Below are 144179 nucleotides of genomic sequence, written 5' to 3'. Positions count from 1 at the left end.
TTCCCAGGTAAGTGACTCTCGTGTGGCCGAATTCATTTTTTTCAAGGTTCACTATCAAACTGGCTTCAGACAGCCGTGTTAAATTGCCAATACACACCTCTGTGTTCATCAGCCCTTTAGTCACTGAATTACTCGAAAAATATGGGTGTTGTTTGCTTGGCTGCCCTATTGTAACCACAATCACCCAACGTCCCAGTTCTTTGCATTTCCTCGGGACAATCAAACACATGGGTGCGAGTCGTTTAATTACTCCTTCGGGGATTAAGGGAGAGACCTTATCAGTAGACCTGGCCAAAACAATAGCCTTCTCCCATCTGACCGATCCCATCCTAATCTTTTCAAAATGGTTCTTTTCCCTTAACAGGGGGCCCCTAGCTTCATTGATTTCCACGCTAACACCGACTAGGTTTGTTAGCATATCAAAAGCCGGTGACCGTCTCAGTTCGCGTCGGTCATGATCAATAACATTCTTCCCCCTGGGCAGCCGGTAAATCTCTTTCATGATTCCACCAACTGTTTCCTCCAGCACCGCAAAATGTCCACCGGGGGGTACCTCGTGGGCCATGTTAAAAACCTCATCCCCATAACTCTTTTGCACCACCCCCCACTCCTCATCTGCGGATACTGTCCTTGATTTCCCTTTCTTCCTTAGCACTTCCTCATCCGCACAATAGCCTACTAGTTCCCTTGTCAAGGCTGTGTCAGAGAGAGCTGTCTCTGCAAAACCCATCAGCCCCTCGCCTCGCTCCTGCGTCTGCACAAATTCTTTCCTGGCTACTGCTACGTCCGTCCCAGCTCCCTCACTACCTCTTATCTCACTACACCCTGTCTCATACAAGGTTGGCAGAAATGTTTCAGCCAAATTCACCATCGCGGGCGGTGCCTCCATGCTGGCAGGCTGACCCGTCAATCTCACGACTGGGAACACGATTCCTCCGGCGATGTCATTACCGAGCAAGACTTCCACGTCTTTCATCGGTAATTCGGACCTCAGCCCAATCGTGACTAGTCCAGAGACCAGGTTGCTCTGTAAATGTATCTGGTGCAAAGGGACTGACTCTGTCCCTTCCCCAACACCTTTGACCTCTACCTCCCCAGTCTGGGTCTCTGAGCTAAACTCTAATACACTCTTCAGTATTAGTGACTGACACGCTCCCGTGTCTCTCCAGATCCGCACTGGAACTGGTTTTAACCTCTTTTTCACTGACACCAGTCCGGCCGAGATAAACCTCTCGCGCCCTTCCTGGACTTTTTCAGACCTGTCCTTCCCTAGCGGTTCGCTTAACAGCTCGATACAGCCATTCAAAATTTCCGCTTTTCCTTTCCCCGTCTCCTTCCTTGGGGCAAAGCACCTGGACGCAAAGTGTCCGGCTTTCCCACAATTATAACAGACGACCCCAGGAGACTTCCTACCAGATTGCTCCCGGTCTACCTTATCCTTTTCACTAGTCCCCGGCTTACTTTCTGACTTTTCCGGCGGACTCTCCCCGCCGTCCTGACTACCCTTCTGGTAGCCTTTACTCGGGGCAAACTTCATTTTATGCGTCAACGCATACTCATCCGCTAACTTAGCAGTTGCGGCTAACGTGGCTGCCTCTTTCTCATCGAGGTAGGGTCTCATACCCTCAGGGACACAACCTTTAAACTGCTCAATCAGAATCAGCTGCAGCAGTCTGTCATAATCCCCCTCTACCCCTTTCGAGGCGCACCAACGCTCACAATATGTTTGCATCTCGCGAGCAAACTCCAAATACGTGCGGTCCCACCGCTTCCTCGCATTCCGGAACCTCTGCCGGTATGCCTCCGGGACCAACTCATAAATCCTGAGGATGGCCTCCTTCACCACCTCATACTTCTGGGCATCTTCCGCGGATAAAGCTGAGTAAGCTTGTTGGGCTTTCCCTTTCAGTACACTCTGAAGTAAGACAACCCACTTATCCCTCGGCCAGTCCTGACTTATAGCTACTTTTTCGAAGTGGAGAAAGTACCGATCCACATCGGTATCGTCAAATGGGGGAACCAGCCTAACCTCCTGGGTCGCCCGGAACCCTCCACCTTGGTTCAGCACGAGCCCCTGCTCGGCCCTTATCTTTAACTTCTCCAGCTCAAATTCCCTTTCCCTCTGTTCCTCCTCTCTCTCCAACTGTCTGTCCCTCTCTCTCTCTTCGTGTTCTAACTGCCGTACCCGGAACTCGTGCTCGAGTCTCAGTTTTTCAAGCTGTACCTGTACTGCGTCTCCAGCAGGTTTTTCAACAGACACCTCCCCCAGCTCACCTTGGGGAAACACACCTTTAGATACATAGTGCTCTACAATAGCTCTGTGTATCTCCTCTCTCCTCATTGTCGACTTCACCTTAGCAAGATTCACCCGTTTGGCCACAGCTATCAATTCCGATTTCCTGGCATCCTCTAATGCCTCCAAGGTCGGCGCCTTTATAAATTCCTCAACCTCCATTTCTGCTGTTTGTCTTTTCTTTCTTTCGGGAATTTTAACCCAATCAATTTACTCCGTCCCAAATTTAGCGTTCAAAATCGCGGACGAGAACCCCACTTATGTTACGTACCCCGTAACTGGGTTGCCAAACCAGCAGAAATGGATCACTCAGTTGGAGTCTGGAGTACTAGAACTAAGAAAGTTTTATTAAAGAAACAAGCAACACAGTAATCGAAAGGATAATAAATGCAACAGTTCAGTGATGATAAACACACGTGCACAGAATTAAGATAACAGCATCAATCAAGCTCTATCGTTGTCTAGAGGTAAATGACCAATTTCAAAATGACTCAAAGTTCAGTCCAGTTTAGTAGTTCAGTTCGCAGTAATCGTTGCCATGGCGATGGACAAGGTGGGGGAAGAGACAGAGGGAACAGGAACAACTGATCATTCAGAACGGCTTCACTCACAGACCAGCGGGATGGCTCACAAACAGCTTTTGGGCGGGTCCTTGGTGATGTCACCTGAGGTCACCGACTGTGACCCCTCCTCCAGATGCGGTCGATCCTCTGCAGTGAACCCGGCACCCAGGCAAGGGCGGACACACACCGGGTTCCCGCTGATCGTACCTTTCCACCCTGTGCGTTGTCCGGTACTTCTCACCACTCGTGAGAGGCGCACCGCTTCCAGGGTCTCGTTACCTCGGGTGGCGTGTGTGTCTGTCTTAGCGAACCTGTCCCTTTTTATCCCCCTGCTGGGGTATCGCCTGTCCATCACTTCAAACAGTTCAGGGTTCAAAGGGGGGAGCCGCTCCAGACAGCTCTCCCTCCCACATCCCTTCATTACACATCTCCAGACGCTGCTCCATTGTTCCTTATCTCTCCTTCCCCTGAGGGCAGGTGGCAGACCAACTGCTGATGCCACTGATGCTAGCCCAGGCCAGCAAACATCTTAATTTTATGTGTATTCTCGTAACATTACGTGTGTACATATAAAGAAATGATGTTCCCAATGGGCAATGTGGGCAGTTCACCCGGAACCAGAAGTGATGTGGGTGAGCTGGTCACATGTGCTCAGGTCAAGCAGAAGCCATTGCTGGAGTGTCCTGAATAAAGACATGCTAGCAATAAAACTCACAAAAAGTTTGTCTTTTATCATGAACAAACATAACATTTTCCTATCAGATTCTTTTTTCCCCAGCCTGTCACCTTTCCTACCTATCTGGTTTCACCTATCACCTTCTAGCTAGTCCTCCTTCTCCTCCCCACCACACCTTTTTATTCTAGGCTCTTCCCTCTTCCATTCCAATCCTAAAGAACGGTCTCGGCCCAAAATGTCAACCGTTTATTCATTTCCATAGATGCTGACTTACCTGATGAGTTCCTCCTGCATTTTGTGTGAATTGCATTGAGTGTGTCTTATATTGTATATGGAGCGTATTTCATCTGAGGATCTATTCAGGAATCTTAACCATTCCAAGGTGATGGACATGTTTCCTGCGGCATACAGGTTTTCAGATCTTGCTAGTGTGTTAATCTCCACAGTTACCTCCTTCCTGTGCCTTTGTGGTGTTGGTCTGAATAGATCTGTCTTCAGCAGAGAATCTAAAACCATGAAGTTGAAAGGAGCCATAGCATCTGCTTCATCTATAATGTACCTCCTATAGGTACAGGATAGCCTTAAATAGCTCTATAGGGAAGTATAGGATGTCAGGGAGGGGTTGCACCTCTGGTGGGGGAACATGTCGCATCCTTTTCAAGGCGGTTAGTCCACCTTTGGTCCCCACCTGGCACTCAGCTCTCACCTGAGGCTCCCCGTAGCTGTTTGCATGCGACAGCGGCCACACCCCAGGCAACGGCTTCGACAAGCCGGCTAAACCAGGTGAGGGTAGCCGACGGGTCTCAAACCCTCAGTGAGATAGGGAGCTGTCTATCCCAGCATGCGAAGACAGACTCCGGCGGATTGAGTGGACGAGACCAATGGAAGGTCCAATGGTCAAGAAGGCGGTCTCTGCAAGCGTCGTGGAACGTGTAGAGCAGGACAAGACACAGAAGACGTCCTGGTCATCCACTGCGCCTAGTCCCATCTCCAGCTGTCTTGACTCTGTCTTGCCACTGGATCCAGTTGGGAATTGGGAAAAAAGAGTGAGGCTGACGATGCGCAACTCTCCCTCACTTAAATCCAAATCACGCGCTAGTCTGGACACCATCATAATGCTATCCAGGTCCTAATCGATGCCGACGATGGACAAACAAAATAGCTCTATCACATCAGAATATTGGGCTCCATGTTTACTGCTAGCTGCTTGCAGCAATAATGTTAATCATGCATACAGGATACTGTTAAGATTCTTAAGTCCATGCATTAAGAAGCTGACATGTTACATAAATTGCAGATGAACCACACCACCTCAGAATGTATATAATCACCTGTCCCATCAGGCACCTCCCGCCACATCTGTGGTAAAAATCTGCAGTTCCAACATTGCCTTTTCAGTGGCAAGTTGCAAGTTGCAACTGATGGAAGCACCATTTCAAGAAGGTGGTCTTCCACCTCCTGCACTCACAAGGGAGTTATGGATGGGTAATAAATGCCTGAGAAGAACATGGATCTTAGTAAATGCTACACAATTAATTTGACTCTCTTGCTCTTTCCCCTTAGTCAGCAAATACTTTCTATTCAAATATTTTTCCAATTTTCTTTTAAAAGTTATTATTGAATCTCCCTTTCAAGATGCACATTCCAGTTTCTAACAATTTGCTATTGGCTCTGGTTCTTTTGTTAATTATCTTAAATTTGTTTTTGCTGGTTACTAAGTGTTGTAATGTGAGAATTATTAAAAGTAAGTTAATACCGGGCCGGCTGGTGGCGCAATGACATCAGTGCCGGACTCCGGAACGAAGGTTCCCGGGTTCGAATCCAATCGGGGCCACTCCCAAGTACCATCCATGCCGGGTTGAGTGTCTCACAACTCGACCTCGTAAAATAAAACGGAAATACTGCGAAATATCTGTGTGAGGAGTGGTGCGCCACACAGTCTCTCCCTCACTCCGCGCCTTGTAAAAGCATGAAAAAGACATCATCTCGCCAACATCGCACACGCCAAAAAAAAAGTAAGTTAATACTAAATTAGGAAATCGGGGGGGGGGGGGGGTTACTTCCAGTGTGCACTGTCTATAGTTTCCCGGCCATGCCGTGCGAGTGAGTGAAAGCCTATATCGGTTTTGTCATGCTGGAATAAGTCATTCTTTGGGGCATGAAATAGTCGAGTGGTCTTTTCCAAAGTAGAAGTTACCACGTATTTTTGGCGACGAGGTGAACTGGTTTTGTGGACGTGTTGGCACGTTTCGAACAGGAGCAGTAGCGCCGATAAGGAGCCTCACGTTCAGGTGATTACGTTTGGGAATAGCAGCGAATTTGTGGAGGGAATCGAGGACTGGCAGAGTATGAGGAAAGGTTGGGACACTTTTTCTGTGCTCATGGAATTACTGAGGAGGCTAAGAAGCGCTCTATTCTTCTGAGTGTGTGTGGGGCAAAGATTTAACAAGCTAAAAGGAACTTAGCCACGCCGTGGAAACTGGGGGAAATTCCATACGACAAACTGGTCAAGCTCGTGGCGAACTACTACAATCCGAAACCTTCTGTGATAGTCCAACGGTTTAAGTTTCACACCTGTTTTAGGTAGCCAGGTCAGTCTGTGGCCAAGCTTTGGCAGCTGTCGGAGCAGTGTAGGATGACATGCTCCGTGATAGATTGGTATGCGGCATTAATAATGACGCCATACAACGCCGCCTGCTGGGGGAAACCCCACCACTGACATTCAAGACAGCCTTAGAGATTGCCCAAGCCATGGAGATGGCTGCTAATAAAGTCAAGGATATCCAGAAAGGACATGGGGGGAGTCGCAGTTGGTGGCAGTGCACCAAGTCAGGAGGGAGACTTGCAAACAGGCGAAGCGGGTGGAATGTTTCCGGTGTGGAGGGACGCACTATACAAATAATTGCAAATTCAAAGGCACTGTCTGCCATGCTTATAGCAAAAAGGGACATTTAGCTAAAAAGAGCATAAGTTAAAGGGTAAGATGAAGCCTGGGCGGGGGAAAGCTCAACAGGGTCAGGCAGCCACACACCATCTAGAAGAAGCAGATGAAGAGGCAGCGTGTGCCTACAACATGTTTGGAGTGGAAACAGATGAGGAACCACATGAACCATATTATGCCACAGTCACTGTCAGGGGAAAGGACATTAAGTTTGAGATTGATTCAGGGGCTACTGCATCGGTCATCAGTGAGGAAACCTATAGGAGGACATGGGGGTCCAACCTGCCTCCCATTAGACCGTCAAAGCTCAAACTTAGGACCTATTCGGGGCAGCCCATACTTCATTTAGGGGTGTTATATGTGGACATTTGAGCCGGGGGTCAGAAGGTTGAAGCCAGGCTAGTGATAGCTCAGGGCAGGGGGCCCAGTCTTTTGGGTTGTGATTGGCTTTGCAAAATCCGGCTAAACTGGCATGAAATTAAGTATGCACACATGACGGAGGACATTCTGCAGTGGTACAGTGACATTTTCAGGGACGAGCTGGGCACACTGAAGGGCGTGACAGTGAAACTCCATGTCGACCCTGAGGCTCACCACGTTTTTTTTAAGCCCAGGTCCATGCCCTATGCCATGAAAGGCAAAGTCGAGGAGGAGCTGGAACATCTACAGAGGCTGGGCATTATTGAGCCCATCCAATTTTCAAGGTGGGTGGCTCCCATTGTTCCAGTTTTGAAGGCAGACAAAACAGTGAGGATATGTGGGGACCATAAGCGCTCGGTGAATCAGGTCTCTAGGCTGGAGGAGTACCCATTGCCACGGGTGGATGACCTGTTTGCGACCCTGTCGGGGTAAGCTGTTCACAAAGCTGGATATGAGCCACGCCTACCAACAGCTGCTGCTCGACGAGGATTCAAAGGAGTACGTCACAATCAATACACACAAGGGATTATTCAAGTACAATCGCCTGGTGTTTGGAGTGGCGTCCAGCCCTGCCATTTTCCAAAGGACAGTGGACACTTTGCTGCAGGGGATTCCACACGTAGCAGTGTACCTTGATGATATTTTGATCACGGGGGCTACGGAGGTGGAGCATCTGACTAATTTAGAACGGTTGTTGAAGAGGCTCTCAGACACAGGGCTGCAGTTGAAACGCGGAAAATGTGTGTTCCTGGCATCAAGTGTGACTTACCTGGGACACAAGCTCACAGCTGAGGGGCTTTGCCCTGTGGAGGACAAAGTGAGAGCTATTAAGGAGGCCCCAAGCCCTAAGACCGTCACGGAACTCAGATCATTTTTGGGCATGGTGAATTATTATGGCAAATTTCTTCCTGACCCCTCAAGGGTTTTGACCCCACTATATAAGCTGCTTCACAATGGCACTAAGAGCAGGAGAAAGCTTTCAAGGAAGTGAAAGAACTCCTCCAGTCAGCGAAGCTGCTTGTTCACTATGACCCAGACAAGTAGATCACCCTTGCATGCGATGCCCCGCCCTATGGAGTCGGGGCAGTTCTCTCACATGTAATGGAGGACCGCTCAGAGAAGCTTATTGGTTTTGCTTCACGTACCCTGACAGCTGCTGAGAAGGGCTATTCACAGCGAGACAAAGAAGGTCTGGCCTTTGTTTTTGCAGTCAAATGCTTTCATCAGTACCTTTATGGAAGCAGATTTACTGTTTATACAGACCATAAACCACTGATGAGCCTGTTCAGTGAGACTAGATGCATCCCTGGCTGAGGCTAGCGGTGGATACCGCGTTGGGCTCTTACATTGTCAGCCTACCAGTAACTATAGTGTACAGAGCGGGTGGGGATAATGCAAACACTGATGCACTGAGTTGACTACCTTTACCTGAGACACCTGTTACTACATATGTGCCTCCAGAGACTGTGCTTTCATTGGAGAGGCTGTGAGAGACACTTGTAAAGGTGACCCAGATCAAGCTGTGGACAGAGAGAGACCCAGTCCTCTTCCAAGTCAATGCTTTTCTTTTACAAGGTTGGCCCAGTGTCGTGGAAGGAGAGGAAATTAAGCCTTATGCCAAACGCAAGACAGAACTGAGTCTGCAGGATGGCTGCATTTTCTGGGGGGCAAGGGTCATCGTGCCTTCCCCTGGCTGTTCACAGATTGTGGAGGAAATTCATGAGACTCATCCAGGGGTGTCTCGAATGAAAAGCCTTGTAAGATTCTACGTTTGGTGGCCAAGAATGGATCAGGATCTGGAGAACAAGGTAAAATCATGCACGCAATGTCAGACCAATCAGAACATGCAACCACCAGCTCCTTTGCACCCATGGGAGTGGCCAGACCACCCCTGGTCTAAGGTACATTTTGACTTTGCTGGTCCTTTTATGGGGCAGATGTTTCTTGTAATGGTAGATGCGCATTCTAAATGGATCGAAGCTCATATCAAGAGCAACATCACAGCTCCCTCAACCATAGACACATTCAGGCAAGTGTTTGCAGTCTCGGGTTGCTTGACACTCTGGTCACTGATAATGGCCCAACGTTCACCAGTGAGCTGTTCAGTGAGTTCATGCAGCAGAATGGCATTCATCACATTCAGACGGCCCCTTTCCACCCAGCCTCAAATGGTTTGGCTGAGCGGGCTGTTCAGACAGTGAAGGAAAGCCTGAAGTGGATATCAGGGGTCTCTCTTAGCATTCGGCTTCCATGTTTCCTGTTTAAATACCGCCTCACGCTACAGACTACGACTGCCCCCCCAGGGGTTATTCTTAAGCAGAGTGGTCCCGTCTCCTATGTTGTTAAGCTGACTGATGGGCGTGTTTTCCGCAGACATCAGGACCACATGCGTCTGTGTCATGATATCAGCTCAGAGGCAGACAGTTCCATGGAGTTTTCATTTGTGAGACAGACTACTGTGGAAGCATGTCCACCAGTGACTTTGCCAGAGGGAGAGACGCTGGCAGAGGGGTCAGGGTCCCCTGAGGAGTATGGACATTCTCATGCAGACAGACAGACCCCTCTCATGCCCCCAAAACCAGATCCACCCAAAACACCCTCACCAGTGTTGTCTGCTGGGTCACCGGGGGTAGTGCGCAGATCACAGCACACTCGTAAACCTCCTGACAGACTGAATCTTTGACGGGACAGTTTTTTTTTTGTTGTTGTTAGATTGAATGTTGAATCTGTCGTGTTTTCCAGATGTTTTGTATTGGTAAACTGTTGCTGAGATGCTAGTGTAAGTTTTCAGGGGTACACAAGTTCAACCACTGTTGTTATTTCCTAGTTTTTTTACATTTGGGGAATGTTGGATTTTAAAGGGGGAGAAGTCTTTAATTAAGCCTTTAATCATAGAGAGTAATTACTCATCTATTTGCTCAAAGCTTACTTGTTACAGCAAAGAAGGAAACCATTCAGCCCATCAGCTCTATGTGGGCTTCCAGCAGAGTACTCAGATCTGTCTTATTTCTTAGCAGCTATGCAAGTTAATCTCTCCCACTTGATTTTTTTTGCCACTTATCTATATTAAAGGGTAAGTTACAACAGTCAATTCATCTAGCAATACACCTTTGAAATAAAAAAGAGGAAACTGAAGCATTCAGCAGAAATCTATGCTGTACACAAGGTCAGAATTAAGATTCCTTGAGTTGTACAAAAGTTCTACTAATTACTGCTGCACTCTCTCAAGATTTTGAACATCCGTATTAAAGCTTCCATTAACCTTCTATGCTCTAGAGTTCATCTTTATATTCTTCATCTCTGTAATTGAAGTTTTTCAATCATGTTAAAACACCAGTGAAAGTCCAAGTTTTCTAATGTGTTGGTATGTTTTACTTCATTCAACATTTTACATTATTGTAAGTTGTTATTGTAAAATTATAGTTAGAATTGAAAATAGTCATCATCAATTGCTCATTAATCTTTATCTAAAACATTATACATAAGAACCCAATCATGTATTAGTCATAGAGTATTACAGCACAGTAAAAGGACCTTTTGACTCATCTAGTCAGTGCTACCTAGACCCATTGACCATTATATTAGTGTTCTGGAGTAATCAACTTTAGGTTTCAGTCTAACCTGTTGTTTTTTCTGTAACCTTTTCTTTGCTATTTCTGTTAGGTTATTAGGGCCTTCAATAATGGAAATAGCATGCATGAACAGAGTCAGCAAATAACAAGCATGTTCTCTGGACAACACTGAAGCCACAGCAAATGAAATATGAACAAAGATGGAAACTTAAAATTAATTTTATGGAATTATTTCAAAAAAGGGTGGAAAATATTTAGAAAAGCTAAATAAAATGTTAAAACACCTAAAACTTAATCCTGAAACACTTAAAATTTTACCTCTCATGGAAACTAGACTGGTATTCATGAAGGCTGTTTACCTGCAACTAAAGGCAAAATGAAAAAAAATAATTTTGTTTCTTAGCAAATTAGTTCTGAGATGATGTCACAACATGCAGACCTGATGATAACAAGAAACTTCTATGACATCATATTAAAGGTGCCTTAAAAATATTCAGCACCCTTATCACATAATGACAGCCTTAGAGCACTGTACCTTATTATGGTTACGATACTCGACTAACAATCCAGAAATCATGCTCACCATCCATTGCGAGTTGTGGAACTCAATTCAATGAATTTACTATTTCACTAATCCTTCAAGTAAAGGAAGGCACTGGCACAAAAGCTGACTGCCCTACGGATCATTCAAGATGTTGGGGTTTGATCCTGTCCTTGGGTTTTCCTTATTCCATGTGGGTGTCTGCTAGGTATTCTGGTTTCTTCCCACATTGTGAAGACTACTGTAACTTCCCCTTTAGTTAATAATTAAACAATGGGGGAGTTGATGAAAAAGTTGCAGAGATAGGGAAGGGGGTGAGAGCTGTATTTATGGGATTGCTCTGCTGAGAGCAATGAACAATGAGCTGAATGGCATCCTTCTGTGTCATGTGAGGGAACCTATCAATCTTTTCCAGTTCAACTTTATGTGACTGACTCTGAAGAAATGAAGTTCAGAACCTGTGGTAGCTCAATGAATGAATAGCTGTGAAAATAATTTTCCATCAATGGTGATGTTTTATGCTGAAACATTAATTCTGTTTCTCTTTCCACAGATGCTGTCTAATTGGTGAGTATTTCCAGCACCTATACTTATTGTTTCAGATTACTGTACTCGATGGACAGCATGAGGGAAGAAAGCACATGAATATATTTGGATGGTGAAGGTGTGGTGACTGACTAAAGCTGAGTCACATGGAACTGTAATTGGAAATATAAAAGTTTTTATTCACATAGCAAACCTTCGGGAGTGGGAGTCCAAAAGAACCTAAGAACCACAGTCCCGACATGATGTTTTAAACTTCTTCAACAATTCACTAAAGTTTCAATTGCCATAATCACCCACTTAATTACAGTATTTTAAATATAATACTTTAAATATATAATATTTTAAATATAATTGTAAATTACGTATTTACAGTGGTAACACATAACTAGCAGAACCTTTTTGAATATTCAATACTGGTGTTTGTTCCAAAAGCCACCATACACTCAAATTGCATTCCTTTTCTTACAGTGTTGAAGGATGGTTCAAAAAAGGATGTAGGCAAAAGGCAGGTAACTATACGCCACTTAGTTTAACATCTATAGTTGGGAATATAGAAACATAGAAAATAGGTGTGGGAGTAGGCCATTCGGCCCTTCGAGCCTGCACTGCCATTCAGTATGATCATGGCTGATCATCCAACTCAGAACCCTGTACCAGCCTTCCCTCCATACACCCCCGATCCCTTTAGCCACAAGTGTGGCAGAGAATTCCACAGATTCACCACACTCTGTGTGAAGAAGTTTTTCCTAATCTCGGTCCTAAAAGGCTTCCCCTCTATCCTCAAACTGTGAACCCTCGTTCTGGACTTCCCCAACATCGGGAACAATCTTCCTGCATCTAGCCTGTCCAATCCCTTTAGGATTTTATACGTTTCAATCAGATCCCCCCTCAATCTTCTAAATTCCAGAGAGTATAAGCCTAGTCAATCCAGTCTTTCATCATATGAAAGTCCTGCCATCCCAGGAATCAATCTGGTGAACCTTCTTTGTACTCCCTCTATGGCAAAAATGTCTTTTCTCAGATTAGAGGACCAAAACTGCACACAATACTCCAGGTGTGGTCTCACCAAGGCCTTGTACAACTGCAGTAGTACCTCTCTGCTCCTGTACTCGAATCCTCTTGCTATGAATGCCAGCATACCATTCGCCTTTTTCACCGCCTGCTGTACCTGCATGCCCACTTTCAATGACTGATGTATAATGACACCCAGGTCTCGTTGCACCTCCCCTTTTCTTAATCAGTAACCATTCATATAATAATCTATTTTCCTGTTTTTGCTACCAAAGTGGATAACCTCACACTTATCCACATTAAATTGCATCTGCCATGAATTTGCCCACTCATCTAACCTATCCAAGTCACACTGCATCCTCTCAGCATCCTCCTCACAGCTAACACTGCCGCCCAGCTTCGTGTCATCCGCAAACTTGGAGATGTTGCATTTAATTCCCTCATCTAAGTCATTAATATATATTGTAAACAACTGGGGTCCCAGCACTGAGCCTTGTGGTACCCCACTCGTCACTGCCTGCTGTTCTGAAAAGGTCCCGTTTATTCCCACTCTTTGCTTTCTGTCTGCCAACCAATCCTCTATCCACATCAATACCTTACCCCCAATACCATGTGCTTTAAGTTTGCACACTAATCTCTCGTGTGGAACCTTGTCAAAAGCCTTTGAAAATCCAAATATACCACATCCACTGGTTCTCCCCTATCCACTCTACTAGTTACATCCTCAAAAAATTCTATTAGATTCGTCAGACGTGATTTTCCTTTCACAAATCCATGCTGACTTTGTCCGATGATTTCACCGCTTTCCAAATGTGCTGTTATCACATCTTTGATAACTGACTCTAGCATTTTCCCCACCACCGATGTTAGGCTAACCGGTCTATAATTCCCCGGTTTCTCTCTCCCTCCTTTTTTAAAAAGTGGAGTTACGTTAGCCACCCTCCAATCCTCAGGAACTAGTCCAGAATCTAAAGAGTTTTGAAAAATTATCACTAATGCGTCCACTATTTCTTGGGCTACTTCCTTAAGCACTCTGGGATGCAGACCATCTGGCCCTGGGGATTTATCTGCCTTTAATCCCTTCAATATACCTAACACCACTTCCCTACTAACATGTATTTCCCTCAGTTCCTCCATCTCACTAGACCCTCTGTCCCCTACTATTTCCGGAAGATTATTTATGTCCTTCTTAGTGAAGACAGAACCAAAGTAGTTATTCAATTGGTCTGCCATGTCCTTGTTCCCCATAATCAATTCACCTGTTTCTGTCTGTAGGGGACCTACATTTGTCTTAACCAATCTTTTTCTTTTCACATATCTATAAAAGCTTTTACAGTCAGTTTTTATGTTCCCTGCCAGTTTTCTCTCATAATCTTTTTTCCCTTTCCTAATTAAGCCCTTTGTCCTCCTCTGCTGGACTCTCTGAATTTCTCCCAGTCGGCAGGTGAGCCGCTTTTTCTGGCTAATTTGTATGCTTCTTCTTTGGAATTGATACTATCCCTAATTTCCCTTGTCAGCCACGGGTGCACTACCTTCCCTGATTTATTCTTTTGCCAAACTGGGATGAGCAATTGTTGTAGTTCATCCATGCGATCTTTAAATGCTTGCCATTGCATATCCACCATCAACCCTTTAAGTATCATTTGCCAGTCTATCTTAGCTAATTCACGTCTCATACCTTCAAAGTTACCCTTCTTTAAGTTCAGAACCTTTGTTTCTGAATTAACTATGTCACTCTCCATCTTAATGAAGAATTCCACCATATTATGGTCACTCTTACCCAAGGGGCCTCTCATGACAGGATTGCTAATTAACCCTTCCTCATTGCTCAATACCCAGTCTAGAATGGCCTGCTCTCTAGTTGGTTCCTCGACATATTGGTTCAAAAAACCATCCCACATACATTCCAAGAATCGTCTTCCTCAGCACCCTTACCAATTTGGTTCTCCTAATCTATATGTAGATTGAAGTCACCCATTATAACTGCTATTCCTTTATTGCACACATTTCTAATTTCCTGTTTAATGCCATCCCCAACCTTACTACTACTGGTAGGTGGCCTGTACACAACTCCCACCAGCGTTTTCTGCCCCTTAGTGTTATGCAGCTCTACCCATATCGATTCCACATCTTCCCGGCTAATGTCCTTCCTTTCTATTGTATTAATCTCCTCTCTAACCAGCAATGCTACCCCACCTCCTTTTCTTTCATGTGTATCTCTCCTGAATATTGAATATCCCTGAATGTTGAGCTCCCATCCTTGGTCACCCTGGAGCCATGTCTCTGTGATCCCAACTATATCATATTCATTAATAACAATCTGCACTTTTAATTCATCCACCTTGTTACGAACGCTCCTTGCATTGACACACAAAGCCTTCAGGCTTGCTTTTACAACACTCCTAGCCCTTATACAATTATGTTGAAAAGTGGCCCTTTTTGATTTTTTCCCTGGATTTGCTGGCCTGCCAATTTTACTTTTCACCTTACTACTTTTTGCTTCTACCCTCATTTTACACCCCTCTGTCTCTCTGCACTTGTTCCCAGCCCCCTGTTGTGAACTAACCTCCTCTCTCCTAGTCTCTTTAATTTGATTCCCACCCCCCAACCATTCTAGTTTAAAGTCACCTCAGTAGCCCTCGCAACTCTCCCCGCCAGGATATTGGTCCCCCTAGGATTCAAGTGTAACCCGTCCTTTTTGTACAGGTCACACCTGCGCCAAAAGAGGTCCCAATGATCCAAAAACTTGAATCCCTGACCCCTGCTCCAATCCCTCAGCTATCATTGAAGAAGAAATAGCGAGGTATCTGAAAAGAAATGAATCCATCAGGCAGACACATCATGGATTCAGCAAAGGCAAGTCCTGTTTGACAAACTTACTGGAGTTCTTTGAGGATATAATGAGCACAGTGAATAGAGGGGAACAGATGGATGTTATTTACCTGGATTTCTATAAGGTGTTCAATAAGGTGCCGCATAAAAGACTTATCCATAAGATAAAGATGCATAGAGTTGAGGGTGATATATTAGCATGGATAGAGGATTGCTAACTAATAGAAAACAAAGTTGGGATACATGGGTGTTTCTCTGGTTGGCAATCAGTGGTGAGCAGAGTGTCACAGGGGTTGGTGCAGGGCCCATAATTATTCATGAGATACGTTAATGATCTGGAAGAGCGTACCAAATGTAGTGTATCTAAGTTTGCTGATGACACTAAATTGAGTGGAAAAGCAGATTGTGCAGAAGATACAGCGAGTCTGAGAGAGATATAGATAGGTTAAGTGAGTGGGCAAGGGTCTGGCAGATGGAGTACAATGTTGGTGAATGTGAGGTCATTCACTTTGGAAGGAAAAATAAAAGAGCAGATTATTATTTAAATGGTAAAAAAAATTGCAGCATGCTGCTGTACAGAGGGGCTTGGGAGTGCTTGTGCATGAATCAATAGGTTGGTTTGCAGATGCAGCAGGCTATCAAGAAGGCAAATTGAACATTGGCCATTGCTATAGGGTTTGAATTTAAAAGCAGGGAGGTTATGCTGCAACTGTACAGGGTACTGGTGAGGCCACACCTGGAGTACTGCGTGCAGTTCTGGTCTCCTTACTTGAGGAAGAATATACTGGCTTTGGAGGTGGTGCTGAAGAGGTTCACCAGGTTGATTACAGAGATGAGGGGGTTGGACTATGAGAAGGGATTGAGTCGCCTGGGACTGTACTCATTGGAATTCAGAAGAATAAGAGGAGATTTTATAGAAAGATATAAAATTATGAAAGCGATTGATAAGATAGAGGCAGGAAAGTTGTTTCCAGTGGTAGGTGAGACTAGAACTAGGGAACATAGCCTCAAGGTTCAGGGGAGTAAATTTAGGATGGAGATGAGGAGGAATTGCTCTTTCCAGAGACTGGTAAATCTGTGGAGTTCTCTGCCCAATGAAGCAGTGGAGGCTACCTCAGTAAATATATTTAGGACAAAGTTAGATAGATTTTTGCACAGTAGGGGAACTAAAGGATATGGGGGAAAAGGCAGGTAGGTGGAGATAAGTCCATGGCCAGATCAGCCATGATCTTATTGAATGATGGACAGGCTCTACAGGCCAGATGGCCGACTCCTGCTCCTATTTCTTATGTTCTATATACAACGAACGAGAAGATAAAGTGACAAAACAGATCTGTCCTGAACTGTGCCTTAGGTGGCAGGGATACATCTTTATCAATGTGCTAATAGCAGGAACATTCATCTATTGTCTTTCCCTGTGTAGTTTCAATAGGACAGTATCAGAATGTCCCTCAGCCAACGATTGGTTTCACTAGTCACAAAGTATCAATTGCAAGTTCATCATAAACACAAGAGATTCTGCAGATGCTGGAATTCCAGAGTAACACACACAAAATGTGACACTCGGATTTCTAGCATCTGCAGATTTTCTCTTGTTTGTGACACACAAAATGCTGGAGCAAGTCAGCAGATCAGGCAGCATCTATGGAAATGAATAAACAGTCGATGCTACCCAGGATCTTGGCCCGAAACATCAACTGTTTATTTATTTCCATAAGACCATGAGACAGAGGAGAAGAATTAGGGAATTAGGCCATTAGGCCTATCGAGTTTTCTCCACCATGGCTGATTCATTATCTCTCTCAACTCCATTCTCCTGCCATCTCCTCATAACCTTTAATGCCCTGGCTAATCCAGAACCAATCAACTACCACTTTAAGTATACTCAATTATTTGGCCTCCATAGCTGTCCTCGGCAATGAATTCCACAGATTCACCACCCCCTGGCTAAAGAAATTCCTCCTCATCTCTGTTCTGAATGGACATCCCTCTATTCTGAGGCTATGCCTTCTGATCCTAGACTCACCCACTAAAGGAAATATCCTCTCCTCATCCACTCTTTTGAGGCCTTTCAATATTTGACAGGTTTCAAAGAGATCCCCCCTCATTCATAATGTGAGCTGCCTTAATGACTATTGCCTGGTAGCACTCACATTTACACTGATGAAATGCTTTGAGTAGACTGGACTAGACTAGACTGAACTAGTCATGACTAGACTGAACTGCTGCGTCAGCAAGGACCGGGAACCACTGCAATTTGCCTATCGCCACAATAGGTCAACAGCAGATGCAACCTCAATGGCTCTTCACATTGCCTTAGACCACCTGGACAACACAAACACCTATGTCAGGATGTTGTTCATCGACTATAGTTCAGCACTTAATACCGTCATTCTCACAATCCTGACTGAGAAGTTACAGAATCTGGCCCTTGGTACCTTCCCATGCAATTGGATCCTCAACTTCCTAACCAGAAGACCACAATCTGTGCGGATTGGTAATAACATCTCCTCCTTGCTGATGATCAACACTGGTGCACCTCAGGGGTATGTGCTTAGCCCACTGCTCTACTCTCTCTATAACCAGGGCTGTGTAGCTAGGCATAGCTCAAATACCATCAAATAAATTTGCTGATGATACAATCATTGTTGGTAGAATCTCAGATGGAGACAAGAGAGATGCGCCAACAAGTGGAGTGATGTTGCAGCAACAATCTTACACTCAACGTCAGTAAGACAAAAGAGCTGATTGTGGACTTCAGGAAGGGTAAGACGAAGGAACACATACCAATCCTCATAGAGGGATCAGAAGCGGAGAGAGTGAGCAGTTTCAAGTTCCTGGGTGTCAAGATCTCTGAGGACCTAACCTGGTCCCAACATATCAATGCAGTTATAAAGAAGGCAAGACAGTGACTATACTTCATTAAGAGTCTGAAGAGATTTGGTATGTCAACAAATACACTCAAAAACTTCTATAGTTTTCTGATAGGTTGCATCACTGTCTGGTACTGGGGTGGGGGGGGGGGCGCTACTGCACAGGACCAAAAGAGGCTGCAGAGGGTTGTAAATTTAGTCAGCTCCATCTTGGGTACTAGACTACAAAGTACCTACGACATCTTCAAGGAGCGGTGTCTCAGAAAGGCAGCATCCAGGGCATGCACTTTTCTCACTGTTACCATCAGGTAGGAGGTACAGAAGCCTGAAGGCACATGCTCAGCAATTCAAGAACAGCTTCTGCCATCCGATTCCCAAATGGACATTGAACCCGTGAATACAACCTGACTTTTAAAATCTATATTCTTTGTTTTATTTATGATTTTTAATCTATTTGATATATATATACTGTAATTTATTTATTATTATTTTTTCTTCTTTTTATATATTATGCATTGCATTAAACTGCTGCTGCTGCTAAGTTAACAAATTTCACGCCACATGCCGATGATAATAAACCTGATTCTGATTCTTCTAAACTCCAGTGAGTCCGGGGCCAGAGCCATTAAATGCTCCTTACATGTTAACCCTTTCATTGCTGGGGTCTTTTCTTGTGAACTTTCTCTACCATCTCTAATGCCAGCACATCCTTTCTTAGATAATCAGACGAATGAGGGGTGAGCTGATTGAAACCTATCAGGTGGTGGAAGGCGTTGATATAGTGGATGTGGAGAGGATATTTCCTATGGTAGGAGAGTCTAAGACCAGAGGACACAGCCTCAGAATAGAGGGTATCCTTTTAGAATGGAGATGAGGAGGAATTTCTTTAGCCAGAGAGTGGTGAATCTGTAGAATCGGTTGCCACAGGCAGTTGTGAAGGCCAAGTCTTTATGTATCTTTAAGACAGAGGTTGATAGATTCTTGATTTGTCAGGACATGAAGGGATAAAGGTAGAAGGCAGGAGTCTGGGGCTGAGAGGAAAGCCGGATCAGCCTTGATGAAATGGTGGAGCAGACCCGATGGGCCAAATGGTCAACTCTGCTCCTATATCTTATGGTCTTATAACGGCCCTAGAACTGCTCGCAATGCTCCAAGTGCAGCCTGACCAATGCCTTATAAAGCCTCAGTATTACATCCTTGCTTCCATATTCTAGTTCTCTCAAAATGAATGCTAACATTGCACTTGCCTTCCTTACCATTGAACCAACCTGTAAGTTAGCCTTTGGGAATCCTGCATAAGGACTCCCAAGTCTCTTTGCAGCTCTGATATCTGAATTTTCTCTCCATTTAGAAAATAGTCTATAAATTTATTCCTTCTACCAAAGAGCATGACCATACATTTCCCTAGATTATATTCCAACTGCCATTTCTTTGTCCATTCTCCCAATCTTAGTCCTTCTGCAGAATCTCTGCTTCCTCAACACTACCTGCCCCTCCACCTATCTTTGTATCATCTGCAAACTTGGCCACAAAGCCATCAATACCATCATCCTAATCCATGATATATAATGTGAAAAGAAGCAGTCCCAATACTGACCCCTGCGTAACACCTCTAGTCACTGGCAGTCAATCAGAATAGGTCTTTATTCTCACTCCTTGTTTCCTGCCATTCACCCAATCTTCTATTCATCCTGTTATCTTTCCTGTAATACCATGGGCTCTTAATTTGTTGAGCAGCCTCATGTGCTGTACCTTGTCCAAGGCCTTCAAAAAATCAAAGTAAACAGCATCCACTGACTCTCCTTTGTCTATCCTTGCCTGCTATTTCCTCAAAAATTCAGCAGATTTGTTCAGCAAGATTTCTCCTTAAGGAAACCATACTGACTTTGGCCTGCTTCATTATGTGCCTCCAAGTACTGTGAAAGCTCATTCTTTAATAATGACCTCCAACATCTTCCCAACCACCAAGGTCAGGCTAACTGGCGTATAATTTTCTTTCTTATGTGTCACTTCTTTCTTAAAAACTGGAGTGACATTTTCAATCCTCCAGAACCACTCTAGAATCCAGTGATTTTTAAAAGATCATTACTAATGCCGTCACAATTTCTTCAGCTACTTCTTTCAGAACCCTGGGGTGTAGGCCATCTGACTTATCTACCTTCAGACCTTTCAGTTTCCCAAGCAACTTCTTCTTAGTAATAACAACTACACTTACTTCTGCCCCTGACACTCTTGAAGTTCTGGCATACTGCTAATGCCTTCCACAGTGAAGACTGGCACAAAATACTTACTAAGTTTGTCTGCCATTTCTTTGCTCCCCATTACTATCTCTCCAGTGTCATTTTCAGCAGCCCGATATCCACTCATGCCTTTCTTTAACTCTTTCAAAATCTGAAAAAACTTTTTATCTCTTTTATATTATTGGCTAGCTTACCTTCATATTTCATCTTTTCTCATGACTTTTTAGTTGGCTTTTGTTGGTTTTTAAAAGTTGCTGAATTCTCTAACTTACTGATAATTTCTGTTAACAACAGTGGTATGGTGGTATCTTCATTGCTTAAGCTAACCATGAACTGCAAGACCATCTCCCTCAGTGTTGACAGAAGTAATATGTTACCCTCTTCAATAAACCTTGATAGCATCACGTAGTGTGACATTAGCATTAAGTGCCCTGTGCAATAAACTCGATAGCCTAAAACTGGGTAATAGTGAGGAACCATGGTCATTTAAGGAACAATTGAATACTGCCATATTCTGCAATGTAATACCCTAATTAATGAGGGGAAGAATTGGTAATACAGTCTCTTAAGCCCGTTCTGACATTTGTTAAGATCTTAGTTGATCTGATCTTTAGCCTCACCTTTCCTGACCCTCATTATCTTCATAACCCTTTATTTTTTTCTGGAGTTGAAATACCATTTTAGTGTCTCAGCCTTGAATACGCATGACAGCATCTGGAGCTCTTGAGGATGAAAACTCCAGAGATTCATTAAACACTGCAAGAAGGAATTCCTCATGTTTTGGTCTAGTCTAGCTTTCTGGGTTACAATTTAACCACCACACTATAATAATAATCAAAAGTAGTGAGTCTAATCTAACCAGATAATGAGGATGATATTCTAATCTGATACACAGATTAGACTGTATAATACTAATCTGATATATAGACTTGGCAGAGCAGGAGCCTTTAAGAAGTGTAAAAAAATAGGCCTGGATGTTGTCAACACGCATGCAGAGTTCACTCCAACGTTGGTAAGTAAAATCCATCACTAAGAGAGGATAAAATGTGGATCCTTTGGGGGATTTTAAAAGTACAAAATGCAAAGTAATTTAGTATCGCCCATCTCTTCTTTTATTTGCACTGTGATCAGAAGCCCCATATTTGAAAGGTACTTTTAGTAATACGCATTGCTTACGTGAACCTGCATCATGATCTAGATTCTGACAAGATTGACTGCTTCAACATCTTTTCAATTTCACTTTTATATTGTCTCAGATCCAGGTTGAGCAATTAGATTAAAAACCGAAAATCTATTTGGATCGTGGTAATAAAATCACATTGATTTTATTTTATCACTGGAAGATCAGGTGAGCAGTACAAGAAGTGCAAAATGAGAATAGGAGATTAGAGAGGCAGGGAGTACGTGATAAAGGATATTGACAGGTAAAATCAAGGATAACACTAGTAATTCTACACATATGTGAAATGAAAGAGGATAAGAAAGACAAGAGTAGATTCAATTAAAGATCAATGCAGAGCCTGACTGGAGTCAGAAGATATGTAAAGTTTTGAATAACAAATCTCATCTGTGTCCCTGGGATGAGGAAGCCGATATACATTATATCAATAAGGAAGAATGTGAAGTATTCAATATTGTAAATGTAGAAAGAAAAAGTATTAATATTCTGCATTTTTAAAAGTGGATAGATTTTCAAGTTAGATGGAATGTATCCCAAGTTCTTAAGCAATGAATAAATACGTTTGTAAAAAGCAAGCTTCTATCATTTTCCAATGCTCTTTAGCTACAGGTGTTTGCTTAACAGATTGCTGTATGGCAATACAGTGTAAAGGGATACAACAAGCAAATGTAGGTCTGTCAACTTGACAGTAGCAAAATGTAGGAAAATTTTCTTGGGGCTGACATCTAATCAATGTTTAGAAGGACACAGGTAAATCAAAGAGTCAGTATGCAGTTATTAAGAGAAGGTAAACTGACATAATGCAATTTCTGGGAGAGGGTACAAGAAATAGCAGTGAAGCTAGGCCACTGATATAGAATAAATGAATTTTATCAAACTGTTTTACAAAATCCAACATGGAGGATTGAAGGTAAAGCTCTAAAGTCAAAGGCAAAGTGAAATTTATTATCAGAGTGAATACATGTCATCACATAAAACACTAAAATTCTTTTTCCTGCAAGCATACTCAGCCAATCTATAGAATAGTAACTGTACACAAGATCAATGAAACAGCACAAGCATAGAAGACAACACACTGCAAATGCAAATATAAATAAATAACGAGAGCATGAAATAACAAAATCAGGTCTTTAAAGTGAGATCATTGGTTATGGGAACATCTCAACAGATGAGTGTAATTATCCTCTTTTGTTCAAGAGCTTGATGGTTGAGGGGTAGTAACTGTTCTTGAACCTGGTGGTGTGAGTCCTGAGGCTCTTGTACTTTCTACCTGATGGTAGCAGCAAGAAAACAGCATGATCTGGGTGGTGAGGATCTTTGGTGAGAATGCTGCTTATCTACGACAGCGTTTCATGTGGATGTGTTCAGTGGTTGGGAAGGTTATACTACGATGTACTGGGCCAAATCCACTACCTATTGGAATCAGTACTTAGGCCCTCTTGAAGGTTACAATTAAAATCTTTGCCCTTGAAACCAACATTTGCATTTGTAGTTGATAGAGATGAAGGAAGTAGTTAGCTACAGGAAGTTCAAGTTCAAGTTTAATTGTCATTCAGCCGTACATGAATACCCATGAATACAGCCAAACAAAGCAGCTTTTCTCCAGGTTCAAGGTGCAAACACAGTACTAATAGTTATACACTGCACAAGGCACATGTAGCACATATAAGACAGCAAGCACAAATATGATAGCAAGTACATATAAGATAGCAGTAAAATACGTCACACGAAAAATATATAGTCCAAATCTGAATCCATGAAAGTTACAGCAGTCTGCAGTCCAACACAATACAGCTTGTCTTCTGCTGAATGAACAGTGGGGGGGGGGGGCAGCACCGACTCCAGAATAGACACTGCAACACACTGCCTCCGGCACTCTGGTGGAGCGCCAGACTTGGATTCTTCCCCTGGAATGGCTGCAAACAGGCGACACTGCAGCTTCAGGCCTGGTCCTTGCTATGACTTGAGGCCATGCAGCTCCCCCGCCGCCTGCCCCCCCACCCCCATTTGCCAAAAAAACAATGAATTTGTCATGAAGCATTCCAGACCACCAATATCGAAATGGTCTTGCAATCACAAGAAAAGTGACTATCATTCACTGTTAGACTGCACACCACCTCCACGCACCAACTTTGACTCAGGCAGCATCACAATCCACACCAAGTCCAAATCCTTCAGTTTCTCCGCCAATAAGCAACTCGCTGATGGGGTAGACCTGAAGTACTTTACGCTTTTAATGCCCAGCAGGGTCTTGTGATCATAAAAAATTACATATAAAGAAGACAAAAGAGAAAATCTGCAGATGCTGGAAATCAAAGTATGTAACACGGGCAGCATCTATGGAAAAGATTTAACAGTCAACATTTCAGGCTAAGACCTTTCATCAGGACTGGAAAAAAGAGATGAGAAGTCAAAGTAAGAAGGTGGGGAGGAAGAACTACAAGGTAGTAGGTGATAGGTGAAACGGAGGGGGGAGGGGTGATGTAATGAGCTGGGAAATCGATGGGTGAAAGAGATAATGGGCTGGAGAAAGGGAAATCTGATAGGAGAGGACAGAAGGTCATGGAAGAAAGGGAAGGGGGAGGAGCACCAGAGGGAGGTGATGGGTCAGGTTGGAGGCTACCCAGATGGAATATCAAGTGTTGTTCCTCCAACCTGAGTGTGGACTCATCGCGGGAGTAGAGGAGGCCACAGATTGACAAAATGGTCAAAATAAAACCAAATAAGGAGGTTGAAGATACACTAATCCACAAAGTGACATGCCTTTCATTATCTTGGTCCAAGGTAAGGGCACAGACCGGGCCTGATCAACCCCATTGGATCGCCTGGGCGTGGGTGTCCAATGTTTAAAGACTCAAAACACCCGAGGACCCCAGGTTACATTGCTCATGACGTATCCCGGTGCACACAAGGTTAATAAAGCCAAGTGGTTTTGGACCAGGTTAATGAGAGGTGTGGGCCAGATCAGACTGGTAGGGTGACACAGAATTTCATGTAACGAGATCAAGAAACACAAGAGGGACAATTCTCCCACTGCCCACATAAATAAACCTTCACCCTAACCCCTAACTGTAAACCTAATCCTGGCCAACAGCCCCCTCGCAAGTCCTTACCCAGGCACCCCTACACCTGGGCACTCATTCCCTACAATACTGCCCCCCAACAGCAAACTTAAGTAATAATGCCATTATCTTAGCACATTCATAACCATAAACCTTAAAATTTGTGTAAGGAGGAGGAAGATCCCACTAAGTCGAGTGTCAGACACCTGGTTAATGAAGGTGTGGGCCAGATCAAAGTGGCAGGGTTGCATGACACTGAATCTCCAGTAAAGAGGTCAAGAAGCACAAGAGGGATGAGTGTGGGTGCTCGGCGAAGCTGTCTCCTAATCTACATTGGGTCTCACCAATACACAGAAAGCCACACCGGGTGCACCAGGTACAGTGGATGACCCCAACAGATTCACAGGTGAAGTGCCACTTCACCTGGGGTCTTAAATGATAGTGGGGGAAGAAGTATAGGGGCAGGTGTGGTACATGTTCCACTTGCAAGGATAAGTACCAGGAGGGAGGAATGAATGGACAAGGGAGTTGCGTAGGGAGCGATCTCTGCAGAAAGTGTAAAGTGGGGGGAGGGAAAGATGTGCTTGGTGGCGAGATCCTGTTGGAGATGTCAGAAGTTGGACACGAAAGCTGGCGGGGTGGTAGTGGAGGACAAGAAGACCCTATCCCTGCTGGCGGGTGGATTGGGTGAGGGCAGATGTAAATGAAATGGAAGGGATGCAGGTGAGGGCAGCGTTAATGGTGGAGGAAGGAAAGCCCCTTTCTTTGAAGAAGGAAGACATTTCATTAGTTCTGGAGGAGCAACTCCTTACATTCTGTCTGGGTAGCCTCCAACCCGATAACATGAACGTAGATTTCTCAAACTTCTGGTAATTGCCCTGCCCCCCCCCCACCAATCTCCATCACCATTTCCCATTCCCTCTCTGACATTATCACCTTACCTCTGGTACTCCTCCCCCTTGCCTTTCTTCCCATACCTTCTGCCCTCTCCTATCAGATTCCCCCTTCTTCAGCCCTCTATCTCTTTCACATATCGACTCCCAGCTCTTTAATTCATCTTTCCCCCTCCTCCCGGTTTCACCCATCACCTGCTACCTTGAACTTCTTCCTCCCCTCCTCCCAGCTTCTTACTCTAATTTCCTCGTCTCTTTTTGCCAGTTCTGATGAAGGGCCTGCCTGAAACATCGACTGTTGCACTTTTCCATATAGTAGATGCTACCTAGTTCCTCCAGCATTTTGTGTGTATTACTATATAAGAAAAAAGACCTTTGGTTGACTCTGTAGAAGCCATTGTATCCAAGCATATCACCATCTTACCAACAAACTTTTTTCATGTGGCAAAAATTTGGCAAATAGAATGCAACCCAGTGAAGTACGAGGTAATGGATTCAAAGAAATACATGATAAATGTTAGGATACTTAAGAGTGCAAAGGAACAAAGGATTTTAGGCTACATGTCAATAAATCCCTGAAAGTAGCATGTACAAAGGAGTTGTTAATTGGGTACACAGGAGATTGTGGAAATATTAGCAGGAAATTAGTTATAATTAGACTACCATAATTATGTATAATTCTGGTCACCCAAACCATAGGAAGGGTGTTAGTACAAGAGTATGTGAAGGAATTTCATGAACATGTTGGGGTGGAAAGCAATGGTTGAGATAACAGAATGTTGCAATTCTATTCTTTCAAACAAAAAGGGCAGTTACAGGTTAACAATCTACTTTCTTTAGTATAGACTAAAGATTTGTTAATGATAGATGGATTAGTAGAGAGTTTAGGAACATTTCACTCAATGAGCGGTGGAAATCTGGAACTCACTGCCTGAAACATGATAAAGGTCGGAAACCTCACTTTTAAAAAAATTGCATAATCACTTGAACAGTCATACACTGCAGGTTAGGGATTAAAAACTGGGAGACACAAGAGACACTGATGCTGAAAGCTGAAGCAAAAAAAAACAAATTGCTGGAGGAACTCAGAGATCAAACAGCTTCTGTAAGATGAAAGGAATTGTCCATGTTTCAGGTTGAGATCTTGCGTCAGTACTGAGAGTAGTGAGGAAAGATAGCCTGTTTGAAGAGAGAGGGAAGAGGTAGGTGTAAGAGGTTGGTAGGTGATAGTGCTGGGGAGAGGTGTGGGTATGATACCCCGGTGATGTGGAAAGGGGTGTGGTAAAAGTGGGAGGACCAGAGTTGGAAGGACAGAGATAGGAGAACATGGACGGTAAAGGTTATCTGAATTGGGATATGAGATTAATATGAAATCCAAATAACCTCATTTTGATGCTTCTATGATTACTTATACTGTATGTGAGCAAAGCCAGTCAAGATCAGCATTGGGCCTCTCTTGAATAATCACCAAGTTATATTTGCCACAATAGTTGGCATCAATACAACTTGCTGGTCAGAGCATTTCAATTTTTTCGTGGGTCTGAAGTTAAGCTAGCCTGCAGTAGGAGTGAAAGTTGAATGCAAGCATAAAGAGCACGTGTCAGGTTATCAATAGTACATAATATTTTTTTCAAAGTTTCCATGAGTATCTCTCCTCCTTCCGGATTCATAAAACTTTAATGCTAAAAAGGTTCTCAGATTGTTTTCAAACAGCTTCCAGTAATGCCTTCAAGGACTGTTGACTCACAGCTACCATAGGGCAGGAGGTACTTTAGTCCCACAACACCACATTCAATAACAGCTTCAACCATTTGGTTCTTGAGCTAATCTGTATAACCCTAATCACTATCTCAGTATAGCAACATTATAAACACTTTGCATTGCCACAGACTTTTACAAAAATTCTAATTGTACTTTTTTCCTTGTAAAATTGTGTATAATTTATGCTTTTCTTGGAAATGCTGTGTTTCTGACGCTATGTGCTTGTGATGCTGCTACAGTTTTTCATTACAGCTGTGCTGACACGTACTTGTGACAATAAACCCAACTTTGATTCCGGCTTCTCGAAAAATTCCTTTACTATTTTCAAACCTTACCCTCTCATAGTATGCTTTAAAACCAAGTACTGTTTTTAATAGTTGCTAATCTCTTTTGGCCTTCCTTTTACTATTGCTAACATCTTTCCTCTTTCCTTGTCAGACCCCAAAACTAGCAGAAAAATAGATTGAAATGCAAGTGATACATCTTTCAGTTTTTATAGGTTTATTATCAGTCTTGATCCATGTAAATGTACAGTGTGCTTTGGATTACAGTCAGAACTTGACTGGGTAAATTAAAGGAAAGTTGGTGCAATGTGAGGAGAAAGAACATACATGAACATGTTTCTTCACTATTAATTGAGTGCATTGACAGCATGCTAAACTGCTGAGTCTTACTGTGCTCTGCAGCCTAAAATTCTTTATCCTCTTTGGGTCTAAACTATGCAGCACGCACTCCAGTATAAAAGCCTACTACTCGTTATAGGCTTTATTTCAGCATCCCAGATATATTAAACTTCGAGAGGAGGTGGTGCAGCACAAGTTTTATTGCCATGTTCTTCAAAGCTAAATAGCAAACTTGAGGAGATAACAACTTGAGGAATTCATTTATTTTATTGTGGTTAATAAAGTTAAATAGTTTTACACAAAATTCCAAAATGATTGCATTTAAATATTTTGTTGCTATTTTGCACTGCTCTTTTTTGACAAACACTGTGCAAAAGTCGTAAGCACCCTAGCTATATATATGTGCCAAATTGTTCACTTTGGAAAGAAGTCAAAAATGTTGTTTAAATGGCAAAGGACTGCAGACACCAACAGCATTGAGAATTAAAGGCCCCCCCTAGCCAAAATAGAAATATAGCATTTACTTGCTGAAGGTTTATTAGGAAGGCTAATTGTTTCTATTTTGAGGGATCTAGAGTATAGAAGTACGGAGATATTACACTATAAAGATACTATTGAGACACATCATAGTTTTGTGTTGTTATTAAGGAAAAGTTATCATTTGAGACACAGAGTTCATTGGGGTGAATCTGGACATGGAGGAATTGTCAATGTGGAGCAGAGAGGGAGTTTGTAAATCTGGAAGGAGCATAGAGTGTTGGGAATGACGAGGGTGGAGCGCCGCAGGAGGGGTATAAGGTATGGAAGAATATGCAGGCAGAAGGGATGAGTTGTGATTACATTAATTATCATTGGATTTTAGCACACTTTTAAGAGGGTCACTGCAATTTGCTTTTAATAAATTAGTGATAACTTGAAGCAGATCATTTCAAATCATTTTCAAAGTTTAAAGTAAATTTATTATCAAAGTACATATATGTCACCATATACAACCCTGAGATTTATTTTCGTGCAGGCATTCACAGTAAATACAAGAAACACAAGAAAACCAATGAAAGATTACACCCGACAGGACAGACAATCAATGTGCAAAAGACAGCAAACTGTGCAAATACAAAATGAAAGATAATAATAAAAGAATAGTCCAAAAGTTCCCAGCAATTGAGAAATGAGTGTGCTTGGCTATGCCCATACCTCAGGTTTCGCCAGCTTGAGTTGAGAAAAATAAAAACACAACAATAATAATAAATAAGCAATCAATATTGAGAACATGAGACGAAGAGTCCTTGAAAGTGAATCCATAGGTTGTTAGAATATTTCAGTGATTGGGCAAGTGAGGTTGAGTGGGTCCTGAGACGGCCGTGCTTTCTTCCTGATGATAGCAATGAGAAGAGGGAATGGCCTGGATAATGGGGGTCCCTGATGAAAGATGTTGCTTTCCTGCGACAGCACTAGTGTACACGTACTCAATGGTGGGGAGGGCTTCACCTGTGATGGACTAGGCTGTATCCATTACATTTTGTAAGCATTTCTGTTCAAGGGCATTTGTGTTTTCATACCAGACCAAGGTGCAAGTTGTCAATATAATCTCCACCATGCATCTATAAAGTTTGGCAAAGTTTTAGACGCAAAGCTAAATCTTTGCAAATTTCTTAAGAGGTGCTGCTGTGCTTTCTTCATAACGGCACTTGTGTGCTGGACCCAGGACAGATGCTCGGAAATGATAATACCAGGAAAATTAAAAGTTTCTGACCTTCTCCACCTCCAACCCCTAATCAGGACTGGCTCATGGACCTCCAGTTTCCTCCTCCTGAAGTCAATTATCAGTTCCTTGGTCTCACTGACATTGAGTGAAAAACTGTTTTGGCATCACTCAGCCAGATTTTCAATCTCTCTCCTGCATGCTGATCCTTAAAACCTTTGATTTGGCCAATAAAAGCAGTGTCATCAGCAAACCCAAAATATGGTGTTGGAGTTGTGCTTAGCCTCAGTCATAAGTATAAAGTGAGTAGAGCCAGGAGCTAAACACACAGCCTTGTGGTGCAACTGTACTGATGGTGATTGTGGAGGAGATGTTGTTGCCAATCCAACCTGGCTGGGGTCTGCAAGTGAGAAAATTAAGGTTCCAGTTGCACAAGAAGGTATTGAGGCCAAGGTCTTGATATTTATTGTAGTCAGTGAAGAGTATCCTTATGTATGCATCTTAGCTGTCCAGATGTTCCAGAGTTGAGTGAAAAACCAATGAAATGGCATCTGCTGTTGACCTGTTGTGACGGGAGGCAAACTGGAGCAGATCCAAATCGCTTCTCAGACAGCAGCGACTTCAATTTCAGCTTTATCAAATACTTCAGTTAAAACACAACTGCATCAATTTAAAGCGTATACATCCCAAAGCACTTTTTAAAAGCATTAGCTGAAATAACTTGCTAGTTTATACATTTAGTTGTATCACTGTACACTTATTTCAAATGGAATTTCCATCACATTCATTGTAAATATTCATTGATGTAAAGGAGGGTTCACTACAACTTCAAACAAGAGAAAATCTGCAGATGCTGGAAATCTAAGCAACACACACAAATTGCCTGAGGAACTCAGCAGGCTAGGCAGCATCTATGGAAAAGAGTACAGTTGAAATTTTGGGCTGAGACTCTTCAGAAGGACACTTCATAGGGTCTTGGCCTGAAACACAGACTGTACTCTTTTCTATAGATGCTGCCTGACCTGTTGAGTTCTTCCAGCATTTTGTGTGTGTTCACTACAACATTCTGTCTTCCAAAATGGTATCAAAGATTAATGCATAAAACAGTGCAGTCAATTCAATATTTGATCTGGAAGCTCATTGTTAAAAAGTCACCTTGAGGAAGATAGTAGCAATAACCCTCTGTATTTGATTGCAGCAATTTTACAGTGGGTTGTAAAGGGGAAGCATTTCTGTACTTGCAATTGCATTCATATGTTACAAAACACTACTGCTTAACAAAATATTGCAATTCTACCAGTAAACATCATTTTAAGCTGTTCAGCCTTTTTATATTCTAAACTAAATGTAAACCTGAGCTTTCATTTTTGACATCCACAGATAAAGCTGCTAGCTACTGCTATTGTAAGTAACCTTCATATGTAGAGTACTATTATCTATCAATGTTAAAGTTCATTTGCTCACAAAAACACGTGTATAATTATTACATTTCATTTTTTAATAATTTATATTAATATGCTTGAAATTGTTCTTTTACAATCGTTAATTCAAAACTTCTATCAGAAAATGAAATTTCCTGGGTAGTAATACTTTCTCATTTCCCTGATCATTATGGTTCAATATTGTCAGTCAATCAGGATGAAGAATCTTTGTCATCATCAAAGGCAAAACACTTCTCAGACCTGTTTTGCCGTAAAAATGAGAGCAAAAAACCATGTCATATTTACTTTATTTCCTTACATTAGCAAGGGCTCATTTTGGTTCATTGAATCAAAGGCAGATAACAGAGCAAACCCATTCATCTACTACTTCTTCCTGCAAACATTCATTTTGGATTTCCTCCAGCTTTTACCATCCACCAACACACTGAGGGTAATTTACCAGTACAGATATTGTTGGGATGGTGGAAGGAAATGGGAAATTGAGATAGTCACAGGAATATTAGAACAACATCAGAATTGAACCCAGATCTTTGGAGCAATAAGGCACTGGCTCTATTAGTTTTGTCACTGTTACTCATTACTTTCTGTCTGGTATATTACTCTCTATGTATTATCCACTTCCTTCCAGCATTGCTATACTGGCATTGATGATATGCAAAGAACAGAACTGCACTTTGTAAAGAGGAAATTGTTCATATATCTAATCTTAAAGAATAAAACACTAATTATAATGATAATGATACATTTTTAAAATTAGTTGGAAAAACATGATTTTTATTTTCAGCTAGTTATGTTTAGATAGTTAAAATTTCGGCTAGAGTTGCCAGAATTCACAAGTACATCTTCAGGACATGTCTGAAGAAGTGACCTCAACGGCCATTAACAAAGCAACTTCAAGGCTTCCAAAGTTACCAGTAGGAAATTGGGAAAACTCCATGGAGTTTCCAAGTAACAATATGGACCAAAGTTATCAACGTTCTAAGTAAATTGATTATCACAGTAAATACAAGAAACACAATAGAACCAATGAAAGACCACACCCAACAGGACAAACAACCAATGTGCAAAAGACAATAAACTGAACAAATACAAAAAGAAATAAATAAAATAAATAACAATAATAATCCCAGAAAAGTACAACACAGACACAGGCCCTATAGCCCATCTAGTCTGTGTCAAACCATTTAAACTGTCTATTCCCATCAACCTGCATCGGGACCATAGCCCTCCATACCCCTACCATCCATGTACCTATCCAAACTTGTCTTAATCATTGAAATCAAGCACACATGCACCACATGTGCTGGCAGCTCGTTCTACACTCTCACAACCCTCTGATAAGAAAGTTTCCACTCATGTTCCCCTTAAGCTTTTCACCTCTCACCCTTAACTCATGACCTCTAGTTGTAGTCCCACCATACCCAAGTGGAAAAAGCCTGTTTGCATTTACCCTATCTAAACCCCTCATAAATTTGTAACCTCCATCAAATCTCCTCTCAATCTTCTACGTTCCAAGGAATAAAGTTCTAACCCTTTCAATCTCTCCATATAACTCCATCCTCCAGTCCCAGCAATAACCTTGTAAACTTTCTCTGTACTCTTCCAACCTTAATTACATTTTGCCTGTAGGTAGGTGACCAAAAGTGCACACAATACTCCAAATTAAGCCACACTAATGCCTTATACAACTTCAACAAAACATCTCATCTCCTGTACTCAATACTTTGATTTATGACAACCAATGTGCCAAAAGCTTTATGACCCTATCTATCTGTGACTTCACCTTCAATGATTTATGGACCTGTATTCCTAGATCCCTTTGTTCTACTGCACTCCTTGGTTGGTCCTACTGAAGTGCAAGACCTCTAACATGTCTGCATTAAATTCCATTTGCCATTTTTTCAGCCCATTTCTCCAGCTGATCTAGCTCCTGCTGCAAACCATGATAGTCTTCTTTGCTGCCCACAATCTTGGTGTCACCTGGCATGCTTATTTTATTGGTTATATATATTTAATTAATAGTAAATAAACAAACAAACAATAATTATCAAGAATATGAGATGATTGTTATTGTTCACTTCCTGTAGGGCTGGAAAGAAAACTGATAGCTGTCTATTAACTCACCCAGTGCTACTCCTTAACCAAATGTTTCATTTTGCCTAAGGTGAAAATTAGATTAAAATCTCCAAATTTCTTTTCACCTTGTTCATTTTTTTATTCATCAGTTCTCATGCATCTATAGATACTACAAGTTACAATATAAAAAACAGATGATAAGTTGAAGTTAGTAATATAATATTTTAACCATGCAGAATTTTAAGATCATGCTCAAATCAATTTATGTACCCTCTGTAAACCTGAGATCAAAACTGAGCCTGTCCTAATTCACACCTCTATTGTCATTAGACTATCCTAGCTTCTGATCCAGAATTCTCATCCTGATTTTCCTTCTTAATGTTTATGAATTTCTTCAGCCTGGCGATATTTCTAGCTCTCTTCAATTTTGTTTTTTTTAAAAACATGTCCCTGTTGTACACAAGTAATAAGATCTAGGATCTCTCCTTAAATCTTTCTTCTAAAGTTCCTAATACTGCCTTATGTTGTTTGGTGTTAATTGTGTCTTTTAATGATCTGACATGCCATATGGTATTTTGTTTTCGTCGAAAGTGCTATATAAATTGTTGCAATTTTCAAAGATATTATGCAATATACATGCACATTTATAAAAAGTTACTGTATAGAATTGTAACTCTCAGACAGCTATCAAGATCTCGAGAATTAAAAGTTCACATTACTGCATTTTGAAGAAATGTCAGATGCTCTCTTGAAGCTGCTTATTATTACATTAAATGCCAATTTGACTTATCACATCAAGTTGTGCTGAATGATGAATGCACTCAATAAAATTCGATGATGCCAAGTGCAAGTGATAAATGGTTACAGTTTTTAAAGGAACATATACACCAGGAATCTGACAGAAAGTGGAGCTTTTGAAAGTCTTTTTGCTGCTTTATTCTTTATTTAACTTTTTTTTACTTTGCAGGAATTAAAGTCTAGAAATTTGGGTATTTAAGTCATCCCTAAGATGGGAAAGAAAGGAAACTGATATATTGTATAGTATTGATTGGAAATGAGGCAATAAGTTTTTACAGGTTTGCTGTGGTGAACATGGAATATGTAGAACAGAGATTGCTTATGTTTAGTTCATAGAAGTTTTGTATTGTACTGTGACTTTCAAAATAAACTGCAACTGACTAATTCAGCCTTCTAAAATAAAACAAATAGCCATGTCTCCAGCTGCCCATATTTTTTAGCTGTGGGTATTAATGTAACCATAGGCCTAAATTTAACTGCAACAAACAAATGATGACTGTACTTTACATAAAAATTAGTAAGTACATCAAATTCCGCTTTAGTCAGCAGTTACAAATTCTGCAACTGAAATAATTGCAGGGTTTCTTGGAAACAAATTACAAATGACTGCACACATCATCATGCACTGTCATTCCTCAAAAGAAAAGGGGAATCCTTTTTAAAGTACAGCTGTTTTATCATCGTTGCCAGCTTGCAAGTTGTAATGTCAACGCTGAAGCATTTGCAACATGTTAAACCAAAAGTGGACAATAAACAATCCATCTTGACTTCCGTGAGAATCTCCCTCATTTTAGAAGCTAACCTTCAGCTGCAATATTTCAATTCACTTCATATGGTAGTGAGGCTACAGGACCAGGCAGCATTCTTCAAAAGAAAAAGTGCGATAGATGGGGTGAATGACAGTACAATTACTCTTACAAGTAAGCTGCTCGCCAATGCCTAGTAGAGTTTCTGGGACCACTTGGCTGAGACATCATCGCAAACCAGTTGTAAATATGACTAAAAAGTAGAACTCAAGAAGTAAGTTCAGAGAAGTGAGCACAAGTCAACAGATTGATGAAGTACCCTCCACTTCCCTGGATGAGTGCAATTTTAGCAATATAAAGAATTCAACAGCCTCTTGATTGACACCTATTCACCATCGTAAGTATTCATTCTTTCCACTCTTGTTCAGTAGCTGCCATGTACTATGTACAAACAGCACTGCAGTTACTCACTTACAATACTCCACCAACACCTTCCAAACAGATGACCTGCATCAAAATGAAAACAAAAATGAGAAGGAACTTGGGAATATCACCTGCAAGTTTCCTTCCGAATCATATACCATTCTAATTTGTGAAAATACTATTAAGACCCATTGTAACTGGGTCTAAATCCAACAGCATTGTGGGATTAACTTCACCAGGAAGACTGCTGTTACTCAGGAAGGTGGCATTCCACCACCTTTCTCCAGGGCAAATATAAGTAAGCAGTAAACCCTGGCCTCGTCAATGCTGCCCACATAATGAGAAACTAATGAATGAAAATACATATCTATGGCAACAAACATGATGCATATACGTAAATTTTGTCAATCCAATGAAAGGCACATTATTACCGAACAATAGGGGGAAATCTTTTGGTACAGATTCTTCTTCATCGCTTTGAAGGAACATTTCTGGCTGAATGGATAGACAAAAAGCACCACACTGAACACTATAGGAAGAGCACACAAATGTCATCCTCAAACAGAGCTTTCAGTACCTTGACAGAACACTGTATTTCTTCAGTGTGGGCCATGAAGAGAACTCAACATGTTTGCAGACCAATTTAGTAGCTCAACAAAGAAAGAAAAAGGAACCAACAAAAAAAATCATCCAATGAAAAAGGGCTCAAGGATAATAAATGTAGTGGGGCCAGATGAAGTAAGAAAACAACTTATGTAACTGTTAGTTACCTTTTTCCTTGTGTAATGTTCCCCATGCAGATACATACACCTGTATTAATAATCATTTCTATTTTATGGAAGTCCATGCACTGTACAATATGAAACCTCTATTTATTGACAAAGGTATCACCTTCCTCTTTTGCACAGAACACAAAGCATAGGTTTGTTAACATCAGCATTTTGAAGCTTGTGGAGATTATAGAGTAAGTGAATGAATAAAATCAAATTGACAGAAATCAAAGTGTAAAGCCACTGTCTCCTATCTACAGGAGCTAACTGCGGCATCCACAAAGATCATATGCTGTTTTGAAAAACTATCAAATAAGAGATAATCCAATACCACCAATAATTTCAAACAATTTTCTTCCTATTAGATAAACCTTTAAAGTCACCACTCTGACTTTTACTTTAGAGAAAGGATCCAAACATCCAGACTTTCCCCTAATGAACCATATCCTCAGCTATTCTTTTCACTAGCACATCTTAACCTATGCTCTATAAATCACCATAAATTTATCTGAACTGAAGTGTTAATTCACATGTTGGTGCCTCCAAAGTACAACAGTGCCCCCTTTTGATTACTGATTTCCTTCAAGGCTCTGAATCTTGGCAACAAATACAAAGGGAAAATGTTCATCTGTTTTGGAAAAAAGTTATACAGATGACTGGCAGCACAGAAATGTTAGTTGGTAAAAGAACAAAAGTGAAAAGCAAACTTGCTGAGTTTTGCTATGAGCTGCTTGACACTGATCTTTTTTTAAAATCGATAATCAGAAAAGGTCAACATGCTTCAAGATTGAAATTCTTTTCCTTCAATGAGTTGGAATGTTAGCATGTGGTACTTGTAAAGAATTATCTTGTGAGGAGTTGTACATCACTGAAGAAAATTCATTTAGTGTGCATGCTGGAATGAAGTACAAGCTGAGAGAAGAATGGGAGAGTTATTCACGTGCAATGGTGTGGCTTCAGTGAGAAGCAAATGAGTAAATTCCATAGACAAGAGTAGTTTCCATTTGCAGTCAACTGAACAGAGACTGCTTTTTGACACGTATTGTGAGGCCATCTGCAACAGGTGACTGGAATAGGGGAAAGTGCTGGGACAATGACAGACTAGACCAGATGAAATAAGTGAGTATTTCACATCAATCCTCACTGTGGAAGACACTAGCAGTGTGCCAGATGTTGACGTGCGTGAGGGAAGAGAAGTGAGTGCAGTTACTATTACAAGGGAGAAGGTGCTCAAAAAGCTGAAAGGTTTAAAGGTACACAAGTCACCTGGTCCAGATGAACTGCATCCTAGGGTTCTGAAAGAGGTAGGAGTAGAGATCGTGGAGGCATTAGTAATGATCTTTCAAAAATCATTGGACTCCAGCATGGTGCCAGAGGACTGGAAAATTGCAAATGTCACTCCACTCTTTAAGAAAGGAGGAAGGCAGCAGAAAGGAAATTATAGACCAGTTAGCCTGACCTCAGTGGTTGGAAAGATGTTGGAGTCAATTGTTAAGAATAAGGTTATGGAGTACGTGGTGACATAGGACAAAGTCAGCATGGTTTTCTAAAGGGAAAATAATCTTGCCTGATGAACCTGTTGGAATTCTTTGAGGAGATTACATATAGGATAGATAAAGGGGATGCAGTGGATGTTGTAAATTTGGACTTTCAGAAGGCCTTTGACAGGGTGCCATATCTGAGGCTGCTTACCAACTTAAGAGCCCATGATATTACAGGAAAGTTACTGGCATGGTCAGAGCACTGGCTGATTGGTAGGAGGCAGCAGAGTGGGAATAAAAGGATCCTTTTCTGGTTGGCTGCCAGTGACTATTGGTGTTCCACAGGGTTTGATGTTGGGACCACTTACTTTTATGCCGTATATCAATGTTTTAGATGATGGCATAGATGGCTTTGTTGCCAAGTTTGCAGCTGATACGAAGATTGGTGGAGGGGCAGGTAGTGTTGAGGAAACAGGTAGGGTGCAGAAGAACTTAGATTAGGAGAATGGGCACGAAAGTGGCAAATGAAATACAATGTTAGAAAATGCATGGCCATGCTTTTTGGTAGAAGAAATAAACCTGCGGACATTTTTCTAAATGGGGAGAAAATCCAAAAATCTGAGATGCAAATGGACTTGTGAGCCCTTATGCAGAACACCCTAAAGGTTAACTTGCAGGTTGAGTCAGTGGTAGGGAAGGCAAATGCAATGTTAGCGTTCATTTCAAGAGGTCTAGAATACAAGGGCAGGGATGTGATGCTAAGGCTTTATAAAGCATTGGTGAGGCCTCACCTTGATTACTGTGAACAGTTTTGGGCTCCTCAGATGTGCTGGCATTAGAGAGGGTTCAGAGGAGGTTCACAAAGATGAATCCGGGAATGAAAGGATCATCATACGAGGAACGTTTGATAGCTCTGGGTCTGTACTCATTGGAATTTAGAAAGATCGGGGGGGATCTCATTGAAACGTTTCGAATGTTGAAAGGCTGAAACAGAGTAGATGTGGAAGATGTGGAAAGGATGTTTCCCATGGCGGGAGAGTCTAGGACAAAAGGGCACTGCCTCAGGGTAGAGGGGCGTCCATATAAAAGAGAGATGTAGAGAAATTTCCTTAGCCAGAGGGTGGTGAATTTGTGGAATGTATAACCATAGGCAGCTGTGGAGGCCAGGTCATTGGGTGCATTTAAGGCAGAGCTTGATAGATTCTTGATTGGAGACGGCATCAAAGGTTACAGGGAGAAGGCTGGGCAGTGTTGCTGAGGAGGGGATAAAAAAAAAGAATCAGCCATGATTGAATGGCAGAGCAGACTCGATGGGCCAGTTGGTCTAATTCTGCTCCTATGTCTTATGGTCTTTTAAATGGAGAGAAGTGCGTGCAGTGATGGCCACATACACGCTTAAACACAAAAGGTATTGCAGGCCAAATACAACAACAAAAATATATTCACTGCTTTTTGATGGCTTTATCAAGTTATCAAACCCCTGTGGCATTGAACTTTTGTACTCAGAACACAGCTGCAAGCATATGATAATGTCAGCCATCTCCTAGAAAGTTTCACAATCAATTCTTTACAGATCCCAGTGCAATTCAAAAGAATGAAAATGCATACTTTTGCCTTTAAAATGCTCACCAGGAGCACCACTGATATGTCACAGAATCAGAGAATTCATTTTGTGGGTCACTGAAAGCCTTGCAAATACACACAACCAGCCATCATTTTTCAATGGGTGAATGAACATTCCTTTTTGAAATCAAAATACTTGCCTAAAATATCGGAGGGCAGGCTGGGGAGGCTATACATCACAACTGTGAACAAGTGTTTACTCACTAGTAATGCTTATTATTTATGCTTGAAAGTCAATATGCTCTTCTGATGTTGGAAACAATGAAAATTAACCCCAGATTGTTCCCATGCCAAGGGAGAATAGCTATTCACTGCTCTCCACTGATGTATGTTACAAAATGCATGAAGAGTTACTTCAAATAAGAAAAGGATTAAACACTGTCAACTGGCCTGTAAAATTTAATGACATGGAACTCAAGTTGAAGACAGATCACGGGATAAGGAACCAACATATACTGTGTTCATGGAATCAAATTCCAGCCTCTATCTATGAAGTATTGCAGTAAAGTGGTTAAGCTACTGTACTAAACAGTCAAAGATCTGGGCTGGAAAACAGAATTCTCTGCTGGTGTAGAAGCATACATCTGACTCCAGACATAGAATCGAATGAATTGAATATTCAAGTAATTAAATAAAATCAGGAATCTTGAAATTGGTCTTACTAAGAAAAACTGATTGCCACAAAAAAAAACATGGGGGAAGGAAAAGGTGTGCTTGGAAATGAATATTTTAAGTTAAAAAGAGTTTAAATTAAAAAAATAGAATTTAAATAAATAATTGGACTAAATAATTTGTCAACTAACAACAGTGATTATCATTGAGCTTTCCAGGGATCTTGATATCTATTGAACTGAATTACTTGACAATGAAACTCTGTTAAAGCCCTGGGCATTGGAGATACTTCCTCCCATTCAGATCTACTACTGTGGTACACTTGGACCTCATCTGTAATTTCATCAGGAGCATAATCCCCACCCAAAATATAAATTTTGTCTGCAATCCCAACAGCTCCAGCATTGAAACCTGCACATTCAAATGAGCCCTCACCTTTCCAAACACAGGTATCCGGACAAAAACTATAGACTTTGTAAGTAGAAAGATCACAAATATACAAAGTGCAGTTTACTGGGACAGCTTTCACTAGAGTAGCATGAAAAAACTGGCCAAATTCTGCAACAAGTTCTGACCATTGATCGGAAGACACATTGTATTTGAAGAAACAATCCAATGATGGATTGAAGACATCAGCTATTTCTACCTCAGATCCAAGGACATATATAATGTCATTGCAGGCACTTGCTTCTGGATAATAAATCCCTCTTGGCAAATGGCTCACTGATCTCCATTCTTTGGTAAGAGGATTGTAAGCTTCAACATTTAAAAGAGTCCGGATTTCTCTTGCTCCTCTGGTTTTCCCACCTACTACAAAAAGCTGGTTCATCACGATAACTGATGTGTGCATGGTCCGAGAGTTTTTCATTGATGAAACTGGATTGAAATTGTTGGTCCTTGGACAATAGCACCATGACTGATCAGTTGCATCATGACATCTTTCTGCAATATGGAGTCGTATGGATCTACTGCAACTAACATTACATCCTCCAGTAATAAATATTTTTTCTCCAAAGGTGACCAAACTTGATCCAGGAAAATCAATAATATTTGTAGCAGGCAATTCTTTCCAGGTATCACTCTCAATGTTATAACAGAATGTATGTTTAACCATACTGGTTTCTTCTGTTTTGTGAACAAATATGTATTTCTCTGTTGTAGATGGTCTTGCATCAGGAAAGAGCCCATTAAACTCCTTAAGTTTGTTCAGAGCATCATTAATAGATTCTATGCATTTAGGATTATTTACTAATAAACTTTCAGATTTCATAAAATCCTCCAGGGTTTCTTTGGACAGCTGATGCAACCTTACCAGATTAATCAGCTGAGGCAAATGTTTTTCTCTTGAATCAGCATCATATCGAGTCCAGAGAAGAAGGGCATTCAGAACAGTGTCCTCATCAGGGACATGCAATGCATCTGCTTCAAGGCATTTTTCTAGCAGTCCAGCATTCATTTCTAAAAAGTCATTTGATTTTAACAGCAGAGCAAAATGCTGCACTACAAATAACAAAGCACGATTGTACAAAGCAGTAGAACCATAACTTTCAGACAAAGACAGAAGTTGTAAGCAATTGGTGAGATCAAGGGTTTTGATAAGAAATTCACTGCAGGCTTTAGCTAGTAATGATACTTGAAGAAATGAAGACATCTGAAAGAACATTTCAACATTGGTCTCAGAAATCTCTGCGTGCCCTGTGTAAGCAAAATCCAGAAATGCCTTCACAGCCTCCGGAGACAAATTAGTGATTTTTACACTCCCATCATCCCTTTCCCTCATGTGAACTTCAAACATGGCTCTGTAAGGGAAAAAGTAACATGGCTACAGCCTTTAAATGGATATTACAAAACTGAAACTCAATAATTTCTTAAATGATATGCAGTATTTTGATACATAATACGATTTGCAATATACTTCACAATTTCTCAAATCACTTTTAGTAAGGTTTTGTACAAATTTACAAACAATATTTTATTTTACCCAACATTCAAAATCTACATATACTAAAACTATTCTTCAAGATCATGCAGAAAACTGAAATTACAATTTCTCCAAATATTTTTGGAGCAAGCATAATGCAGGGTAATGGTGAACAACCACAACAATGAGATATAGCATTTTAATAATGATGATATTAATGATGGAGGTCACAAAAAAATTGTGAGCATTAAATGAGAATACCTAGGGCAGTAAGGAGGTTATGATATCCAATGCCAATTTGACCAAAAATCCCAATATTAGGCATCCTACTTACTATCACAAACAAGAGAAAATCTGCAGATGCTGGAAATTCAAGCAACACACATAAAAGGCTGGAGGAACTCAGCAGGTCAGGCAGCATCTATGGAAAAAAGTACAGTTGACATTTCGGGCAGAGACTCCACTGAAAGGGAGTATTACTTGCAAAACTCAGCATTTACTGTCCATCCCAAACTCCTAAGTGAATTAAGTGGGCGGTTGGGCTATTGAAAGAGGCTATTAAGTATCGACAACATTGATGATGGTCTGGGCTTGTTATCAGGCCAAAAAGAATAAGGATGGCAGTTTGTTTGGCTGAAGAATATTAATGAAATAAATATATTTTTAACATCAGAATGGTGGCTTTATGATTCTTATATAATGGTTAGATTCAAAGTTGCACTTCTAAATTAATGAACATGTAAAGGAATAGGTTATCACAAGTAAGAGATCTGGTATTGACTGATGCACCAAATGGCCTTCCTCCACATCTTCATAAAATAAATTCAGTAGTCCAGGCTTCTACTTAGCTGTATGCCACTCACAAAAGGGACATACCATAAGGGGCATACTTCTGGAAAATACAAGTAAATTAATAGAACAATGCAAATATATGCAAAGAGAATTTCTTTGTGTATGGTGAAGCAGAATTAGCCTATGTATATTAATATTATTAAGCATTTCTTACATTATTATTACAATATTTTAATAGCTGCTAATAAACATTGCAAATTTTGCATAAAATGACAAAAATGGATTGCAGTTGACAACTTAGTAAAAACACATGCCGAAAACATTAAGCAAGCTAAGCAACATCTGCAGAAAGAAAAACAGTTACTTTTCAGATCAAATCTTTGCAGAAAGGGGAGAAAACAATTAAGATTGCAGTTGCAGATAAAATTAGGGAGATATAGATAGGAAGAGGAATACATCTGAAAGAGCAAGGCAAGGACTGCCATGGTTGATTAGCTGTCAATAAAGTCATCCGGTTGGTAGGTTAATGAGGGAGGTTACAGGGAAAGAACACAAAAGAATAACATTAAAGCTAAAAAAAAAAGCAGAACTCAGAATCAGAATCAGGTTTATTATCACCGGGATGTGGAATTTGTTAACTTAGCAGCAGCAGTTCAATGCAATACATAATTTGGCAGAGAGAAAAAAAAAATAAAACATAATAATAATAAATAAGTAAATCAATTACATAATTGAATAGATTAAAAAAATCATGCAAAAACTGTATATTAAAAACAAGTGAGGTAGTGTCCAAAGCTTCAATGTCCATTTAAGAATCGGATGGCAGAAGGGAAGAAGCCGTTCCTGAATCGCTGAGTGTGTGCCATCAGGCTCCTGTACCTCCTGCCTGATGATAACAGTGAGAAAAGGGCATGCCCTGGGTGCTGGAGGTGCTTAATACTGGATACTGCCTTTCTGACACACTGCTTCCTAAATATGTCCTGGGTACCTTGTAGGCTGACTAGATTTACAAACTTCTGCAGCTTCTTTCGGTTCTGTGCAGTAGCCCCTCCATAGCAGACAGTGATGCAGCCTGTCAGAATGTTCTCCACAGTACAACTGTAGAAGTTTTTGAGTGTATTTGTTGACATGCCAAATCTCTTCAAACTCCTAATAAAGTATAACCGCTGTCTTGACTTCTTTATAACAACATCGATATGTTGGGACCAGGTTAGATCCTCAGAGATCTTGACACCCAGGAACTTGAAACTGCTCACTCTCTCCACTTCAGATCCCTCTATGAAAATTAGTGTGTGTTCCTTCAACTTACCCTCCCTGAAGTCCACAATCAGCTCTTTCGTCTTACTGACGTTGAGTGCCAGGTTGTTGCTGCGGCACCACTCCACTAGTTGGCATATCTCACTCCTGTGCGCCCTCTTGTCACCACCTGAGATTCTACCAACAATGGTTGTATCGTCAGCAAATTTATAGATGGTATTTGAGCTATGCCTAGCCACACAGTCATGTATATATAGAGAGTAGAGCAGTGGGCTAAGCACACACCCCTGAGGTGCGTCAGTGTTGATCGTCAGCGAGGAGGATATGTTATCACCAATCCGCAGACTGTGGTCTTCTGGTTAGGAAGTTGAGGATCCAATTGCAGAGGGAGGTACAGAGGCCCAGGTTCTGCAATTTCTCAATCAGGATTTTGGGAATGATGGTATTTAATGCTGAGCTATTATCGATGAACAGCACCTGACATAGGTGTTTGCGTTGCCTAGGTGGTCTAAAGCCATGTGAAGAGCCATGGAGATTGCGTCTGCTGTTGATCTATTGTAATGATAGGCAAATTGCAATGGGTCCAGGTCTTTGCTGAGACAGGAGTTCAGTCTAGTCATAACCAACCTCTCAAAGCATTTCATCACTGTCGATGTAAGTACTACTGGGCGATAGTCATTAAGGTAGCCCACATTATTCTTCTTAGGCACTGGTATAACTGTTGCCTTTTTGAAGCAAGTGGGAACTTCTGCCCGTAGCAGTGAGAGGCTGAAAATGTCCTTGAATACTCCCGCTAATTGGTTGGCACAGGTTTTCAGAGCCTTACCAGGTACTCTATCGGGACCTTCTACCTTGCGAGACAGTCTAACATCAGCCTCTGAGACAGAGATCATAAGGTCATCAGGTGCAGCAGGGATGTTCACAGCTGTAGTTGTGTTCTCCCTTTCAAAACGTGCATAGAAGGCGTTGAGTTCATCTGGTAGTGAAGCATTGCTGCCATTCCTACTATTGGGTTTCACTTTGTAGGAAGTAATGTAACCCTGCCAGAGTTGCCATGCATCTGATATCGCCTCCAACCTCAATCAAATTTGTCTTTTCACCCTTGAAATAGTCCTCCGCAAATCATACCTGGTTTTCTGGTACAAGCCTGGGTTGCCAGACTTGAATGCCACAGATCTAGCCTTCAGCAGATGACGTACCTCCTGCTTCATCCACATCTTTTGGTTTGGGAATGTACAGCAAGTCTTTGTGAGCACACACTCATCCACACAGGTTTTAATGAAGTCGGTAAGAACTGCAGCATACTCATCCAGATTCATAGATGAATCGCTGAATACAGTCCAGTCCACCGATTCAAAGCAGTCCTGTAGGCGCTCCTGTGCTTCCCTTGTCCATACCTTCTTGGTCCTCACTGCTGGTGCTGCAGACTTCAGTCTCTGCCTATACTCAGGGAGTACAAGTACAGCTAGGTGATCAGACTTCCCGAAGTGAGGGCGTGGAATAACACAGTAGGCATTCTTGATGGTGGTGTAGCAATGGTCCAGTGTGCTGTTTCCTCTGGTATTGCAAGTGATCTGTTGATGGTAGTTGCTTAGTGATTTTTTCCAGACTGGCCTGGTTAATATTTCCCAAAATGATGGTGAAGGCATTAGGAAATGCTCAGCAAATTATGTTGAACTAAAAATTAAGAAAGAGCCTCTGGAGAACAAAAAACTGAATAATACAGATAACCAACAGCAAACTGGCCAACTCTGATGCAAAGAAAGAAAAAACAAATAATCTGAAACGGCTGAATTTGATGGAGTACAATAGGCTACAATATGCTATTCCTCAGATTTGTGCTGTGTTTTGTTATCATAAATGCCAGACATTTAGGTCAAAGTGCAGTGATATTTAGAATTAGAGGAACATTTCACTGTATGCTTTGATATACATGTAATAAATAAATCTCAATCTAAACAGGCAACTGCAAGCTTAGGATTGCAGTTGACAAGTTAACACAGCAAAATGGTTATCCAATTTTCTCTTGGTTTTCCAATGTAGGGGAATGCAGTACACTAGATTAAAAGTTCACTTTAATTCACTATCCCTTTTTAACCTATTTGTCTGTGTCTCCTGCAATTCTCTGTAACTTTAAAAGTTACTTTTTTTTTTGCTAATTTCCAGTTCTAATAAAAAATCTTCATCCCACTCTTTCTACAAATACTGCCTGATTTACCAAATGTTCACAGCATTTTCCATTTTCATTTTAGATTACCAGCATCTGCAGTTTTTTTGATTTTCAAACTTCACTTAATATTTGCTATAAAAATACTGTACCATAACAATGCAGAGAAGCAGTATTTAAAGGCTGCCCCTATGAATTTACCTGAAGAAATCACTGCATGCAGCAAGAATACACCTGTGACATGGGAACTTTTCTCCTTTGACAAATATTGTGAAATCAAAAAATACATTCTGCTCCCGGAAGTTCTGAAGTACATTCAAAACCTGCTGTCCATGAGTCTCAGCCAGCAGAGAGATAGCTCTCTTCTCAGTCACTCCATTGCAAACAGCCCTAGAAACTGAATCCATGATTGACTTGGTTTACTTCTCTAATCTGTAAAGAGAAAACATTCTATAAATCATTTTCACAAAGACACTTTCAAGAAGTTCATGAATACAAATAGAAAATGCAGGAAATGTATAACAGACCTTAACAATTACGAACTTAAGTCAATGTGATTTCACCACATGATGGGAGTTTTAAAACCTCATTATTGATGAAATTCCTCACCCGCAGTAATTGGTTGAGTCAAGTTCCTTTGTTCAATAATTTATCTGAGCACAAGTAAGGAGCCACCCAAACACGGAGTTCCATGGTGATTTTAAAAAAATCACAATTTACACAGTGATTATTATATTCTAAGCAAAGTTTGCAACACCCAGTTCCAGGGGTACACATCATTAACTTCCCAACATATAGATATGTAGCTTTCACTTCTTGACCAACCCAAGATGATCCATATGTAACAAGACTTTACTTTGTTTCCATCAGTCGATGCCACATCTACTTATAGGTCATATGCACTCAACAGGCCTGTTGTTAGTACTACATCTCCACTGGCAAATTGCATTTATAGACCTGTTGAAATTCACAGACTATCTATCTGGAGATAAAAAGCTAGTTATGTCTTTCCTATATATCTGTATCTGTGCTGTCCTGCATGACAGATCCTAGGACGTTATCTTTGAGAAAACATTCCAGAGGGATGTTTCCTATTGTTTGTGTCCTCGCCAGGTCAGACATTTAAAATGACAGGGATATCTGTTTCACTACATGTTATAAAGAAGTCTGTAAATGTACCAAAAGGTATAAACATGCCTTAATTCTTCACTTATCTTTATTCATAACCAATATTTATGATTTACTAATAAGACCAACTATTTCTTAATCATAAAGACATTTTACTCAGAAGTCTGGGAGGTATACAGCTATTTTAAGTAAGTTGTGCATGAGTTTACCTTTTAAAATTTTGATTGTATCGGATTTTAAAAATGTTTAAAAAGATCTCAATCCTTCTTTAGTTCACTGTAAATAATACTTTAAACCTGACTTTAGAAAAAAAAATTTTCTAATTCTGTAAGCATAAACAAACAAATGGTCATCCATTTCCAAATGAGCTATCACAGAGAGGAGCTGAATAGATGTCAACCATATCTTAGAAAGGGAAGTCAAATAATTAAGTACTTCTGGACTTATACCTCAGTACCTCTGTGAATACATGGTTCCTCCATAGATAGTTAAGTGCACCAAGTTCCTTGGAGTACACATCACAAATGACCTCACTCGGTCCCTCAACATCACCTCCCAGAAGGCACAACAGTGCCTCTACTTCCTAAGGAGATTGAGGCAAGCAAGGCTCCCCCTCTTACACCCATCTTAACTGAATTTTACAGGAGCACCATTGGGAGCGTCCTGACAAGCTACATCTCTATCTAGCATGGCAGCAGCTGAGCATTAGAACATAGAACATAGAATAGTACAGCACAGTACAGGCCCTTCGGCCCACAATGTTGTGCCGACCCTCAAACCCTGCCTCCCATATAAGCCCCCACCTTAGATTCCTCCATATACCTGTCTAGTAGTCTCTTAAACTTCACTAGTGTATCTGCCTCCACCACCGACTCAGGCAGTGCATTCCACGCACCAACCACTCTCTGAGTAAAAAACCTTCCTCTAATATCCCCCTTGAACTTCCCACCCCTTACCTTAAAACCATGTCCTCTTGTATTGAGCAGTGGTGCCCTGGGGAAGAGGTGCTGGCTATCCACTCCATCTATTCCTCTTATTATCTTGTACACCTCTATCATGTCTCCTCTCATTGTCCTTCTCTCCAAAGAGTAAAGCCCTAGCTCCCTTAATCTCTGATCATAATGCATACTTTCTAAACCAGGCAGCATCCTGGTAAATCTCCTCTGTACCCTTTCCAATGCTTCCACATCCTTTCTATAGTGAGGTGACCAGAACTGGACACAATACTCCAAGTGTGGCCTAACCAGAGTTTTATAGAGCTACATCATTACATCGTGACTCTTAAACTCTATCCCTCGACTTATGAAAGCTAACACCCCATAAGCTTTCTTAACTACCCTATCCACTTGTGAGGCAACTTTCAGGGATCTGTGGACATGTACCCCGAAATCTCTCTGCTCCTCCACACTACCAAGTATCCTGCCATTTACTTTGTACTCTGCCTTGGAGTTTGTCCTTCCAAAGTGTACCACCTCACACTTCTCCAGGTTGAACTCCATCTGCCACTTCTCAGCCCACTTCTGCATCCTATTAGTGTCTCTCTGCAATCTTTGACAATCCTCTACACTACCTACAACACCACCAACCTTTGTGTCGTCTACAAACTTGCCAGCCCACCCTTCTACCCCCACATCCAGGTCATTAATAAAAATCACGAAAAGTAGAGGTCCCAGAACAGATCCTTGTGGGACACCACTAGTCACGATCCTCCAATCTGAATGTAATCCCTCCACCACCACCCTCTGCCTTCTGCAGGCAAGGCAACTCTGAATCCACCTGGCCAAACTTCCCTGGATCCCATGCCTTCTAACTTTCTGAATAAGCCTACCGTGTGGAACCTTGTCAAATGCCTTACTAAAATCCATATAGATCACATCCACTGCACTACCCTCATCTATATGCCTGATCACCTCCTCAAAGAACTCTATCAGGCTTGTTAGACATAATCTGCCCTTCACAAAGCCATGCTGACTGTCCCTGATCAGACCATGATTCTCTAAATGCCTATAGATCCTATCTCTAAGAATCTTTTCCAACAGCTTTCCCACCGCAGATGTAAGATTCACTGGTCTATAATTACCCGGACTATCTCTACTACCTTTTTTGAACAAGGGAACAACATTCGCCTCCCTCCAATCCACCGGTACCGTTCCCGTGGACAACGAGGACATAAAGATCCTAGCCAGAGGCTCAGCAATCTCTTCCCTCACCTCATGGAGCAGCATGGGGAATATTCTGTCAGGCCCCGGCGACTTATCTGTCCTAATGTATTTTAACAACTCCAACACCTCCTCTCCCTGATTATCAGCATGCTCCAGAACATCAACCTCACTCATATTGTCCTCACCATCATCAAGTTCCCTCTCATTGGTGAATACCGAAGAGAAGTATTCATTGGGACCTCGCTCACTTCCAGAATGCTCTACAAAGAACCGTGAGAATGGCCGAGGGGATCTTAGAGGTCTCCCTACCATCGAATGGGGATATTTATCCAGAACACCATGTACCTAGGGCCCTGTACAGGATTTTAGCCAATGACCTTTGCGAGACTATAGAATTCTGTGTCTGTTGTTAGTTCAGCAGAGGATCGTGGTACTGCCCCTGTGGAACAAAATTCTGAATAAAGGGTCAAAATATCTGAGTGATTAACATTCTGCACCTTCCTTTAATTAGCAACATGCCTAGTGCTGATCTTAGTGCATAACACAGCAGTGTAAACAAGACGGAGACAGTGAGGGTCATAAACTGTAGAGAGGACCCTGTGGGCTGTCAGTTTCTGACAATTAAACAGTGTGTATGGTTTTCCTTCACCTGTGTAGTAATAACATATAAAACAAATTATACTTTTGTACTTTAATGACTTACTGGATCTAAGGATTTAATGAACCTTCTTTATACCATAAATAAAGACTCATCATTTGGCCTGGGTTCTCAGTACGTTTGCAATAATCTATCCTAGTTTCAAGGATGTTCTGACAAACTACCTCTATGTGTTGTGGGCAGAAAAATGACTGTCTCTGGCATTTTCATGGGAATTGATAAGATGTACAAGATTAATTTTTTAAAAACTTTGACTGATGTAAATGACTTTCGGTGTGCATGTATAAAAAAGGCTGTGACTATTGCTCTTTGGAAGGCTTGACAATCGCACCGTTAGTGAGTCATTCTTCCCTTAGTCATGAGTAAAGGTATTCTCTAGTCACTTCAAAGTCCATGTCCAATTTATTAATTGAAATTCCTTAGCAAATTAATTTCTCTAACAGGCCCACACATCCATCCAACATCCTCTTTGACTTTCTACCATCAGGCAGGAGACTCCAATGCACAAGGAGAAGAACGGTCAGGATTGGAAACAGTTTCTTCCCTCATGCAATTAGGCTTCTGAACTTCCTGCCACATTGCATTCAAAGTGTCACCAATTAATCTGTTCTGAAACCTGACAATATTTATTTATGTGCAATTCATCATCAGATTTTACCCTTGCTTTCCTAAGTTATTGTGTGTTATATGTACGTTATGTGTAATACTGTTCTTTACACCCTGGTTTAGAGAAATGTTGGCTCATTTGATGATAAACATGTACCTAGTTAAATGACAATAAACTTGACTTGATTTGACTCTAGGATACCTGACTGTTTAAAACAACATAAAATATTTTTTCAAAAGTATTCAACATCACATAGCACTTCCCTCAAAAGTAGACTCAGATTAGTTTGGAATACACATGGAGTCGCATAGTATGGAAACAGAGCCTTCAATCTCCCATATTTAAGCTGATTATCAAGTACCCTCAGTACTAATTAATTTACCAGCACTTGGTCTGTAGCCTTCCCTGCCTTGACGATTCAAGCGCTCATCAAGATATTTTTGAAATGCTGGGAGGGCACCCACCTCCTCAGTAATGTATTCCAGATTGCAAATCCGCTCTGAGTGAAAAAATAATCTGCAGTTCTCCTTATTCAAAAGGGTTAAAAATGAGTTCATCTCACTATTATCCTTTTGGATACCACTATTAGATTCTCCCTTCAGCCTCCTCTAAAAACAAACCTAGACTATCCAACCTCTCCTCATAACTGAAATGTTCCATCACAGGCAACATTGCGATAAGTCTCCTCTGAAACCATCTCTAGTGCAATCATGTCCTTCCCCTAGTCTATGGACCCCTCAGTTAATGTAGGGGTCCATGGCATAAAAAAAGGATGGGAACCCCTGTTCTAGTGTGAACTGCTTACAATTCTCTAGCTGAGGCTTAATGGAAGTTTGTCTACATGCCTCTCTACTCTTAAAATATATGCGCTGGCTAATGAAAACCACCAACCCATATGACTTATTCACTATATTAACTACCTGTAGTGCTATGTTCAAGGAGCTATGGACACATTTGCCAAGGTCCCTCACATTCATGGTGTATATACTACCTTGTTAGACCTCCCAAACATCATCATTTTGCACTTCTCGGGATTAAACTCCATCTGCCATTGCTTTAGCCAATTTATCAGTTGATCAATATTGTCTATAATGTAAGACCATCCCTCTATCAAAAACACTCACAACTGTCATTTTATCTTCAAACTTCCTAACTGTACCTCCTATATTCATATCAAAATCATTAAAGCATATGGCTAATGGTAGGAATCCCAGCACCAAACTCTTTGGTACAGCACTGGTCACAGGCTTCCAACCATACATTTTCATCCCGTCTCCTTTAACCAAGCCAACCTTTGATTCAATTTGCCAACTTGCCTTGCTTCCCAAGGTCTTTAACTTTTTGGACTAGCCTGGGACTTTGTCAAAGGTCCAATGAAGTACATGCAGACTACATCAACTACACTACCCTCATCAATACACATTGTTGATTTTTTTTTGAAAAAAAAACTTTTAATTAAATCATTCAGACCAGATCTCCCAACAACAACCCCAATGCCCACAATCCCTGCTTCTATTCTTGGATTGCTGTCTTCGGCCATCTGGCACAATTTTAAAAGACTCTCCAGCATCACTCACTTGCTTCCCATAACAATGGAGAAAAATCTCATCCACCTTAATAACCTCTGGCAGCTAAAGACATTTTCCCAGGTGAAAATATCTAATACAGTGGTGCACAATTTTAAGGTGATAAAAGGAAAGTATAGCAGGGATGACATAGGTAGTTTTTTTTTAAACACAGAGAGTGGTACGTGCATGGAATGCGCCACCAGGAGTGGTTGTAGAGGCAGATACATTTGGGGCATTTAAGAGACTCTTAGACAATCACATGGTTGAAAAAAAAATGGAGGGTTGAGGGGGAAGGAAGAGTTAGATTGATCCTACAGTAGGTTATAAGGGGAGTACAACATCATGGGTCAAAGGGATTTACTGTTCCACACTCAGTAGCCATTTTGTTAGATACACCCGCTTGTTAATGAAAATATCTAATCTGCCAATCACATGAGGCAACAACTCAATGCATAAAAGCATGCAGATATGGTCGAGGTTCAGTTCAAACATCAGAATGGAGAAAAAACATGATCTAAGTGACTTTGAATGTGAAATGATTGTTGGTTTGATATCTCAGACACTGATGACCTGAGATTTTCACGCTAGTCCAAAAGGTTAAACAGTTTACAGTGAATGGTGTGATACAGTGAGCGGAAGTTGTGTGGGCAAAAAATGCCTTGTTAATGAGAGGTCAGGAGATAATGGCCTGACTGGTTCAAGCTGACAAGAAGGTGAAGGTGAGTCAAATAACCATGCATTGCAACAGTAGTGCACAGAAGAGCATCTCTGAACGCACATATCAAAGCTTGAAGTGGATGGGATACAGAAGACCGTGAACATACCCTTAGTGGTCACTGAGGGTTCATGAGTTCTAAGATATCAAATGTGTTGACCTTTATAAATGATAACATGTTCTGGAATATCCTCATCCTCCTATGGTACCTAAATGAACCTTCCCTTTCTTCAGTTACCCTCATGCTTTTAATAAACAGAGAATTCTAAGGGAATTTTCTTAATCTTGTCTGCCAGTGATACTTCATGACCCCTCTGTGCCATTCTAATTTATTTTTGAAGCTTACGTCCCTTCTCTATTCATATATTCTCTATGCCATGATGTTTCTTCCCCCCCCCCCGCCCTCATCATACCCCCAACATCCCTTTGTAGATTGCTGAATTGAAAACATCCTTGGTAAAAGATGAACTGCATGTTTCAGTTTTGCAGTAAGAATGGGTATCCAGGCTATTAAATAAGTTATTACAAGTTGTCAAATAATTTTATGCAGATAAAAAAGCATCATAGCCACTCAGGTGACAATGTGACAGAAATATTTGGCGATATGGAAATAGGTATTTCTTTGTGTATTGATGACCGTTTTCATGCTCATAGATCAATAAAATGCTAGAAAATAACAATTTTAATTGTACTCCTTTCTCTGTGTGTGAACTGAAAATTCATAACTGGCAAATTCAAAAAGAGCAGTGGCTCATGTGGTCACCTTGGGTCTTACAGAAATGCGTAGTCATACACTGAAATCTTGACCTAGAAGAACCAATCACATCAATGTAAGTTTGTGTACAGATACGGACGGATTTGTTAATCATATTCTTTGCCCCTCCATTGTCTTTTGTCTTATCAACATAAATATGCGAATTTTAAAAGTTACCTTGAAAGCATAAAAATGGAAATAAATATTTACCGATGTACTCCTTTCTGAAACAATGCATTCAACAAAGCTGTCGTAATATACTGAGGAAAAATAGCGAGGAAAAAGAACCCAGTATGGTCTTGTCAAGTTATGCGGATCATGTTACAAGTAATTTTGGAATAAACAGAAATAATTTGTTTTTAAACCTGCACCTTGCTTCGTTAATTGACAACGTTTAATACACAAACACAGCCACCAACTAAAAGATTAAACTGAATATTTAATTCAATCAACATTGGTTCGATGGTGGTTCGATGCAACTAGAAAGTTCCATCGTTTTGACTGCATTTTCCATTAGCTTAATTCTGCACCTATCAGCACTTTCCAAAAAATAAAATGGTAAAATGGTGAAATGGTTAGCATCCACCCTATATTTGTCCTTTACAAATATGTAATTGGTCTAACAGGAAAACACTTAAAATTTCCATTGTGAATTCGGTTAGGCCAGAAAATTAAAATAAGATTCCCATTTGCTGCGTTAAAGAAGTAACAACAAAAGGTGCCATTCTTATTTTACCTTTACGCAAAATTTGATTGAGAACAAGCACTATTAAAACATAACAGCGCCATGTTTTGATTTTCACCAAAGACCTAAAATAGTTTTATGCTACTGAAAATGTTCACGGAGCACCATATTAGCAATAAGCCGCTTTATCCCGTACGTACACTCACTACTTCATCCTGCGCCAAGTAACAGCCACCCTCCTCCCGGGATTTTATTGACAATAAAGTTCAAATCCGTCCTACCTGTATTTTGTGTCGAACACGGTTGACGAGGTGCCCGACACAAACGGAGGGAGCACGGCCCGATCTGACAGAGAGTCACCACAGAACACCGGTGCTGAGCCCGAGGACCGCACTACCTTAGCGACCAAGCCGGCCCGGGCGCACTGGGACGCAGCGGCAACGGCAGCAGGCGCCGGGCGGATGTGACGAACCAGGTGCCGAGACGCGACCCTGGAAGGCGGCCTGGGTGACTGGTGGTGCACGGAGCAGGGTCTTAGTGCTGTGCTGCGACGTTAATTTCTGCATTGAATTTTAACATCCTATTACGCTCTGGAGGTTTGGGTTGATGTAACTCTGCCTTAGCCAGTATCACTTGGCTCATATGAATTTAAAACACGAGCCACTGCAATACAAATATACCTGGCCGGCGAAGTGAGAGAGTGTGGTGCTAGATGCGCAGCTTGGTGGATGATGGTGCTGCCAGGAACTTCTTACGTGGAAGCCACATACGGTATCAATATCGTATCATTCATTCTGTGACACTATACCGTTGCATTGAAATAGGACTGCACTGCGCTGGTACTGTGATTACTTTAGAACGGATTATGTGGGGGAAGTAGTGCAAGCAATATTTTCACGTGAAATTGTGCCAGTTGTGGAAGTAATCCAGGCATTACTGTGTACAGATGAGCTTGTCCAGCCTTTCTTACGCTGTGAGCCATGCATCTCACAAGCACATAAGAATATACAAAATAAAAGCAAGAGTGGGACATTTGGGCTCATTCAGGCAATTCAATAAGACCATTGTTGATTTTTATCTTGGCATTTCTTTCCTCATGAACCCCTTATCCTTCTATTCCCCTAACAATCCAAATTACTACACATTTCTATCTTGAATATACATAGCAATCTACCCTTCACAGCTGTCTTTGGTAAAGCATTCCAAAGACATGCTTTTTCTCAGTGAAGATATTTGTTCTCCGCTCTTCCCTAAACAGCTCCTTGTTCTGAGGCTATGACATCTGCTTTTAGACAACAAGCCAGAAGAAACCTACCCCATAAAACACTTGAGAATTTTCTGTGCTTTGATAAAATCAGCACCAGTTCTAAGTTCAAGAGAATGCAAGTCTGGTGACAACCTCTCCATCCCAGATATCAATCTGGGGATTGCATTACAAATATTTCTGTCTGCACAAGTATAAATAAGAAGAAAAAGCTCAAAAGTTCAAAAACTAACAGTTTCATTTGAACCAAGGATGTAATCCACCAAGCTTCTGGAAAACCTTGCTGGGTGGAGGAAAGGAATTTGGGACAAAACCCTACATCAGGACTAAGAGTAAAGACAGAAGATAGCCAGTATAAGGAGAAGAGGTGTGGAATGGTAAGACAGGGACCAACAGGGGATTGGTTGAAGAGGAGGGATTGAGGATGATGCGCATATCAAACTATCAGTGTTTTAAATCAAAGTAATAGACACAAAATGCTGAAGGAACTCAACAGGCAGAATCTATGTAAAAGAGTAAACTGTTGATGTTTCAAGTTGAGACCCTTCATTAGGACTGGAAGAGAGAGATGAGAAGTCAGAGTAAGGTGGGGGGAGAACAAAGAAGTACCAGGCAGTAGGTAAGTACAAACCAGGAGGGGGGAGGGGTGAAATAAAGAGCTAGGAAGACCATTGGTGAAAGAGATAAAGGCTGGAAAAAGGGTAATCTGATAGGAGAGGACAGAAGGCCATGGAAGAAAGGGACGGGAGAGATGCACCAGAGGGAGTTGATGGGCAGGTAAGAAGATGGGTGAGAGGGGAATGGGAATGGCGAAGGTGAAAGTGGGGGGGAGGGTCAATTACCAGAAGTTTGAGAAATTGATGCAACTTTAGCATCACAACCTGGTACTCCAGCTGCAGTGCTGTCAACAAAAAAGCCTTGCAGAGGGTGGTTAGGGGAGCAGAGAAGGCTATTGGGGTCTCCCTACCTTCTGTCCAAGACCTCTTTCAGAGTCGATGCCTCCAGGAGATATGGTACATCATTAAAGACCCCTCACACCCTCTCCATGAACTGTTTGTTCTTCTGCCATCAGACAAACGTTACAGGAGCATCAAAACTAAAACTACAAGGCTACTAACAGCTTCCTCCCACAGGCAGTCAGACTGCTAAATAGCTGCTCCACCTGACTCTGCTTTGGACACCTAACTTGCACTGTACACTTATAACTTGATTTTAACTGGCATTGGCTGTTGTGTTTTACTATTTATTGTTATGTTTATTATTTAATGTTGCGTTTTGTTATGTTATGATTGCACTGCTCCTGGGAAACACTGTCTCATTCTGCCCTGCAGAACAGATGTACGGGTAGAATGACAATAAAGTTTTTTGAATCTTGAATCTTTATCTATTTTAGAAATTTCCACTATGCACGGTAACAAATAGGTTGTAACAAAGCTGTCAGTGTATGAATGTATTCTCCAAGATGTTTGAACTGGTATAGTTTTTCATACTTAATGACTAAAATCACAGCTATTCTAATGTTAATTATTTTAGACTGTGCTGTAGCATTAATTTTTTACCAAGAGTGCATTCTCCATTACTAGTACAAGTTGGGAATACTGAAATTTTTACTATACACTACTGGTTCCATATACTGTAGTCACTCTTGAATATCAGAAAATAGTTTAATCCATTAAACTAAAATATTATAATTGCTTAAAATATCTAATATAATTACTAAACATAGCTTGTAAGACATAGTTCAATTGTGTATTTGAAATTCAGTGATCAGCTATTATGTTTTCCTGATCTACACCTGTGTCAATGAATCTTTTATTGTGTAAAGGAACAAAACAAGCAATATACATTGACATAGCTTCTTCTATATTGCACAAAAAATTGAAGTGACTGTTACATGCATATTCTTTTATCTTGCTTATAAACAATGAGATATATCATAGGACACTGCCTGTTGTCCCCATGATGCATTGAAACAGAGTTTTATGCATCATATGAAGAGCAACACTTCTAACAAGTATATACTACATTATAGCACTTAAATATCAAATATAATTCATTTACTCAAAAAATATTTGGATCTGATTGTTTCAACTAAGAGAGTGTATTATTAAAAATAAATATAAAACTATCCAATTGACAAATCAGAATGGTAGAAACCTCTAGGCGTGGGCTTTAAATGAAATGAGAGAGAGAGAGAAAGAAACAATCTAAGAATGAAAATTTAAATGTAGTACTTTTATTTCAGTAATGAATTCAGGATTTTAGATTATTCTACATGGAAAATAGCATGTTATAGGTACAACTTGTGATAGCTTGCTTTTCCCTTTGGGGGAAAACAGAATAACAACCTTTTTAAATTTTTCATTATTAAAGTTCAGATTTGTCCATTACAAATTCCTAAGCAGTTAAAACAAGCTATTGCACATTTTGAAATCCAAATTCATACACAACTATTCACATAACTAAATAAAAATACTTTATGAACTTCAAGAGTAAAGGTACACTTAAACATCATATTGATTTGAACACTTTAGAACTGAGAGTTGAGTGCAAAATATACATGTACGATCAACAAATTGCTTAAAGAATACAATCCGCTTAAATATATACAAATATTGATGTTTGGCAAACATGATCAGCCAAAATTGCTCTCATTAAATGCTTCATGGTTCAAATTGAGCTAAAGGCTATTCAAGACGAAACTGCTGATGAACTAAACGTAACAAAAATGTGTTTCGATCATGTCCAGTGACAATCCTGTTAATTGTTCAAAAACACATACAGTATTCAAGTTAATACATCATTCAACACTTCTTTGCCAAAAATCTAGAAAATGATTAAAATTAACAGAATTATGGAGCATCTACTGAAAAGGAAACTTATAAAATATGTTCTGTTTCTTCTATTTTGTCAGTTCTTTTGAATTCTCATAATAGACTTCAAATAATTGCCCAGCTGGCTCTGTATTCAGGTACACTGAATTTAAACTATATATTTCTCATCTGCCATTGTAAAGAAGAACAATAAAACCAATTTGTCCAATAGAAAATTTGTGCAATAACATTTCACTCAATTTTATGCCATTGAAAGTAAACAACAATATTAAGTGTAATGTAACCTGGTACCTTGTTCATTGCTGGTTACAAGGTTAGGTCAAGATTACACCAATAATTTTATTCTTTTTTTAATTTCATGTTTCCCCTGCCTTCTCCAGTTTTCTCATTGTTCCTGTATGGCATAACTTCATTATGCCTTTATCTTTTACTGCATTAAACTATAGAATCTGCCAGCTAAAACAATCACAGCAGCATTTAAAATATAAAATTTTATATTGAATTTTGCAGGAATTTGTTTCAATCATTTTCTACTTCCATGAACACAGTGCTCAGAAAGATTCTGCAGCAACCTTGTTTAAACATTGTAAGAGAGTGGATGGCAGGTTAGCTTTTGTGGCTCTGTTCTAGTGTTTTGGATCATCTTAGCTATAGCAGTATTATTTTTTAATTGTAGAGAGATACAACCAATATTTTAAGTTACATGTGCATATTTATTAAAATAATTTCATATTATTGCAGTTATTTTAAGTAGAATAATAAGTTAATAAAGTGAACATTGGTTCTAATAAAAGGTGAATTTGGGAATTAATAACAGAAAACAAGAAGCTAGTAAATGAACTAGAGAGATATTTTATGTCGGTCTACACTAAACGAGATACAGGTAACATTCTAGAATAGCTGTAAATCAGTAAATGAAAGAGAGGGAGAAACTCTGGAAAATTACAATCACCAGGGAAGTGTTCCAGAGCAAATTGTTGCAGCTGTTGCCTGACAAGCTGCCTAGTGCCAATGGACTTTATCCCAAACTTTTAAAAATGGTAGTGGTTTTAATTTTCCTAAATTCAGAGATCATTCCATTAGATTGAAAATAAATAACTAAATTCTCTATTCAAAAAAGGGAAATAAAGTAGGAATCTACAGACCATTTAACATCTGTCATAGGTGAAAATATTAGAAGATTTTATTAAAGATATTATAGCAGGGTATTTGGGAAAATTCAAGTTAATAAGAAGTTAATATGGTTTTGTGAAAGAGATCACATTTGATAAAATTATTGGAATTCATTTTAGAAACATAGTATAGATAAATGGGAACAAGTGAATACTATAATTAGATTTTCAGAAGGCATATGATAAGAAGATGCATTAATAGTTACTGTGGAAAGTAAAAGATCATATATTGGCAAGGATAGAAGTTTGGCTGCCTTACACAGAAAACAAAGAATAGGCACAACTGAATCCATTATAGTTAGTGAGATACAACAGTGATGTACCGCAGGAATTAGTACACAGGCCTCTATGTTTTACAATTTATATAAATGATTTGGATGAAGGCATAGTTACTAAGTTAGGAAAATAACGTGAAGAAAATACAGAGGAGCTGCAAAGAGATGCAAATACGTAAATGGGTAAAGACCTGACAAATGCATCCAACTGGGTGGATATGAAAAGTTTCCTCTCATGGGGAAATCTAAAAGATGCAAGCTAGGCAGAATAAATAAAAATACATAACATGAATAGTGAGAAATTTCTGAGCTAAGATATCCTTGGTATATCCACTTTATTAACACCCCTCAGAATTTTACACCTTCAGCAAACTGTTACCTATGCTCATGTTCTTTCCTAATAGATCAATGATGTACTTAGGAGAGATCTTACCTAAGCAACATGTAACTAAAACACTATATTCTATTCTTATCAATAAACTTCTAAAATCTTTCCTATTTACTGACTGTGGTAGCATATTAGCCTTTTGAGAATCATTCCCCATGCCAGCCAGATCCTGTTGACTTTCAGAGCTCTGCTATCTCTCACCTTCTGGATAATATGCTTCTGTATTATTCCTGCCAAAATGAATAACCTCACATTTTTCCACACAAATGAACTAAATATCTAAAAGTGAAAAAACAACATGAAGAAAATTCAACATTTATTACAAAGAATACATTTAGGAATTTTCCTTTAAGGTATTTTGCTCATGACAGAGGAGAGAAAAAAATTAAATTTAGGTCAGTAAACATACTGTAGCTAACTTGCAAAAATTACGAAATGTATTGACTGCAGGCAAATAAATTTGATAATTAGTGAAAATATACATGATTAAAACTTTGGTTTGATCAGAGTATTCTTGAAATTAGTAAGAACAGTAAATACAGTAAATACACTGATCCCTACCATTAAAGTTCAAAGTAAATTTATTATTAAAGTACGTGTATGCCACCATATGCTACCTTGAGATTTATTTTAATGGTTAATTAGCAATACAATGTTAAAAGTTACATCTTCAAACGTTTAGAATCTTTTAAAGCAATACCTGGAGAATCCTATGGTTACAACGGCATTATATTTGAATTAAAAACATTGAAATCTAGTATGCTCAAGTATAATCTTAAACTTCAAATTCTGAGGTGGTGAAAACGAGCCATTAGTTCAAGGAATAATATATTCATAATATATACATTAAAATCTTGTATTTTGTTTCATTAAAATACATTTTGAATTATCACCAATGAAGAATTAAAAATGAAATATATACAGCTTGCTTAAAAACTAAGCTATAGCTAATTTGAGGGCCATCAGCTTAATTGATCAAAGATTTGTTTGGTGGTTAAGAAAAAAAACATACATAGTTTTTAATATGATGTGCACACAAGCAGTGGGTTGCAATTAAATACAATGTATTTTTATATTTGTTTCAGTTAATAAATACATTTTCATCTCAGTGATGCCCCTTTAACAAACTTAATAAACTACAATATTTTAACTATAGATTCACCAACTGTTGTTTTGTAAACAGTACCATATTTTTATGTTTTCATATATATATATATAATGTCATAGCAGGGTTAACAAATCTTTAAAAAAACATTTATCCCTTTTCAATCAGACATATTTTAAACTAGATATGGCACTGATGTGATAATTCACAAAATACCTGTTTATTAGTCCAGAAATGCACTTAAAGCCAAATGTGTGCAATCTACTGCACCTTTACATGCTCCAATAACTATTCTATGAATCAATAAGCAAGATTATTAATAGCACACTGTGCCAAGCTGCATGTCACATTTCCTGTTGAGAACAAATAACCTTCAAGACATTTGACACACAGTCCAAGCTATTTGCCTTCAAACCTCCAAAGCAAATCTGTCAAAACACAAGATATTTGCTCTAATTTGTACTTAAACAGAAGTACTACTTAAATAAACTCACCGAACAATATTTGCTGAGAAGTTAAAAGTTACCAAATATATAGCTAAATCCCAGAAAATGATATTATGTGTAGTTACGCAAATTCTTTGATCAAAATATATTCTTCTACAATAAATATTGTTTGTAATTTTATGCAAATTATGAAAGAAGTTTTTTTAAACTAAAGGGCTATATAGAACTACAGATCACAACATTACAAAGCAAAATAGGAGAAAAGCAGCATATGAGAGTTAATGTATGAAAACATTGAAAAAGTTTCTTCAAATGATTAAAAATGTAACACTCCATGCTGCCACAATATGAGCAAGTGTTTATGGAGAATATCTCCACTGTTCATGTGAATGTATAGCATGTGCAGTACTTCTACTGTTCCAAATAGAGAACTGTTATACTTAAAACAAAGCATGCATACAGTCACCATGGTCATCAGATATGCTGGTCATGATCAATACTGTGATTTAAATTCAGTTTCTTAAACTCAGCTCACAGACAAGTACGAAGTGAGGCAGTGACTTGAGAATGGGAAGATGGTTTACAGATTCATTAGACTCTCAGAAGCTGCAAAATGGGGGCACAGGGTCATGTCTGGGTTCTGAAGCTGCTTTATAATCCGCTTGTGGAACTTCTCTCGAACACGATTAAATTCCATTATATCAAGAGGATCCTCTTCAACCCAGAATTTATGGAACTCATGCATCAGGTAGCCTGCGTGGAACATGGGTAAAGCAAAAAAAGAATCATTTGAAGGAAACTGTAGGCAGAATAGTAAACAATGCAATTTTATAACATTGCACTTTTATCTGTAAGTCCCAAGAATGAAAGCAGAGCTAGTTAATACTGAACAACTTGGATGCAGGATGTGTTGCATTATACAGACAACAAAAGTGTGAGTTTACAGCAACTGTAGCAAGAGAACAAGGTGACAAGATGAATGAAAACAAGAGACTGCAGACACTAGATTCTGGTGCAATAAAGAATCTGCTGGAGGAATTTGGTTGAGTCAAATCTGCGGGGGAGGGGGGAGATAGAAAGAAAAATTGTGGAGGTTTTGGGTCAAACCTTGCATCAAGACTGAGAGTAGAAAGGGAAGATTGTTAGTATAATTTGTCTCCCAACTTTATCCCACCCCATCCCTTATCTGGTTCCATTTGCCTGTGATTTTTCATCTCTCCTCAGTGCACTAATCACCTATTAGCCCCTGCCTTACCACCCACTCTCCTCTTTATACCGGCTATGTTTCCTCTCCACTCAGTCCAGTTACAGAGGTTTGACCCCAAGCATTGACAATCCTTCTCCCCCACTGATAAGTTCTGTACTTCCAGTGAATTGTTTATGGACAAGTTTACTATTGGTGGTTATAAAAATGGAAAAAACCTGGACAATTTGCATTATAATAAAAAAAGAAAAAAAAGAAAATGTTATGCATCAGGATCAGAGTTTTGTAAATGATAGTATATCTGAACAAGAGATATGATGTTTCAGAGCTCTAAAATGACAGCTGAACAAAATATAACTGGCAGCTATACATCTACACCCAAGCTTTCAAGGAATACTAAAGTATATTAAGATATTTATCAAAACTACATTTCAACAGAAATGCTTCACAGCAAATGATACTCAAGTTTATGTTTGGTATCAACTTACAGAAGACTTTGTGGAAGTGAAAGAGTGATGGTGATTCAGGAGCAACATTATACAAATGGGTCTTCAATGATCCACTTATAAGCAGAGAATATGCAAGGTCAGTTATATTAATTCCTACTATAGCAAATGAAAACCTGTAAGAGAATAGATATACATTTAAAAATGTAATCAAATCAGAATAACGTGGAATCAATACAAAAATGTCCCTTACAGTAAATTTTTATTTGGAGGAATTTTCAAATTGATCTGGAGACACTAAAGAAATAAAAAGCAAATTGCTGAGGCTATTTATTCTGCTTAGGCAGTCCCTCAGGATAAAGGCTGACTTGGTTGCTTCTACTCTGGTTTTATAGGTTCCATAGGTAGTTATTACAGACTCTGCCACAGATGGAGCAGGTGGTGACCGATGTGGGCAGCTCATGAGGTGCTGTACTTCTTTACCTATTCACATTTGACTTCTGTGTGCTTCCACACATTCCCTTGAGGTTCTCTGTACCATCTTGAATGACCTTTCTCCATTTTGAGTAGTCAACGGCTAGAGATTTTCAGGAGCTGGTGGATTTGTTGCACTTCTTCAAAGAAGCTTTGAGCATATCCATGAATATACCTTTTGTTTATCTGGTAAATACTTTCCATGACAGAGCTCAAATTATATTATCTGTTCAGAGAGGCTGGTTTTGGGCATGAGTGCAAATATACACAGAGTAACTAGGCCCTCGATGTTGGGGTCATTGGGCTGGGAGAGCATTCTGATGTTGGGTTGTTTATCCTTCCAGTGCCTTGAAATGCTTGCTGAAGATAGTCCAGGTCTCTTAAAAAAAACATTTAGGAGGGATCAAAGTATCTGATAGATCATGACTTTTGTAGAGGAACTGAAATCTTTGTCTCCAAATCCCTTTTCCTCAAATGAGTAAATGACTAAAGACTAAGCTGGTACATTGACTACTGATGAACTTCAGATCCCAAGCATTACTAGATAGATTTAGAAGCTTATTAGTGAATACCAGTGGCAGTGGTACAGACCTAATATCTGATAAGAGTTGGTGTGTGTGAGGGAGAGAGCGAGAAAGTGAGAGAGAGTGAGAGAAAGTAATTGAAGTGGAAAACTTTTCATATTGTTGAAGTGCATCTTGCTAATGTTGCATAGGTATTTTGATACAATGTGTAGGAAGCTGCAGAGAGTACTGGATGTAACAAACAAGGTTGAAGGAGATGCATCTTAATGTTTGACCTTTTCAATTTCCACATTAGGGTCATCTTTGAAGAACTTGTTTTAAATGCCTAATCTTGAAAATTTTTGTACAGCTTTTTACATCATGTTTTTAGTGAATAATTTATATTGATACAACCAATAATTTCAGAATCTTTGTAAACATTATTTTGAAATGCAGAATGGGAGCAAAGTACTCACCCAATTGCTTGATCAATTTTTTTCTTTTCCAACTCTTTTTTATTCAATTTGCTGTTTAAAAATGTAAAAAAAAAATGAATTAGTTTTCCCATATCAATGTTCTTATGCATAAGCAGTAAACTTAAACTATTATTCTAAAAAAGACAGCAACTGGATTTTACTTACAACATTTGTATACTTTCCAATCGGAAAGATCTTGGCTGCAACCCAGATTACATGAACTAGGGCAGCAAGTAAATCAATCCTCAAAATGTTTTATCAGCCTGATTTTATAATGTTTAATGTTGTAAAAGGAGAGTGTTCTAGTGGATATGAAAATCAGTTTTGAAACAACAGGAATGTGCCAGATGGACTAGATCTGCTTCGCCATTTGATAATTGATAACTGAGCCTGTACTTCAAGCACTTATAACTCAATTATGATCACCTCTAATATCCATAGTTTCCAAAACACTATCAATATTAGCCTTGTATGACAAAGTATGGACAATCCCTTTTGAAGAATAAAATGGCAAATTTACAATTCTCTGCCTAAAGAGATGACTTCTTCATCTCAGTCCTGGCTAACTGACCTCTTTTCCTGAGCTTCTCTGTCCTGTTCTGAACTCTGCACAGAGGAAAAAAAAGGCTGCACATTGGTAACTAGCTTGTCAAGCCCTCTCAGAATAGGTGTATGCCTCAATGCAAATATCCCTCGTTCTGCTAAATACCAGTGAGAATAGGTTGTTGTTGTTCAGGCATTAAGTTGAGTCTGACTCTTCGTGTCCTCACGGACATAGGGTCCAAAGGGTTTTCATGGAAAGACATGGAAGTAGATTGCCAGGCCTTTCTTCCACGCAGATACTGCTGCTGCCCAGGTTGGGACCCGGCTGAGTTTGAACTCAGAACCATCTGCCTTGAAGTCCAGTGCTGATGCTACTACACTAGCAGCCAGCCCACTGTAGATATCAAACACAAATTTTAAGGCCAAATTTACTGTCCAAATATTTTTGAAGGCACTCACAGATGCATGGATGGATGAAACCTACTGAGAAGTACTTGCTGCTATCATTCCAACTGCACCGAGATATTGAATCTTTAACACAATTCAGCAGCAACAAGTCCTACAGTTCCTTGCAGATACGCTTTGCTGTCTGCCACTGAACCTGTGCCCAAGTAGATCTGGTGCTGCTAAGCTGTGACATACTACAGCAGCTTGCTTGATATGCACTCTATTGACAACCAGTTCACTCCACCACTGATGCACAGGAGCAGCAGCTGTCCAATGACAGGATGCACTGCAGCAATTCACCAAGACTCCCTAAAAACCTGCAATCTCTAGAATAACAAGTACAGTACAACAAAAATATGCGCACATTACCACCTGGAAGTTGCCCTCGAAGCTACACACCATCCTGACTTGGACATGTATCACTGTTGCTTCCCCATTCCTGGGTCACAATCCTGGAATTCCCTTCCTAATAGCATTGTGGTTACTGTATACTCACATCCCAATGTCTGCAATGATTCAAGAAGGCAGGTTACCACCACCTTCTCAAAGACAATTTGGGATGGTCAATTAAACGCTGGGTCAACCAATAAAGCCTACATCCCTTGAATTAATAATTAAAAAAGGACACAAGGAAGACACAGAGAAACTTAGGAAGGTTAAGTGGGCAAAGATCTGGCAGATGGGGTTGAAATGTGCATAAAATTGAAATTGTCCACATATATAATAAAATGTATAAATGGTCAGGATTTGTAGAGCTCAGAGGGTTCTGGTACATGATTAACAAAAGCCTGGGAAGCATGCACAGCAAGTACTTAAGAAAGCCATTCCCAGTAATACTGAGAAATTGAATACAGAAACAGAGAAATTAAGCTTTAGTAATAAAAGACAACTGGACTACTGTGTGCAGTTTTGGTCTTGTTATTTAAGAAAAGAATGTTAATACAATGGAAGTAATTCAAAGAAAGTTTACTAGATCCGACACCTGGAACTGTTGGGTTGCCTGATAAGGAAAGATTTGGCAAGGTGAGTTTGTACTTTATTAAAGTATATCCATTGTACTTTAACAAAATCAAAAGTGATGATTGAAGCATACAAAATACTGAGGACTCTTGATAGGTTGCATGTGGAGAGAATGTTCTGCTAAGGGACAATTAATCTACAACAAAGGATCATTGTTTAAAAATTAAAGATCACTATTTAGGACAGTGATAGGGTGAATATTTCCTTTCCTCAGAGATTAACAAGTCTTTGGAATTCTTCCCCAAAAACGATGATAGAAGCAGTCTTAGAGAATTTTTAAGGCAGATAGACATAATAAATAGGGCTGAAAGGTTATGGCAATAGATGAGGATATGGAGTTGCGATTACAATCAGATCAGTTGTGCTATTATTGAATGTTGAAGCCAGCGTGAAGGTTGAGTGACTTACTCCTGCCCTTACTGCTTGTGTACACATGTGACGCAATTAATTTCAATGGAAAGGCATGACTCAAGGAAAATCCAGATCACTTAAAACTTTCTGTTTTACACATTTTAAGTATTTTTTCCAAAAGTATCACCAATTTTTATTGTAACCTAATGCTTATTTTTCTCTGAACGTCAGAAATGCCAGGCTGCACAGCTTAATTTGCTGTTTGCATTGGTAGGGTCCTGCACTGGGCTGGATGTTGTCAGTCAGGGACTAAATTAACCTGCAAGTATAAGAAAATCTTCAATAATCCGGCACATTGGACTTCATCAGTGTCAGACTATTATTATTCCAACATAACTTGTTCAACCTTTCTCTGCAACTTGGGTGATGAAACCCAGGTAACATTCTAGTAAATCTTCTCTGTACTCTCTCTATTTTGTTGACATCTTTCCTATAATTCGGTGACCAGAACTGTACACGATACTCCAAATTTAGCCTTACCAATGTCTTGTACAATTTTAACATTACGTCCCAACTCCTATACTCAATGCTCTGATTTATAAAGGCCAGCATACCAAAAGCTTTCTTCACCACCCTATCCACAAGAGATTCCACCTTCAGGAACTATGCACCATTATTCCTAGATCCCTCTGTTCTACAGCATTCTTCAATGCCCTACCATTTACTACGTATATCCTATTTTGATTAGTCCTATCAAAATGTAGCACCTCACATTTATTAGCATTAAACTCTTACTAGAATGTTACCTGGGTTTCATCACCTAAGTTGCAGAGAAAAGTTGAACAAGTTGGGTCTTTATTCTTTAGAGCGTAGAAGGTTGAGGGGGGACTTGATAGAGGTATTTAAAATTACGAGGGGGATAGATAGAGTTGACGTGGATAGGCTTTTTCCATTGAGAGTGGGGGAGATTCAAACAAGAGGACATGAGTTGAGAGTTAAAGGGCAAAAGTTTAGGGGTAACATGAGGGGGAACTTCTTTACTCACAGAGTGGTAGCTGTGTGGAACGAGCTTCCAGCAGAAGTGGTTGAGGCAGGTTCAATGTTGTCATTTAAAGTTAAATTGGATAGGAAAGGAATGGAGGATTATGGGCCGAGTGCAGGTCGGTAGGACTAGGTGAGAGTAAGAGTTCGGCATGGACTAGAAGGGCCGAGATAGCCTGTTTCCGTGCTGTAATTGTTATATGCTTATATACTTTTATAAACTTAATTTAAAAATGTTACAGAGCAAGTTTTAAAATGTATTAGACAAATTTAGATGGATCAACTGAGACCGACTGAGTGGAAAGGGAGTGCAGCAAACCTCATCTGGTGAGGTGCCGAATCATTGGGTTAACAGAGTTCATTGTAAATTTAAATAGTAGAGTGCAAGTGTAGGTAACTGCTTGCTGTGGAAGGTTGGACACGAACATTCCATGGGCCTACAGATTGTATGTTGTGTGCTACTGATAAATGTTAAGCTTCCTATTTACATTTCAGATGACAAACACCAAAATCTTATAACTCTTCTGCACTAATTCCATGGGAGATATTCTTGGGCACAGAGAATAAAATCTATGCACTGTACTCCGAATGCGGTCTCACCAAACACTGCATAATTTCTGCAAGACTTCCTTTATTATTCCAAATTGTTTCCAATAAATTTCAATGAACAATTTGCTTTTCCAGTTGTTTTCTGTACTCTATATTCTGCACACTTTGAAGCCGCACACTCAGATTCTTCTATACAAATTTCACACCATTTAAAAGACATTCAGTTTTCAGCACCTAACGCCTGTAGTCTCATGTTTCCAGTTTCTTCCAAAGTACACCATCTCATATTTTCCAAAAATTTACTCCACAGACCACCTTCTTCTCCATTCACCTGATCTAGAAAATGCTTTGAGTCCCCTTCACTTGTCATAAACAAACTTGTATACATTTATCTTATTGACTTTGAGGAAAAGACATAATGTAATCATGAACAAATGCATGCCTGTAGTTGCTGTCTTGCTACTTACAAAAGAATTTCTATCCTTGGTTTTCTGTTCATTATTCAATCTCTTCCCATGCCAATATATTAACCTCCATTCGTTGTTTTATATTATAATAATTTCTATAGTATTTTATCAACTGCCTTTTAGAAATATACAGTGCTGTGCAAACGTCTTAGGCACATATACTGTATATAGCCTGGGTGCCTAGACTTTTGCACAGCGCTTCGGTAATTTAATGTATTGCTATTGCAATAAAAAACAAATTTCATAACATATTGAGTGATGATAAATTGATTCTGATCTGGGGACTGAGAATGGGAAGGGAGCAAAGAGCGGGGTGGGAGTGGGAAGCACCAGAAAGACATTCTGTGATAATCAATAAACCAATTGTTTGGAATCAAATGATTTACCTGTGTTTCAGAAATGGGTGTGTCTGCACCTGCACCCCCCCCCTTGCACTCCTCCACTGCCACCTGTTGCACACCCATCCCTTAATGGTCGACCCTTGCTATTCTCAACATCCTTTGCCTCTGCCAGATTTAAAACTTTCTCTGCTCCATGCCGAAAAATACAGTACTGTATAAAAGTCTTAAGCACCCTAGTTATAGAAATGTACCCAAGATTTTTGCACAGTAGTGCAGGTATACTACAGCCCTATAGAACTTACTAAATATGGCTTCCCCATCCTAAAAATCAAGCTGATGTATAAAAAAAAGTTTACTCACAATAGTCAATCTATCAACTTCCCTCCTCAAGAAGATAATGAAAACAATTCAACACCCAAGGACTGCTGGATGTCATGAATTTCTCATAAAAAATATTACACCATGAAGTTTGAATCTATTACCCTCAGTCTTCTGATCGTGACCTGAAGGAATATTGAATTTTTGCAAAGAACTAGTATTTTCATTAACTGTGTAGCCCGGAGCAAGCTTAGGGCTGCTGTGCATGCACAGGAAATGCAAAAGTTCCAAACTACTAAATAACTGATCACTGTTAATAAGTCTATTGCACTTCAAAGCTGCTTGCTGCAGTTTCCTTACAGTGATCCCACTTCCATTGAAAGGAATTTATATTGGGTTAATCAGATTATTTTTATTTTCCAGTTTTACTTTTACTTAAAAACATGAATAATATGCTTTATTAAGAGCTTTTGATTACGAATGGCTAATATCATTGACAGCTGTTTCAGCTTGGTGATTGCAGCTCATAAAGTGACAAAGCATTTATGTGGGAAAAACGACTGGAGGGCTCTAGACGACAATGTAAATAAGCATGGACTGCAGGCCACTCAAAGGAAGTTTGGGGCCACTATATCTCACTTTGCAGTTAAACATATTGTAACAAGAAGTGTGGACAAAATTATTTAATCAACACACAAAATCTGTGATGTAGCTCTTGATCTCGTTGTCTGTGGAACCTTACAATGAGCAAGTCAATTGTTTTATTTCCCACAGCACAATGATCACAGTCCAAAAGTGCTTCACTGGTTACAAAGCACTCTAGGAAAGTTGTGCATTTCTCAATGCAGATTCTCTCTACATCGATGCAATTTGTTCTTTTCCTATTGTCAGCAGCTACATGCCTTGCTGCAGTTTAGATGATACACCAGTATCTTCAGTCTGGTGAAAAAGAGAGATTTCAATCTCTAAGCTTTTTCAATGTTCAACCTCAATGTTGTGAGCCTGACTTACTTATCGTAAAATCCTTAATGCAAATTCTTACGCAAGGGAGTCTGGCACCATTGTCTTTTACCACTTGGTTCTGAACACAGTATGCTAAATTAGGTAATCCTACTGTGAGTTTCTAAACATGAAGAACTAGTTGAAAATATATCTAATTTGCCTCTCCTGTAATGAAAGGCCAGTGTGAATGTCATCCTTTTTTACTGTTGTCCTATAGAACTTAAAGTCAACTTTCACCAGGTATTGATACAAATCATAAGTTAGAGCCACTGCACTTGACCCAAGTCAACACCTCATCAGTCATAACTTCATATCCATAATATTCTATATGTAAAAACAGAAAATGCTAGGGATGCAAGGTCAATAACCTGAAATGTTAATTCAATTTCTTTCTCCACATCTGCTGCCTGACCATTTGAATATCTCCACCATTTTCTGATTTTATTTCAGATTTCCAATATTTTTGCTTGGTTAGCCTATATTCAAACAAAGGGGTTGAGGTGGGTGGATTAATGCATAATAATAAGTTCCCAATAGTGCACTGTACCTTTCATTTCACTGATAATGAAGCCCATGGCCATGTCTGGTAAGAACCCAGGTTTTTACTAAATATCGATACAGTTTCTGCAATAACAAGCAAGCGGGATAGCAGAAGAGCAAGGATCCCTAGGGTTGAATAGCTGAAAACTATTTTTTTTCAGTGAAATATTCCTTAAGAAATAATCCAAGACCCAAGGCTTTATGCCTCCTTGTGTAACTGGAACTTTGATTTCTTCAGTTGCAGACCCTAGTCAGTTCAAATTGGCAACAATATCTCTTCCACAATACCCTGTTCTACTCACTTTATACTTGAGGCTAAGTATAGCTCCAATGTCATATTGGAATTTTGCTAATGATACAACTGTTGTTAGCTAAATCAAAAGTGGTGACAAATCAGCACATTGGAGGAAGATTGAAAATCTGGTTGAATGGTGCAACAACAACAACCTCTTACTCAATGTCAGCAAAACCAAAGAACTGATTGACTGCAGGAGGAAGAAACCAGAGGTCCATGAGCGAGTCTTCATCATGGGATCAGAGGTGGAGAGGGTCAGTAACTTTAAACTCCTTGGAGTTATTGGAGGAGGATCTATTCTGGGATCAGCACATAAGTGCCATGTCAAAGAAGGCATGGCAGTGCCTCTACTTTCTTAGACGTATGCGCAGGTTCAGCGTGTCATCTAAAACTCTGATAAATGTCTACAGATGCACAGAGAAGAGTATCCTGTCTGGTTGCATCACGGCCTGGTCTGAAAACACCAATAGCCGTGAATGGAAAAGTAGCAGATACAGCCCAGTATTTCATGGGAGAAGCCCTCCCCACTATTGAGCACATCTACAAGGAGCAATGGCACAGAAAACAGCATCCATCATCAAGGACCCCCACTATCAAATCTATGCTCTCTTCTCACTGCTGCCTTGCGAATGAAGTGCAGGAGCCTTAGGGCTCACACCACCATGTTCAGAAACAGTTATAACTCTTCAACCATCAGACTCCTGAATCAGCATGGACAACTTCACTCACCTCAACACAGAAATGATACCACAACCTATGGACTCACTTTCAAGGACTATTCAACTCATGTTCTTAATACTGTATTATTTATTAATTCATTGTATTGCATAGTTTGTCTTCATTTGCACATTGGTTGTTTGACTGTCATTGTATGTAGTTCCTCATTGATCCCATTATATTTCTTCGTATCGAATGTGAATGACTCCAAGGAAAAGAATCTCAGTAATATTTTGTAACATATACATACTTCAATAATAATAAATTTACTTTGAATTTTGAATACAAAGGCAATATTGTTTTTAAATGACTGTCCAATGAACGTGCTTATCAAACAAGAATAAATATAAAGAACAATGCACGATTATGGAAAATATTTTACAAAAGTACCTTACATCTTCTTTAGTTAGTTGCCTAAAAGAAAGGATGAAATTAAAATAATGGCAATGTCAAATATTATAAAAAGGAAAATAATATACAAAATGGAAATGAGGTGAAGATAATTTCCTGAAAAGGTTTGCAACTGCATGTGCTATTTCACAGATACGTATTATCCTTTTGCATATGAAAATGCTCAAGTCAGCTTTTTAAAAGATCCCAAGATGTTTTACTGCATGCTGTGTGAGGTAGAATTGATCTTGCATGTACAAATGTGCACAAAAACCTTTCCTCTGAATGCCCCTGCCCTAGATCTTAGTGGAAGCTGCATAGTAATTTGGGCATTAGACAGGGGAAAGGGAGACCAGACTGATGAAGGAGTGTGGAGATGACCAGGGAGATGATGGGGCAGAAGGAGCTTAAGGACACTAATTTGAAGGGGAGTAGAGTGGGTTGATCACGAACAATGAAAAGTGAAGTAATAAACCTATCTCTGTGAGGAAAAGGCCCCAAGAAGCATCAGGGCCTTTTATCAAAACAGGTCTAAATCCTTTGGTTTGGACCCATTTTAGCCTTCAAGTCCCTAAATCTACATGTTCAAGCAAATATCAAAGTAAGCCTATATAACTTGGTGTAAATAAAAACCCGCTGCATCGCCAACTATTCATTCATTCAGACATTGAATGTGAAAGGGAAATGTATAATTTTTATCAATGGCCTGAACTGCTGCTATTACCACAAAGTTTTACAAAAAAAGGTGCAAGCACAATTTTCAAAATCCCTCCAACCACCAAGGTGTTTGTGCATGTAGTACACACTGAAAACCCACTGAGCATAAAGTACCTGGTCTTGGATTAGCAGTTCTTAAATATTGTGATTTGTTGCTTTGCTACTGCGAAACAACAAATTTCATGTCATCCAAGTCAGTGATAATAATTCTGATAAAACAAAATAAGGTATTCGGTCAGAATCAATGAAAATTTCAACAGTTTAGGGTGCCAATATTATGTTTATGTGGTCATTTAATGCCCGAGAAATGTGACAAATCATTCTTCTGTTGATGTTCAGTGCTGTGGTGAATTTAGCTTTCTGTGTCATGTTTTTTACAAACTTCCATCTTTTGTCTTCCATCATCACATTAGATTTTCCTAACCTTAGATGCTCGTTTTTACGGTTGTTGATATTTAACTTCTCTTTTTAATAAGTTTTTATTTTGTTTGTGGCATTTCAGTAAGAGGCCACTATAGACTTTATCTGGAGTGAAATCAAAACCAACTTTTAATGCCATCACTTTACTAGAATAAAGAATTCCATTCTTTTTTTTTAATTGCAGTGTATCGGATGAACTAAGTGCAAATATTAAAGGTATAGGAGCAGAATTAGTCTATTCAGCCCATCGATCATGGCTGATTTATTTTCCTTTAACAACTCCGTTCTCCTGCCTTCTCCCTGTAATCTTTGATCTCTTACTAATCAAGAATCTATCTATCTCCACTTTAAGCATGACTTCCACAGTTATCCGTGACAATGAATTCCACAGATTCACCATCCTTTGGCTAAAGAAATTCCTCCTCAGCTCTGTTCTAAGAGGATGTCATTCTATTCTGAGGCTGTACCCTCTGGTCCTAGACTCTCCCACTATTGAAAACAACCTCTCCACTAGGCCTTTCAATACAGTGGATTCCAGTTAATTGGGCCAATCGTTAACCAGGGTATCTGCATATTTGGACAAGTCTTAAAGAACAAAAACTAAGAGAAATTAGAGAAGATTCCCTTCATTTATTTGGGACAGGAGACTTCTGCTGAGCAGTTTCTATCTAGTGTCAGTTGTGTGCACTTCTGAGGCCATTAGATACTACACCAGCCTTAGAGCAATCAATTTTTAAATAGTGCCAGTAGCGCCTTTGTGTTTTAAAAGCAGTGAATTCTGTCACCGATAGAGGGCAAGAAATAAGCAGTAAGACGATTCCACACTGTTTTGCTCACTGCAATTTCAAGCATTCAGATTTGGAGATGCCAGAAATGGCTGGGAGTGAAAATGAAATAATTTCATTACTTCAACAAGTTAGGAGCTAAAAAGAATTCAAAGATATCAACAATCATCTTGAATTTTATAATGAAATTGAAGATTTATAGGATGCAATTGTTGAAAGGATTGTATGAAGGCAGTCCACAATCTGTACAAAGTACCTGCAGTGATTTTGTTTATTCATGGTCAATCAAAGGAACATGGCAGTGTATGGTGGATGAATTCCTCCATTGATAAATACTAGGGACAAATACAGTTTTATAGTACTGTTGTAGTATTGGTAATGTTCTAATTTGTTCTGTATTTCATTTATGTACATAATTTGTTACTCAGTTAAGTGGTAGTTTGTTTTTTTTAATACCGTTTTAACTATTTCCATGAAAGTTTAACTAATTGGGGCTGCCACTTAAATTGGGCTGAAATGTGCTGATCCCGATGCATCCTAACTAAGTGGAAGCCACTTTATTCGACAGGTTTCAATGACATCCCCCCCCACATTCTTCTAAACTCCAGTGCCATCAAACACTCCTCATACATAAACCCTTTAATTCGTAAACAACAGGAATTCTGCAGATGCTGGAAATTCAAGCAACACACATCAAAGTAGCTGGTGAACGCAGCAGGCCAGGCAGCATCTCTAGGAAGAGGTACAGTCGATGTTTCAGGCCGAGACCCTTCGTCAGGACTAACTGAAGGAAGAGTTAGTAAGATTTGAAAGTGGGAAGGGGAGGGGAAGGTCCAAAATGATAGGAGAAGACAGGAGGGGGAGGGATGGAGCCAAGAGCTGGACAGGTGATTGGCAAAAGGGATATGAGAGGATCATGGGACAGGCGGTCCGGGGAAAAAGACAAGGGGGGGGGCTTGGGGACCCAGAGGATGGGCAAGGGTATAGTCAGAGGGACAGAGGGAGAAAAAGGAGAGTGAGAGAAAGAAAGAATGTGTATAAAAATGTGTGCTACACATGCCCTTACACTTCCTCCCTTACCACCATTCAGGGCCCCAGACAGTCCTTCCAGGTGAGGCGACACTTCACCTGTAAGTCGGCTGAGGTGATATACTGCGTCCGGTGCTCCCGATGTGGCCTTCTATATATTGGCGAGACCCGATGCAGACTGTGAGACCACTTTGCTGAACACCTACGCTCTGTACGCCAGAGAAAGCAGGATCTCCCAGTGGCCACATATTTTAATTCCACATCCCATTCCCATTCTGACATGTCTATCCACGGCCTCCTCTACTGTAAAGATGAAGCCACAATCAGGTTGGAGGAACAACACCTTATATTCCGTCTGGATAGCCTCCAACCTGATGGCATGAACATTGACTTCTCTAACTTCCGCTAATGCCCCACCTCCCCCTCGTACCCATCCGTTATTTATTTTTATACACACATTCTTTCTTCCTCTCACTCTCCTTTTTCTCCCTCCGACTATACCCCTTGCCCAACCTCTGGGTCCCCAAGCCCCCCCCCCTTGTCTTTCTCCCCGGACCTCCTGTCCCATGATCCTCTCATATCCCTTTTGCCAATCACCTGTCCAGCTCTTGGCTCCATCCCTCCCCCTCCTGTCTTCTCCTATCATTTTGGACCTTCCCCTTCCCTTCCCACTTTCAAATCTTACTAACTCTTCCTTCAGTTAGTCCTGACGAAGGGTCTCGGCCTGAAACGTCGACTGTATCTCTTCCTAGAGATGCTGCCTGGCCTGCTGCGTTCACCAGCTACTTTGATGTGTGTCCCTTTAATTCCTGATGTTTCTCGTAAACCTCCTCGGACCCTCTCCAATGCCAGCACATTGTTTCATAGATATGGGACCCAAAAGCTGCTCACAATACTCCAGATGTGGTCTGACTAATGCCCTATAAAGCCTCAAAAATGTAATGCTTACCTTCCTTCTGCAGACTTCCTGCTTCCTCAACACTACATGCACCCACCCCCCAACAACTTTTGTTTCGTCTGCAAACTTAGCCACAAAGCCATCAATTCCATCATCCAGACCATCGACGTTTAACATGAAAACAAGTGGTCCCAACACCAAACACTTCGGAACACCACTAGTCACCGGAAGCCAACGAGAAAAAACCCTCTTTATACCTGGCCTTTGCCTTCTTTCACTCAGCCAATCTTCTGTCAATACTGGTATCTTAAAAAGATACCGTGGGCTCTTTATCTCATTTAACAGCTTCATGCACAGGACTCTGTCAACGGCCTTCTGAAAATCCAAGAAAACAACATCCACTGATACCCCTTTGCTTATCCCTGCCAGTTATTTCCTCGAATAATTGGCACAGATTTGCAGGCAAGACTTCCCCCAAAGAAAACCATGCTGAATTTGGCCTATTCTATTCTGTGCCTTCAAATATCCCAAAACCTCATCCTTAATAATAGACTCTAATATCTTCCCAAGCACTGAAATCAGGCTATGTGTCCTATAATTTCCTGTCTTTTGCCTCCTTTTTTAACAAGTGGAGTGACATTTATGAACTTCTAATCTTCTGGAACCATTGTAGAATCTAGTGATTCTTGAAAGATTGCTGCTAACGCCTCCACAGTGTCTTTGACTTCATCTTTTAGAACTTTGGAGTATAGTCCATCTGATCCAGGTGACTTATTTACTTTCAAACCTTTCAGCTTTCCAAGCACCTTCTTCTTAATAACGGCAACTACACGCATTTCTACCTCCTGGGCTGCTGCTGGTGTCTTCTAGCAAAGACTGATGCAAAATACTTATTCAGTTCATTCACCATTTATTTGTCCCTCATTGCTATCTCTTCATTATCATTTACCAGTGATCCACTGTTGCCTCTCTTTTGCTCTATACATCTGAAAAATCACCTGGTACCCTCTGTTATGTGTTATACATGTAAAAAGTGCAGATTTGGTTCTGGAGTAAAAACATAAGTTACCTAATTGAAATATGATCTACAGGAATCGGTAACAGATTCTGAATAAAGCATTTTGGTTGGATATTATCCACTTACCTATACTTTGGCTGGTGAGAATCAAAGAGAACTCGGCGAGCAGTTACATTGTCATGTTCTGCAAAAAATCTGAACAAAAAATTAATGAAGATAAACGTGTTTTATTCAATTAATGTGCAAAAGGTCAGAAGTGGAGAAAAGCAAAAAAAAGTCTAAAACCTGCTTGTAATATATACTTACACCAAATTATATAACCCCAACATCCCCATTCCTCTGAAGTCTGTCTTTGGGTCATCACCCTGGAAACCTATTTCACACCACTGCTTACTAATTCGACCGTCCAATGTTACATCAGGACGAAGGAAGGTCCACAGCTGACAGCAAACATAGAGGGGAAAAAGCATCATTTTTCTAATTAAGCTATAATGGTTAAATAATCACATTGGTTTGAATTCAAATGCAATCTCCTATCATCAACATTTGCATGGAATAAATGTATACCATAGTTTTAAGCAAAACAGGTCTGTACAATGCAGTTGCTATTATTGATATTGACCCTTACAATGTTGAAGGAGCAGGGAAATATGATAACATAGTGCACAGGGAAACATAGGAATGGCAGGAATTCGTATGTCCTAATGAATATAACAAAAAAACACAATTGTTTATATCTCCATGTCCAACCAGCTGACACCCAAAACAACAATCTTGACAAACTCAATGAAATTCTCTGCTTCTTTGTGATCAGCAGACACTTTATTACCACTCTCTCTCTCTCTCTTTCTTCATGTGCCTTGCGCGTTACACGCTTGGGCGATCATGGCTTTTCACATCGAACGATCCCTTGCAGCGTCAATGATATCTCACATACTTAGATCTGTTAGCTCTTTCACAGCGTCTATATATTTTTTTCTTTGCCTTCCTCTTCTGCGTTTCCCAGGCATACGGCCTTGTAATGTAAGGCATTCTATTTCTCCCTTTCTGAGAACATGGCCCAGGAATTTACGTTTCCTCTCATTTAATGTTCTCATTAAAGATCTTTTTGTATGGGCATGTTGGAGTACCGTCTCGTTAGTTACCCTATCTCTATATGATATTTTCAGCATTCTTCTAAAAAACCACATTTCTGATGCTTCTAAGTTTCTTTGGAGTTCTGGTGTTATAGTCCATGTTTCTGAAGCATACAGCAAGATTGACCAGATGTAACATTTTAGTAGCCTAAGCCTTGTTGTCATAGAAATATGTCTGTTGGTAAAAATGGGTTTCATTTTTTGGAAGTTGGTTTTGGCAACAGCAATTCTTCTTTTTATTTCTACTTTACTTTTAGCATCTTGGGATATAAAGCTACCAAGGTAATTAAAGCTGGTAAACAACAGGAATTCTGCAGATGCTGGAAATTCAAGCAACACACATCAAAGTTGCTGGTGAACGCAGCAGGCCAGGCAGCATCTCTAGGAAGAGGTACAGTCGACAATTCGGGCCTGATGAAGGGTCTCAGCCCGAAACGTCAACTGTACCTCTTCCTAGAGATGCTGCCTGGCCTGCTGCGTTCACCAGCAACTTTGATGTGTGTTAATTAAAGCTGGTCTTTTGTTCAATCTCTTGGTTACCGATGTACAATTGGCAGTTGGGAATATCCTGCTATTTTGATATTACCATACATCTGGGTTTTTTACAGTTGATGGTTAGACCAAAATCTGCACTTGTTTGTACTACTTTGTCTAGGAGGATTTGTAGGTCTTCTGCAGCACTTGCTATTAGGGTGGTACCATCTGCATATCTTATTTTGTCGATGTTAACACCTCCAATTTTTATCCCATCTACGTCTTCTATTTCTCTGAGAATCCTTTCACTATAGATATTAAATAATTCCGGTGAGGCAACACATCCCTGTCTAACTCCTCTTTGAATTTTAGTCCAACTGCTTATATTATCATTAAGTTTTACCACTGGTGTTTGGTTCCAATGTAAATTTTGAAGCAGTTATTGGTCCCTTCCGTCAATGTTTAGTTTAGTGAGAATTTGAAATAATTTTTCACGTTGCACTTTGTCGAATGCTTTGTGAAATCAATAAAACATAAAAAGGCATCTTTCTGATATTCAATTGCCCTTTCTGAAAGCATTTGTAGTATGAAAATTACATTCATAGTTGCTCTATCCTCAATAAATCCATATTGCAGTTTAGAAGTTTCCGCCCTTAATTTATCACCACAAATCTTTAAAAAATTTAATGCATGACTTTTCTTAAATTTCTTCAACTACCCTACTGAATACTCACAATTACTTTCAATTTTCAGTTCGTTGTGATAGATCTTTGCTTGTTTCATGATCAGCATACTGTTAAGAGGCATATGATGAATCCACTCTATCAATACACCAGTGAGATCTTCATTTCTCATTTTATGCAGTATTATTCTATTTTTCATTAACGTGTTCATTACATATGTGAGGTCACTGCTCAGAACCATCTGTGGTATGCAAAGAGCTACACATCGCCTGGGAACCTTCCATGTGCCTCTGGAATGATCCATTTGTGATGCCACATTAGCACTTAAAAAAAGGTCAGATTTCAAAGGCTTTCAGATTTTGAAATTTCAGTTAACGGATGCTCAACTTGTATTTCATGAATTCCTGGGTGAGTATTGATTGATTGATTGGTGGTGGCATAAGATTTGCTTGCAGAACTTGGTACTAATGCCACACCACAAATAGTGCCATATAAAGTATTTACCTGGAGACACAAGAGAGATTACAGATGCTGGAATTTGGAATAATAAGCAAACTGCTGGAGTAACTCAGTGCATCAGGCAGGATTTATGTAGGATTGTCAATGTTTCAGATAAAGGCCCTGCATCAACTCCTTTGCCCCCACAAATGCTGCTTACTCTGCTGAGTTCCTCCAGTAATTTGCTTTTTGCTAATGCATCAAGATATTTCTACCTCTCTTTAACCACTAGATTTCCCCAAGCTTTAGGAATCCTAACTAGATAGCAGTTTTTGCAATAACTAATACAATTTATTTTTCTTTTCACCACCCCTCCCCCCTCCACCCCCCCATGCACTGCTGAAAGACACCTGGAAGTCAGCATTGATCAATGGTTAATAGAAATGTTTAAGTTTAGCACACATCTTAAATAGGAAAATAATTTATTTGAGAAATTAGCAAGGAAAATCTACTCAATGCCATAGGTTCAGTACACACTAATAATTTCAAATAGGTCATCTTCCATGATTACACTGGAATGGAAGATATAAACAGAGTGTATTCTGTAGTCTCTCCATCTACTAACCTTCATTAGCATTTCTTCATGATGTGGATTTTCTGAATCATATTGATCTTTGCGGAGTTTTTCCACTTCTGCAATCAATCTTGTATATCCTACAATCTGTAGGAGACAAGCCTGCAGAGAAATTCCAAACCTTGGCAGAATGGAAAATCATTTTTAGCACATGCATTTTGAGAAACAGGTCATTATTCAAGTGCAATTTACCATTGTAAATTATTTTATCTCTATGAAATATATATTGCACATTGATACAAACATAATTTTGAAATTAGAAAGAAACCTAATTGTGTAGTCTTCTGCCTTGTCAATGCCCGTTACTGCCATTAATATAACATTGCAGAGAAGGTGATGCAATCAAAAATTTCAGAAACATAATTTGACCAATTCCTTTCTTCCACCTGATGGAATGGAATGATGAGGGAAAGTGATTTGTTAAACTTGAGCACAAACTCTGCAACCTTGATTTCTTACAAGGAGCAAAATTGCACACAATATCTGTCCTGACTACCAGTTTGTGACTTCTGTTGTTCAGAGCATAAATGCAGATGGAAAACCAGCGAAGGACAGCTAAGGTCAAATTGACATTGAACACTGTCAAGCTAGAATTACACGATTGTGTAATTTGCCATTAGAGTGGAGTTCCTACAGTCTTTTTAAAAGGAAATTAAATAATTGTTCCCTAAACTGATAAATCATAAAGGATTAAAGTTTCTTGGATAATTTAACAAATATAAATATATAATGTATAAAAGCCAAGTATATCTCTGCTTTTGTGGTATAACAAAGCAATGAAAATAATTTTATTTCCCTTTTTCCTACTTTACCATATTCCTTCCTTCCCCACTAATACATTCTTTCCTTTCTTGCCATACTTTCCAATTTCGTACCTCCTATTCATCATCCTTTTCCCGATCTCCAATGTTATCTTTCTCTCCATTAACACTGTTTGATGAATCAAATTCAAAACTGGTCCTAGGTACTTGCATGCAGTGCCATGAGATTGACCAATGATAAGGTTGAGAAGTCTTATCTCTTTAACAAAGATCCTTATTTATTAAAACAAAATGAGGTCCCTTCTACCCACTTTGCTCTTCAATAAATTCACAGCTCTTATTTTACCTCAATGCCACTTTAAATCAACCCACACTCCTGATTCCTTTAAACGAAAAATTCATTTGATTTCAGCCAAAATTCAAACAATTTTGAACCTCCATACAGCCTGATTGTGCAGAGAATTCCAAGAGTCATAATCTACTAAGTAACAAAATTGCATTAATCTCAATTCTGAATGCCTGACACAACACTTTGAAGCTCTGATCACAGTTTCTATATACTGTATCTCAGCCAGGAGAAGCATCATCCAGGTGTTACATATTCTAATGACTTTTTCAATATTTCAATCAGATCATCTATCAGTCTGCTGAACCCTGGAAAGTAACCGTTTAGTCTGCTATATCTCACGGCGTTAATCTCTCTAATGTGCTTTAACAACATTGTCTCATCCTTCATGAGAAGCATGAGAAACCATATCATCTTTCGCCTTCCTTAGGTAACCATCTATCTTCCAAAGTTGAGATTGTTTTATTCATCAGTAATTTGAAAATTGTTTTACAATGCTGAATTTTAACACGAGTGGCTTCAACATGAAATTGTCCTAGACACAGTCACTTTCATATTCTCTGTGTGTATATGATACACTACCATCTATCTAGTATTTACATTTTAGGTTACAGAAAATTTATCAAATCTGATAAAAGTTCATAGAATAAAGTTAAAGTTTCATTACTGTGGATTGGTGTCAGGATTAATCTTTTTCAGCTGCATTATATTATCAACAGTCTTTTCTATATCATCCATTTGGGCAAATACAGCTGACTGGAGTACCTGCAGACATAAAGAAAACAGACCGAAACAAATACAATGAAAGAAATTGCAAAACAATAGCCAAACAGCATCTACTTCAATAAAACTAAATTGAAGCAATCTGATTTCACCATGTTATTTTAAGTCTCTAACAAGTAAATTATGGAGACCTGTTTCTTTAATACATTGTTGATTTGAGATTACAAAAGAGAAAACAATGAAAGGCATTTCAAAATTAAGCTGACAGCTATTGAAATTTTGAGGTAATTTGAAAAACACTGAATTTTAAACTAAAATACTGTTTTTATATCTCATTTAATGCTAATCACATTATGCAATCTTTAAATTTTACAAATACATGGAGGATATTTACCTCTGAATTACTATTTTCTTCATAGTTATCATTCACAAATTGTTTGTTTGAACTATTAAGTTTATGCAATTTTCATTCTCAGTGGGGGAGATCAATTAAAATTAGACAATAAGGTGTAGAGATATAAATAAAAATAGGTAGATTCAACAGTGAAATCAAGTTAAATTTGAATAATATAATCAGCATGTATTAAAGGATTAACCCATTAATGGACTATTTCAGTTCAATTACACCACTGTGATCTACCAGACAATATAGAAAATCACCTGCTCACGTCCTGTTGATAAAAAGCAGAACAAATACAGTCTGGGTAATTGCAGCTTAATCTGTCTAATGTAAAATGTGATAATATTTGTCATCAATCAATTATAACCTAGAAATACAGCACCTATAAAAGGTATTCACCCCCCTCTGATGTTTTTATGTTTTATTGTTTTACAACATTGAATCGTAGTGGGTTTAATTTGGGGTTTTTTTACACTGATCAACAGAAGAAGACTCTTCTCTATCAAAGTAACAACAGATTTCTACAAAGTAATCAAAATTAATTACAAATATAAAACAGAAAATAATTGATTGCATAAGTACTCCACCCTCTTTAATATGACACACCAAATCATCACTGGTGCAGCCAATTGGTTTTGGAGACCTGTGTGCAGTCAAAGTGTTTCAATTGATTTTAATAAAAATACACCAGACTCTGGAAGGTCCAACTGCTGTTGAATCAGTATCCTGGCAAAATTACACCATGAAGACAAAAAAACACTCCAAGCAACTCCACGAAAAGTTATTGAAAGGCACAAGTCAGGAAATAGATACAAGAAAAATTCCAAGTCCCTGAATATCCCTTGGAGTATAGTTAAGTCAATCATCAAGAAATGGAAAGAATATGGCACAGCTGTAAATCTGCCAAAACTGAGTGATGATACAAGAAGGGGACTAGTGAGGGAGGCCACCAAGAAACCTATGGCAACTCTGGAGGAGTTACAAACTTCAGTGGCTGAGATGGGAGAGATTGCACATACGACAACTGTTATCCAGTTGCTTCGCCAGTTGCAGCATTATGGAAGGGTGGCAAAGAGAAAGCCACCGTTGAAAAAAACCTCACATAAAATCTCAGCTAGAGTTTGCTAGAATGCATGTGGGAGCCTCCGAAGTCAGCTGGAAGAAGGTTCTATGGTCTGATGAAACCAAAATTGAGCCTTTTTAGCCCTCAGTCTAAATGTTATATTTGGTGTAAACCAAACACTGCACGTCATCAAAAACACACCTACGGTGAAGCATGGTGGTGGCTGGTTCACTGCAGCAGGCCCTGGAAGGCTTGTGAAGGTAGAGGGTAAAATGAATGCAGCAAAATACAGGGAAAACCTGGCGGAAAACCTGATGCAGTCTGCAAGAAAACTGCAACTTGGGAGAAGATTTGTTTTCCAGCAAGACAATAACTCCAAACATAAAGTCAAAGCTACAGAAGAATGGCTTAAAAACAACAAAGTTAATGTCCTGGAGTCAGAGTCCAGACCTTAATCCAATTGAGAATTTGTGGCTGGAGTTGTAAAGGGCTGTTAACTCAAGATCCCCATGCAATCTGACAGAGCTTGAGCAGTGTTGTAAAGAAGAATGGGGAAAACTGCAGTGTCCAGGTGAGCAAAGCTAATGACCTATCCACACAGACTCAAGGCTGTAATTGCTGTCAAAGGTGCAGCTACTAAACACTGACTTGAAGGGGGTGATTAATTATGCAATCAATTATTCTGTGTTTAATAATTATAATAAATTTAGACCAATTTGTAGAAATTTGTTTTCCCTTTGACACAAAAGTGTATTTTCTGTTGCTCAGTGTTAAAAAAACCAAATTAAATCCACTGTGATTCAATGTTGTAAAACAATAAAACATGAAAACTCCCACTGGGGTGGGGGGGGGAATACTTCTATGCACTGTATATCACCAATGCTTGGGTCTAAATCTTGGCACACCCATGCCAATAATGCTGTGTAGGGGTTTCTTTTCTCAGAGGAAAGCTGTAATCTGTAATTCTCTGCCCTCCTCACATACCCCTAATAATGGTGGAGGCAGATCATTGATATTATTGAATGTATTCGATTTAAGATATTGGTCTAGCCCTGTTTTGTTCCATTTCCTTTCTTTTTGGTCTTTTTTTTTGTTTTTTTTTGGGGGGGGTTTCTTTGCATTTTTTTTTCTTTGTATTTCTTTTTTCTCTGTGATTAACTATATTAAGAGTTTGGACGTCTATTACACTTGTATTATTTGAAGTCTTTTTTGTACATGTTTATTATCAATAAGATTATTCCAATCTCTCCGTATTAATAGTTATTCTGTTTATAATTTTGGAAAATTAATAAAAAGATTTAAAAAGAAAGAAAGAATAGTGGAGGCAGATCATTAGATATACTTAATGAGGAGATGAAGAAATATTTGAAGGATTGTGCAATTGCCGCAGATGAGGAGTTGAGGTCAATACAGATGAATAAAATGCACCTACTTGACTGGGGTCTTTTTGTTTCTGAGTGGAAAACAGTGTATTGTGATTTTATTTGCTGTATTAATTAATGCCAAGGAAGGATACAAGTATACTTTAGTAGTTTGTATTTTTTAAATGAAGTCTTTTTCCACATAATCTTTGCTGACCAGGAGGTTGAGCCTTTCAAAGAGAAATGTATTTTTATTGCAATCTACATGACCTCAGGATGTCCTCCTGAACACCATAGTTTACAAGATAGGTTTTGAAATGTAATTATTATTTTGATGCAGCAGGCAACTAACTTCTATAATTAGCAAACTTCCACAGATAGTAAAATGACCATTACCAAGAATCTCTATTTTTAAGTGATGCTAAATATTAGTCAGGAAACCTGTGATAAATTTGTTGTCCTACCATGCAAGATCACAAGGTATAGGTGCAGAATTAGGCCATTTATACCAGCCATTCAATTCATCACTGATATTTTTTCTCAGCCTCGTTCTCCTGCTTTAACCCCTTACTAATCAAGAACCTATCAATTTCTTCCTTAAATACCCCAATGAATTGGCCTCTATAGCCCTCTGTAGCAAAGAAGTCCACAGATTCACCACCCTTTGGCTGAAGAAATTCATTCTCATTTTAGTTCGGAAGGGACATCTTTCTTTCTGAGGTTGTGCTCTTGGATCCTATGCTCTATCAGATAAGGACCTGCTGGGCAAGGAATGAACAAAGTAAGGAAAAGAGGAAACAACTGATTAAACAACTTTGTGAAATGGAGGCAGGGCTGGAAGATGAGCGAAAGCAATGGTCCTTGGCTGTTACTGCCAAGGAAAAGTTGGAGATCGATTTCAAGGATTTGGAGGGACAAACAGAAACTTCAAATAAAGGCTGTGATAAAGCCATTAAGCAGCTCCGCAACCTGCAGACTCAACTGAAAGACTGGATGATGTTTGAAAGACGTGAACTGGATGACGCTTGCAACTCTCAAGAGGAAATCCTGATCCAGTCCAAAGAAACTGGAGGTAGAAATGATTCAGTTACAGGAGGAGCTTGCTGCAGCTGAGTGTGCAAAATGTCAGATACAACAGGAAATAGATGAACTAGCTGAAGAGTTTGCAAGCAACAGTTCCAGAAAATCTTTGGCTCTGGATGAGAAAAGACACCTTGAAGCCAAGATTGCTCAGCTGGAAGAGGAGGTAGAAGAAGAGCTAACAAATGCTGAAATGGCTAATGATAGATTCATGAACGCCAACCTGCAGGTTGATCAAGTAAATGCTGATCTTCCTGCTCAACACAGCAATGCCCAGAAGGCAGAAAATGCTTGTCAGCAACTTGATTGTCAGAACAAGGAGTTGAAAGCCAAGTTACAGGAGACAGAAAATGCTCTCAGATCCAAGTACATGGCAAACATTGCAGCACTGGAGGTGAAAGTCCCTCAGTTCAAGGAACAACTTGATGCAGAAACAAGGGTTAGAACTAATCCCCATATCCTACTGGACATCTGAATTGTTTGGATATTTGAATTGTCTTTAAATTTTTTTAAATTTAATTAAAAAGTATATACATAAAAAGGATGGGAGATTATTGAGTTCTGTTCAATTGCACAATGCAAGTATTTAATATACACACAAACTCTCCATTATGCATGTGCGTGTGGGTGGTGGAGAGAGGAATTGTGGGATGTAAATGTGGTGGCCTGCTGGTATTGAAGGGAGATATAGAAAGTAAAGTTGTTTAAACAAAAGAAAAAGGTGTCCTTGTTGCTTGGGCATTCACACCTGGATCATTCTCATGTAGCTTCTCTGGATGCTCCCAGGGCCAATGCATCTTTCCTTTCATACAGTACCCAAAACTGTTCATAATATTCCAAATGCGGGCTGACAAAAGCCTTACAAACCCTGGCTGTGCATCGTTCCTTTTATAATCTAGCCCTTCCAAAATGAATACTAATGTTTATTTGTGTTTTTTACTACCAACTCAACCTGCAAATTACGAGAACCCTGAATCAGGACATTAAAGTCCTTTTGCACCTCTAATTCTTGAATTATCTCCCGTTACACTTCTGTATTCTATCAGCCACTCTTTGCCCATTTTCCTAACTAATCCAAGCCTTTCTGCAGACTCCTTGCCTCTACAACACTATTCAACCCTTCACTTATCATTTTCAGACTTCACCACAATATCACCAGTTTCTTCATCCAGATTATTAATGTAGAAAGTGAAAAGTCTCAACACTGACACCTGCAGTCACTGGCAGCCATCCTTTATCCCCACTCTCCGCCTTACGCAAGTCAATCTTCTATCCATGCTAGCCCCTTGCCTCTAACCTCATAGGCTCTTATTTCACTTAGCAAACTTGTCTGCGGCACCTTGTCAAAAGCCATCAAAAATGCACTGACTCCTTTGCCTAACCTGTTTGTTACCTCTTCAAATAATTCTAACAGATTTGTCAGGCATGATCTCCCCTTAACAAAACCATTTTGTCAAGTACTTCGATGTTTCACCCTTAATAATCTTACTTTCCACTGAGGTCAGTCTGTAGTAATGCCTCCACATACCATTTAGCTACCTCCTTCAGAACTCTGATATAAAGTAATTCTAGATCTTTCACATACACTGTAAGATGACATGAGCTGTATTTTATCATATCATCATAAAGATGGTCTCCTCCGAGTGTAGTGTTCTAAGGATTGCACTGAATTTTTATCCTAGATTTTTGATCAGATTGCTGGAGTGGAATTTGTACCCATAACCTTTTGACCCAGATTAAGAGTGCTTATAAGCGAGTCTCATATAACACTAAATCAGACATTTTGATCTGAAACACATTTATTTTATGTGCTCTACAAGAAAGTTTGCCTTGTACTTCCTGAATTGAATTTATTATTTACATAAATTTGGCCCCTTTCTTATACTTCATGTTCTATAAATTGTTTGGTTAAATATCCTGATTGAAAATGGAGTCTTCCAAAATCTTGCCACTTTCTGAGACAATACCTGTACAGAAAAACTTTGGAGTCCTTAACAAATAAGAATACATTTAATTACAGGGAAGGAATGAAGATTGTGCAGATCAATTTCTGTGATAAGAGGATCCATCATTTTGGGGGAAATAAAGTAAAAAGGGATTATATTTTTTTGAACTTTCAAAGAATGAAATTGTTTGAATTTTTTTTTAAGAATAAGGTTGAGGCTGAGGAATGCAAAATCATATTGAAGGATAAAGGATCAGCTATTTAACATTGATGAGGGAAAATTTCTCCACATAGAAAATTGTGCTTAAATAATGGTAAGTCAGAGAACGGGAAGGAGATTGTAACATGGTGTCATGACCTTTTCCTCAATGTCAGCCAAACCAAAGAGCTGGTCATTGACTTCAAGAGAGTGGGAGTGGAGGGGAAGTGCTCATGCTCCTATCTACATCAATGGTGCTGAGATCTTCAAGTTTCTCGGGATGAAGAGTACCTATAGCCTATCCTGGTCCAAGCTACAGACACTATGTCCAGGAAAGCTCACCAAAGCCTCTACTTCCCCTGGAAGCTAAAGAAATTTGGTATGTCCCCATGTATAGTTACCAACTTTCATCGATGCACCATGGAAAGCATCCTATCTGGATGACTTGGTATGATAGTTGCTCTGCTTGTGACCACAAGAAACTGCAGAGATTGGTTTCTGTGTTATCCCAAGCATATCGGAGAAACCAGCTTCCCCACCATATATTCTGTCCATATTTCTTGTTGCATTAGTAAAGCAGCCAGCACAATCAAAGATCCCACCTACCCTGGACATTCTCTCTTCTACCCTCTTCCATTTGGCAGAAGAGAAAAAAAGCCTGAAAGCACATACCACCAGGCACAAGGACAGCTTCTACCCCACTCTTAATGGACTATTAAATTCAATAGTTCCCTAGTACAATAAGATGGACTCATCTCCTCGTGATCTACTTTGTTATGATCTTGCACTTTATTGTTTACTAGCACAGCACTTTCTCAGTAGCTGTTACACTTATTTTTGCATTTTTATTGTTTTACCTTGTTCTACCTCAGTGCACTGTGTAATAAGCTGATCTATAGGATTATTATGCAAGACAAGCTTTTCACTATATCTAGGTACACATGACAATAATAAACCAATTTCAATTCTTTGTGGAGTCTTGTACTCAGAGGGCTGTGCATGCTCAGAGTAATGACTTTTGAAGAGTCATGTTTATTTTCACATTGGAGCTGATAGGACAAGTACAGCCATGAGCTTATTGAATGAAACTATAGACTACAGGGGTTAAATAAACTGCTCCTGTTTTTTATACCTGTAAAATTATGCTTCTGTTTATAGGCATCAAAGTTTTGTTTCACATAAAAAGGATCTGAGAAAATTTAGAAATTTAGCAGTAATTTTAACAAAATCACAAATTTTAACAAACTTGGTTCAATGTGAAGAAATCAAGGTGAATTAATTACCAAAGCATTTCAGTTGAATATAGACACCACAGAAATTAGAAGTTTAAATTGCATTGTTCCAATTTAATGTGATGACGGGATGGTAATGGATTGCAAAGATGCAATGGGGAGGGGAATTTTAAATTAAAATTTCTGTGAGTGATTGAGAACCATTAAGTTTTTAGGGACAAAAATTAATCTTTTTGTCCCTAATATTAATCTTTTCCAATATTACACTATCTTCTGCATGCATCAGGGAAAAAGTGAAAAACAAAAAAAGTATAGTACTCCAACATTTTTGAAAAGCTAATATTTTTCTTGCATTTCTTTAACAAATAATGACATCAGTTATTCCAATATTCTAAGATACAGTTCCAAGTGTAACACTAACAAAAATGACTATAGAGCATTTAAATAATCACATAGAATTGTGGTGTCAAATAATATTATACATTATTATAAAATAGTAGCACACCAATTTACAGAAAAATAAGAGGCAATGCTGGGTTTTAATTAAGGCAAGGTCTATTGAATTTGATGGTGATTTGGATAAAAACATGTCAATTTCTAGAAATAAACTATACTTGACTTCAGTAAAAAAAAAAGGACAAAAACCAAACACAACTTTTAAAGCTTTAAAATCACGAAATTAAGACCAGTTTTAACTTTGATTCAACTATACTGCAATGAAGCAAATATTGCTGCAACTTTTGAAGTAGTGTAAGCAGGCATCGATGTTTATAAGGTCTATTCACATTCCTGTTGAATTGGGACAAAAAAAAATACATATTGATCTGCTCGTAGGCATCATGTCAACATTTCACAATGATGATAACAATACCATGACTGAAATTTCCATAAGATTTCATTGTTTAGCATGATAATTTTTGTCTTTAATGCAGTGTTTTCCACCCACAAATTGTTTGTCTTTTGAAATTGCTTAAAAAACTTAATTTCTAATGTTGGATTTAGCATCCAAATTCAAAGGGATGGAACAGCAAGGTAGGAATGGGCAGAAGGAAACTAATACAGGTGGAGCAAAGAATGCAACGAGAGTAGACAGATAAAAAGAAAACAATGTTTGAACAGGAGTTTTAAGCCTTTTTGGTGCTTACTTGTAGAATGTTGCTAATGCTTGAGAATACGTTTGATAAAAACCATGTACCTGTTTATTTAGGTTAAGCATTCCAACTACATTGTAATACTTATAAGTAGAAACCAAGGTAAGAGTAAAGGTTCTGACATTTCAGCTAATCATTTGACAAGTCTGTGATTGTAAATTGCTCATGTTTATTTTAGACTTGAAAGAAAAAGAAAAAAAGAGAAAGAAAAAGAAAAAAAGATATGCATTTACATTCAGCAAAATTCAGTTAATCAAGCACACCCAGGGTTTTGGTGCTGCCAGACTAGCAGATTATCCCAGCTACCAGATTATATTCTACGAATACCATCGACACATTTTTAATTTAATTCTTAAGATCTTATGACTTAGAATGACAAATTTTTGAATTTATTTAATTCAGTGAATTTAAAGGGAGTGTGACAAACATGGGATATGGCAGGTTTGAGGGGAGTATGGAGAACTGGTTTAAAGGCCAGTGAGCTTTATTGCCAGTGGTGAAAGATTGCATAGTTACTGATCTAAAATTAATCACATTATAGTATTACAAAATCTAGCATTCATATGGTTTGAGAGATCTGGACCGTGGCATTATGAAACAGTTTTACACTTAGTAATATTAGCACTGCCATGGATTAATTGTTTTGGCCTTATTTATCAAAAAAGATTCATGTCCATACTGTTTATACCTTGCTAATAATCATGAAAACAATTCCAATTAAGTATTCTACTTACTTCATTCCTGGAGGACTTCAATGATGATTCTGGCAAAAAAAATACAGACATCAAATTATTCTATTGTGCAATCAAGGAAATTTAATAGTTCACAATAAGCTTGGAATAGTAGATGCAAAGCATTGCACTGGGCTTAAAATGAGTTATTTTGTTATTATTGATTAACAACCTTAGTGCAATTTGAGTCTTTAATAGTAGAGTTACACTTTCAGAATGCAATAAAGCAGTCAATCAATCAAATAATGTTTTCCCTGTTAACACCTGCTAAATTGACAAAGTACATCGCCATTTATATTTTAGGAGAACATAAAAAACCTTATATTCAATAAGATATGTAAAGGGAAATGTTATTATTTATGCCTTACACTTCAAAACCATTAATAAATATTCTCTAATGATCACTTTGAGATATAAATGGCACTATTTCTACACTCCCAAACTCAGTCAAATATCAATCTGCTGTAATCAATAAGCTCCAAGTCCTGGGCCTCAATACCTCCTTGTGCAATTGGATCCTGGATTTCCTCACTTGTAAAACCCAGTCAGTTCGGCTGGGCAACAACATCTCCTCCACGATCGACACAGGTGGACCACAGTGATGTGTGCCTCATCCCCTGCTTTACTCACTTCACACCTATGACTGTGTGGCTAAGCACAGTTCCAACACCATATTCAAGTTTGCTGATGACACCACTATTAAGGGCTGTTTCAAAGATGGTGATGAATCAGCATACGGGAGGGAGATTGAAAATTTGGCTGAGTGGTGTCATAACAACGACCTCTCACTCAATATCAGCAAGACCAAGGAAATGATTGTAGACCTCAGGAGAGGAAAACCAGAGATCCATGAGTTAGTCCTTATTGGAGGATCAGAGATGGAGAGGGTTAGCAACTTTAAATTCCTGGGTGTCACTATTTCAGAGGACCTGTCCCAGACCCAGCATGTAAATACAATTGTGAAGAAAACACAACAGTGCCTCTACTTCCTTTGGAGTCTGCAGGAATTCAGCATGACATCAAAAACTTGCAGAAATTTCTACAGATAGTGGAGAGAGTATTAACTGGCAGCATCACAGCCTGGTATGGAAACACCAATGCCTTTGAATGGAAAATTCTACAAAAGGTAGTGGATTCGGCTCAGTACATCACAGGTAAAGCCCTCCCAACCAATCAGCCCATCTACATGAAATGCTGTCATAGGAAAGCAGCATCCATCATCAGAGATCATCGCCACCCAGACCATGTTCATTTCTTGCTGTTGCCATCAGGTAGAAGGCACAGAGCCTCAGGACTCGCACCACCAGGTTCAAGAACAGTTACTACTCCGCAACCATCATGCTCTTGAACAAAAGGGGATAACCACATTCCCTTACACATTCATTGAGATGTTCCCACAACCAATAATCTCACTTTAAAGATTCATCGTCTTATTATTTCACGTTCTCATTATTTATCACTATTTATTTATATCTGCATTGTTGTCTTCTGCACTCTACCTGATCTTTCATTGATCTTGTTGTAGTTGCTATTCTAGATTTTCTGAGTATGGCTGCAGGAAAATAAATCTCAGAGTGGTATGTGGTGACATATGTGTACTCTGACAATAAAATTTACTTTGAACATTTTCTTCTGGATCAAGATTATCATTGAACCTGCTTTGACAGACAAACAAGAGAAAACAATTTTTTTAACATAAGATTTCCTTTAAAAATAAGGTGCTATTAATAATATTAATGGGATTGGATGCTTTATGGGTAATCCCTATAATTGATGTGAAGTGCATCTTTAAATTATTTTTTTATGAACATCTGGAGAGTTGTTTTAAACCTTCTACAAGTCTTTCATTTGTAGGCGTCTTGATTTTCTGACCAAAACTGTGCAATCTGTCATCACCCTGCCCTTGTCAACAACTGGGGATCTATTTTTACTGCCATTTCAATAATCCATAAATTGAAAGCAGATAGATTAATGAAATTGTTCATTGCTCCCAACCTACTGATCCATTTTCATTAACACAGCTTAATCTTTTTAAACATGCTTAAATTGCAGTATAATTTCTATTTTGGCCATTATAAAGTTTTTTACTTGTTCATTTTAAAACCATTTTCTTCTTTTTAAAAAAAAACACACTGAATGTTTCTGAATGTCCTTCACATCTAGGGGAAGGGATGCAATGCAATCACATGTCGCAATTTGAGATAATGGGCCTGGGCCAGATTTTGCCAATTACATGATAACTAAAATAATGTTTCTCCACAACAATTTGTTGGTTACCATCATTGCAAATGCTTAATTTGTAATAAATAAAGATTTTTACAATGTTAAGGAACTGTCAAAAGGACAAATAGTTCCTCCCCAAAATATGGCACATCATTTTGTCAGTGCCAAACAATCTTTCTAAGAATCAGCTTGTGGACCTTGAGAGAAGAAACCAGACAGGACTGCTTAAGTACTCCAACACTTAGAATGATAGAAGTCAAATCTGTAGGCAATATTTTACTACATGGACAAAGTGGCACTTTTAAATCCAATCACAAATTTGCATGAAAATATGTACCAAGTCTACATCTAGTTTCCTCTGCCTACAATTGAATTTCCTCATTTATGCAGACAACAACAGTCACCTTCCAACTTGCTTCAGCATATTCCTTGGATCTATAGATTGGATTTTCTATGAGTTATGCAGAAGCATGTAACATCCATTCCAGAACAAATTATCTTAAAATATGTATTAGATCACCATAAAATATTATTTCATATTTAAAAGACAGTTTAAGTAAAATAATGAATAGGGTTCAAATGGATAAGATGGATAATTTCAATATTGAAATGAGAGTCCTCTTTTGGTGGGAGGCAACAGCACTTTAAAATTTCTCTGCATAGTAAAACGGTGCAGGACAGGTTCAAAAATGCTTGTCAAAACGAATATCTGAAATTGAATTGCATCTCTTTCCTCAGTTGAAAAAGATATCAGACGCAAGAGTTTTATATTTAAACAATTGTGTAACTTACCTATTTTCAGTGTCCTTTGAGCTCCAGGCTTTCTGCTGTAGCAGATTCTCTGCAACTCACATTTTCCAGTTATTTTTCTCAAGGCAAACTTGAGAAAACGCCATAGACATGTACAGTAAAAGTACCAACACAATTGGACCAACATCCTGCAGTCAAACAGTAAAAATTGAGAGATTGGACCAAGCCAAGAAATACTTAATTATCAAGTACCTATTACCTAATATTTAAGAACTTATAACTATATTTAAAATGTATTTTGAATTTTACTAGTAATAAATAATAAATGAATATATTTTAGCGTCAGTTTTTTTTGTAAGAATGTGTGTACTTTTATACTTTTGTGTTAGAACTTTACACAATCCTTTCAGCCAATTTTTTGCTCTCCCTTTCCTGTCATATTATCAGTAGCTTAAATGGCATATCCCACTTCCCAGCTCAGCTTTGTTGTATCCCTGGAGGTCTCATTATATAGTTCCCAACTGCAACCAAGTTGCTCATCATACACTATTCCATGCCGATGACCACATACAAACCTTATATAAAAAGGAATAAGGGCATATGTTTAAGGACAATGAAAAAAAACCATTAATTTTAATATCACATTTATTTTCTCTCTGCAAAACCAGAAGACTCTTCTCTATCTCTTGGGAGCTTTCGACAACTCTTAGCCGCAATTGTTAACTTATTTTATGCAGTTCAGACCAAAACACTTTTTCAAGCAGAGTTTGAAATTTAAACATTTGCCAGAGTCTGTGTATCAAATTTGAGCCATCCGCAGTACCACGGATGCGGCAGAGAGGGCCTCAAGATGGCTGTGGCTCAAAAGAGGGGAGCCATGGAGTCATAAGTAGCTAGCCATCTGGACACAAGCTGGGGTCTGATCAGCCCCGGCTGGGTCACCTGGAGGAGGTTGTATGATGTTGAAAGTCCCGAAACACCCGATGATTCCAGGAACATCACTGAAGATGTGTCCAGAAGCATCAATAGATGTATGTACACAGCTTACACCCTGAGTTAATCAGTGACAACCAGGAAAGACTGGGTGACAACCACGAAAAGAGTGGTGACGACTGGAGAGTCAGTGACAGCCCGGAGAGACGGCAACCAGGGCAGAACGGGCTGGCAACCCAATCTGCGTCCTCTGAGAGGAGGACCCCCACAAAAGCCACAAAGAATCTAAGGAAAAGATACCCCCAGGGGTGCCCGAGAGGGGGGGAGGATGAGCATCCCAGTCGGATGGACACAACAATATCGGACCCAGGCAATGAACAAACGACAATGAGGAAGCAGTGTGCATGTGGCAAAATCTGCAAGAACGATCGTGGCTTGAAGATCCACCAACCGAGGGTAGTGTCCGGAACCTCCAAGTGGTGCAAACTAATCCCTCGAACATGAGGTCTAACAGGAGGCGGATCAAATGGCCTGCAGCTAACATGACTTCACTGTGGAAGCAGTTTGATGACGATGTTAACCAAATTCTGGAGGCAACGGCGAAGGGAGGGGTTGATAGGAAGCTGCAAGCCATGACAACAATTATTGTCAGTATTGCAGCTGAACGGTTCGGAGAAGAGCAGAAGGAAGGCTCCAAAACATCTTACTCGAAGAACCAAAGAGCATTGAGGATCCACTACATCAGGCAGGAGATGAAAGCGCTGAAGTCCCAATACAAGGAGGCAGGAGAAGAGGAGCGCATTGGCTTGGCCCAGCTGACGTGCATACTACGAAAGAAGATCAGGGTCCTCCGCCGGGCAGAGTGGCATTGGAGGCGGTGTCGTGAAAGGGCCCGAAAACGTGCTGCCTTTATCGCCAACCCCTTCAAGTTCACCAAGGAGTTGCTGGGGGAGAAGCGCAGTGGGATACTGGCCTGTTCGCAGGAAGACATAGACCAACATCTGAAGAAGATATATAACGATCCTGAAAGAGAGCAGGAGTTGGGAGAGTGCGACATCCTAATAGACCCACCTGAACCGGATGTGCAGTTCGACATGTCAGAGCTGCAACTAAAGGAAGTCAGAGAGGTCGTCCACAAAGCAAGGGCAAGCTCGGCTCCAGGACCAAGCAACACCTCGTACAAAGTGTACAAGAACTGCCCCAAACTCCTGCTGCGTCTGTGGAAGATCCTGAGAATCTTCTGGAGAAGGGGGAAGATCCCAGAACAGTGGAGAGTGGCTGAAGGGGTGTGGATCCCGAAGGAGGAAAATGCCACCCAGGTAGAGCAGTTTTGCATCATCTCCCTGCTGTGTGTCGAGGCGAAGATCTTCTTCAGTGCAGTTTCTAACCAGTTGTGCCCCTACCTAGCAAAGAACACCTATATTGATACAACAGTCCAGAAGGGTGGCATTTCAGGGATGCCGGGCTGTCTAGAGCACATCGGTGTGGTGACACAGCTCATCAGGGAGGCCAGAGAGAACAAGGGCAACCTGTCAGTGTTGTGGCTCGACCTGGCAAATGCATATGGCTCCATTCCGCACAAGCTGGTGCAGCTCACACTGACCAAATATCACGTCCCCAGCAGAATCAGGGACCTTATCGCTGATTATTACAGCAACTTCAGGATGAGGGTCTCTTCAGGAGCAATTACATCAACCTGGCACAAGGTGGAGGTCGGCATCATCACAGGGTGCACTTTCTCAGTGACACTGTTCTCCCTAGCCATGAACATGCTCATTAAGTCTGCTGAACCAGAGTGCAGAGGGCCCAGAAAGAATTCCGCTCAACGGCAACCACCTATTCATGGATGACCTCACAGTCACCACAGAATCAGTCCCAGGCTGCCGGAGGATTCTGCAAGGGTTCGAAAAGCTTGTGGAGTGGGCCCGGATGCGTTTCAAACCTGCCAAATCAAGATCGATGGTGCTGAGGAAAGGGAAGGTGGAGAACAAGTTCCGGTTCAGCATCGCAGGCACAGCCATCCCAACCATCACAGAAAAGCCAGTCAAGAGCTTAGGGAAAGTTTTTGACAGCTCTTTAAGGGACACAACATCCATTCAGGCAACCTGCTCCGAGTTGGATGGCTGGCTGAAATCTGTGGACAAGTCTGGCCTACCTGGGAAGTTTAAAGCCTGGGTGTATCAGCATGGCATTCTTCCCAGAATCCTGTGGCCCCTCCTCATCTATGCAGTTCCGATCTCGACAGTCGAAACCTTAGAGAGGAGGGTTAGCAACCACCTCAGGAGATGGCTGGGGCTGCCAAAAAGCCTGAGCAGCATCGCACTCTATGGACACCACAACAAACTGCAACTGCCCTTCAAATCCTTGGAGGAAGAATTCAAGGTAACAAGAGTCAGCGAAGTGCTACAGTGACCCAAAGGTGGCTAGAGCAGGGATCCAAGTAAGTACTGGCAGGAAGTGGAGGGCAGAGGAAGCTGTTCAGGAGGCAGAGGTGAGGCTGCGTCACAGGAGGCTGGTGGGAGTGGTCACACGAGGCCGAGCTGGGCTAGGATCCTTTCCAACTCCCCAAATGGACACCAGAGGGAAGGAAAGGCGTCGTCTAGTTCAGGAGGAGGTGAGAGCAGTAGTGGAGGAGATGAGAGCCTGCAAGGCGGTGGGAATGAAGCAACAGGGAGCTTGGACAAGATGGGAGAATGCGGTTGAGAGGAAAGTGACCTGGGCTAATCTTTGGAAAGCCGAACCACACCGCATCCAATTTCTCATCCAGGCAGTGTACGATGTGCTTCCAAGCCCATCAAACCTGCACACATAGGGCAAGGCAGAGTCATCTGCATGCCCACTGTGCTCCAAGCGAGGAACCCTGGAGCACATCCTCAGCAGCTGTGCAAGGGCACTTGGTGAGGGACGGTACAGGTGGAGGCATGATCAGATCCTGAAGACCATCGCTGAAGCAGTCAGCGCAGGAGTTGAGTGGGTGAAGCGGTCCCGAGCCTCCAAGCAGACCATTGCCTTTGTCAGAGCTGGGGAGCAGCCAATACCTGCCAAAAGAACATCTGCAGGCATTCTGACCTCTGCAAGGGACTGGCAGCTGTTGGTGGACCTCGAAGGGCAGCTGAAGTTCCCCAACCATATCGCAGCCACCACCCTGCGACCAGACATTATCCTTGTGTCTGAGTCTACTAAGCAAGTGGTGCTGCTGAAGCTGACAATCCCATGGGAAGATAGCTTGGAGGAGGCCTTTGAAAGGAAGCTGGACTGGTCAGCAACTGTCAGCAGGCTGGATGGAGAGCGAGGTGTCTCCCAGTGGAGGTTGGTTGTAGGGGATTTGTAGCCCGTTCTTTAGTTAGAGCCTTCAGCATTTTGGGCATCGCGGGAGACAGGAAGAGGAGAGCCATCCGCAGTACCACGGATGCGACAGAGAGGGCCTCAAGATGGCTGTGGCTCAAAAGAGGGGAGCCATGGAGTCATAAGTAGCTAGCCATCTGGACACAAGCTGGGGTCTGATCAGCCCCGGCTGGGTCACCTGGCGGAGGTTGTATGATGTTGAAAGACACGAAACACCCGATGATTCCAGGAACATCACTGAAGATGTGTCCAGAAGCATCAATAGATGTATGTACACAGAAGGAATTATTTCCAATATATTCAACACCTTCAATTATCAGATAGGCTCTTGTGAAGTACTTCTGAAATGATCATATTTTGATGGTACCCTGTTTTCTGCACCGAATTATAGATTTCCAGAGGTACTTGACCCACTGTGTATCTACCCCCGTTTGATAGAGCCATCTCTTACAAACATTCCCACATCACATCCCAGTCTTTGCTAAGTTACTTAACAATAGCCACATTATACAACTGGCCTTACTGTCTTTTGATTAGGGAGATGGGGGAAAAAAAAATCAAAGTTCTTACTCTCCAGTTACTTAGTAATCCTTACTGAAAATACTCATCTCAAAGCTGAAAAGCAATAGAATTTGGGTCAACTTTGATGCCAATTTAATTAATTAACCTGAGGTTACACTCAATAGGTCAGTTTGGATAAGGAACTGGGAAGTCATAAATGCTTGCAGCCATATCACTTCTTCAGCACGGGGAAATGGGTCAGGGATACAACTGAGGAGGAAAACAAAAGCTCAGAACTTGCATAGCCAACTCATTTATACACTACAGTATATACTGTGGAAGAGAAAACACCTTAATTCACTATACTTTACTTTATTGTCACCAAACAATTGATACTAGAGCGTACAATCATCACAGTGATATTTGATTCTGCGCTTTGCGCTCCCTGGAGTACAAATCGATAGTAAATATAATAAAAATTTAAATTATAAATCATAAATAGAAAAGGGAAAGTAAGGTAGTGCAAAAAAAAACCGAGAGGAAGGTCCGGATATTTGGAGGGTGTGGCCCAGATCCGGGTCAGGATCCATTCAGCAGTCTTATCATAGTTGGAAAGAAGCTGTTCCCAAATCTGGCCGTACAAGTCTTCAAGCTCTTGAGCCTTCTCCCGGAGGGAAGAGGGACGAAAAGTTTGTTGGCTGGGTGGGTCATGCCCTTGATTATCCTGGTAGCACTGCTCCGACAGTGTGCGGTGTAAAGTGAGTCCAAGGACGGAAGGTTGGTTTGTGTGATGTGCTGGGCTGTGTTCACGATCTTCCATACCAGGTTGTGATGCACCCTAGAAGAATGCTTTCTATGGTGCATCTATAAAAATTAGTGAGGGTTTTAGGGGATTTACTATGACAAAAATCAGACTAAATTTTGGGTACAATACGATATTAAGTATACTGAAAGATCAACCTATAATGTTTTAATAGTTTACATTGACTGACTAAATCTAAACTTGCTGCTGGTATGATAATCACAGCAATTACTAATTGCAGCAATAATTCTCTGCTCATTCTGAAAGTTCAATCATCACAAAAAATGCATCATAGAAACTCAGTAAGATATATAGCCTCTTCAGCCAATTTCACTATTCCATAAATTCATAGTTGATCTGTGATCTAATTTAACAAAGTCACCTTTTCCACACATCTTTCAGTTGTGACCTATGAGGCCACATAAGTCTTTAACTAAATTTGAAAGATTTGCTACTTTTTAAAGATTTTCTACCTTTATCTTATCTACAGCTCCTGCTAGTTATCTTGAATGGACATCCAACATCTTATTTGCATGGAAGCTAATCTGACCAGACTCAAGAATTAAGAATCAGAGTAGCTATTTTATGGTTTTTTTTCCTTTTGAAGATCACAGTGAACTCAGATTACTATAGTGTTTCACAAAGAGTTAGGCTGTTTATAATGTTTTCCCAAATGCAAGATTAAAGTCACATTTACTTCACACATTATAAGATGTGCATCTGTGGATTGATGTCCTTGTACATTTGCTAGTAGATTTCTTTTAACATTCAAATTTTCAAGTAAGTACTGTTGCGTCCCACTGTGGAACCACTTGATTAGTAAAGGACACCTTAAGATTGAAAAAGCCACAGATATATATATTTCTCAAAGCTAATATTTTTTCTCATATCACGTCTCTTACAAATGTTTTCCTTTGTTTTGTTGACTCAAGCATTCTCCAAAGAGAATCCAAGACAATTTTTTCTGAAGTTTTCACTTCAGCTCAAGAGGGGTTTCCCTTTCATAGCAATATTTCAGCATTATCTATGAGCATCAATTAGCACTGACATGACCACCACTAAGTGCGCCAACTAATTCAGAGTCTATTTTGTGCAATGAATTTAGACTTCTTGGAAATGGATGAGACCATCGAAATAAGCACCCTTATAATTCAGCGATGAGAATTTGATTCCAATAACAGATGCAGGATGGACTGAAACATACAAGTAAATTTAAAAACAAAACAGCACTATTTTTAAACATTCAGTCCATTTTTATGTGCAAAACTAGCAAGTTTTCTTTCAAAAATAGGTACACTGATACAATTGCTAATACTTGTATTGCTCAAAATTTAAAGTACTGATAGACAATATTTGTCTCTTTTATGATCATGCAGAGAACGTACGAAGTTGACATTTGTGCGTATGTTTATTTTGGACGAAATGACATTGGGACACCTCACGATTGGGAAAAGCACAACAATGAGAGAAGAGATTCTAAAGATTAGCTTTATTTGTCACACACACATTGAACCCTACAATGAAAGGCATTGTTTTGCATCAATGAGCAACAGCCCAAAGGTGTTTGGGCAGCCGGCAAATGTCGCCATGCTTCGAGCACCAATGTGGCTTGCCCAAAACTTACTAACTCTAACACACAAGTCTTATGAATGTGGGAGGAAATCAGAGCACCTGGAGGAAACCCACGTGGTCATGGGGAGAAGGTACAAACTCCTTACAGACAGCAGAGGGAACTGAAACACGATCACTGGTGCTGTACAGCATTGTACTAACCACTATGATACCATGCTGCCCTTGCAAATTCATTCTGTAAACTTACAAATTTTAAAGCAGCAGGTATAAAATGCTAATTAGCACAGTTGCAAATGTGTGTATAACTAGTATTTCAATTAAATAATTAGTGTTTATGTGGAATAACTATCACACTTTCTTGGGATTATGAATGAGCGAGATAAGTTTATGCCAATTTTAGGAAATGAGCACGCTTTACTCTTCAGCTTTTCCTTTATTCTGATTCTGCTACATTTTATAAAGGAATGCTGAAACCATGTTGTTCACGTCGCTGCAGCTTCAATGAAGGCAGCCCGAGCTCTTGGTTAAAATGGCCTTAACACTATTTCAACATAGAACATAGCTTAAATATTGACGCATCGTATTAATTTAATTATATCACCCAAAAGCATATCAACAGAATATTATGCTCGGTTTACAATGAATTAAATGAAACGGTCTTAAACTCATGCAAATATGTCAAATGCGCACCCTAAATGACACGGGAGTAACTAAACGTGACAATACCGAGCCAGTGACACTATTCAGCTTAAATGATCAAAAATACCTGTATTATAGATTCAGCTTTATTTCCAGTGCAATAGGCGGTACAAAAATACGCCTACTCATGAGGGTTTAAAAACGAAGTCATACAATTAAACAAATCTATAGAAAACATAGCTTCATGCAGCTCTTTCAAAGAACAATCGAATTATATGTCGCATACTGTATAACCGGCATATTTTTCTTCGGTGTGTTTTACGTATGTATCTATTCCGATAAATTTAAAAAAATACGGTAAATTGCAATCGGCAAGCTGACCCCTCCCCCACTGGACTACATATTGCCTGGACCACGTTAAATGATGCTCCGTGGTGCTGTGAGGATGCAGTCCGACTCCATTAGCTGCATCTCGCTGAAGAATCGGGGAGGGAAGGCACGTAGACTGGGGGTGAGGGGGGAGTGGCCGCAGAATGCTTCTGCAGCCAGCCTGGAAGAGGATGACCCGCTTTATATGAAATTCAAATGTTTGAATCAACTTGCTAACCTTTCCATAAAATCCAGGAATGACGGATGAGATGGACTCTCGCACATACACCAGGCGCCGCAGCGGCCGGATCAGAGCCGCGGGAGGGGAATGAATTATTCGATCTCCACCCGCCGCACACCCAGGCTCTCTGCACCAGGTCTGTTTGATGACTGCACGGTGTAGTGGGGGAAATAAACAACTGACCACCCCTCATTTTGTCTCCAGGGTTCTGCTGCACTCGGGGGCAAGACTACACCTGCAGGTGTTCGAGCCGCGGTGATGCAGGTCACCCGCCTCCCCCTTTCCCTTTCTCTCCCCCTCTCCACGATAACCCAAGCCGCGCACTCACCCACCTTCAGAGACGGATCCTCCGCCAGCGGGCTGGGGCATTCGCCACTACTTCAGTCAGCCGGCGAGTGACGCTGTTACCATGGCAGAGGCTGCGACGGAAGTACAGGCGAAGAGCACCGGAAATAGGAAACCGCGACCCTAGGAAAGAGCCCCCCTGTCACCCGCCGAAGCCCGCGAATCGGTCTCGGCAAAGGGACTCTCCTTTAATACACGGTAGAGATTCTCCTAGCTCTGTGTCCGTCGGTGCAGGTGCCGAGCAAGTACTGAAGCTCGGGCTAAGGGTGGTCAGGTGACTGCATTGACATGGCAGCCCTCAGCCATGGAAGCGTGAGGTTATCCAAAGGGCAGAAGAAACTACTGAGGAAACAAGTGAGAGCGCAACATCTTCTCTTGAAGCACGATGGCATTGCAACCGTGATGGGTCCGACTGAAGTAAGTTTATTTCTTTTGCTGGTAGTCTTCGGAAACTTTTTTGTGATACTTAAAGCATCCAATTAAAAATAGTTGGAGGGTTGGGATTGTGATTAATGTGATTGCAATTTTGCCCTTCTCTGCCCTCTCCTGAAAGTTGAGTGTCATCTGCGACTTTAACGGTTCTGAATCCTAATTATTAATATGGGTTAAGAGTAAAAGGCGATTCAGGTCCGCGCTGTCCTCGAAAAGTTCCTTCGGCGAAACTCACTAATTAATAGCTACCATTTCATTCTTTTAGGCTGCTTAAGTTAAAGTTAAGTTACTGGATTCCACTGTTCCTCTTAAGTTGTGTGGCCGCGGAGTAATAGAAATGTGCCCGCGCACATTACCTTTGTGGTCGCGCAGTTGAAACTTCCTTCTGTATGTTAATGTAATTTTAAAATTTGTGTTAATATAATTGAAATACCCTGCAATTGTAATAATGAATATAATCATACATTTTATAAATAATAAATGTACCACAATCTTCGCTTTGAAACATTTTAGAGCTTCAATGTATTTATTTTGTCAGTGTTTAAAGTTACAACACTTATAAATCGTAACAGTAAACAGAACGGAAACAGGTAGTTCATTGTTAATGAACTGCTGGACCGCTGAACGCCAACACCATCTAGTCAAAACATTTTATTTTTGCCATTGTAACTGTTAGTCATTTTGATTGCAGATATTGTTTACTTATGCTGTGTGTTGTAGTTTGTGTTAATTTGTGCATATTATTAAAAAAAAGCATTTAAGTACCACAGAGTTTTCAGGCTATGTAAAAAGAAAAATTTTGCTCAGAGCTATGTCTGCACAGCAGTAAAAAAAATAAATTCGAAGGAACTTTACTGCTGTAACTTCATAATCCCAATTTCCTTTATTCCCTACATCCCTGTTTTTGATCGTTAATTATTTGTTAATTTCACTTACTGATTTCTCTTCTATTTATTTTCCTATACAAGTCTCCATACCTGGTTTTAATGGTTAAATGGCGTTTCTTTTTGGGAAAATAATTAGGAGGTAATAACTTGTAGAATTCTGCAGCATATTGTAAACGTGCCATTCAAATTTATAGCCTATGGTAAACAGTTATGGGCCTACCCTTGCAATCTTTGTAGGATAGCAAAAGTTTAATTCAATGGCCATGTAGTTGGAAAAATTGTCTTAATTTTAATTTGGTCTCTAATATTTCTCATTTAATTTGTTTTGCTTGAAATGTGTGGGATTTTTAAAAACTTTTATCACTGGTGTTATATCCTTTAGCACTTAGTCATAGCCAATGGTGGTTTGGGCAATGGTGTCGGTCGTCAGCAACTACTTGAAGTATTACAGGTGTTTGGGACAGTTGAAACCCTACTGATGTCTCCTAATAAACCACATGCACTGGCAACATATAGTACAATTCAAGAAGCCAAGAAGGCACATGATCATCTTAATGGACAAGTCTTAAAGACTGATGGAAGTACCCAACCTATTACTCTGTATGTCAATTTTGTAGAGAAAGGTAAGTTCATTTCCATTTTACGATCTTGAGTGTTGACATTTTTAAGGGTAAATCATTTTAGTTTCTTTATAAGACCATGAGACATGGGAGCAGAAGTAAGCCATTTGGCCTTCAAGTCTGCTCTAACATTCCATCATGGCTGATTTATAAATCACTTTCAACCCATTCTACTGTCTTCTCCCTGTATTCTTCGACACCTTTGCTAATCAAGAACCTATCAACCTCCGCTTTAGATATACCCAATGACTTGTCCTCTACAGCTATCTGTGGTAATGAATTCCACAGATTCACCACCCGCTGGCTAAATAAATTCCTCCTTGTCTCTGTTCTGAGGCTGTGCCCTCTGGTCGTAGACCCTGTCCTCATGTTAGGAAACTTCCTCTCCATGTTCACTCTATCTAGGCCTTTCAATATTCAATAGATTTCAATGAGATTACCACCCTGCACCCCTTCGCCCCCATTCTTCTAAACAGGCTCAGAGTTATCGAACACTCCTCATACATTAACTCTTTCCTTTCTGGGGTCACTCTTGTGAATCTTCTATGGAACCCCCCCCCCCCCCATGCCAGCACATCCTTTCTTAGATAAGGAGCCAAAACTGCTCACAATACTCCAGGTGTGGTCTAAGCAATGCACTATATTCTTGATTTTATATTCTAGTCCTTTCAAAACGAATGCTAACGTTGCAATTGCCTTCCTTGCCACCAACTGAACCTGCAAATTAAACTTTAGGGAATCCTGTACGAGGACTTCCAAGCCCCTTTGCACCTCTGATATTTGAATTTCCTCCCTATTTAGAAAGTAGTCTGGTGAGGGTTTGGGCCAGTATTCAACTTGCTGCTCAGTAAGGTTTACTCGGCTCTGCACTGAACTGAGGTTGCAGTCTGCAACTAACAAGCTCAAGGACCGGTTACAGTGATGACTGGCTTTGCGGCTGTGAACTTAAGTTCTGAATGTTATTAAAAGTTCAAAGTACTTTTATTATCAAAGCATGTATACATGAAACAACTTGGAGATTCATCTCCTTACAGGCAGCCACAGAACAAAGAAATCCAAAGTGCCCCCCCCACCCCGCCACAAAAAAGACCATCAAACACCCTATGTACAGAGAGGAAAAAACAAATCGTGCAAATGATCAAAGTAAGCAAATAGCATTCAGAATGAAAGCAAGTCCACGGACACGAAACCCAGAGCAACTGGAGCAGGCCACATCTCAGTCTCAGTTCAGTGCAGAGCCAAGTAATGTCACGGAGCAGTGAGCAGAACCAGCCCGATCCCTGCCTGTAGCCTGTGTGTTTGCATCATTTGTTCTTTTAATTTTGCACAGGGTGTTTGACAAACTTCTTTAATGCATTCTATTGGGTTTCTTTGTTTTGTGGTTGCCTGTAAGCAGACGAACATCAAGGTTGCATACAGTATACATTGATAATAAATATACTTTGAAGTCACTTCCCTACACTGCATTCCATCTGCCCCTTTGCCCATTCTCCTAATCTAAGTCCTTCTGCAGACTCCTTGCCCCTCCACTTATCATGAATTTCTCTTTAAAGATGATAAACCTTATTTCAACAATATTATTAAGGATTACAAAATGTCTTCCATGCTCATTTCTGAGTGAGCTTATTAACATAAAACATCATCCATTTTCGCTTTCCACAGATGCTGTTCGCTAAGTCCTTGCAGCATTTTTGCTATTAAGGTTCAGTTTTGTGCTGCTCTGCCTCAATACAAATTTATGTTAAGCCAAATGGGTCTAAAATGATCTCTTCTCTTCCCCCACCCCCCAGGAACAGTGAACCAATTGGTAATAATCTAAATCTGACTCCTCAGGTGCAGTGTAGTTTTTGCAGCAACACTGCATTGAAGTGTTGCATAAATGTAATCTGGCCTCAAAAGTAGTGCTAAAAAAATCAGTTGATAAGTTATTTGCTAGAGAAAATTTTGCCTTCCATGTGTACAATAGAACAGCATTCAGTTCTGAATTTTTTTTGTGTTGTGAAGTTATGCATATTTAACATAAATTACAAATACCAGTCAATCATATTCCAGATGTATTTCTGTTAACTTTAAAGCCTAGCTACATGTGGTATCAAATATTTGCTTATTATTGGGTATCACTTCTACCTTTACTTTCCCAGCTTTAAGATATTTTGAAGGTTTAGTGTCTGGAAATATTCAGTAATCCTGGAATATGATCTAATTATATGTTAGAAATGTATGTTAATAATAAGAATTAACAAAGATATCGTTGTTTATGGTAACTTAAAAACTTGTTTGTAAAATGACAAAACTTTTGATTTATTTTTAAAGTTGTTAGTGAAGGAAGTTCTCCTTTGAGCCTGCCACCGGGCCTTCTGGTGATTGAAGAGGTTATTTCTCCTGATTATGAGAAAAGACTTCTGGCATTTGCAGATGGAAGTACGGACTCAAAAGAAAATGGTGAGTGGAAACACAGGGAAGAGGAACACATCTGAGTAGCATCTATGATGTTTCAAGTGGACACCCTGCAGTCGTGATTCGGGGTATCAACCTGAAATGACAGCAGTTCGACAGACACTGAAGCTGCTGTGTTCTTCAGGAAGTTTTATTAGTTTTGTCTTCATTGTTCTACTATCAAGGCATGCATTAATTTCTGTTCATATCTTATACTATAATAGCGTAGAGTTATGGAAATAATTTGTAGTATCATAGTGAATATAGTGAATGTAGTGAAGGTACAGTAGTGAACTTTGATGCCTATTGGTATTTAATTTTTGCCATTTTGGTAACTGACTTTCATTTAATTTTGTACATAAACACCAGAAGTTTGTGTAATCCCGAGTCTAGAATTATATATTTATACATTTTTAAATGTATAAAAATGTAATATTAGAACATTGTAGACAATCTTCAGAAGTATTTTTGTACATTTTTTCCTTCTCTTTTTCATAGTCCAGAAGTCTTTGAAACATCGAAAAGTAAAGCACTTTGGATACGAGTTCTGCTACGACAACAACAACATAGACAAAGATAAGCCTCTACTAGGAGGTACTTTAGACCATATATTTCTGACTATTTTTGGAAGTGACGCAATAAGTATTTGGAGCATAAGTGTTAACAACACTTTTTCTATAATTCCATATGTACAATTTTCCATATTTCTTAGTTTTAACTGACTTTTTTAAAATACTTTTGATAAACAAATAATTAAGTAGAGTTCTATAACATGCATTTTGCTTAAAAAAAAAACTGAGTTGCAAAAATGCTCATTTCAAACTAATCCCTTGAGAATTCTGCATTTGTGTTTCTGCTTGGAAAGTGACAATGCTGGTTGATAGGGTAGTAAAGAAGACATATGACATATTTGTCTTTGTTAGTTTAGGCACTGAGTTCCAGAGCCAGGAAGTTATGATGCAGCTTTATAAAATTCACGTTAGGCTGCATCTAGAATATCGCCACTTTAAAAAGGATGAGGAGACTTTGGAGAGGGTGCAGAAGATGTTTACCAGGATGCTACCTGGATTACTGGATATGTGTAGTGGAGAGAGATTGGACAGCTAGGGTTGTTTTCTTTGGAGCAGTGGAGGCTGAGGAGAGACCTGATGGATGTTTATACGTTTATGAGAGCTGTAGATAGATAGCTGGTATCTTTTCTCGAAGGGTTGAAATATTGAATACTAGAAGACATGCATTTCAGGTGAGGGGGATAAATTGAAAAGAGATGTGACGGGCATTTTTTTTTTCAGTTTACAAGCAGTTGTTGTTGCCTGGAATGAACTGCCAGTAGTGGTAGTAGAGACAAATAGGATATGAAGAGAATGGAGGGATATGGATATTGTGTAGGCTGAAGGGAATGAGTTTAATTCGGTCTCATTATCCTAATTAGTTCAGCCCACCATACTGGGCCAAAGGGCCTGTTCCTATGCTGCTAACCCAGATTTACTTCAAACCTTTCCCTGTCCCTCTGTTCTGTTAGTTACATATTGCAGTGTTACAGTGTTTTCACTGGTGGTGTTGGGATGTAGCTGTTAACTTTATTGTCTCAACTCCAGTGACCCAGCATCAATCTTGGTCTACGCTTTTGAGTTTGCATGTGTTGTGTGGGTTTTTCCCTGGTGCTTTGGTCCCTCCTGCCCTTGATGGGTTTCTCCTTGCATGATGTTCAATCAATGCTATTCCAGTTGGTCATTCTCCTAGCATAGTTAATTTCCCTTTTTGCTTTATTTTGTGCTAGCACTTCTTGTCTTTTACTTGCCTACCAAAGGGAACAGCCTCTTCCTATATTTGATATACCTTTATCAAATGCTATCCATTACCCCCCCCCCCACCACCACCATCAACACCTATTCAATGAAAACATTCTCAACCCCACTAATCTGTTTTGTGACTGTGGTCCCTCACACAAGGAGCTATTCTGTGAATTTCTTGTGGACCCTCTTTACTGACTTCACATTTCCTATAATTAGGTGACCAGAAATGAAAACGGCTCTCCAGTTGAGGTTGGACCTGTGTTTTATAAAGGTTCACCATAATTTCCCTATATTTATGCTCTAAAGGTCAGAACAGTGTCTACCTTATCAACCGTTTCAAAGTCCACTGGAGGTTCTCATACACCATGTTAACTACTTTATCCTCAGTAACTCCATCTATTATACACACTCAGGCACTTTACACCTGTACACCTGCTCGTTAATGCAAACATCTAATCAGCCAATCATGTGGCAGCAATTCAAGGCATAAAGACATGCAGGCACGGTCAAGAGGTTCAGTTGTTGTTCAAACCAAACATCAGAATGGAGAAGAAACGTGATCTAAGTGACTTTATGGAATGATTGTTGATGCCAGGTGGGGTGGTTTGAACATCTCAGAATTTGCTGATCTCCTGATATCTTCATTCACAACAGAGAATGGTGTGATAAACAAAAAACATCCAGTGAGCGGCAGTTCTGTGGGTGAAAATGCCTTGTTAATGAGAGAGGTCACAGGTGAATGGCCAGACTGGTTCTTAATGTCTGCCTGCACTGCACTGACCCCAACTATAACACTTCATTCAGCATTGTTGTTGCTATCTCACTGACCCCAACTATGATACTTCATTCTACATTGTTATGCTATCTCAATGCTCTGATGTGGTGAAATGATCTGGATTGATGGTGTGCAAAACACAGCTTTTCACTATATCTTAGTACACATGACAATCAACAAATGTTCCACTTTGCTCTCCAATCCTCTGCAGTAACCTCATATTCAAAGAGCACTGAAAGGTTCTTAATCCCTCAACCCTTCCTCCCATACTTCCTTCAAAAATCTTAGGATGCATTCTAGGACCATGTTAAACTACTATTACGAGGAAATCTACATCAACTATTGGAGTGGGCCTTGTTGTCAATACAAACTAAAGTTAACTGGCCAATTATATATTGTAAGTGGAGTGAAAGAGTGTATGTTTATCTCTTGTAGTTTTGAATTTGCAGTTAAGTTAATAGGCTTTAAAACAGAAGATCTATTAAAATTTCAGAAGTTGACGATTCTAAGGATAATTCTGGAGTGCATCCATTAATTCTTGCAGCTGCACCTTGTAAAATTTGGATTTTACAAATACAGCATTGGTAATGCTTCTCCAGTATCTTGAGTTGCCTAGCTTCTGTTACTGGTATACAGGAGAGGGAATCACTTCTGCCAGATAGACCATGAGGTTCCTGATTCAACTTGACGTTGAAACAATACAAGTGATACTGTTGGCATGGCTTCATGAAGTGAGATACCGACTACTCTCTAGAACTGCTACCCCCCATCCCCACGTACCTCGGATTTCCTTATCTCAATGGCATGAAAGCAATAGAATCCCACAGGTTTTTCCATTCCTGTCCAATGATCCTCATTGCCTTCGGCCTCATTTCCAGCATTTGGTTTGTTCTGTTGTTGTGCATAGTTGCTGGTATTCTTGCACTTTGATCATTTTTGTCTTTTTAATATCAGGACTTCCTGAAATTTGCGATGACATTTTGGAGCAATCAATGAAAAAAGGCTATGTGAATTTCAAACCTGATCAGCTGACAATAAATCAGTATGAACCTGGACAAGGTGAAGTATAGTGCATAAATCTACTTCGTATTGTATTTTGTGCTGTTATTGAATGCATGAGCTAGGTAAGTGGAAAAAGCTCAGGGGCTGAGAGAAACTCTTGTTAGCTAAATGTCAGTTTTGTTAATTTTAAATTGTTTCAATAGGTACATTTAATGTCAGAGAAATATATACCATATACACCCTGAAATTCTTTTTCTTTGCAAACATCCGCAGAGGAGCGTCCCAAAGAATGAATGACGGTTAAACGTTGGAACCCCAAAGCCCCCCTCCCACCCACGCATAAGCAGCAGCAAAGCAACGCCCCCTCCCACCAACAAATAAAAGCATTGGCACCTCCCACCGAGCACTCAAGCATGCAGCAAAGCATCAATAAAGACACAGACATGCAGTACCCCAAAGACTACTCGTTCACCTGGTATTCGACATACCACAGACGCTCTCTCTCTCCCCCCAGTAAGGGAAAAAGAGGTGTCCCCGTTTCACAGCTAGAGGGGAAATATAACAAAGCAACTCACTGATTTCTGGTGTTACAAATCTGTTTTACTTTTTTCAAGCTCTGAGCCCAAAGAACTCTGGTCTCTGGGGAAAATAGCCAGCAGCCAGCTCACTGCTTACGATCTTCCGTCTCCCATAACACATTAGGCAGTGGCACCAGCCTTTAATCCCCCGTCTCCAGAGCCTTGGAAATCTGGCACCCTGAAGGCGCGCTAGTCGTCCTGGCCACATCCTTGTCATATCGGAAAGCGGCCGATCATAAGGCCCTGAGAGCAGGTCCTATTTCTGCAAAGAACTGAAGTCTGCGTGTAACTCCAGGTCAAAGTCTTCAAAAGACCTTGAAAAGGAAAAAAAGATAGAAACAGAACTGTTTTTGAAGACGCAAGCAAAGGAGTTGCCACTCAGTGCCATCATCCTCCTAAGCTCCGTCCATGCAATTGTGTGCTTAATTCATGCTGCAATGATTATGATTTTGTTTCCACCTTGTACAAATGTGAATTTTAAAAATTTTGGAGATTTTTAAAATCGTTAGGAAAATAAACATTAATATACATTGGATTAATATATATTGTGTTGGTATTCCATACAATATTTCAGGGGATTCTTATTTTTGGGATTATACTCCATTGGTATTGTGGTTAATTTATTAAGTTTTGGTCATCTTCAAAAAGTTAGACTAATCCAATTGCAGTATTTATGGAGGAATCTTTCTGCTAGCTGCTGCATAGGAAGTCATAGAGGTGGTCCTCAAGAGCTGCTTTACTATATAATAGTTCCTAAAAAAAAAAGTAACATTGTAAAAGTGCAAGTGTAAAAGTCAAGATTGTTTGAATGTCAGGAGGTAGTATAAGAGATCCTTTTGAAATTTGGTTGCCATTAAAAATTCATCTCTCTGTGCCTACGCTATGATGACATCAGTGTTACTAAAGAATTCAGCATCGATTTAATCCCATTGTGTACAGGTCAAGCAAGCCTGTACTCGTACTCAAACCCACTTCTTGATCCTCCTTGCCATATTGCTCATCTCCAACAAAATCCCCACTGGAATAGAGCAAAGCTGCAGTCATATGGGAATCTATCTCTCCAGCCTTCAGTTGAGCTGTAGTTTGAAGGTCAAGATGTAAGATCAGGAACTAAGCTCATGGTCTACAGGGCAAAACTGATTCCTGGTGTGCATCAGTCATGGGTGCTATTGACTCAGGAATCTCAAGACACTGAAGATTTATTATTCAAACAACAGGAATTCTGCAGATGCTGGAAGTTCAAGCAATACACATCAAAGTTGCTGGTGAACGCAGCAGGCCAGGCAGCATCTCTAGGAAGAGGTACAGTCGACGTTTCAGGCCGAGACCCTTCGTCAGGACTCTCGAAGGGTCTCGGCCTGAAACGTCGACTGTACCTCTTCCTAGAGATGCTGCCTGGCCTGCTGCGTTCACCAGCAACTTTGATGTGTGTTGCTTGAAGATTCATTATTGATGTTTTTACAAAATAAGCAGGTCAATACAATACAATAAGCAGACCATTGTCAATATTTTCCGAAATTGACATTCCCAGCATCAACACTTTTAGCGCCACTTGGCAAAATCTGCATGCTTGAGACATGATTCTGAAATCATGGATTCCATCCTCCATTACATTTGGACATGTAAAGGAAGATAGAAAATTGCTCAAAATCTTCTTGAGGGATTGTGCAGGGGTGAGAGGGAGGGAGTGTAACATCATCATAGAACTCCTGTCTTTCAATAATCAAAAATAGATAAAGTGTGTACAAGAAGGCAGCAAACACCAGGTCTTTTCAGGAGCATGTGGAAAGCACAGACAACCTCGCAAACAGCTCATCCTCCTACCACACTCTACTTCTGGCAGTCTACAGATTTTCCTCCATAGGAATCTTCCTAACAGTCAGCATAACAATCGAGTGGAAGCAGATTATCTTCAATGAGTGCCTGGCTAAAAAGAAAGAAGAGAATGTGTCATGTATTATTTAACACTTTGCAGTGAATAAATAGTAAAATACAGGATTTGTGATTAAATTTTGATTTTTTTAAAAATCGAGCAACATTAATATTTGTATTTTCTTTTGCATTTTTGGTCAGGAATTCCACCTCATATTGATTCTCATTCACCATTTGAGGATGGGATTATCTGCCTGAGCCTTGGAGCAGAGGTAAATTTAGACTTGTATCAGAACTAGTAGAAACTATTTGATTTCTGAATTTTAAAGAGAATATCTAACAGGACAAAGTTAAATACACTGGAAATATTTTGATCTAGAACTGGCAAAATGGTTCATTTACTCAGTGATGGTGTGTTTTTTGAACAGTAGACTTGTTTGTATCTGAACTTTGAGTTCAACCAATGTTTCTATTTTTCATTTTCTGTGTTACACTGCTCTTAATTTTCAGGTTCTGCTTTTGGTTATGGTTGGGATGCAAATAGGCAAGCATAGTTAATATTGGGCAAATCTGCAAAAGACCCAATGCCACTGTGTAATATGCATATTAACATTTAATCAGATTGCCAAAGAAAATGAAAATGAGATTCCCTGGACAATCATTCTGTTCTGTTTTGCTTTAGTTTACAGTTTTTTGTACTTATGGTATAACATCTAATATTTATTGGAGTCTAACTAGAACGATTTCATTTGTGTATCATCATAAGAACAGATTGGATTTGAAGATTACTTGCTCACTCTTCATAAGGCACTTGTTCTATGAGTAAACGTGGATCTCTTATCTCCAAATATTGATACTCAAGTTGAGGAATTAGATGCTGAGTACATCTGTTCCACTATATGATGAATGTTGGTGAGCTGATATTCTGAAGTTGCTTTTGCTTCCATTGGGACTTACAATACTTTCAGCTAGCAGAGCTGTTTGCCTTTTCATATACTTAGTGAAGCTGCAATGCTCTGTCCCTTATCAGTTCTTTAGCTATCTGATAATAGTGAATACTGAAGTAATATACTTAGGTATGCACACAGAAATAAGTAAACTATCAATGGTTTAATCTGTTCATGTTAAAATTGGCATATAAATACATGGACATGATCAATAGTTGGCTTTCATTGATAAGGCAAATGAGTGGAACTGAATGTCAGGACACAGGATGGTGCATTTTAGATGTGGAGTATATTTAATACCCTCCTGTCTGCTGTAGTCCTATCCAACTGTGCAATAGAAGTATGGATGGCTGTGCTCCTTTTGCCTTTCCATTAGTACATTACAAACAATTCATTTGAGCAAATCATTCTTGAGTCAAATTTTCAACCTTGCCATGCTCAGAAATGTGGAGGATGTTACTAATTTCAATTAAATGCAAGTTTGAATATTTCAAAATAAAACCTTTGTGCCTGCACTCTTACATAATTCACTGAGACTAGATGTCTTGCTTCCTGTAAGCTCTGTGACTGCCTACAATATATAAGGCATGAAATATTGATTTTAGGTTTAAAGCCTTAAGGAGCATCAGAGGAACACATTTCATATGGAAAGGGGTTAGAGGAAGAATTAGTAGAAGTAACTAAAAGTACATTCATTAATGTAGGTTCTAAGGAGGAAATTGGAACACAAGAAAAGCCTTTCTATTTGGGATAATACCTGTGCAGAGAAAAAACATTTGAATGAATAACCTTTATAACAACTGTTTTTCACTCTCTATAGACACTATCTAAGCTGTCCAACATATTTTTAGTTTTATAGACGTGTTTTATCAAACTCTTGCTACTCCATGTCATCGAGTTACACAGCATGGAAAATGGCTCTTCAAGCTAACTCGTACATGCCAACCAAGTTGCTTACTGGCCTTAGTCCCACTTCCTTGCATTTGAACTATATCCATTTATGCTTTTTTTAAATTCATGCTTTCAGACATTGTAATTGTACCCACCTCTACCACATCCTTTGGTAGCTTGTTCCATATACCCATCACCCCTGTATGGAGAAAACTAGCCCTCAACTCCCATTTAAATCTTTCCCCTCCCACCTTAAACTCAAGCTCCATAGATTTAGGCTCCCCTACTTGGGACAAAAACTATGATCATTCATCTTGTCTATGCCACTCATGGTTTTATAAGACTCAATATGGTTTCCCTTGAACTTCCTTTGCTCAAAAGAATTCCCTGCCTATTAAGTCATTCAAACCTATATGGATGAGTGTGTGCCTATGAGAACATGCTGTACATACCCAAATCAAAAGGCTTGGATGAACTGGGAGGTTTGTTCTCTACTGAGGGCTAGATCTGTGGCATTCAACTCTGGCGACTGAGGACAATGCTAGAAAACCCGGGGGACTTGTGGAGGGCTATCTCGAGCAAAGGAGCAATTCTGAATGAGGTTGGATGCAGAATTCGATACATATTAATCCTGGCAGGGTTTACAAGCCATTACTTCCTACAAAGTGAAACCTACCACTATGAATGGCAGTCATACTTATTCCCAGATGAGCACAACACCTTTTATGCATTCTTTGAAAGGCAGAATAAACCTAAATCTTTGAGGATCCCTGCAGCACCCAGTGACCGTGTGATCTCTGTCTTGGAGGCTGATGTAAGACTGTCTTTAAGAGGATGAACTCGCAAGGCAACAGGCCCTAATGAAGTACCTGTTAGGGCTCGGAAAACAATCAACACTGATGCACCTCAGGGATGTGTGCTGAGCCCAATGCTCTACTCTCTCAACACCCATGACTGTGAGGCTAGGCACAGCTCACGTGCCATGTATAAATTTGCTGGGTCCATCTATCCTGGGTCCAACATATTGATGCAGCTGCAAAGAAGGCATGACTCTATTTCATTAGAGTTTGAGATTTTTAAAGTCATCAAAGATGTTCGTAAATTTCTACAGCTTTACTGTGGAGAGCATCCTAACTGGCTGCATCACTGTCTGGTATGGGGAGGGCTACTGCACAGGATCGAAGTAATGGCATACCAGGCCAAGTACTAAAGGGCTGTGCGGATCAGCTTGCTGGTGCACTTAAGGACACATTCAATCTCACTTCTGTGATCTGAGGTTCCCACATACATTGGAAAGTCATCTATGTCCAAGAGCAGTGTGGTGACCTACAGTCCAGTGGCCCTTAAATCAATCATGTTGAAATGAAATGAGAAGTTGGTTATGGTGCAAATCACCTCCTGCCTCAGATGACCTGGATCTGCACAATTTGCTTACCACCACAGCAGGTCAACAGCAGATGTAATTTCTCTGACTCCTCACAATGTTCTGAACCACCTGGGCAATCGTAACTCATACATCAAGCTGCAGTTTATCAATTACAGCTTGGCGTTCAAAACAATCATTCTATCCAAGCTCATCAAGCTTCAAGACCTGGACCTCTATCTTGGTCTGCAATTGTACACTTAACTTCAGGAGATACTGTCTCAAGAAGGTGTTATGTACCCCGTAACTGGGTTGCCAAACCAGCAGAAATGGATCACTCAGTTGGAGTCTGGAGTACTAGAACTAAGAAAGTTTTATTAAAGAAACAAGCAACACAGTAATCGAAAGGATAATAAATGCAACAGTTCAGCAATGATAAACACACATGTGCACAGAATTAAGATAACAGCATCAATCAAGCTCTATCGTTGTCTAGGGGTAAATGACCAAATTTCAAAGTGACTCAAAGTTCAGTCCAGTTTAGTAGTTCAGTTCGCAGTAATCGTTGCCATGGTGATGGACAAGGTGGGGGAAGAGAGAGAGAACAGGAACAACTGATCATTCAGAACGGCTTCACTCACAGACCGGCGAGATGGCTCACAAGCAGCTTTTGGGCGGGTCCTTGGTGATGTCACCTGAGGTCACCGACTGTGACCCCTCCTCCAGATGCAGTCGATCCTCTGCAGTGAACCCGGCACCCAGGCAAGGGCGGACACACACCGGGTTCCCGCTGATCGTACCTTTCCACCCTGGCCGTTGTCTGGTACCTCCCACCGACTCGTGAGAAGCGTACCGCTTCCAGGGTCTCGTTACCTCGGGTGGCGTGTGTGTCGCCTTAGCGAACCGGTCCCTTTTTATCCCCCTGCTGGGGTATCGCCTGTCCATCATTTCAAACAGTTCAAGGTTCAAAGGGGGGAGCCGCTCCAGACAGCTCTCTCTCCCCCGTCCCTTCATTACACATCTCCAGACGCTGCTCCATTGTTCCTTATCTCTCCTTCCCCTGAGGGCAGGTGGCAGACCACTTGCTGATGTCACTGATGCTAACCCAGGCCAGCAAACATCTTAATTTTATGTGTATTCTCGTCACAAAGGCAACATCCATTCATCAAAGATTTCCTTCATCCGTGTCATGCCATCTTTTCATGGATACCATTGGGAAGGAAGTACGAAAGTCTGAAGTCCCACACCACCAGGTTCAGGAACAGCTTCAAGCCTTAAACCATTTAGTTCCTGAACTAACCAGGAAGACTCTATTCACTACGATTTATCAACACTGACCACTTTGACCAGCTTGTATTAAAATGAACTTAATTGTTTTAATCTTTTCTTGTAAAAATTGTGTATAATATATATTTAATTTGACTTTAACCAAGTTTAATCCTAAAATGGAGGAAAATCTGAGGCATTTGCTCATCTTATTTAAATAAATAGATTCTCCCAGAAGCAGTTTGTTTGCTCAAAATTCCTTGCCTCTGTTTATACAGTAAGGGGGAAACTTAGAAATGTTTGGTTTCAAGTTTGAGATCTTCAACATTTAAACAATCCCTCTTTAAAACTATAAAATTCCTTTATGTGCTCCTCATTGAGTGCTGGTATTGGCTTGTCTTTCACATTTCATGTTTACGAAAGGGTAAACTTGTTTATCCATATTCCATCGTCCATCAGTTCATCCATATCCTTATATACTTGGGTGATTCAAGAGCTCATTCAGACAATTATCAAATGTTGTCAGTGAATTCATTTCCTCTGTTCCTGAAGGCAGTGTATTATGACTGCTTTCTCATGCACATCAAAATAAGGGGATGTTGGCTTTTTGGACCAACTAAGTTTTGAAGTTCATAAGGGTAGGTGGAAAAGCAATCTAGTGGACTGAAATCTTTGGGTAGGCTTAGCTTGGGGGGAGGATGGAATGGAAGAGCAAGAGATAAAATTGAACATACTTTTTCAATCTTAAGTGAGACGTAGTGAGTTATTAGAATGTTGGCATTTGTGATGTTGAACAAGATAATTGGCAGCTGAAAATTGAAGCTTTAAGTCCAATTGAGTGAATTTGGACTTGACTTTTAAATTCACAACTTTAAAAGCAAACCTATTTGCTGCAACACACACAAAATGCTGGAGGTACTCAGGCCAGGCAACTGTACTTATTTCCATAGACGCTACCTGCCCTGCTGAGTATCTCCAGCACTTTGTGTGTGTTGCTCTGATTTCCAGCATCTGCAGACTTTCTCTTGTTTGCTATTTGCTGTAGATAATGTACAATATTGTCAGGGTATTTTCTGATGTTTGGTCTATTTGAGTTTTTGTTTGTATTGTGATATTTTCTAGTTAAAATTTGCTTGGAAGTGTTTGGAATTCTGTATGGAACTGTCAGTATTTATCACAAATGCAACCACATTTGCTTGGAATATCCCAACTACACCCCAATGTTAGACATGCTGGGGAATCTTGTCATTGAATTGTGCTAATTTAAGCGTGACACATCAAAGGGGATGCTTGCCAAGTCAGGCAGCAGTAAGCATACTGGTCTCTAGCAATGGATTCTGACCCTGTGTCACTTAGCATCTTCTCATGGTATTGTTTACAATGTTCCTTAAGGTTGTTTTAGCGGAGGGTGATAATGCTCCCACTACCTCTTAAATGCTCTCAACGGCCTATGCCTTAAATAGCCTCTGACAACCAAGTCCTTCTCCTGGCCTTCACGTGTGACTTGGCTACTAAGCCTGGCCAAACCGTTTCTACCAACAGAAGAGGCAAAGGCAGGTTATTGGCGCCTTAAAACCGGTTGCTTTGGGCAGATGGGGCTCATCAGCTGTGGTTGGGAGCTCATCTAGAAGAAAGAAAACTCTGATCTCAAACCTCCTTTGCCTTGTGGCTTACTCACTCTTGGGGAAGGCTTTGGGAGTAAACCCTCATGGGGGGGGTGGTGTGATATCCAGAGCTGGAGTCCCTAGGGCAGTCCTATGTTGAGTTCAATGCTGACTTCAACGCCACTGGTTCCAAACTGCATCGGTCTCTGACGATCACTTGGATTCATCAGATACGTGGGGATGGGGAGCTTCCTACATTGGTAACAGCTTTCTCTCCATATTGTCTTGCCCTGGGTTGTGTACCTGGACAGCCAGTTTGTAATACCCATAGTTGACTCGGACCAGTGGAAACCTCAGAATTTACAATGGGATTAGTTTTGGGATAAGGGGAGGTATGGATTATTAGACTAATTTATGGTTTAGTTTGTTTTCTTTTGGTTTAACTGGGAGATGGAGAATAGAAGATGCCCTTTTTAATTAGCATCTTGATTGACAAGGTAAGTAATAAAGACTCTAATCCAAAAGAAAACTTAGAGAATGTTAGTGACCAGCAATTCTGATAGAGTTTACTTTTTAATCTAAACAGTGATAATTAGTTTTCATGTAAAAAGTGACTAACGGAATTCTTCTTGATTTTCAAATTCCAGATGCAATTTATCTTCGTTAATGTGAACAAAGGAGTTCCTTTAAATGGCAAGAGGTTTGGAATGCAGTGGATTCTGGCTAATTAGTTCATAGGTTAATCATGGAAACTACTTATTTGGGACAACTTTTGAAAAACAAAAAATAATCAAGATATATATTTTTCAAATTTGGGATATTATGCCGCTTAATTGGGGCGAGACTTACTGAATAGTTTCTTACTAACTTCAGTTGCTTGAACTTGTGTGGACATTAGACACTACATCGTGTTTAAAGTGAACAGATTTTAAATAGTGTCAGTTACGTTCTTGTGTTCAAAAAGCAGTGTTTTTTCTTCCCCCGTTGTGGTTTCAAGCATTCAGGCTTGGAGATGCTAGAAACAGTCAGGAGTGAGAATGAAATGGTTTTACTACTTTGGCCAGTTAGAAATTATGAAGAATTTGAAGCTATGACAATCATCTTGAATTTTAAAATGAAGATTTGGAGAATGCAATCGTCAAAAGTATTGTATGGACACAAGGTGCTTGTGCTAATTTTGTTCATTTACAGCCAGTCAAAAGAACATGGTAGCATGTTTGATGTCCCTCATATTTGATGACCATATAATCTGTGCGGGAGAGTTTTTAAAGTGGAAAAGCTGTTCCTCTCGGACAGTTCCACTTTCTTGACCTTGGAAGGTGGGGTCCAGTGGTACAAGTAGTAGTTGTCACAAACTGGGGTCTTCCTTGACTGTAGTGGATAATCGTGACTTCTTCTGTGCTTAACATGCCCTTTGCTGTCTACAAAGCATTGAAGAACCGCCTTCTAGGCCATTGGATCTCAACCTTGATCTCATCCACCCAGTGCGCTAAAGTTGACTTCACATGCTAGGACAGGCATTTCTCTATGTAACTGGAGTATAAGACCTACCAACTATCCTCACCTGGTATAACCTGCCTGTCAAAGCGGTTTCCCGGGGTGTGGCTGCTTTCACATATGAATTGAAGCCTCAGGTGAGAGTTGAGTGTCCAGTGGAGACCAAAGGTGAGTATGCAGCTCAGAAAGGACATGACAAGCCCTTCACCAGAGGTGCTACCCCTCCCTGGATACCTCATACACAGCATAATACACTGAATGAATTTCTCTATTGAAAAACTATTAGGAACTAATACAATTTAATCACACTGTAGTAGCATTGGCAGTGTTCGAATTTATTCTGTATTTCATTTAAATACATGATGTGTTTCTCAGTTAAATGGTAGTTTGTCTTTTTAACTATTTCCAAAAAACTTTGGCTAATAGGGGCAGCTAATTAATGGGTCTTATGTATGTGTCACAATTAAGTGGAATCCACTGTACTTACACATTTTTCGAACTTTATTCTTAAAGTTTTAATCTTATTTAATCCACTGATTTATGTTACAAATTTGTACCTCCTGAGGACTTTATTGGAATGACCAAAACTGAGCAATTTATTCTGTCATCTAGGCCCAGTTTATAAAAATTGTTGAAATTACAGCAGAGTATTTAGCCCTGCCATTCTACATTCATGTTTCTCATTTATACAAGCCGTAGCTCTAATTCTGTGCCCCTACCCTTTTCCTATAATCTCTTGATTCTTTCCTTCACTCCAACCATCAAATATTGACTTCATCTTTATTTATTTGCAAACTTTAATTTATTCCATCATTTTTATCCTGCTCTTGTCCTAATTATCTGCCATTTCAATTCTGGGATTTAAAATGAGAGGATGGTCTAACTAGAGACCATCTAATATTGTAGTTCAAAAATCTTCTGTCAGTCTTTCTACAAAATAGCTTTGTATATTATGACAGCTTTTTTTGTGTTAACTGATTACCTTGTTAGTATTGATGCTAGATTTGGCGGCAGTTTGAATGGAGATGTTAATTTATTTGAACCTGCCAATGCATGTAGTTACCGACGAAGGGTCTCGGCCTGAAACGTTGACTGTTCGTTTCCACAGATGCTGCCCAACCTGCTGAGTTCCTCCGGCGTGTTGTGCGTGTTGCTTTGACCCCAGCATCTGCAGAGTATTTTGTGTTCATGTAGTTACTGCTGTAACATCTCTAGATGGTGCTGCAGATTAGAATTGGTAAAAAATTGGTTTCTGTCAAAAGGAAGATACCTTTCATAATTTGGCAATGTTTTGCTGATTTCCACATAATTGCTATACAAGCAACCCTGAAGTAAAGTGTTGCATTCCTAGAAAACCATCCATCTTGCAGATTTTTGTAGTTTGAAGCAGTGTCATCTGTGAATGTGTCAAGAAATGAGAGTTGAAACAGAATAAATTTTGCACTTAGTTACTTTATTTTTTCCACATAAATTCTGTGAAGAGTAAATTTTTCTTTCAGTATCTCATACTTTTGTTTAATGATTTGTGAATTCTGTGAGGAGGAATTCCCATTACGCAAATGACTGCAATGCACCAGTATTGCTCAAGATGCACGGCACACATTTCTAACGTGCAACAGTTGTTCCAATGACTCCAGTAGGAACCTGTAAAGTATATCCTGGAACAGATGATCTTCAGTTAATATGAGCATTCTGTTACGCCTTATTGTAGTAAAACAGATTGCATGGCACATGTTGTATCCTTTAGGATTTCCCAAGGTGGTGAATAGGCAATACATCTACTGTTTTGTAGGCAGCGCATTGTGCACGTTAACGTTCTGTAGACATACATTATGATTAGCTATGTTGGTGTGAATAAATTATGAACTGACTTCCAGAAGCTTCACCTATTATACGTTGTGCTATATATTTTATATTCAAACTAAGCAAAAGTTAAAGCTGGAATTGGGCCGAATGTGGGTTATGCATGTGTTTTGGGTGAAACCTACTCAATTTATAGTTAAATTGTCTCCCATTGTATTTTTGGGAACAGAGGGAGTGAAGACAGACTGAATTTGAATCATGTTCTATATTGGGTCCAAAGGTTATAAGAAAGTGTGCCATTTAAAAAAAAAAGTATACTTTTGAAGCTAAAAGTTGTAATGTTGAGCTCTACGGATGCATCTTGACTTTTCATTATACCAAAGTTTTTGGATAAATAAATATTGTCTCTTATTCCTGATCAAAAATGTAGGTTGTTAACAACACATTGGATAATTTTCAAAGTATTACAGACAATTTCCAGCAAGGGTACTATTAATGAATGGATTTTCAATAGCTGCCGCATGTTTCTGCTTTGAAAACAGAGAAAATCAGGGATATAAGAAGCAAGCATTTTATCAAGGCTTGCCTTGAACAACTGGGCAAGCAGACTGGGTTAACTTTTCCCTTCACATACACACAAATTGCTGTTGAAATACATACGTGGTAATGAGAGGCCTCTATTGGTTGACCATGGATGTTGCTTCCTAGCCGTCTTGATAGCAAGCCTGGGCAATACAATATGGAGAGCAGGCTGTTGCCCTTGTAGCAAGCCACCCTCTCCATGCATCTGAACAACCCAAAGGACCAACAGAGACAGATACAGTTTTGTACCAGTAGCGTCGCAGGAGCTGCCAGTCACCATTGAACTCAATGGTGGGACTGCCTTAGGGACTACAGCTCCAGATTTTTCCCTCAGGATTTGCTCCCATAGCCTTCCCTATGAGTTGGTATATCTGCAAAGCAGCAGAGTTTTGAGATTGGAGTTTTCCTTCTGGATGAGCTGCCAATTATGGCTGACGAGCCCCAGCTGCCCAAAGCGACTGATTTTAAGGTGCCAGTAACCTGCCTTTGCCCCTTCTCTTGTCAGTAGTAATGGTTCCATTGGGCTTAGTAGCTAAGCCTCCTGCAAAGTTCAGGAGCTGGTCTTGGTTGTCGGAGGCTATTTCAGGCGCTTGTCTTTGGGAGCATTTAATAGGTAGTGGGAGCTTGTCTCCATTACCACCCCCAGCTATAATAACCTTAAGGAAGTACATATATGATATTCAACGTAATATATCAGGACCACAAGATATTTGGATTAATTTAAGTCGAGACTAATTTTAATTTGGATTTTTCTTTTCTTTATTACATTAAAGAATTTGATCGGAGCACTAGGGGACACAGATATGGGGTGAGAGGTGAAAGATTTTAGAAGCAACTTGAAGGGCAACTTTCTTCAGAGGCTGGATGTGGAGAGGAAATCTTGAGGCGCGTACAATAGTAGCTTTTAAGAAACACTTGCACAATTACATAGAAAGGCAGGGTTAGAAGGATATGCACCAAAGGTAAGAGATAGGGACAGCTGAGTGGGCACCATGGTTAGCATGCATTATTTGGGTCGAAGGGGACTATCATTTTTTTATTCTCCTATGACTGACTCTTTGAGGAATATTTGTGCATTACTTGTGTGGATAGGTTAACATTAGTTATAGCTTGGGTGTCAAGTCTAGATTTGCTGACATTGTTTCAGTACTGAACATGTATGAATTAGGAACAATAGTAACTTGCTAAGACCCTCAAACCTGCTGTGCATTCAATAAGCTCATGATTGATATAATTGTAAACTCAGTTCTGCTTTCCTGTCTATTCATTTTCACTCTCTTGTTTATTAAGAATCTACCTCTAATTTAAAAAAAAAATCAAGTACTATCACTACCCTTTAAGGAAAAGCTCGTTTGACTTTTCAATTGTTGCACGTATTTTTTTAGCTTTAAATTAGTTACTTTGGACTTAACACAATTATTTGTGTTGGAACCTCTAGACTGTGATGGAGTTTCGGCACCCAGCAGGCCATAGCGTTCCAGTGATGTTACCTCGTCGCAGTTTGCTGGTCATGACCGGAGAATCCAGATATCTTTGGAGTCATGGGTGAGTGATGAACGTATGAAGTTTTGAAGAAAAGTTACTGGGGGGACTTTAAAGAAAATTGCTGTAGCTGTATCATGCCATGCCAACTAGCTCCAGGTCCTTGTTGCCTCTTTGGCTCAGAACGTAACTGTAGGGAATGATACTTGTGTTTTTTTCATAATGTAAGAAGAAAGGCACTGAATGTGGAAAGACACCTAAAAGGTATATTGGGCACATAAACAGGAGGACAGATTATTTTGTGGAATCCTTTGTTACAGCTGAACTTGTTGCTGAGAATGTTTTAGATGCTAATCTAACTTTGTGAAAGAAATGATGAAAATTTGTGTATGATTTAAGTTTCATGTGAATGTATTTTCTTAGCTATTGCATTGGTTATGATGAAGCAGTGGCATTGTAAATTCAGTGACGTTTCTAATGTAGACTGCCGAACGATTTAAATGGAATTTAAAAAGCCATTCAAAGTTGAGCAGTAGTAGATGAATGTTGGTACCATAACAGGAAATTGTGGATATGTGTTCATACTAACATATGTTCATATGTTCATTTTTTTTAATGGGGGGAGTAGGAGTGTTGAGGCGAAACTTACTGGGTGCTGCAGGACTGCAGTGTCGGTCTGGCTGGTGCCAGCGTGAATAGAGGAATACCTGACAGGTGGGAGACAGCGAGTGGGAATAAAAGGGGCCATTTCTGGTTGGTTGCTGGTGACTATGGTGTTCTTCAGGAGTCGTAACTGGGACTGCTACTTTTCACATTATTTGCCAATGATTTTGATAATGGAATTGATGGCTTTGTGGCAAAGTTTGCGGATGATACGCAGATAGGTGGAGGGGTAGGTAGTGCTGAGGAAGCAATGCGATTGCAGCAGGACTTAGACAAATTGGAAGAATGGGCAAAAAAGTGGCAGATGGAATAGTGTTGGGAAATGTACGATAATGCATTTTAGTAAAAGGAACAATAGTGTGGACTAATATCTAAATGGGAGAAGGTTCAAACATCTGAGGCTCAGAGTGACTTATGAGTCCTCATGCAAGACTCCCAGAAGGTTAATTTACAGGTTGAGTATGTGCTAAAGATGGCAGATGCAATGTTGACATTTATTTCAAGGAGAATAGAATATAAAAGGACGGAGGTAATGCTGAGATTTTATAAGACACTAGTCAGGCCACACTTAGTGTGCTGTCGACAGTTTTAGGCCCCGAATCTCAGAAAGGGTGTGTTGCTATTCGAGAGAGTTCAGATGACGTTTACGAGGATAATTCTAGGAATGAAGGGGTTAACATATGAGGAGTGTCTGGCAGCTTTGGGTCTGTACTTGCTGGAATTTAGTAGAATGCATTGGGGATCTCATTGAAACCTACCAGATGTTGAAAGGACCAGATGGAATGGATGTGGAGAGGATGTTTCTTATGGTGGGTGTATCCAGAACTGGAGGGCACAGCCTCAAAATTGAGGGGCAACCTTTTAGAGCAGAGGTAAGGAGGAATTTTTTTAGCCATAGAGTAGTGAATCTGTAGAGTGCTCTGCCACAACCTATAGTGGAGGCAAAGTCCATGGGTATATTTAAGGTGGAAGTTGATCGTTTCTTGATCAATCAGGGCATCAAAGGATATGGTGAGAAGGCAGGTGTATGGAATTGAGTGAAATCCGGGATCAGCCACAATGGAATGGTGGAACAGACTCGATGGGCTGAATGGCCTAATTTTGCAGCTATGCCTTATGGTCTTGTGCCTTATTTGTATTTTGCTGGGAGTTGGGGAGACTGCAGCAGTATAAAGGAGGCAGATGGCTGAGTTCTGTGGGACTGCAATGCCAGTCTGGCCGGCGTCTTGTTTGGATTTTTCCGGTAGTTGGAGAAGCCACTGAGATGTAAGGGGACAAATTTCTTGGGTTTTTCGGGACTGTAGTTTTAGTGGCTGGTTCCTTATTTGGATTCTGTCAGTGGTCCGGTAAGCTGCAGTAGTGTAAGGGGGCCAATTTTTCCAGGTTCTGTGGGATTGCAGGCCCAGCCTAATGGGTGGCTGGGTAATGTTTTTCAGGTAGTCGGAGAAGGGGTAGGAGTGTTGGGTGGAATTTACCAGGTGCTACCAGGCTGTTGTGTGCATCTGACGGGTGACTAGGTGGGATTTTTCCAGTAGTCTGAGATGGGGTAGGAGGGGGTGAATTTGCCATTTGGCAGGGCAGGTCTGGTGGCTGCCTTTGTTGGATTTTGGCAGTTGCGATAATAAATTTTGAGAGAGGTAATAAATTATCCATTATGAAATGTCAGAGCAGACTCTGGTCTGAATGGCCTAATCCTGCTCCTGCATCTTATGGTCTTGCATTTATTCCCAATTTGCTTGTAACATTAGCAATATCATTAGAGAAAATTTAACCTAGGAAGTCTTCTAATAAACAAGACTGCAGTTATTTATCTGGTCATTACAACTGCCATTCGACAAAATAAATTGTTGTTTATACCTTTGTTTACTATTCATTTTATGTCTAGGCCAACTTGTGGACGAAAAGTTTACTATTTTTATTAGTTATTAGCTATAGTAGGTTTATCTATATTTCAGAAACTTGGAAAATTATGTAAAGGATCAGACAACTACCAAAGAATCATTTTTTAAAATATATTTAATAGAATTACACCTCGGAAGTTTGATGTGGTGCCAGCATCAGATATGCAAAAGACTGGAACTATCAGTGGTGATGTTAGCAACTTGACCTTGAATAAAAGGGGAACAAGGACCAGTTTTACTTTCCGAAAAGTCAGGAAGAAACCATGTGATTGTGGTAAGTTTGTGTATTTTTTCCAAGTTTGTTTTATTGAGATACTGTGCAGAGTAGGCCCTTCTGGCCTTTCGAGTCATGCTGCCCAGCAGCTTCGGATTTAACCGTAGCCTAATCATGGGACAGCCTACCAACTGGTACATTTTTGGACTGCGGGAGGAAACCGGATCACCAGAGGGAGTCAGAGGGAGAACGTACAAACTCCTTACAGGCAGCAGTGGGAATAAAACCAAGGTTGCTGGTACTGTAAAGCATTGTGCTAACCACTATGCTACTGTGCTGCCTGTGTTTGAAAGTAAAAATGTGCTCAACTTTAGAGAAACTTGTGATGCAATGTTTTGTTTGGAACTATATTCTTTACAATACCTGAAAAATACAGAAGTTTTACATTTGCAATTTGTTTTTTTTTTCTTATGCAAATTTCCATTCATATAATGAGGAAAAAGTTGTGTTCTGCTCATTTCTACAGCTTACCAAGAAGTTTGTGACAGTCAAAATAGTTGCAAATACACAGATCCCCCTCCGTCTATTCCAATCACTGATGGGGATGCCTCAAAGCTGGAACACAAGTATGTGCATGATGTCTATGATGAGATTGCTGGCCACTTCAGCAATACTAGGCACACCCCTTGGCCAAAGGTGGTTGAGTTTCTCAAAACACTCCCAGATGGAGCATTGGTGGCTGATGTTGGTTGTGGAAATGGCAAATACTTGAGTGTTAACAAGGACTTGTTTATGGTAAATATATATATTTCTTTATCTTAAAAACATGTGAGGTATATAACTATTGTGTTTAATGTAAAGTTGTATTCTGTTCATTCAATGAAATGTCACATTTTTTTTCATTTATCATCTCCTTTGCCTTCAAACCACACATTTAAATTTGCTTCTTGCCCCTCTCAAACTTCTCAAACCACATTCATAGCCTTCTCAGTGGCCATGCCACCTTAAAATGATTTCTAATCTTTAAGGGCTTTTTCTTTACCATGTGCATTGCTTTCTATCTTCGATACACATTAACTACAATCTGCCCCAGATTTATGAATACTGTGCCTGAGCTGCAGAATTCTGTCCTCGTTTCTGCATTAGTGTTCCAATAATTCATCCTCCAACCAAACTGTTGGTCATTTGTCCTAGCATTTTCTTTTGTAACCTACTGTTGATTCTTTAAACAGTGCTTCTATGAAGCACTTTGGGATGATTTTGCAAAGTTGAGGGTTGCTGTATTTGCAGGTTAAGTTAATATAATACAACTAGCTCTAAAGAGCAATGACAGTTTTGATGTTATAACTACACCTATCAGTGCAAATTGTGTGAGTTTCTATTCATTTCTTGTGGAATTCCTCTCAGAAAATCAGAAACAGATTACCTACCACTCACTTTTCATTACCTGACTTATTGTAAAAATACTTAAACTTTATTGATGCCACTTTGCTTACTCTTAATCCTTGCATGGCTATGTCCAAATTCAGCTAATAAGCATGAACATTGATACCAGTTTAAAAACTAGATAATAGATCTGTGTCAATCTTTCAATTTGAACATTTATCTATAAAAATTTAAGAGAAAAAGCATATTGAAGTGATCCTTCCCAAATAAATAATTCAATGGCTGGCTGTTCTTCAGGGTAATATAGCATGAATACATCAGCCCAATAAATCTGTGTTGACCATTTTGCACACCCAGTCAATCTCAATTTCCTATGTTCAACCCATATTCCTCTAAGCTCTATCCCTCCATGTCCCTATCCAAGTGCTTCTTAAATTATACTATTGTACTTCTCTCAACCACTCCCTCTGGCAGCTTGTTCATATGCTCACCACCCAGTGCGTGGAAAAATTTGTCCCTCAGGTTCCTTTAAGATCTTTCTCCTCTCGCCCTAAATCTATGTCCCTTAATTTTGGGCAGTCTACACTGGCGAAAAGACTGTTACCATCCACCTTACTTGTGCCTTTCATAATTTAAAACATTTCTGTAAAATATGCATACCACTGATTACCAGCCTCTATTCCAAGAAACCCTCTTCAACCATGACCCTCTGCTTCCTGCTTGGAGCCAATTTTGAATGCATCGAATTAGCACTCCCTGGATTCCATGGGACATAACATTCCAGACCAACCTGCCGTGCAGGACTTTATTAAAGGCCTTGCTAAAGTCCACCCACTGCCTTTTCTCCATTTCAACTATTTTTCACTGCTCTCAATGCTTGCTCTGGGCCCTAGCTCTAATAACCAAAGGTGTTGATATGAATGAACATGGCATACTCATTTGAGGCTTATAAATGTAATGGCTGATTATTTTTTTTTCCTCCCACCACCACTCCCAATTCCCAACTGCTTCCACCAGCTAAATTTAGAGGGGACTAGTCCATGTTAAAGGTTGTTTAATGTTAGAATCATCCATGTCCATAACTATTTGTATGTTCTCTGGAATTTGAAATAATTATAAAATATTTAAATCCTTGGTGTTCAGTCAAAATCAGATTGAATATCACCGGTTTACGTTGTGAAATTTGTTAACTTAGCAGCAGAGTGCAATGCATGATAATAAAAAATAAATACACAAATCAATTACAGTATGTGGATATTAAATAGTTAAATTAAAAATAGTGTAAAAACAGAAATAATAATAAAGTGAGGTAGTGTCCATGGGTTCAATGTTCATTTAGGAATCGGGTGGCAGAGGGGAAAAATCTATTCCTGAATCACTGAGTGTGTGCCTTCGGGCTTCTACCTCCTTCCTGACATCAACAATGAGAAGAAGGCATGTCCTGGGTAATGGGGGTCCTTAATAATGTACGCCACTTTTCTGAGGCATCGCTCCTTGAAGGTGTCTTGGATAATACGGAGGCTGGTACTCAAGATGGAGCTGACTAATTATACAGTTTTCTATAGCTTTTGATTCTGTTCAGTAGCCCCCTCCCCCCAATAGTGATGCAGCCTGTCAGAATGTTCTTCATGGTACCTCTGTAGAAGCTTTCGAGTGTTTTAGGTGACAAACCAAATCTCCTCAAATTCCTAATGAAATGTAGCTGTTGCCTTGCTTTTATAGCTGCATCAATATGTTGGGACCTGGTTAGATCCCCAGGAACCTGAAATTGTTCACTCTCTCGACCTCTCGTCCCTCTGAGGATTGGTTTGTGTTCCCTTGTCCTACCCTTTCTGAAGTCCACAATCAGCACTTTGGTCTTACTGACGTTGAATGCAAAGTTGTTGCTATGACATCACTCAACTAGCTGGTATATCTCCTGTACGCTCTCTCGTCTCCATCTGAGATTCCGCCAACAATGGTTGTATGAACAGCAAAGTTATAGATGGCATTTGAACAATGCCTAGCCCCACAGTCGTGGGCGTAGAAAAGCAGAGCAGTGTTCTAAGCACACATCCTCAAGGTGCGTCAGTGTTGATTGTCAGTGAGGAGGATATATTAGTACAAATTTGCACAGATTGTGGTCTTCCGGTGAGGAAGTCGAGGATCTAATTGCAGAGGGAGGCACAGAGGCTCCTGTTCTGTAGCTTATCGATCAGGACTGTAGGAATGATGGTGTTAAACACTGAGCTATAGTCAACGAACAGTATCCTGACAAAGGTGTTTGTATTGTCCAGATGATCTAAGGCTGCGTGAAGAGCCATTGTGATTGCGTCTGCCGTAGACCTATTTTGGCAATAGGCAAACTGCAGTGGGTCCAGGTCCTTGCTGAGGCAGGAGATGATTCTAGCCATGACAAACCACTCAAAGCATTTCATCACTGTGGATATAAGTGTTATTGAATGATGGTCATTAAGGCGGATTACAGTACTCTTCTTGGGCACTGGTGTAATTGAATACTCCAGCCTGTTGGTTGACAGTGTATTCAAGTTTGTTAACATTGACTTAAGAATTTTGTAATTGCTTAATCTGTATTTCTAAGAATTTATATAGTAGTATTTTCATTCTCATTTAACAGATTGGTTGTGATCGCAGCAAAAATCTTGTTGATATTTGCAGAGAGAGAAAATTTGAGGTCTTCATCTGTGATGGCTTGCTTGTGCCCCTACGTGGTGGCATTTGTGATGCTTGTATTTCTATAGCTGTTATTCACCACTTTTCAACAGAGGCAAGTATAACCGTAATTTCAACGAAGAAATGTTCCTAGGCTGGGAATGTGTTTCTTTATTTTGTGTCCATGCTTAGTTTGAAGTATTTATGAATCTTTAATGGGAATAAAATGTTTTATTTAAATATGTAAACATCTAAAAGGTCATATTGACATGGTGTAGGAACTGGGTTGTGTGTTCATCAAACTAAGTAGGAATTTTAAAATGCCACCATCTATGCTCCCAATATTTTGTTCTAGCTTGAGAAATGCCATGCATAACCCAAGTATCAAACATAATTTTGATAATAGTAACATAATTTCCTTTAAAAAGAAAGGAATTAGTAAATGGTTGTGAATGGCAACTGTTACTAACTCTGGGTAAATATTTATTATATGTGCATTCTTGAAGATGGAGGGACAGTTGTAAAATAAACGAAAATACAATTTGTGTCTCTGTTTCCTAAACCCACTATGAGTTGTGCTCCTTCAAAAAACTTATATTATTCTGGAGCTTTTGTTTTGCTCATTGTTTTTCTTTATTTATCTGAGCAAGCTCCTGTAGCCCTATAACCTTCCTTTAACCTAAAACTAATATGGCAGGGGGATGAGAACCCACACGGAAAAGAAGAGGGAAGTGATGCAGAGAACAAAGCTATGTATGGCGTTTTGGCCATCCAAATGAGAGAGATTACTCTTTTTTTCACATATCCATCACACTTTTGCTAGAATTGATTATTTTTAAATTGATAATTGGTTTGTGACTGTCAGAGTATATCGATTACAGATCATGCCCCAGTCACCCTGTCTATAATTCTTCCTGGTTTCCCCCAAATGAATAAGCATTGGCGTTTTAATCCGACCCTGTTGTCGGATAATAATTTTGTAAGATTTATGGAGGACCAGATGACTTTTAAATACTAACGTGTCATCTGAACCTCGTCAGGTTGTTTGGGATGCTATGGAGAAGCATATCTAAGGGGTCAAATAATTTCACATACTGTGAATTTGAAAAGAAAGAGCCATAAAGAGTGATTAGATCTGGTCGATCAAAATAAAGCAACAGACCAACTATATGCCCAGACCAAAAATCCAGAGTTGTATAAGAAACAAGTGGAACTTCAAACTCAGTTTAAGCTTATTTCCACACACCCAATTGAATGTCAACTTTTGGTAGGTAAGAGCCAGTTTTATATCCATGGTGATAAATCCGGTAAATTTTTAGTTAACTAACTAAGACGCTCTGAACCCAAACAACATATTACCAAAATTCGAATGGGAAATGGGAACATTGCCTTGAATCATTCTGAAATTAATAACACATTCAAGAATTACTATTCTCGACTCTATACTTCTGAATCTTAAAATGATAATATTTCTGTCGAGCATGTTTTAAATAGTTTAAATATTCCTACACTTTCTCCTGATTTCAAAGCAAAACTGAATGAGCCATTATCATTGGAGGAAATATCCTCAACTATTTCTGTATTGCCGTCTGGTAAATCTCCTGGACCTGAAGGGTTCTCTGCAGAATTCTCTAAATCATTTTCCTCACTGCTTTAACCTCAACTAATTTTAGTTTTATCTGACTTGTTTAAACAAGGTAAGTTGCCAGCATCATTTAATGAGGCATGTATTATTCTTTTAGCGAAAAAGGCAAAGATCCATCAGAGTGTTCTTTGTATAGGCCGATTTCTTTGCTAAATGTTGATGTTAAAATTTTGGCTAAAGTTTTGGCCCGTAGATTAGAGAACATTCTACCCTTAATTATTTCTGAAGACCAAACTGGTTTTATTAAAAATCATCTCCCTTTTTTTAATATACAGTGTCTATTTCATATCTTATACTCACCTTCAGCTGGGATTCCTGAATGTGTCATTTCTCTAGACGCAGAGAAAGCGTTTGATAGTGTGGAGTGGTATTTTTGCGGTTTTAGAAAAATTTGATTTTGGACAAAGTTTTATTACGTGGATTAAATTGTTATATTCACACCCCACTGCTTCTGTCTTGACCAACTCTCAACAATCCCAACCTTTCAACCTTAAGCGTGGCACCCAGCAAGGGTGCCCTTTAAGTCCCTTACTTTTTGATCTGGCCATAGAGCCACTGGCGATTGCATTTCGTAGCTGTGCTGAATTGACGGGGGTTTGGTGGGGGGGGGGGTGTTGAGCACAAAGTCTCTCTTTATGCTGATGATTTTTTACTTTTTATATCAAATCCGACTACCTCCTTATCCCCAATGTTTTCACTCCTTAACAAATTTAGCCAGCTTTCCGGATACAAACTTAATTTACATAAGAGCGAACTCTTTCCAATAAACAAAGAAGCACAAATATTAGAATTTCGTAACCTCCCTATTAAAGTAGTAAATAATCGATTTACTTGGCATTACAGTAACAAGGAATTATAAGCATCTTTTCAGAGAAAATTTCACTAATCTTTTAAACCATTCAAAACAGAGTCTAGTACAGTGGTCACCCCATCTATGTCTCTGACAGGTCGAATTAATGTTGTTAAAATGTATATCCTTCCCAAATTTTTATACTTACTTCAATCTTAACCAATTTTTATTTCTAAAGCTTTTTTTGACTCGTTAGATTCTATTATTTTGTCCTATCTATGGAAGGGCAAACATGCCAGACTAAAGAAAGCTCACCTTCAAAAACCTAAAAGGGTCGGTGGTATGGCCTGCCCAATTTTTGTTTATATTACTAGGCAGCCAACATACGTTGCCTTATCTTTTGGTCTTACTTTTATTATCAGTCTAACTGCCCAAAATGGGTGGCAATGGAGTTGAACTCTTATAAGAATCTCTCCATTCCCGCACTTCTTGGATCCGCACTTCCTTACCATCTGCCTAAATCAATTGTTAATCCTGTCATCAGACACACTCTGAGAATATGGGCTCAGTTCAGAAAATATAATGGTCTTTACGGTCTCTCGCTCTCTCGCTCTCTCGCTCTCTCGCTCTCTCGCTCTCTCGCTCTCTCGCTCTCTCGCTCTCTCGCTCTCTCGCTCTCGCTCTCGTCCGATTCTACATAATCATCTTTTTCAGCCTTCTATGCAGGATTTCACATTTCAAGACTGGCAGAGAAAGGGCATTAGGTGCTTTGAAGATCTTTTCATAGACAATTGCTTTACAACTGTCTGTAAAGTTCAACCTACCCAACACTCATTTCTTCAGATAACTCCAAATTGGATATTTTATCAACCCTTTAATACCAAATTTTCCTGAGGTACCCAATAAAAATGTTGTGGACTTGTTTCTTCGTATGAACCCATTGGGTAAAGGTTTAATATCCACTATTTGAGCTATGTTAGCGATTTTGAGGCGAGACCCCTTTGACAAAATTAAAACTGCCTGGGAGCATGATTTAAATTCTTCTTTGTCCGAGGAGATTTGGGATTCAATTCTCAAGTCAGTTTATGTGCTCGCCACTGCCTTTTACAGTTCAAGGCTGTACACAGGGCTCATATGTCTAAAACTAAATTATCGTGGTCCTATCCTGATATCAGTCCCTGTTGTGACAAGTGTAAAGGGGGCGAGGCTTCCTTTATTCATATGTACTGGGCTTGTCCTAGCTTGGAGAAATTCTGGAGAGATGTCTTTTTAACTTTATCCCATATACTGTACTTAATTGCTATTTGGAACATAACCCTCTGATTGCTCTTTTCGGCACCTCGGGAGAAGTTGACACGCATCCGAGTCTGACTAAATGTCGTACTTTGCCTTTTGCCTCTCTTTTGGCCAGATGTGCAGTCCTTAGATGGAGAGATGTTGCCCCACCCACTCACGCTCAATGGCTCAGAGACGTACTGTCCTGCTTAGACCTTGAAAAGATTCATTATTCACTTCTTAATTCGGACATAAAGTTCCAAAAGGTGTGGGGATCTCTTCTTGAATATTTTCATAATTCTCGTTTAGATTCAGGGTGTATCCTTTTTTTTTTTGCATTTAAATCCCTTCCTTCCAGCTTTTTTCGGTTAAGACTTACGGTTTTTTTTTGATGTGTAAACATATTATAGCTCAGGTAGTAAGCAATATATCTTTTTATAAATACAGCTCTGGTGATAAAAGTTCTGATTGTTTTCTATATATTGTAAGGTTTGCTTGGAGTTGGGTAGTGGGAGGGCAGGGTGGTAACTAACTTTATACATTCCTACTATGGGTGCTTTTTCTTAACTGTTATGAACTGTACATTTGATATGTTTGTTTTGCACTGTATAAAACTCTTACTTTTTTTTGTACTAAAAAAAACTAAAAAAAAAAAGAGACCAAAGCTGGAGTTAGTGAAGAAAAAAGTTAGAGTGCGTAAAAGTAAAAAGCAAAAATCGCATAGGTCACTAGATTCTAAAAGGACAATGAGTAAAAGGGCACTTTATCTAAATGCCCGTAGTATTAGAAACAAGGTTAGTGAATTTGTGGCACAGATCAGAACCAAGGCATATGATATAGTGGCCATTACAGAAACCTGGTTGCAAACCTGGTAATTAAATATCCAAGGGTATCAGGTAATACGGAAAGATAGGTAAGAAGGCAAAGGAGGTGGGGTGGCACTCTTAATTAAGGATGAGATTAGGGCGATTGTGAAAGACAATATAAGATCTACGGAGCAGAATGTTGAGTCCATCTGGGTAGAGATTAAGAATTATATAGGCATCCATTAGTCTTGTGAGACCATGGATTTGCGCCTTGGAAGGTTTCCAGGGCACAGGCCTGAGCAAGGTTGTATGGAAGACTGGCAGTTGCCCACGCTGCAAGTCTCCCCTCTCCACGCCACCGATGTTGTCCAAGGGAAGGGCACTAGGGCCGATACAGCTTGGCACTGGTGTCGTCGCAGAGCAATGTGTGGTTAAGTACCTTGCTCAAGGACACAACACACTGCCTCAGCTGAGGCTCGAACTAGTGACTTTCAGATCACTAGTCCGATGCCTTGACCCACTTGGGCACGCGCCAACACAGGTTAAGAATAGTAAAGGGAAAAAAAATCACTGGTGGGAGTTATCTATAGGCCACCGAATAAAAATATTGCAGTGTAACTGAGGCTTGTAAGAATGGAATGGCAGTTGTCATGGGGGATTTTAACTTCCACATAGATTGGGTGAATCAGGTTGGTCAAGGAAGTCTTGAGGAGGACTTCATAGAATACATCAGTGATGGCTTTCTTGAGCAGCATGTTAGTGAACGTACAAGGGAAAATACTGTCTTAGATCTAGTCCTGTGCAATGAGATATGTAAGATTAACGATCTTGTACTCGGGGATCCTCTTGGAAAGATTGATCATAGTAAGATTGAATTTCATGTTCAGATGGAGGATGAGATAGTTAGATCTATAACTAATGTATTATGCTTGAACAAGGGAGACTACAATGGGATGAGGGAGGAGTTGGCTAATGTAGATTGGGAGCACAGGCTATTTGGTAGGACAGTTGAGGAACAGTGGAATACTTTCAAAGAGATTTTTCACAGTGCTCAACAGAAGTATATTACAGTCAAAAGTAAGGACAGTAAGTGTGGGGAGAGCCAGCCTTGGATAACTAAGGAAATGAAAGATAGTTTCAAATTAAAAGCTCATGTACAAAGTCGCAAAGAGTAGTGGGAGACTGGAGGATTGGGAAAACTTTAAAAAGAAACGAGGAACAACTAAACAAGAAATAAGGAAAGGGAAGGTAGAGTATGAAAGTAAATTAACACAAAATATAAAAACAGCAAAAGTTTTTATAAATACATAAAGCGGAAGAGGGATGGCTAAAGTCAACGTAGGTCCCTTGGAGGACGAGAAGGGGAAATTGATATTGGGTGATAAGGAAATGGCTGAGGCATTGAATTACTATTTTGTGTTGGTCTTCATGGTGGAGGACACGTTTAATATGCCAAAGAATGATGTTATGGACGAAATGGGAGGTGGTGACCTCGATAAAATCATTGTCATTAAAGAGATAGTGATGAGCAAACTAGAGGGCCTGAAGGTAGTTAAGTCTCCTGGTCCTGATGGGATGCATCCTAGGGTGCTGAGGGAATTGTTGGAGGTTATAGTAGACGCATTGGTAATCATTTATCAAAATTCTCTGGACTCTGGGCAAGTTCCAGCGGATTGGAAGACAGCAAATGTCACGCCAATGTTTAAAAAGGATGTAGGCAAAAGACAGACAACTATAGGCCAGTTAGCTTAACATCTGTAGTCAGGGATAATGCTTGAAGTTGTCATTGAGGAAGAAATAGCGAAACATTTAAAAAGGAGTGGTTCCATTAGACAGACGCAGTATGGATTCAGAAAGGGCAGGTCCTGTTTGATAAACTTACTGGAGTTCTTTGAGGACATAATGAGTGCAGTGGATAAGAGGGAACAGGTGGATGTTGTACACTTGGATTTCCAGAAGGTGTTCGATAAGGTGCCGCACAAGAGACTTATAAATAAGATAAGGATGCATGGAGTTGGAGGAAGTTTATTGGCATGGATAGTGGATTGGTTAACCAATAGAAGGCAGAGAGTTGGTATAAATGGGTGTTTCACCAGTTGGTGGTGAGTGGGGTGCCGTAGGGGTTGGTGCTGGGCCTGCAGCTGTTTACAATTTACATTGATGATTTGGAAGAGAGGACTGAGTGTAGCATTGCAAAATTTGCTGATGACACTAAACTGAGTGGAAAATCAAATTGTACAGAGGATGTGCAGAGTCTGCAGAGGGTTATAGATAGGTTAACTGAGTGGGCCAAGGTCTGGCAGATGGAATACAACACTGGTAAATGTGAGATCATCCACTTTGGAAGGAATAATAGAAGAGCAGATTATTATTTAAATGGTGCAAGATTGCAGCATGCTGTTGTGCAGCGGGATTTGGCAGGGCTTGTGCATGAATCACAAAAAGTTGGCTTGCAGGTACAACAGGTTATTAAGAAGGCAAACGGAATGTTGGCCTTCATTGCTAGAGGGATTGAATTCAAGAGCAGGGAGGTCATGCTGCAACTATACAAGGTACCGGTGAGGCCGCACCTGAGGTACTGTGTGCAGTTCTGGTCTCCATACTTGAGGAAGGACATACTGGCTTTGGAGGCTGTGCAGAGGAGGTTCACCAGGTTGATTCCAGAGATGAAGGGGTAATCTATGAGGCAAGATTGAGTCATCTGGTCTTATACTGTCTGGAATTCAGAAGAATGAGAGGGAATCTTATAGAAACATACAAAATTTTGAAAGGGATAAATAAGATAGAATTAGGAAAATTGTTTCCATTGGTACGTGAGACTAGAACAAGGGGACGTTGCCTCAAGATTCAGGGGAGAAGATTTAGGACGGAGATGAGGAGAAACTGTTTTTCCCAGAGAGTGGTGAATCTCTGCGAATCTCTGCAATTCTCTGCTCAGGGAAGCAGTTGAGGCTTCTTCACTAAATATATTTAAGATACAGTTAGATAGATTTTTACATAGGGGAATTAAGGGTTATGGGGAAAAGGCAGGTAGATGGAGCTGAGTTTACAGACAGATCAGCCATGATGGGCCGGATGGCCTACTCCTGCTCCTATTTCTTATGTTTTTATGTACTCGGAGACAATGCTTGGGAAAACTTTGCAATAATTTCTCCATTTCAAAATTGTGATCCTTATGACCTCAGTTTTAACCTACCTGTATGTTCTTCCCTTTTCTACTGCAGTTCTCCTGTCATAGGTTTTTAAAGTACGTTAACCTCTGGAAGTGACTCTTTGCAGTTTCCTGTTCAAATTCATTTAGTCTGATTTTTGACCTATCTACTTGGATTTCTGATTCAGTCCTGTATATTTGGTTATTGGTTGCAGAACTTTAAGCTGTAATGGTCTTCTAGCTTGTACTTCCTTGCCCAAAATCTCCTGTGTTTTATCTTCCTGAAGATCATTCTCATTGACCCAAGCAATTGTTGAATTAGAATAGAATCTACTAGAAACACATGGTTGAAGAGAAAAGTTTGTTCATTAGCTGCAAGCCTTCAATCCATGTTCATTCTACTTGTGAATATTTGTTTTATAAATATTTGCTTTATAAATATTGCATTCATTTATTGACTTGAAAATGAAAGATTACCCACATTTTCCACCGCTACTGAAGAATTTTGGACCTTACAACTTGTACTTTTGCAATCAATAAATTGAATAGTAGATTGTACACTTGACAAACGTAGTTATTCAGTACTTGTTTAAATTACAATACCTTCTCGGGACAATATATTAATCCTGACTTATTAACGAATCCGTGTTTAATACAAATTAATTGGGGTGCAAAGTTAGAAGTTGTAAAATCTACAAAATGTTATCTATTCAACTCTTATCTGGGATTTGCTATATGATTTGAAAAGCTAAATTGGACAATATTACTATGTAGCAAGTTGGCTATTTTATGTTCTGATGTAAAATAGTAACTATAACATTTATAAATGTCTTGCTCTTTTAGTTTAGTCTTATTCAATGATTATTTTCAATTACAGGAAAGGAGGCTGTCAGCTGTTAAAGAGATTGTGAGACTACTACGGCTAGGAGGCAGAGGACTTATCTATGTTTGGGCAATGGAACAGGAACACAACAAAGTAAAATCTAAATATCTCACAGAAAGGAAAGGAAAATTAGTCCGATCCAAAACAAATTGTCCGGACGTGCAAGCAGAAACTGAATACTCTTGCACCAATCAAGATGCGAATAGGATGAATTTAACTTGTTTTGAGCAGGTACCAGATGTTATAAAGGATCCAACAGATAAACAAAATGGTGCAAAGCTGCCTATTCATACAAATAGAACTTCCTTTGATTCACAAGATCTGCTTGTTCCTTGGCATTTAAAAGGAGTTGGAGGCCAACACAAAGCTAATGGTGCCACAACACCACCTCCTGAAGTCAAAGAACATGTGGTTTATCATCGTTTTTATCATGTTTTTTCGGCTGGGGAACTGGAAAACCTCTGCAGATGTATATCAAATATTAGGATTCTTCAGAGTTATTATGATCAAGGAAACTGGTGTGTCGTAATTGAGAAATGCTAAAATGATGCAACTTCATATTTAATTAACTTGATGCACATGACAATATAGTATAATTAGAATCTTAATAGCAATGGACTTTTTAAAAGGAAAAACACTTAATAAAGAGGTAATAATGATTAAGTCATGTGGTAATAATCACCGAGAGCTATGTATTAATGAATGCACCGATAATGTGTTGTGTGAAACAACTTGAATTTTGGGTCACCATGGCCATGTCAGGTTTATATAAGAAACCTCCCAGTAAGGGGGTGGGAGAAGATGCTCTTAAAAGGGCATTATTCATGTGTGAATAATTGTTTTTGCTTTGAGTGTGAAGAGACAGTGACAGTTGTGCATCTTCAAGTCATTCGCAAGTGAGGAAAGTAGAACCACTAAACTTTAATTTTAAAAATGTAGGAGTACATTGATGTGTCGAATGTTCCCCATAGTCTTCATGCATTCCTAGAAAGCTTGAGTATTTACAATGCTGTTTGTTTGGTTTTCTTTCTATTTATTATATAGCTGTTCCAACTGAAATTGTTCCCAGTTTTGAAACAAACATGAATTGGAAATGCATCTTAAAGAGAATATAAAACTTTGTGTGATATGTAAAAATAAAATTATCACTGATACAAAAACACACCCAATAAATGAAGAATAACATTTTATAACTGGTGTATGTAATACCTTTTTAAAAAATTAATGAGGAGTAATGCTAGTGAGATGAACTGGATTGTGGCTTATGTGTTTGACTTCCCCCAGTTATCTTAATTAGAATGAAAATGTTTTAATGAAATAGATGTGTAAGAAATCTCAGATTTTTAAAAACATCCTTGGCAATCAATAAAAATGTGCTCCAATTTTCTGGGTTGACCATTTCAATGTTGAATTTACAGTTTACAATTATTTTTTCCATTAGCTGGTTTGGATAAAGTTACTGGCAATGTGAAATTTATTCAAGGTTTACTTTCAGTACAAAAGTCACTAACAGTTTTTGTTTTGACCTAGTTTCCTGTGCTGTTTGCAGCAAGATATTTGTTTTGTAATGCATGCATTATTTTCAGTTCACAGAATTACCAGAACATAAAAGTCGTCAAATTGTGACATCCTTTTACCAGGTTTTCAAATACCAAAATTATTCTGTTATTCCTCTATGAAGTATTCTACCTTGTCTAACATAGATAACCTTCCTCTAAGCATACCTTTGTCTTAGGTTTTTGGAAGATGAGAATGATGACTGGTGACATGCATCCTGTATTGGAAGAGTTCAGTGGATTCTACGTTCTTGATTCATGCAAGTTTTCCAGAAATATAATTGATACACCCAGGAGATCTTTTCGATCTTCTACAAAAGAACCTGCAACGTAATTGCATACTCTGAAATTATTTACTGCCCGTTGGTATTTACAGCAACAATGTAGGTCCTCCATCTTAGTCTGTCCTTGGCCATCTTCTCTATTGTGCTGCAGGTGTGGTTCAAGGTTCTCATTTCTGCCTCTACTATACAGCGCCAAGTTGTCTTTGGTCTCCAAAATTCAAATTTGGTCTTGGTGGTGTTCAAGGCTTCCTTCATCATGCCACTAGCTTCTTCTTGGTTTTCACTACTGTCAGCCATGCAAGTCCTGAGTGGAGACTTGGGAATACCATTGCACACAGATATAGATGTATTGTTCATTGCTGTTTCTTTAACTTTTTTTTAACCAGACAGGGTTGTTGCCCCTGAGCTGAACCCCCAAATCTGCAGGACCAGTGGACCACTCTTAGTCTGGCCTTTATCCTTTGACCTGTTTGACATGGGTGACCCTATCACGAGCCAAAGAACAAGGTCTGCTCTCCAGCCAATGTAGTTCTCTGATTTATTGAGACATGCAAACCTCCACACCCTATGACAAGGTTGTAGTCCTCTTGGAGGATACTCTGAAATTGGACACGCTGGAGGCAGGAAGCATGTTCCCGCTGATGGGTGAGTCCAGAACCAGAGGCCACAGTTTAAGAATAAGGGGTAGGCCATTTCGAACGGAGTTGAGGAAAAACTTTTTCACCCAGAGAGTGGTGGATGTTTGGAATGCTCTGCCCCAGAAGGCTGTGGAGGCCAAGTCTCTGGATGCTTTCAAGAAAGAGATGGATAGAGCTCTTAAAGATAGCGGAATCAAAGGTTATGGGGATAAGGCAGGAACTAGATACTGATAGTGGATGATCAGCTATGATCACAGTGAATGGTGGTGCTGGCTCAAAGGGCCGAATGGCCTACTCCTGCACCTATTGTCTATCATATTGTCTAAATTGCTCTCATGTATCTCTGGTGCCAAAGACTGCTTTCAGGAGTGATAGTTGTATTGCTCAGAAATGAGCTCTTTGGATAAACACATCAATGTTGACCTTTTCACCCATCAGCAAAACATTCTGCCTTATCAGCAAAACATTCTGCCTTATCAGCCACACCACAGTGCCTCCAGCAGATATTTGTGATTTATTGATTTCCTAGTACAAGTGATATTGCTGGAAGATGGAAAATCATACAGCAAAAGTAGGAGTTTTTACTTCCTGGAATGGCTTGGTAATTTGAAGTGCAGCAATACAGTAATAGACTCGTTGATGATTATGAATATATAAAACACTTAAGGTAGATGAATCCACCATCTGTTCTTTGCAGAAGGCAAAGCCAATTTGGCATGGATAAGTGTGTGGGGTTATGGGGTTATATATCCTCAGGAAAAACAAGTCTGGCAATATCTTTTAACTGGATGATAAGAAAACTTGCTGGGAGTCTGATAGATTCAAATATTATGAGA

The 144179-nt window shown here is 39.8% G+C and overlaps 3 protein-coding genes across 7 annotated transcripts; 1 reads left to right on the top strand and 2 right to left on the bottom strand.

The window, feature by feature from the left end:
• Positions 1-30762: 30762 nt before the first annotated feature.
• kbtbd3 (kelch repeat and BTB (POZ) domain containing 3) lies at positions 30763-54597 on the bottom strand. 2 transcript variants are annotated; one of them, XM_063054113.1, is made up of 4 exons: positions 54396-54597; positions 53451-53482; positions 46039-46269; positions 30763-41499 (listed from the first exon to the last, which is right to left on the bottom strand). In XM_063054113.1, exons 3-4 carry the CDS (start codon positions 46242-46244, stop codon positions 39903-39905), a joined length of 1803 nt encoding a protein of 600 aa, XP_062910183.1. In that variant the 5' UTR covers positions 46245-46269; positions 53451-53482; positions 54396-54597; the 3' UTR covers positions 30763-39902. The 2 variants fall into 2 exon arrangements, with proteins under 2 accessions (XP_062910183.1, XP_062910181.1); XM_063054111.1 differs by lacking the exon at positions 53451-53482.
• A 3015-nt stretch (positions 54598-57612) lies between these two features.
• On the bottom strand, positions 57613-103747 carry elmod1 (ELMO/CED-12 domain containing 1). 4 transcript variants are annotated; one of them, XM_063054109.1, is made up of 11 exons: positions 103654-103747; positions 94962-95107; positions 91950-91978; positions 82729-82826; positions 80946-81075; positions 77896-78029; positions 77716-77784; positions 72723-72746; positions 64702-64752; positions 63291-63424; positions 57613-62351 (listed from the first exon to the last, which is right to left on the bottom strand). In XM_063054109.1, the coding sequence occupies exons 2-11, from the start codon at positions 95104-95106 to the stop codon at positions 62179-62181; spliced, it is 987 nt and encodes a 328-aa protein (XP_062910179.1). In that variant the 5' UTR covers position 95107; positions 103654-103747; the 3' UTR covers positions 57613-62178. The 4 variants fall into 4 exon arrangements, with proteins under 4 accessions (XP_062910179.1, XP_062910177.1, XP_062910178.1 ...); XM_063054107.1 differs by lacking the exon at positions 103654-103747 and adding an exon at positions 103319-103580; XM_063054108.1 differs by lacking the exons at positions 72723-72746; positions 103654-103747 and adding an exon at positions 103319-103579.
• A 30-nt stretch (positions 103748-103777) lies between these two features.
• Positions 103778-142241, top strand: alkbh8 (alkB homolog 8, tRNA methyltransferase). The gene is made up of 11 exons (XM_063054106.1): positions 103778-104083; positions 105368-105608; positions 107919-108047; positions 108540-108635; positions 111567-111671; positions 114266-114336; positions 125456-125562; positions 128186-128337; positions 128804-129072; positions 132281-132430; positions 140860-142241. Exons 1-11 carry the CDS (start codon positions 103955-103957, stop codon positions 141406-141408), a joined length of 1998 nt encoding a protein of 665 aa, XP_062910176.1. The 5' UTR covers positions 103778-103954; the 3' UTR covers positions 141409-142241.
• Positions 142242-144179: the final 1938 nt, after the last annotated feature.

The sequence above is a fragment of the Mobula hypostoma genome, chromosome 7 (genome assembly GCF_963921235.1).
Source record: "Mobula hypostoma chromosome 7, sMobHyp1.1, whole genome shotgun sequence".
Taxonomy (NCBI): domain Eukaryota; kingdom Metazoa; phylum Chordata; class Chondrichthyes; order Myliobatiformes; family Myliobatidae; genus Mobula; species Mobula hypostoma.
The sequence above is the reverse complement of the archived record's forward strand: the minus strand, read 5'-3'. Positions and strand labels throughout refer to the sequence as shown.

Coding starts and splice junctions, on each gene's coding strand:
- kbtbd3 (XM_063054113.1), bottom strand. CDS start 46,244: ATGGATTCAGTTTCTAGGGCTGTTTGCAATGGAGTGACTGAGAAGAGA. Junction 41,500..46,038: donor GCATGCAGTGATTTCTTCAG/GTAAATTCATAG, acceptor TTTCCCTTACAG/AGCCATGTTTGAAGTTCACA.
- elmod1 (XM_063054107.1), bottom strand. CDS start 103,365: ATGTGCGAGAGTCCATCTCATCCGTCATTCCTGGATTTTATGGAAAG. Junction 82,827..91,949: donor TGAAGTCCTCCAGGAATGAA/GTAAGTAGAATA, acceptor TTATGTCTGCAG/GTACTCCAGTCAGCTGTATT. Junction 64,753..72,722: donor CTAACTAAAGAAGATGTAAG/GTACTTTTGTAA, acceptor ATTTTTAAACAG/CAAATTGAATAAAAAAGAGT.
- alkbh8 (XM_063054106.1), top strand. CDS start 103,955: ATGGCAGCCCTCAGCCATGGAAGCGTGAGGTTATCCAAAGGGCAGAAG. Junction 108,636..111,566: donor AGATAAGCCTCTACTAGGAG/GTACTTTAGACC, acceptor TTTTAATATCAG/GACTTCCTGAAATTTGCGAT. Junction 128,338..128,803: donor GAAGAAACCATGTGATTGTG/GTAAGTTTGTGT, acceptor TCATTTCTACAG/CTTACCAAGAAGTTTGTGAC.